This window comes from Lissotriton vulgaris, chromosome 8, assembly GCF_964263255.1.
Source record: "Lissotriton vulgaris chromosome 8, aLisVul1.2, whole genome shotgun sequence".
NCBI classification, from domain to species: Eukaryota; Metazoa; Chordata; class Amphibia; order Caudata; family Salamandridae; genus Lissotriton; species Lissotriton vulgaris.
In genome coordinates, this window is record NC_141696.1 from 1,556,295,126 (window position 1) to 1,556,423,543 (window position 128,418).

Genomic DNA, 128,418 nt, shown 5'->3' on the forward strand with positions numbered 1-128,418 from the left:
GTACGTGGTACCCAACTCGATCTCGAAGCCTTTTATCAGTTTCCTGGAACTGATGTTCAGCAGAATTCGGATTTGTCAAGGCAGAGAAGAAAACTCTCTTGCTTTCTGGACGGATGCCTTTCCTAAGGTAATTTCCCTTACCTACATATGCTATAGTATCTGCAGCTTTTTCTGGTTCTTCAGATTCTTCTTCCTCCTCGGAGGAAGCTTTGTCTTTCTCTTTTTGGTGTACCTCTAGCACTGCTTTCCTAATTTTCCTATACATTGTGGCTATGCAGGTCCCTTTGTCATGTTTTCCTTCAGCTATATTTTGACCCCACTTGTTCAGTGCATCTAATTCACTCTGATCTGTTCCAGGCCTATCTCGTTCTCTTATTAGACAGTTTATGAAAAATCGTAATATCTGTGCTTGAATGTCAACTTTCTGTTTCTCCATGGCATCCTTGATGCTGTCAGGGTCTTTTCCTGTCTGAACAAACTCATATATTCTATCTAGACGATCCTTCATACCTACATAACATAGCAACATATCAGTAGCAGATCTTAACCGTAGTGATGCCAATATCATTAGGTCGTCTTTTCCGGGTACTGGATCGTATCTGCAAACTGAAATGTTTTCTTTAAATGCATCAAAGCGGGGTGATCTGAACGTGAGAGGACTCTGTATATCCCTGACATTTAATCTGTGAGTTAATGGCGGGGTCCGAGGACCCGCGGTCGCACCCCCTGAAGCGGAGGCTTGGGTGTTATCTCCTTGTGGAGTCTGTTTTTGTACTTGAATTTGTCTTTTTGTTAGATCAGGTAAACGTGGTTTCGGTAGATCTGTTTTGAGTGCAGGAAGTGGCGGGGCTGGCGGAACGGGGGAGGTCTGTCGTGGTACTGGCGGAGCATGATTTGGGGGCGGGGTGCCACCCTCGTCCCTGTCAGTAGGCAGGGCGCGGACAGGCAGATTGGTGTAAGCGGGAGCTACATCTTCTAGATAGGAATTCAGGAATATATCTTTAGTGGTCCTATGTGTTACTTTAATTGGAACCAGTGGTGGCGGCAGATTTTTCGGTATTTCTGAAATGGCGTCAGGTGTACCCTCGGCCATAAGATACATGCCGTTTACTTGGCTATTTCGGATGCGATCTATTTGTTCTGTTTTTACTCGGATTCCTTCAGTAACTAATTCGTTTTCTTGAGCTTTATCTGATTCTTTAAGTCTGTCTTCTCTACGGAGTGCTCTTTCAGTACGTTTATGTGATTCCTTACGCCAAAATTCTATGGCGTCTTTCTGAGATTGTCTGGCTTTCTTTTTCCATAATGCCTCTTCTACCTTCATGATGCACTCGGCATCCCATGTTCCATTAACTGGCCATCTGTGTCTCTCGTCTAGATGTTTCGTATAATCGGCCCATAATTCTAGATACAATATGGCATCTATGCCATGCTTGTTATACATAAAGTTACCTGGAGTGTCCCTAGGGGGGATAGGAATTTCTTCCTCTAGTATCCCTTTCCTAGTTCCTATCTGCTTTAACTTGTTGAAAAACGGCATTTTGCCTACTCGATACTGAATGCGCGATCCTTGATACTTAATTCTGAATATAACTGGTTATACAAGAAAACACAATAATGCACATAAAACGGTCACATTCATACCACAACATTAATCACATGAAAAGACATTTGAGACATAGATGACTACCCCCTATACTGGATGTACTGCTAAACAGTACAGATACACTGCTGTAACAGTGCAGAAATTCAGAAATTCGGAATACTAGATATACTGCTAAACAGTACAGATACACTGCCTAAAAACAGTGCAGACCGGACTTGTGTACCCAAACCCGTCTAGATACGTCCCAGCAATGGTACTCACCGGGAAGCACGGAAAACAGAAGGCCTCGGAAAACTCGACTGGACTCGACTCGAAACTTCGGAAAACTTCGGGAAACTTCGGAAAACTTCGGAAACCTGGTGGGCCTCTTGACACCTCGGACCTTGTTTCTTTCGGCTAGGCTCTGGTCGGGATCCTCCGCACTCCTCACCGCCTCGTCTGGGCACTGATCGCAGTCTTCGTCACCTCCGTGGGTCAGAGGGAGATGCAGGAAATCCTGCCGGTACGCGTAGGTTCCATCTAACTGATGGCAGGGGACAGAGCTTGCAATGCGCCAACCGGCGCGTGAGGTGGGGGAGGGGTCCCTATTCGGGCGCCAAATGACGTAAATAATTAATTTACTCTCTTAATTTCTATGCAGGTAAGTACTTAATCAATAATAACTCAGATCGGAAGAAAAAGACAGAGTCCGTGGTGTTAGAGTTCTTAGGGGTTTTATTCCTTAAAAAGGAATGGTCATGGCCAGGATATCATGTTCTGACCACCACAGGGGTGTCAGAAGGGATAGAGCGCTATTTTTTATTAACAGTACATAGCTTATATACTTAATTCATGCCATAAGCAACAGTGCAGGAGGCGTAACAGCTGAGAGAAGACAAGATAACAGTATACACGTGTTACAAGTGCGTAATCAAGAGGCGTGAACTAGAGGTGTATGCTAGAAACGTCACAGGTAGGTGTCACAAAAGGGGTGGCACTAACAGAAATGTTGCAATGTCAGCAGAAATCGGAAGCTTGGATGCGCGCGTAGCTGCATGACGTGTGATTGACGTGAAGCTGGAGGGTGCAGGGGACTTGACATTTACACTGACGGAAAGAGACAGAAGTCTGGCATGTCAGATCAACTTGTGCTTCTATCATATCTGGTATCTGATGTTTAGAAACTAAGCTATCTGGACGGAAAGGTCTCTAGGGCAGAAGCTATTCTATACTTGCTGTGAGTGCGTGTATAAGCGCCTGAGTGTCTGTATGAGAAGCGTGGGGGCATGGGCCTTCCATGGGAGCATGGCAACAGGGGCTATGAATTACTTGAATTACTTGCACAGAGACAGGTCGGCCCTTTGGCTCTGCAGCTGAGGAGGGATGTTTACTGAAACTAGCAGGCAGGAATGTATTTTCGAGGAGCGGAACAGATAACTCGAAGGTTATAGTCAATCTTGGCAGGCAGCAGGCTGAGCTGAGCGCGAGGGGCCGCGCTAGAAGTAAGTCAGAGTTCACGAGTACAGGGGCAGCCTGGGCAGAGGCCCTTGGAGTCAGAAGCCAGAAAAGAGGCTCGGTGACAGAAATTCAGGGGCCTATTCAGCTAGAGCTGAAAAACGTTGAAGTACACTACAAAAAGACGTTGGCATAGCATATTTAGGAACGGACCATTCAATCCATTCAAGGTGGATCTGAAAGAGGACATGTTAACGTTGGACGCAAATGTATTTGCGTCTTCATAGCTGGTACAGGAGGGAAGTTACATGCACTTTAACTCGTACATGGAGACGGTGGGGTACGCGCTAGGGAACATAACTTGACCATAAAATTTATATTTCCTCACAGCAATGAAGTCAACAAATGTTTCAAACCAGGCAGTTCATCTGGCGCCAATATTCAGCTTTTTGGCGGTATCAAATGAAAGTGGTGGCGCTATACTTGTCACTCTTCTCTGCAGCCAATGGAGAATGTCCGGATCTCAAAGACTTTTTGAGTTGTGCTGAGCACAACTGGCAACTGTGGTGGTCGTCGCTTCAGGTGCCAACAGCTCCGTTAGCACAACCTTCCTGAACTCACTTGGATCATTGTGCATGCTACTTGCTACTTTGAACACATTATTCTCTGACCAGACCTTAAGTCAAGTTCAGATGACTCGTTCTTCACTCTTACTGGTGAATACAAAGGGGTTCTCTCTGCCTGGATATCTTTGCTTTCTGCGCACTTTTGCACCTCCCTATCGTGGCTCAAGCGCTTCTATGTACCGGGTTGTCACTGACTTTAGCGTTCCTCTGCACCTGGTTTTTGCTGCCTTTAGTGTTACCTTTATGTATGTAGATGCCTCCTTGTTATGTCGTGGCGCAGTACTTCTTTTTTTGGCCTTCTCAGCAGGTTCTTGGCTGACTGTGACTGAGCTTTTCCATAGGGCCACTGATCATCGTTGCTTGTCTTATAGGCCTCTGTGACTCTTGAATACCGATACAAAATGTTTTGCTAAGATTTTGGTGAACAGCTTGGCAGCGTTGCTTCCTGGCATCATAGGACCCGAACAATCTGGCTTTGTGCCTGGCCGGTCTCTTGATACAATCTGCGCACCTTCTCTGGGGTGATCACCCGCATTGACCCGATGTACATGCTGCAGCAATTTTTCTAGATGCAGAGAAGGCATTCAACTCTGTCAAGAGGGGGTTCATGCTCTCGGTTCTGTGCCGCATGGGGGTGGGAGATGTTGTTCTGAAGATAACACAGGTTATCAATGCAGAACTGACAGCAAAGATACAAGTTAATGGTCAAGTATCAGCACCAATCCCCATCACTAGAGGCACGCGTTAGGTTGCTCCTAATCCCCACTGCTGTGTGCGCTAGTCGTGGAGTCGCTGGATTGCGCACTGCAAGAATATCATACATATCATGGCATTTGCTTCCCTAATTATACGTTGATAGTGTCTGCCTCTGCAGATGACACGCTTTTGTATGTTAGAAATCCTGAGAAAAACCTGCTGCCCGTTCTTCGGGAGGTCGTCTTTTTTGGGGTCATTCCAGACTACGTATTAACTGGGACAAGTATCTGATATACCCTTCGTCTGCAACCACAACACAGGTGCAGCTAGAGTATCCATTGATGTAGATGATGGAGCCTTTGTGCTATTTGGGTATTCAGGTGCATACGGACCCAGAAGTAGTAACGCATGAAATCCACGGCAGAGCAAACACCGCCTGATGGAGGCGATATACCGTTGGATTTATCTGCCTCTTTCCCTCAGTGGCCGCATAGCCATTATGAAGATGGTGGCATTACCTCAGTTCTTATTTCTATTCGCAGACTTCCCAATGCTGCTGCCTAGTGTGGTCTTTAAGACACTACACACCATGCTGGTGCACCTGGCTTGGGCCAGTAAGCAACCACATGTGAGTTGGGATATCCAGAGTCTCCCATATGAGATGGGGGAGATTGAATTCCCCAAATCTCAAAGCCTATGACAGTGCTGCTCAGTGCTTGTTTGCAGACTCCTGGGTTCATGGCCCAGAGGACTTGCTCTGCATGTATGGTTAGAGCTGGATGCTGCGCTACCCTTATCACTCCCCCAGTATGTATTCAATGCATATGTGCTTTGTGTGCACACTATAGGCCTCATAGGTACTACACAAAATCTTTAGAAGAAACTGACAAATAACACAGGCTGGATCTTTACTCTACTCCCTGCAGCTCCCACTCAAGTGGTGTAAGTGATTTTCACTGGGGCAACATAAGGCAGCAACAACAGCATTTTTGGGGCTTGGAATACAATTTGTGGGTGATTCCTTTGAAAATGGGGTGCTCCACACCTGGGCACAGGCTAACTCACAAAGCACTGAACAGACTATATTTGCAGTTTAATTTCTACCAGGCCAGCCTCATGATGCGGTCCTTCAGGGATTACTCCCTGATACAACCTGCGGGGATACTAGCCCTAACATACTTGCAGCAGGCAATTGCCACGTTGGGTGCCTTCTCACAGAGGGCCCAACAAACGGGTGTTACCAAAGTTATCAGCGACTGGCAGGAGGACCAAGGTTTAATCATTAGTGACCAGCAGTGGGCTTACTACAGCTCTGTGGTGCACACTGTGTTCTTAAAAGGTCGCCACCGGCATTTGCATTTTAAATCTATTAACCGGGTATATTACAAGCCAGCTCGACTATTCGACTATTCGTAACGGAACCCCCAAGAGTAACAGGATGAAGACCAGCAGCACATTGAACTAACTACACATCGCATCGCTTAGAGCATCATTTTAATATCAGCTCCTACCTTCTCTCAGACCTTTAACTGGATGTTCTGGCCGTTCTGGCCGTCCGCCACCCGTGACACCGTCTGGCTTTCGCCGATCTATGGAGAGGGCAGGTCCCTCCTAGGGACATCGCACAACATGGCCGTCCTCATGATCAGACTCGGCCTTGGATCTGCCGCCAAGCCGATAGCCGGGTGGGAGCGATAATGATCGACGCTTGAGGAGCCTGGCCTGGAGGGAAAAGGTTCGTGGCCATCTTGGCTCGGGAGGCTCACTGCTGCCCCAGGCGTCCCGGAAGGGCGTCACGGCGGTCATGCGGCAGTGGCGGACCCCCCGCTTGTTCCCTGCACGAGTCTGCAGGCACCGGGTCTCCTGGAGATCCTCGGTGCTGCGGCGGTAATCCCCAGTGGACACAGTGGGACCTAGAGCATTGCTTCAGCTGGACTTGGAAGGACTCCCCCACAGCAGCGGGGGCATAGCGCCGGTGGAGCGCAGAGTTTTGAGAGATTGTTGAACTATTGTGCCATATCCTTTCGTGGCGGCCCACGGAGTGAGGTCGCAACACAGCCCCGCCCCCTTCAGGAGCAACAAACGCAAAACAACGCTGATAGCGAGTCTGTTGTTTCCACTATTTCATAAACCCCAATCTTAACAAGCATTTACAATGCAATGGTTTTGCCTTTGTTAAAGTTAGAGCTATTGGCATTGCTCTTGACATTATTTTTATTTATGTTTTTTTTTTAAAACATAAATAAATGGCATTGTCATTTACAATGCCAATAGCTTAATTGCTCGCAAATGCATGACCTCTTGCATTTTACACCCACACAGAGCCACACACGCAAAGCCACCCACACACACATAGAGTCACCCACACAATCTGCACTCTGCACTCTGCATCTGCACTCTGCATCTGCACTCTGCATCTGCACTCTGCATCTGCACTCTGCACTCTCAATCTGCACTCTCAATCTGCACTCTCAATCTGCACTCTCAATCTGCACTCTGCACTCTGAACGGGACGGCCCCGGCAAACACGGGACGCCTGCTCACCCTGATTATACACCATACCAGGCCCCGTTTCTGGGCACCTCGGTGGCAATTGACCAGTTGTGATATTTATGGTACGCACTCCTGGATGAAGATCAAGGTATAGATGTCTTAGTAGGAGGCACTGCTGCTTAGGGCGGCGATAATTTGACTATCACTATGCCAAGAGCCAGGACGTCACTTACAGAGCATGGCTTCCACTCGCCTCCCTTGATTTAAAGATGTGTATGAGTGCCTGTAGTCTGGGTACCACTTGCGCAACACCCCATGCTCAGTGAAGGTCACCGTGTGCGGATGTCAAACGTCTGCCATTCAGGTTCAGAGAGGCAGATATTTTCCCGCAGACGTGCTTGCGCTCCAGGAAAGGGAGTATATATGTGTGGCACTGACAGTAACCTGGAAGTGAGGGCAGATGAAACCCCCATCCCCGCCGCTCTTCCAGGGGCTCCCAGAGGAGGTGCAGGCTGCGTGATTAATAATATTTTAGCGTGGCTGTCCTCTCGGGTTGGGTTTTTTGACGCACAAGCTGTTAAATCACTCTGGAGGTGGAAGGCCTTGACATGTCTCCGGTTACGAAAACAAGCCCCGAAAATGAATGAAATTATTTCTGTGCGAGGGAAGAGCTTACGCACTGTCCACAGAGGTCACACCGCAGAATTGGGTGGGAATTAAGCGTCCCCAGATGTGCCTCGTGCTCCTCTTCGTGCCGGAGTTCAGCATAGCTGGAATATTTGGTGTCTTCTGCTGCAGCAACAGCTCTGAAGAGCCAGCAACAATTTGCAGTCTGCCCTGGCTGGATGGACTGGCCCCTGGGATAGGGTGGGGACCACATTAAGGTTGACGGGCAGTCATAGGAAGTGACTGTAAGAACCTACTAAATCCATGTTTTAGGGAACTGTGTTTTTCCATCCAGAATACATCTTCGAGCTCCCCATGATTTCATAAAAATCCATGTGATTACATGTGATAGCCTGACGGGGTGTCTGAAATCTATACTGTGGAATTAAACACACCATTACGCAGCTTGTAAACTGTGCCAACACGTCACCAGTAGTTCATTATAAATCAGATTCGAGGCCAGCTTTAAAGTGTTGAATGTGCGGTAATACGCAGGTGGAATCCTGCTTTCCTGTACTGAACCCCAGCTGTGGAGTAAATAAACACCCACTCTTAATTTCTGCTTTATTCTATGTGGGAGACTATAATCACCTTATAAAGGCTTGCACAATATTTTCAGCAGGCGTGAGATGACGTAATAAGAAGGTAATGTAGCAGAGTTGCTCCGTTTGCCAAAGAGATCAGTGCTGTTGTGTTTACACATACTGTGGCACTTTTCCAACAAGATTTTCAGGGCCGTTGGAGCTCGGAAACACGAGAGGGACGGGGGGAGGGGGCGGGAGAGGACATGGACGGCGGGAGACACCGGAGCAGGAAGGCGGGTGCCGGCAATGCCGGAACAGATTCGGGGGCGTTCCCGGCTTTTGGCTGACGTCGCGTGACGTAGCCAAAAGCCAAAAATTCTCGGGAACGCCCCCGAATCTGGTCCGGCATTGACGGACAGGCCCGTCTTCCAATGGCTAGCCTCCATTTATGGAGCTAGCCAATGAAAGACGGAGGCCGTTCCTGTCTCCCGTATACAACTCAAGAGGTTTTCGCCTGCGCGAAAAAGATGCGCAGAAGCGCATCTTTTCGCCAGGCAAAACCTAAAAAGGCTGTGCACAGGGGGCGCGGTTGAAAGCCCAGTAGTTAATGGGCTAAGCTAAACTTTGAGTGCTCTTCCACAACTACTTGGATAATTAAGGTAGATTGGAGGCCATCTATCCATGAAAAGCTGAGTACCCACTGTCTGTGTAGTAGTGAACAGCATAACTCTCACCAGTAATAGTGTGCGGACCTCCCTTTAACAGCGAGGATCAGGGAAAAGTCCTGGTACTTAATGGAAATATTGTTTTTAATTACATGTACACATTAAATTATTGTTGGTTAGAATTTTTAAATATAAAACACTGATATAAAAGGAAAGCAGAGCTGACGAATATTAAATCGTTCACATCCTACTCAAATGTCAATAATATCCGTCCCATGAAAGGTAATTTCAGGACCACGATGTAATCACAAAACCTCTCAGTGCTGTGAAGAACAGTGACAGCAGCTGATCCTGATGTCTTCCTCCCAGACACAAGTGATGTAGCCTCCAAGTAAATAAACATTTATTGGCCTAGTTCTGGCTCGGGGTAGGATATTCAGGTGCCTAGCTTGAGTGTATGTGTGTGTGAGGTGTTACACCCCCTCCCAAAATATATTTTCTCATAAATAGTTGGGTACTGGTGCTATCCCTCGTGCATGATGAGGTGTTTGTCGAATTTCACTACGAATGTTTACGTGCACCAAACACACACACTTTCTCCCTCGCACTGTTTTGAAGGTATTCAAAAATATTGGTTATTCTATAAAATATTGTGTTTTCTCTGACTTAGTCCCCCTACCTCTTCCCACTACCTCTTAAGCCCATCTCATGCGCCCGCTTATGTATAATGTATTTTAACTTTTCTGAAGCTCACCTCCCCCATTAACCCCCCCCCTACCAATTTTACTGGCCAAGCCACGCCCCTGAGGATAATCTTGAACCTAAGTAGCCCTATGTATAGAGTCGGTGTCTTTATGCACTGGTGCTTCGGTGGTAGACATATGAGCGGTCATAAACGGTCTGGAAAGAATCTCTTACTGCATCACGCAGGAATTCAGAGGAGGAAAGAGACGCATTAATCACGAGACGGCTGCGCTCTTTCTGCGTGTAACATCCAGTAAACTGAAATGTTTACGAACACGCAGGACTTTCCTTCTGAGGTAACGCAAGGCCCGTCTCCTAACGTGATTTGTAGAGGACATCACACGACTAGATAATGCAAGGAGGTATAAGCTAACTTTTGGAGTCTGTTTTCAGAAGCTTTTACTTTAGAAGCTGATTGCAGGTAAAACGCCTGTTCGTCGTTATTTTGGGGGAGATGTGCTTCGATCGTATGGGCAGCAGGTCCTGAAAACGTACATCTCTCAGATATCTGTTCTTAAACGTAAACATCATGTCGCAATTAGCTAAATTGAACAGCAACAACCAATGTAATTAACCATGTATAGCTTTTTGTAACACGCGACACCAATGGACCAATCAGGCGATGGCTCTATTAAGTTATGCAAACGGTAAAAATTTCCGTGCGAGTGTAAGGTTTTGTCCGTTCCATAGTTATATGTGGAACCTAAATATTTATTAGGAATGTCTATTTGACATCATAACACAGTGAGAGTAAGCACTGATTTAGGACTGCTAACGTGAATTTAGGTCACATAACACAAGTTCGATGCGGATTTGTATGAATTAATTACAATATGAATTGGGATACTGAAGTGACCTCCAGTTATATGTATTTTGAAGGGCTTACAATTACATGACCCTCTAAAGTCCAGCATGTTTGATGGTAATGCACCCAAATAATTGTTTATTTTGTCTCCCAATAGCTTGTCGGACTTTGTATGTGACTGTTCAGGGCCGTCGAAGCGAGCGGGAGGGGGGTCGGGAACTGCCACACACGAGGTAAACGGAGGAGGGGGGGGCGGAAAGGCACGGAGAGCGGGAGGGGGTCGGGAACGGCCACACACGAGGTAAACGGAGGAGGGGGGGGCGGAAAGGCACGAAGAGCGGGAGGGGGTCGGGAACGGCCACACACGAGGTAAACGGAGGAGGGGGGGGGGGCGGAAAGGCACGAAGAGCGGGAGGGGGGTCGGGAACGGCCACACACGAGGTAAACGGAGGAGGGGGGGGGCGGAAAGGCACGAAGAGCGGGAGGGGGCTCAGGAACTGCCACACACTGACAGCGGGAGGGTGAGGGGCGGGAACAGACACACACACACACGGACAAAGCAACAAACTAAAAAACAAAGCACTCACCTGGACATCTTCCGGCAGATCTCTTGCTTCCTGCTCTCCACTCCTCCTCCCGATGACGTGGTGGAGGCTCGGCCGGCTGGGCCAATCCCAGCGCGGCCCTGGCTGGAGGCGGACGACTGCTTCCTTCGGCTGGCCGGCCTGAGGAGAGGGAGTGAGACGGGCTGCCACGGAGCGGGAGGGAGGGGCTATCGAGCGACTTTTGTGCAATGTCCCGAGCAGGAAGGCAGAGGCAGGTGCCGGCAATGCCGGACCAGATTCGGGGGCGTTCCCGGCTTTTGGCTGACGTCGCATGACGTCGGCAAAAGCCAAAGAATCTCGGGAACGCCCCCGAATCTGGTCCGGCATTGACGGACAGGCCCCTCGTCCAATGGCTATGCTCCATTCATGGAGCTAGCCAATCGGAGGAGGGGGCGTATCCCGACCCACACACACAACTCAAGAGGTTTTTTGGCACATGCGCAAAGCGCATGGCCAGGCAAAACCTAAAAAGGATGAAGGAATACACGGCCAAGACTACAGTGGAGGTCGAAAATGACACAAAGCGACTAGCAAAACTAATAAATTAGCCCACAACAGATACGACTACAACCAAGACAGCGCGAGTGAGGTAAATGTTTCTCTGCTCAATTGACTTGTTTTATTTGAGCTTTTTGACCTCCTGCCACTGACTCATTAGAATGTCAGGAGTGCAGAGTTATTACTATTACGAAATGGCTGTAAGGATCTCTACTTATCCCAAAATGGCTGATTGTCTATAAAACAAGGGCAAGGGGCCTCCCCCACGTCCTTTGGGAACTAATTTCACTCTACCTGAAATGATAGCATAGGCTGATTGACAGCGAAACAGGACTTCTCTGGCTCTCCCACATTTCCCCATTAGTTTGATGGTTAGTAAAACAGGACTACACTGGTTCCCCCTCACTTAATGTAAACAAACAGAGGACCACACATTAGTTTAGGAAGACCCCGACTAGGGAGTCGGCCATCTTTGATTGCCTTCACAACAGTGCTATAGCTCTGATTTACCTTTGCCCCAACTAGCTACCGACAGCTCCTCACCCTCACCTCACAGTCAGACTTCATTACAATTGTCCCTCAGTTTACCACACTGCCCACCCAAAAGCTTACACTTAGGGAACTACCTTCATGATATCCTTAGCCCTGTCGACCACTGACGGCTCCTCTCCCTCACCTCACACCAGACCTTCGCTACATTAGTCCCTCCATTCACCCCATTGCCTACCTCTATTTACCCCATTGCCTACCCAGCACCGGGCACTCAGGAAACATCCATCATGACTTCTTTTGAACCTACCCCACGTCCCCACCTCAACCAATAAGGAACTTGTGGTCAATCTCACCTTAGCCCCAGTCGACCACCGACGGCCCCTCTCTCTCATCTCACCCCTGACTTTCGTTTCATTAGTCCCTCTACTTACCACATTGCCTACCCAGCACCCGGCAATCAGGACACACCCATCATGACATCTTTGGACCCTACCCCACGTCTTCCCCGCAGCCAATAAGAAACTCGTTGTCATCTTCACCCTCTTACCCATTCTCCTTCCCAAACTCCTCGCACCTTACGCCACGGATCCCTCCTGAAATCTGATACACCTATACACACCTACGCGCCCCTCCCAACGCCCCTCGTCACACACTCCTACACCGCCTTTACCTCACCTACTCTTCAAACGCATAGCATGGAACTCACAGGCACACATACTTACATCATTTCCCCCCCAAACTCTCAAAAAAGCTGCTAAACGCTTCAAGCACAATTTTATAAAATCACACCCTGAAACTCCCTTCACTGATCCCTATTTCTCATTACACAACGGGATCACAACCACTGATCATTTTCCACACCAAACGTAGAGCCCAATGGAGGAAAGCATTCCTAGCCTTATTCTCGATATCTGCCACTAAGAAATCCGCACATGGTCTAGTAAGCGACAGCAACCATCACCATCTACAATAACGGTATTATACTCATTCAACCCACGGACCGTAGCTTAAATCTACTGGATAACATATTCCCCATTATTAAAGCACAAGTATCTAATCCCCATACTACTACCCAATCCACTTCAAACCCCAATGCACAAGATGTCACAGTGCCAACACCCTCTATCACCCTCTTCCCCCCTGCTCCCCGGTCACCACGGATATTGGATCCATATGCCTCCTCCACCCTGACCACCCCTACCACCAACACACCTCTCATCACCTCACCTAACCCTCACACGCCACCTCTACCTAACAGGACTGAGACAACATACGCACCCACAACAGAAACTAAACCCTCACCTGCTACGATCATAGCTCCCCCCTCCTCTATCACCTCCTGTGGTAAATAAATAATTACCCCGATCTAATTTCTATACATTAACAAGGATCATATATCTAATGAGAGGCAGAGTCCGTGGTGTCCGATTCAGAAGGGCTTTATTACATTCGCTGCAGCAAATGGAGAATCGGGTTCCATCACCACTAAGGTTCAGGAAGGATCGACATCTAACGTGTATTCACAGAGTACATCATTTATAGTACAAATGTACATTAACTTGCATGGAGAAGGAGGAGCAAGTGAAAGAGAGAGAGATAAGTACACAAAGGCGTGTAAAAGGGCGTACATATGGGCGTTCCCTCGATGAGTCACAGGTGTGTCATAGGTGGGTGGATGCATGGAAGTGGTCTGCATGGCTTGGATGGGGTCATGGAAGGGGTCTGAATGTCCAGCTGGAACCTTTACCCTACTTGTGTGCGTAACCTAGTCATGACGTGTAACAGACGTGTAGCTGGAGGAGGCAGGAGGGGGTTGACTTTCGTGCTAGTAGAGAAGTCTCGGATGTCAGAACGACCTGTACCTCGGGTACTATCTGGTATCTTTAGTTCGGAGGATGTATTATCTGGCTTAAAGGTCGCTCGGGCAAAGGCTGATCATTACTAAATGCTAGTATGGACCTATATTTCTCTGTGCATAGCATGGGGGCTGGGGGCTTTCTATGGATGCGAGCTCTGTAAATCACTTGAATGGAGACAGGAAGGCTAGGCCCTATCTTCTGCACCATCTAATAGAGATAGTTAATCCTATGATTAACAGTATCATCAATTCTTCTCTAGCAACAGCAAGTATCCCAGAGGACTGGAAACTTGCAGCTGTCAAGCCACTCCAAAAAAAGGCCCTGGCCGATCCTACTACCCTGTCCAACCTGCGCCCGATCTCTTTGCTACCCATCTTATCTAAGCTGACTGAAAAGTTTGTCAATAGTCAACTGACAAACTTTTTAGAGAAGAATAACGTTCTCCATCCGAATCAGTCTGGCTTTCGGTCAGAACATTTTACCGAATCAGCTTTACTATATTCTGCTGAAACTTTAAGAGCAGCAATGGATCGGGGAAAACAGGCTGTCCTTATCCTTCTTGACCTGTCGGCAGCCTTCGATACCGTGTCCCACAACATCTTACTGGACCGGTTGGCTGCCGCAGGTGTGGGAGGACAGGTGTTGACCTGGTGTAGGAACTTCCTCACAAACAGACGCCAAATAACAGTGCTTGGCCCATATCAGTCTGAGGCTAAAAACGTCAGCTCAGGGGTGCCACAGGGCTCTAGCTTGAGCCCTGTCCTTTTCAATCTATATATGACACCCCTGATGAACTTGATCGAGTCATTCAAGATCAGTTCTATTTCATACGCTGACGACACCCAACTGATTTTGGTGCTGGATAAGGAACAACCAGGTGCCGAGGAAGACCTTAGGAACTGTCTTGCAGCGACATTTAAGTGGATGACTAACAACCATCTAAAGTGCAACGCCGGAAAAACGGAAATTTTACCCATAGGGATCAATAATCTTTTTTCCCCCTCAGCATGCTGGCCATCGGATGCAGAAGCTCCACCTAACACAATTGCATCCGCCCGTAACCTAGGCATAAAGTTTGACAACTGCCTATCCTTCAAACCTCAGGCTGTAGCAGTGGCAGGTATGTGCTTTCAAATTATCAAAGCACTTAGGAAATTTTTTGACCTCCTTCCCCTTTCGGCGAGGAAAACAGTCGCAGTGGCCTTAATAAATTCTAGGCTAGATTACTGTAATGGACTCTATGCTGGAGCAAACAAAATCGTGCTCCACAAATTACAGATGATCCAAAACGCGGCTGCCCGCCTCGTACTGCGTCTGCCCCGTAGATCATCTGCCTCTGCAGCTCTAAATACCTTACACTGGCTACCAATAGGAAAGAGAATTTTGTTTAAACTTCTCTTGATTACTTTTAGAGCCTTCCATCAACGTGGCCCGACCTATTTACAAAGTGGGTTCAAAAGATACTACCCAGCACGCTGCCTAAGATCTGCTAGTCAGAATTTACTTACCATTCCCCGTTTTAAACTGGCTACAAAGGGTGGCAAATCCATCTTTGTACTGGGAACCAAGGCCTGGAATAAACTCCCCCTTCCCTTGCGTTCTTTCTCCCAAGAGGCCCCTTTTAGGAAGGCACTGAAAACCTGGATTTTCTCCATGTCTGACTCAATGTGTAGAACCCTAGTGTAGTGGCTGTGTTTAAGAAACTGGACTTCCTTCCCTATCCAACCCTTCCACCTGGGTTGTGTAAGCGCCAAGATACTCCTTGGAGTGGTAGCAGCGCTCTATAAATGCCCATTACATTTACATTTACATTTACAGGCTGACTATGTTTATCCTTTTCATTAGGCAGGAATGCATTTCTGTGGAGCAGAGCAGATAACTGTAGGCAAAATACTGTCTTGGCAGGCAAGACACCTCTTGGCTGAGCAGGAAGTAAGGGAGAGGTCAGGAATGAATAACTAAACTGCAGCTTTCAGAGCGTTCAGGAGGCTCAGAGCCTGAATTCGGGTCCTGGCTCGACTAGGCCACAAAACGGGTGCATCTTATAAAGACGTTGGCAACATAGGCTTAAAAGCAGAATTATCGTTTCTAACATGGAGGGCCTAGTAGCTGACATGTTAACGTTGGACGCAAATGCATATGCGTCTTCATTTCGGCCATGGAGGGAAAATGCACGGATGTCATGCGTGTACATTGAACGTTGGGGTACACGATAGGGGACATATTTGGCCATATAAAATTCAATTTTCCTCATTCCCTCCTTGTCCCCTACGTTCCCTTCAGGTCACATCTAATTGCATAAGACCTTGTATATGGTCATACTGCATCATTAGCTCATCTTTTCTCTTCTGGATACGTGGATGGGGAATACAGGCAGTGGCGCACAAGCCGCAAATCGCTGGGCCACATTGTAAGCAGAGGCAACAACTGAACAGAATAAGTAGTGCTATTCCTATGAACGACAGTACTCTCCATCCCCATGCTGCTATTACATTCCAGAGCCAACCGGACCAAGTCCATGTGCCTGGATTCTGATGTATCTCGTGAGCTATCTTATGTAGTCTGGTTATTGCTGCATACACGGATGGCGCGTTATTTGGAATAAACACGCAACAACTGGATCCGATGACTCTACAAGCTCCGCCCCTATCTGCCAGGATGACGTCAAGAACAAGGCGGTTCTGAAGAACAACAAGTCTCATAGCGGACTGCTCCTCTGTTAAGTTTGCTAGAGCAGATGCAGTCTCATTTATTACTGCTTCAAGGGTTCTTGTCAACCTACGTATTAATTTACTGTTTTGAATGGGACCTATGAAAAAAAAGAATCCTTTATTGAAATCTGTATATTGCTCCAAAGCTGTCTCAGTTTGATCGACAATTGGGGAATCTGTCTCCCTCTTAGTCCTAACGTGTACTAGTCGGGAATCTCGATGATAATGGGACGGGGCTAGAAAAACTGGTGGCAAAAGGAACGCTATATAACATGTTCCACCCCAGTCCAAACGCAGACGAATATAGGCTGTGTGACCACAAATGAAATAGGAATGACGGGAAGCTTTGAAAGTAGACTTTCCTTTATCATTGAACTCGATCACAGTATTACAATCACTGTGTCCTAAATTTACTGATCCTTGTTTTCTAACGCATAATTCGCCTTTTACTGGTAAAACCGATATGAAGGGTGAACCTGTGTTTTTCTCGGACTGGACATTTAATATCATAAAGTTGAGGGAAGCATTTCCTTGTACATACACCTCGTTTTCTAAATCTGTTCCTTTCCTTTGGGGAAGGCCATCTGTGTCTGGGTAACATGCATCATTCATTACTTTGTTCAAATCACCCCATACCCAATTGATCGGGGGATCCGTAACCTTTTTGTCTAGAGAGGACATCAGAGCAAACCATGCTCCGCATGAACCGTTGTGTGAGAACGGGAAAGGGAAGAGAGGAAAAACTCCCTTCGTTTTCTGGTAGGGTGGGAGTCGGCCAAATACCCAGCAATTCGTTGCATTGCTGGCCTGATGAGAATGGTGCAACATTCAAATAAAAGTATTATTACGTAGTGCTAGTCGATATGACAGTTCATGGGGTGGCAGATCACTGAACGTGTGCTCTGTGGTGTCAGTGAAAAAAGAATGTATATGTGAAACAATAGGAAAGAAAACATGTAGCGTTAAACTGATACATATGACAGTTATGCTTAGAAAAAACATAATAATCAGGGTTACTATACATCTACTGCGAAGGGACTTGCAGTATTTCACTCTCTTATCTCTCTTATCTCTCTGTCTAGTACTATTCTGATCTACAGTCTCATACATGTCAGGAACCTGTCTAACCGCTTCACCCGAGAGGGACTTAAACAATTAAACTGTCTGACTTACTAGACCGTAGTTTTAATTTATACTCCTGTTGCGGAGTTTTTTCTAGCAAAGGGGGCTTTGAGTCACTGGTTTTAAGGCAGTCCTTTGGTTTAGTTACAGTCTCTGTTTTCCCATGGAATTTCTTAACATGCTGGGCATGGATCCAGCCTTTTCTTCCCTCGACCTTCACTGCGGTCCTTGTTGTTAGAAGTACCAGCTTGGGCGTCTTCCAGCGGGGCTCGAGAGGGCTTGATCGGTCGAAATTTCGCACTAGAACTGTATCCCCAGGGACTACAGCGTGCTCTTTCACTTGGGTGTTGTCGGGGAAGGCGGCTGCAACCTGTGAACGACAAGATAGGAGTGCAGACATCAAGGAAGCCAGGTAATCTGTCAGCATATTACTATCAACATCAGTGATTTTCTTTGGCATCGGCGTACCCCACATATTTGGAGGTCTACCAAAAATAACCTCATAAGGAGACAATCCTGTTCTGTAATGAGCTACCATACGCATGTAAAAGAGGGCAACTGGCAAGGCTACCATCCAATCTACGCCTTTTTCTGCACAGATTTTCGCTAACTTGGTCTTGAGGGTCTGATTATGTCTCTCTACGAGTCCGGCTGCCTCGGGATGTCGTACACAATGGAACTTCCACTGGTACCCTAACAGAAGAGATACCTGTTTCATTAACTTGGAGGAGAATGGCTGTCCGTTATCTTAATACACGACACGTGACAATCCGTATCGTGGGAAATACTCTCGGACCAACTGCCTGGCAGTTGTTACAGCAGTGTAATCTGGGACTGGATATGCTTCTGTCCATCTGGATAGTGCACATACAATTACTAAGACGTATTTGTATCCTTGACATCTGTCCATCTGGATATAATCCATCTGGAGGACTTCAAAAGGGTGGTCAGGGGGATGGAATCCGCCTTGTTCCACCGGAATGCCTTTACCTGGATTGAACTGGCAACAAATCATACAGGTGCGTACTTTCTGTTTAGCTGCTGCGCGCAAGTGTTTGTTAAACCAAATGTTCTGTAAACTGTCTAGCATAGCCTTTTCTCCTAAATGTGCTGGACTATGTGCTGTATTTATGATTACTTGAACCATAGAATCTGGGAGAAACCATGTAGCTTTGCCTTTTGTCATCCAACCCAGGTCAGTCTGGACCCCTCCTTGTTCTGTCCATTTCTTTATTTCGTCTGGAGTGGCATGTGTCTGTATATCAAGTACATCTTGCGAGGGATCCCTAGCTGCCATGTTATTTGTCAGAGACGGTACTTCTGTCTTTGCCGTGTCTGTTGGAGTCTGAGCGGTCAATTTAGCTGTTCGATCTGCCAGGTCATTACCCTGGGAAATGGTGTCTGTGACTTTCGTATGTGCTTTACATTTCATGATGGCTATGGCTGTAGGCAAATGTATTGCTTCTAACAGAGCTTGAATAAGGGGACCATGCTGTATTTTGGTCCCGTGAGAGGTCAAGAAACCTCTTTCCTGCCACAGCACACCGAAGTCGTGAACAACTCCGAAAGCGTACTGTGAATCTGTATAAACATTTACTTTCAGGTTCTTGGCTCGTTTGCAGGCTTGTGTCAGAGCGATGAGCTCTGCTGCTTGGGCTGACAGTGTGTCTATTCTGTGTGTCTCTATGACTTCCGTATCAGTGGTCACGGCATACGCGGCCACTAACTCTCCTGTGCTTGTTCTCATGCAAGAACCATCAACGTAAAGTGTCAGGTCAGGATCGGGCAATGCAATGTCTGTCAGGTCTCGTCTTGGTTTCGTCACTGTATCAATTACTTCCACACAGTCATGTGGTGCAGTCTCTTCTGTACTTGAGGGCAAGAGTGTAGCAGGGTTCAATATGTTGCAACGTCTGATCTCTATGTGTGGCTGAAATAATGTCAATTCATATCCTGTCAGTCTTGCTATAGTCAGGTGTTGTGTTTGTGTTCGGTTCAAGAGAACTTCAACTGCATGCGGGACCTGTACTGTCAGGGGATGGCCTAACACAATAGAATCACTTTGTCTGATAGCTAGTTCTGTGGCTGCAACAGATTTCAGGCACGCAGGCAGAGCCTGGGCCACTGGATCGAGTGTACTAGAAAAATAAGCACATAGCTTGTGTTTTCCTGCTTGATCTTGTGTAAGGACAGATAATGCTGTACCATCTCGTTCAGTGACAAAAAGCGTGAAAGGCTTGCTGTAACAAGGAGTCGCTAACACTGGTGCTTGACATAGGGCTTTTTTCAGTTCTTCAAATGCAAGTGTATGTTCTTGTGTCCAAGGGAGGACAGTCGAAGAGGCTACCTCCTGTGTTGTCAACTGTATAAGTGGTTTGGCTAGATATGCATACTGAGGAATCCATTGTCTGCAGTAAGAAGTGAGGCCAATAAAGGCCCGTACTTCCTTTTGTGTCTTGGGCTGGGAAAGATTGGCAATTAACTGGATACGGTCTTGTGTCAGCTGTCTACCCCTCTTGGACAGCAAGTGACCAAGGTAAACAACTTGCTGGGCACAGAATTGTAACTTCGAAGGGGACACCTTGTGTCCCTTGTCTGCCAGAAAGTGTAAGACTGTCAGTGATGCACGTTCGCAGTCAAGTTCTGTACGAGCAGTTATCAGAATGTCATCGACATACTGAAGCAGCGCGGTGTTGTCAGGCATGTGAATACTGTCTAGTTGTCTCTTTAATGCTTGGCTGTAAATACTAGGACTTTCTGTGAACCCTTGAGGAGCCCTCGTAAATTTAAAGCTTCGTCCATTTAAACAGAATCCGAAGAGGTACTGGCTCTCTGGATGTATCGGGACACTGAAGAAGGCGTTCTTTAGGTCTATTACAGTAAAGAACGTCGCTTCGGAATCAATTGCAGTTAGTAGGGAAGAAATGTCTGGGACCACTGGGTATTGCGGTATAATACACTTGTTGAGTCCATGGAGATCAATCACTAGTCTGTAGACTGGTGGTGCATTAGGGTCTGTTTGTTTAAGAATGGGGATGACTGGAGAATTACATATGTTCTGTTTCTACTACCACTCCTTGTGCAATGAGCTCGTCAACAATTTTCAGTAATGCTACTATGGCATCAGGTGGCAACTTGTATTGTCTGATTCGTGGCAGTACTACTCCTTGTTTAAGCGTGACACGATATGGTGTAATGTGCATGCAACCTACATCAGTCGGACCTTGTGCCCATAAATACTGTGGTACATTCTGGAGTCTGTGGTCAAAATCTCTTATCACATAATGTCCTTTAAAATCACGTAAAAACAATCTCACTCCTTCCGGAGAACAACAAATAACAGCTCCTAGTTCTTTCAATGTCTTAATACCAAGCAGATTTTCTGGACAGGACTTAGTCAATAGCAAGTCTGTAGTACGGGACAATGGACCAACACCTAGGGAAACTGGCTTTGACACTTCGTTAACAATAGGCTTTCCTGAAAAACCCAGGGAAACATTCTGTGAGCCTGAGAGGGGTGCCCCTGGAACCTCGTCATGACTGATGGTAGTTCTGCTTGCCCCTGTGTCAATCAAAAATTTTCTGTCTTTTCCCAATACACGACTATGTACATAAGGACCTTCTTGATCTACAGGAATCTCGATAAGTGGCAAGCCAACCTCCCTCTCTAGGCTGTTTCATGAGTACTGCTGAAAGTCTGGATAATCTGACTGTGCATACTGGTACATCTGTTGTGTGACCTGTTGAGTGGCAGCGATCGGTTGTGGTAGGGCTACTGTCTGTTGCGTGTTCTGTGGGGTGCTATTCTGTCTAGGAGGATGCGGTCTTTCCTTTGTCTTGCCTGTAGCTATATTGTGTTTCAGGACTGCGCATTCATTCACATAGTGACCTGGTTGTTTGCAATAATTGCAATTCCCTTTAACAGGTGGAGTGCCTTGAGTACCTTTTCGATTTCCATTAACTGGTACCGATTGTGCAACTAGCATTTTCATTTTCGTATCTTTCAAATGTTTCTTTTCATGTTCCTGTTCTTCTCTAATTCTGTTCTGGTGGTACTGTAACATTTGTAACATTTGGGAAGGACTATTTGCTTGCCAAGTACTCTCAACCTTCAGTACTCTATTCTTGATCTGGGGTGAGGAATTCTCTACCAGTGTGCTCACAAAAAGATGTGGATATGATTCACTACTTGGCTTAAGGCCACTATTAATAGAAAAACATTTCTCGAATCTGGAATAAAAATCACTAGTGTCTTCATCTGGCTTCTGTTTACAGGCTGAAATAGCATCCCAATCTTCCTTTTTAGTAATCAATAATCTTGCCAGGACCTGTATCAGGAGTTCAGGTAATGCTTTAGCTAGATCCCCAAAACCTGTACCAGGGAGCCGTCCTTTATCCTCTGTTTCCAATAATGCCCAATTAATCTTTTTCTCCCCCAATTCCCAGTCTTTTTCTTTAAGCTTTTCATAAATACCTGCAGGCAACAGTACTTTCAGTAACTTAATAATATCAGCGTTCGTGTAATCCCCTATACGGAGAATGTCTTTTAATTCACGATGGAATCCCCCTGGATCTTTATCATGACGGGGAAGCATCTTTTTCATTTCCAGTATTTCCATTTTCGTCAAGGGTGTGTAAACAAATACTCGTTGAAGCGCACCATCATTGTCTTTTACGGGATGCACTTCTCGAAGGGGGTTCTGTCTGTCTATGTGTAAACCATGTCTGTCGTGGTGTGGGACAGGAATCATGCTCGTGGACAGAAAAGTCACATACTTATGTCGTTGGTCCAGAATGACATTAATTAATTCAGTACCTGCACTTGTCCATCTATCTAAAAGTATGCCGTCTAGTAATTTGTACAAGGGACCGGGATCAGCATACTGACTCTCATACAACGTGATCAGATGTTGAACCATGTAAATACCAGCTAAACGCTGTTCATTTGGAGAGAGGCTCAAAAAAGTCTGAGCCACTACGTCACCATTATATATATTGGAATTAGACACCCATTGAACTGCTGACCGGGCTAATTCTTGTTCATGTGTGGTGTGGGGTCTGTCACACTCTACTCGTTTTTTCAATGCGTTCTCAGTAGCTTGGAACAGATTTTCGAGAGAAAATCGTTCTTTTATAAGGGGTCCCTTCTTGTGATAGTCAAGACATATGGGCCTGTCGAATGGTCTTGCTCTACCTACATAAGCAATTCTATCGGTGTTCTCGGTGTCATCCTCCTCTGAGGTTGAATCGTCTTTCTCTTCAGACTCTTTCTGGTATATCTTTAAAATCTCTTTTCGTATTTTCCTATACATGCAGTCTGTCTTTCCCATTGTATCATGTTTACAGGCGGATATGTTGTCACTCCAATCAATCATACCTCTAGTTACTCCTTTTCCTGGCTGGTCTTGTTCCCTGATCAGACAATTAATAAAAAAACGTAGAATCATGTTTTTAACCTCTACCTTTCTATGTTTCATGGCATTCTCTATACTCTCTGGTCCCTCCCCCGTTCGAATGAAACGGTATATATTGTCTAAGTGTTCCTTCATGTCTGGTAACGGAGATAGATATTCTGTAGCTCGTCTTAGTCGGATTGAGTTCACTAACAGGGCACCCGCGCCTGGTACTGGATCGTATATACATTGCGATATTGGTACAGAAGTAGTCCTATAGGGTGATGACATTGTCGGGGTCGTCCGTAAATCCGGCAGTGATTGTGTTGATGGCGGTGTTCGGGGTGCCGCTGCCCCTCCCACTGCTCCTTGTCCTGAGTCAACTCTCACTGTCGTTACAGTCGGTGGAGGTAATGTTTGTGCCACAAGAGGCAACGTCTGTGTAGGCTGAGTCGGTATGGACTGAGTCTGTGATGCGGGCGGAGGGAGAAAAAAAGGATTGTTCGGATTATTAACGGGACGAGGAGGTGGGGCTGCTGCGTCTACATAGTCCGGAGCAGGCTCCGCTAGATAGGAAGAAATAAATGCCTCAGCTTCTGTCTGTCTATGCTTACGTACTTTGGTCGCGATCAGAGGTGGATGTAAATTACTAGGTCCTTCCGCGAGGACAGGATACATGCCCATGTTGAGGGCATTTCTCCCTCGGTCTACTTGTTCTCTCTGGACCCGCTCCCCCTCTTCCTTTAGTTCTTTTTCTCTGGCTTTTTCCCCAGCTTGTCTGACTCTATCTGCTTTATTCATTTCTTTTTCGGTTCTCCTATGCGCTTCTTTACGCCATAATTCAATGGCATCTTTCTGGGACTGTCTTGATTTCTTTTTCCATAGGGCTTCCTCTATTCTCATAATACATTCAGGATCCCATGTTCCTGAGGCAGGCCATCTATACTTTTCATCCAGATCTTTAGTGTAGTCCACCCACAAGTCTAAAAACAGTATGGCATCTAGCCCGTGTTTCTGATACATAAAATGACCGGGAGTATCTCTGGGCGGGACGGGAACTGATTCCTCGAGTATCCCTTTTCTTGTCCCTATCTGACGTAATTTCGAAAACAATGGCATGTTGGAGCTACTTTTAACGAAAACACAATATACACAAAAACAAACTGAGAACAACCATTCATACAACAGCACTAGAACATTGAGAACAGATATATCCTAACTAGTACATAAGAATAACATGATCCTGAAAACTATTTACTTTATGCACTGCGAAGCAGCACAGTCATACCGGTCTCATAAAGAGACACGTCTTTACCGCGCCCCCAAAGGGGACACGTCTTTACCGTACCTTTGTACCAAGATACGTCTTTACCGGACTCAATAGATGAACCCGTCTTTATGCGTTCCCAATAATGGTACTCACCGGGAAGCAGAACTTGAACTTGAAGGCCTCGGACACTCGATACTGCTACGGATACTTCTGCTGCTGCGGCTGCTACGCATGCGCCTTGGAACAGGTGGGCCTCGGGATACCTCGGACCTTGCTCTCTCGTCTTGGGCTCTGGTTGGGATGGTCCGCAATCCTCACCGCCTCGTGTGGATGCCTGGTCGCAGTCTCCGTCACCTCCGTGGGCCTGAGGGAGTAGGCAGGAAATCCCGCGTCGTGTACACTGGTGTTCCGTCACGGCTGTAGAAGGGTAGGGGGCTCGACCTACATCGCCGGCGAGTGGGGAAGGGGACTGGTCCCTATTCGGGCGCCAGTAAATGTGGTAAATAAATAATTACCCCGACCTAATTTCTATACATTAACAAGGATCATATATCTAATGAGAGGCAGAGTCCGTGGTGTCCGATTCAGAAGAGCTTTATTACATTCGCTGCAGCAAATGGAGAATCGGGTTCCATCACCACTAAGGTTCAGGAAGGATCGACATCTAACGTTTATTTACAGAGTACATCATTTATAGTACAAATGTACATTAACTTGCATGGAGAAGGAGGAGCAAGTGAAAGATAGAGAGATAAGTACACAAAGGCGTGTAAAAGGGCGTACATATGGGCGTTCCCTCGATGAGTCACAGGTGTGTCATAGGTGGGTGGATGCATGGAAGTGGTCTGCATAGCTTGGATGGGGTCATGGAAGGGGTCTGAATGTCCAGCTGGAACCTTTACCCTACTTGTGTGCGTAACCTAGTCATGACGGGTAACAGACGTGTAGCTGGAGGAGGCAGGAGGGGGTTGACTTTCGTGCTAGTAGAGAAGTCTCGGATGTCAGAACGACCTGTACCTCGGGTACTATCTGGTATCTTTAGTTCGGAGGATGTATTATCTGGCTTAAAGGTCGCTCGGGCAAAGGCTGCTCATTACTAAATGCTAGTATGGACCTATATTTCTCTGTGCATAGCATGGGGGCTGGGGGCTTTCTATGGATGCGAGCTCTGTAAATCACTTGAATGGAGACAGGAAGGCTAGGCCCTATCTTCTGCAGGCTGACTATGTTTATCCTTTTCATTAGGCAGGAATGCATTTCTGTGGAGCAGAGCAGATAACTGTAGGCAAAATACTGTCTTGGCAGGCCAAGCCGGGCACCTCTTGGCTGAGCAGGAAGTAAGGGAGAGGTCAGGAATGAATAACTAAACTGCAGCTTTCAGAGCGTTCAGGAGGCTCAGAGCCTGAATTCGGGTCCTGGCTCGACTAGGCCACAAAACGGGTGCATCTTATAAAGACGTTGGCAACATAGGCTTAAAAGCAGAATTATCGTTTCTAACATGGAGATCCTAGTAGCTGACATGTTAACGTTGGACGCAAATGCATATGCGTCTTCATTTCGGCCATGGAGGGAAAATGCACGGCTGTCATGCATGTACATTGAACGTTGGGGTACACGATAGGGGACATATTTGGCCATATAAAATTCAATTTTCCTCATTCCCCCTCCATAACCATTTCTCCCCCCACCACAGCCTTGCTTCACAATGACACTCCCAACACGTACTCCCCCACCCCAGCACTGAAACCATCCACGCACCTACAATTGAAGCTGAACCCCTTTGGGATACAATAGTTGAAGCTGAACCCCTTCTGGATACAATAATTGCTCCCCCACCCTCTAACATCACCCCATCCTTAATCATCTCTCCCCTTACCTCATCCCTGCTTCACACGACACCCCTAACACATACTCCCCCATTTCAATACTGATACGTTTCACTCACCTACAACAGAAGCGGAACGCCCTCCAGATACAACAATTGCTCCCCCACCCTCTAACATCACCTCCTCCTTAATCATCTCTCCCCTACCTCAACCCTGCCTCACACCATCATCCCTAACACGGACTCCCCCCAGGCCAGCCAACACCCCACAGGCCATTTGTTGGCACTTAATAAGACATCCCACCACCTGGCCGCAACACTGCCTCCAATACTACCCCTTCCTGCACCAGATCACTCACCTAACCAGGCCAATGCTCAGATGTCCACACCCCTATCTCAGACAACTACCCTATCCATAACCGCTCCAGACACCAGACTGGATGAGATTATGTCCGCACTTCATCAAATCAAAGAGGAACGCCACACTTTTAAAGAAATTATATTGAGACAACCATGGCTCACCAGAGCCTTAAGAACTCCTTCATCAAGCAAGCTCCCTACTCACCCACCCCCATTCATAGTCTACCCTACTGGAAATCAATCCCCTCCCTGTAATTTTGCTACCCGCCCAATGCGAAACATCAACCCTTTTTCGGAGAATGACTCACATTCTCTTCTACACTCCTACAAACCCCCTCCCACAACAACCATATCTCACACATACATGCCCATCGTACTATCTCCCCAACCCTCACAGGCCCTCCACACACAACAATAGAGGAATCATCGACAATATTCTTAGAAGAGTCACACTCATTCAGGATCCCACTTCTTCCCTCATCACACCCCGTCTTAAATGCACACTCCTGAACTGTAGATCGGCCTTTAGACATGCAGCAGACATAGCTGACATCATTATTATCGCACATGACTTGGACCTGATAATCGCACATGACTTGGACCTAATAATGTCGACATTCTAGTCCCCCCAAATTACGACATCATTAGATTGGACAGGACTGGTAAGACAGGGGGCGGTATCGCATGTATACACAGTAGCAACATCACCGTAAACAGAGCCACATCCCCTCTATTCCCCTCGTGTGAATACATATGCCTTGACATTACCAGCAACGGCAAACCATTAAGCTCTTTACACATTATCTATCATCCACCTGGTGACAACCTCCTCTTCACCGAACACCTCATGGACATGATCACAACGAATACCGGACGACAAAACACCTAAATATTCCTTGGCGACTTTAATCTCCATTGGAGCGACCACAACGACTCAGTGGTCAATAGTCTCAAAAACGTCCTCGGCGCTCTAGACCTCACCCAAATTTGCAACAGCCCTACACACAATAAAGGTTCAATCTTGGATTTAATAATCTCCAAAAGTGACTCCATTCAACTGGAATCAATCCAACCCTGTGATTGGTCAGATCGTCATATCATCACCTTCTTTATTAATGAATCATTGAAACATAACTCGGCTCAATCCACAAAACCTAAGGTTTGGAAAAGAGACTTGAAAAAACTCAACCCTCACACTACCTTCTTCCTGTTACAATCTACTTCTGCCCCCTGCAGACTCATCCAACGTACATGATCTCACCAACCACTACCTCAACGCTATGACCTCAATAATCAATGAGGTTGCTCCTCTTCAACTAAAGAGAGTTTCCATGAAAGACTCTAAACCCTGGTACAATGGTCTACCTAATGAAGATAGACGTTCTCTTAGAACTTCGGAACGCATCTGGAGATCAGTCCCATCCGCTAAACACCTCAAAATTCTAAGAAAAAAAGAGAAACACATACTATAGAAAGATCAAGCACACAAAAGCAGACTTCTTCAGCCACCAAATAGACCAAGCAAGAAACCGTCCCAAAAAATTGTTTGAGTTAATCAAAACCCAATCTAAGGATGAACCTCAACGACCACAACACATAGCCCGTCCACAACCCACTTGTGAAGAATTTTCTAACTGCTTTAATCTAAAGACTGACAACATCAAGAAAGCCCTCCTCAATGACTTAAGCTTACACTCGAGTTCCCAAATCAAAACACACCCTCCACTCCCAAGTTCGTCACACCAAACCCCTGCAAAGCTTGACCTAAAACACGACGTAGCTTGGTCTTCCTTTGACACCTACACTAAAGAAGTGATAGGCAAGATTCTCAGTACTTTGAAGCCTGCCAATCACCTCACGGATCATCTCCTCGCTAACGCTGTTAAAGACTGGACCCCACTGCTTCTGCCTCTCTGGACCAAAATCATTAACAGTTCACTGCAACAAGGTTGCATCCCAAACACCCTCAAAGTGGTACAGGTTTCACCCCTCCTAAAGAAACCCACAGCGGACCCCACAGACCTAAACAACTATCGCCCTATTTCAAACATTCCTACCTTGGATAAACTGTTGGAAAAAAGTGTACACCACCAATTGACAAATCACATTGATCACTTCGACCTGCTTAACAAACACCAATCAGGTTTCCGAGCAGGCCATAGCACGGAATCAGCTATGACACACATAATTGATGATGCACTACCAATACTTGGCTACAAGTACATGCCTACAAGTACATGCCTACTCATCCTACTAGACCTCTCCTCCGCCTTTGATAGGGTCAAACACAAGAACTTGATAGATCTGCTGAATCACAGAATGGGGCTATCAGGTTCAGTGCTTAATTGGTTTACCTCCTTTCTTCAAAACAGCACTCAAAAATCCTAGGTCAACAACACCCTATCCAAACCCGTTCCTGTAACGTTGGGAGTCCCACAAGGGTCCTCGCTATCCCCGACACGGTTTAATTTATTCATGGAACCACTCACCGAACTGTTGCAAGTGTCTAACTTGCAATATCACATGTACGCAGATGATACCTAACTATACCTTAACATACACACCTGAAGAAATTAAATTGCTTAATACAGCGCTTGGGAACACCCAGACATGGTTGGCAGAGAACCATCTCAAACTAAACGCTCTAAAAACTGAATTCCTCCTAATAGCCCCACCCGCCAAAGTCCCCATCTTGCAGGATTGGCTCAAACATCTTACTGAATTCAACGTTCAACCAACTTTGGTGGACTCTGCAAAATCATTAGGTATAACCCTCGACTGCAACCGCAATATGCAGAAACACATTAGCAACGCAAAAAGGGAGAAAACTTCCAGATAAATACACTGCGGAAGCTGAAACCCTTCCTGTCCCCCAATAACTTCAAGATGGCAGTTCAAGCTTTAGTTATCCGCGGGTGAATTATGGAGATGTCTCTCTCTGTGGGCTTCCTAAAGCAACAACAGCACCCCTTACAGCCTCCATTAATGCTGCAGCGAGACTTATCACGGGCTCGAAAAGAAGGTCCCCCATCTCCCCAGACTTAAAATACTGATGAATTAATGAAGCCACAAAGATTCAACATGAAAAAAACATACAAAATCCTTCTGAGGGATGGCACCCAGGATCTGGAATGCACTACCTCCAGAAACCAGACTTAATTCCTCCACTGCTTCTTTCAACAAGCATTTGCAATCCAAAAGGTCTCGCATTAGGAAAGTTTGAGCTATTGGTATTGTACATGACAATTGTTTTATTTATGTGTTGGTTTTGAAAATAGCGAAATTAATAGCTTTGTCATTTACAATGCCAATAGTTTTAACTTTCGCAAATGTGTCACCTATAGCATTTGTAATGATGTGGTGGTGTTTGTGAGTGATGTGGTGGTGTCCCTGAGTCATATGGTGGTGCCCCAGAGTGATGTGGTGGTGTTCCGTGAGTGATGTGGTAACAAAGTCCTTAATAGTGCTCCTTTTATATAATCAGAAGGATGAAAGGCTGAAGGAACCTTCCACTTTATGAACCCGGATCCACACAATTTACACAGAGACAGACATCTGCTGTGGATGTATTAGTCAATGAGTAATCAGGCCAGCTCTGCAATTTATATTTGAAATGGTGAAACGCTGTCATTAACTATCTGCTCTTCTTTTATTTGCTAAAGAGAGTACTAGAATGTCCAGTTTTTTTTTGTAGCTTTATATAGCGCGAAGCCGGCTTGAAAGTATTGGAGCGCCGTACATGAGCGCCAGATACATTACACAAAGACACATTCATTTTTGGGTAGGCACAGGGGGAGTAAGTGATTTGCCCAGAATCAAATGAATATGTCAATAGGGCAAGCAGGGCGATTCTGTTCTGACCACTCTCAGACTTCCTGACCTGTGATAGAATTGGGCGGGGGAGGGTGAGAAGCCGAGCAAGAAGAACGGTGGGTGTATAGGGAGGAGGGTGGCGCCTGAAAGATTGCATTTGAGCTCCCTGGCCAAGAGCCTCTCCTACTTTGACTAGTCTTTGAAGTTTACTCAATACAGTAATGTGCTGTACACTTGCCATGCTTGGTGTGCAGAGGGAACGAGCAGGTGAGGGATGCTCCAGTCTTCAGTCTCAAGCTGTTCTCGTCATTTTGATGGGGTTCTTACATAACTGACGTAAAAAGGAAGAGAGGGAATTCTGTGATGTGTGGGAACAGTGAAAGGTTTTATTACCGGCCTGCAGCGATTTGGACGAACACCTACTTTATTACAGAAATACCCTTAACGTGAATGCGTATCCAACAGTTGCTACCGATTGGTTATCCGGACCTGAAAGAAACTCAACAAATATTCCATAACCCACTGACATCAGATTAGCCTGAAATGAGTGATTGCCCGGGAAACAGTTGCTGACGGACGGGCCTGTACCGAGCTCTGACCACAAGTATTTGTCAAATGGAGCCCTGTGTGACCATTATATAGTATTATGACCCATTTACGAGTTAGAGATCTGGAATGGGAATAACAGGAGGTCTGCAGTATTACAGGGATATTTGTTAAATTTTTCAGTACTTTAGCCCTGTACCTTCCGGAAAGTTCACTTGTTCTGCGTAGGTGGAACCAGTAACGCAGGTGGCCTTGCGATATTATCGGGTAACTTGGTAATACCACATCATACAAGTCATCATGCAGAGAGGTATTATTAGGCATGCAGCGCTCATGTGTCACTCAATACTACTTGCAGTGCGGCGCTATATCTATAATAATAAACAATGTATGACAAGGTAGCCTCAAATAAATACATCACACTTTAGAATACGCTATTAGGGTAACACATGTTTGCCCAGTCTATAGATAACGCATTGGAGTTAAAGAGAGAACCTCACAAGAAAAAGAGAAAGCGTGCCGCCTTCTGTTGTGGAAGGACACGCATGGGGACTGCAGGTGGAGGCAAGGAGTATTTGGACCGGACTAACAGGGCACCTGCTGACATGGCCTGCATCCCGGCTGAGCCTTCCCGCTCCTATCCTCTTACAAATAAAAGAAAAGAAAAAGACAAGCCACCTTTCGTGGCGTCAGTTCCTGTTGTGACGTCAGCGTCTCCCCACTTCTTTTTTTAGGACTTGTGCCCTGAGGAGAAGAAAACACACAAGGAGAGGAAGGCAAGCCATCGCACAGAAGCAAGTGCACGAGACTCCCAATAAAATCAACCAATAGGAAGCAATGTGCAGGCTCCAAGCCTAATGTAAGTTTTTAGTATGGTCCACTTGTGGCGTTCATTTCCAGATGTCTAAAAGCTGTCATTGAAATCGTAATAATAATATTGTCCATGCTCTGCCCCCGTAGACTCCTCATGTTTGAAACCGACTCACGCATCCATGACGTCACCCACAGGTGGTTAGCCAAAGTGGAAGCATGACAATCCCAGGAGCATCTGGCGGCCGTGAGCTCATCCAATCATGTTGGACGAGTCCCTCGAGCGCGTGCTGAGACAGATGTCACAGGGGGCTGACTCACGAGCGGCACGAGGTCCTGTTGGTGAACCTTCTCTTTGACACTGCTGACCACAGTGCAATGACTTCTAAAAGAGTTTGTGCTTTTATTATTTGTTTTGAAAATCGTTTATACCGGTGGGTTTTTAACGTGGTGTAAAACAAGATTATAGTTTTATTTAAAATCATATATTGAAAACCGAATGAAACAAGCATACACAATTATTAAAAGACATAGGAAAACAAGGCCTACATTTATCACACAATAAATCTTTAACACAACATTTATAACAAAGCACCAGATGCGGCTAACCTCTGCAACAGGTTTGTAAACAAATGTCGAGAAAAGTGATAAAACCCACGCCCCAGCTTCACTTCTAAAGAGAACACAATGAATTTTATGGTGGACCAAAAGGATACTATAAAACTTGTGCTTATCTCTAGGAAGCGCAATAAAGATGTGCGTCTGTGCTCAAGAAAGCATGCCATGCAAACTACTTTGCATAACATATCACATGTGCAATACGCACAGGAAAAAGGAGTACACTATTATATAGCATATACTTGTTTTCTACATTTATATGCAGTCCGCATTTGTAAGCAGTCCGCACACGGACTGCTTATTTCAAACTAAATAATCCTATTGCATAGCACTTCGCTACCAGTACTATGGATTTTACCTGTAAATATAAAAAGCTTTTATACGTAAAACATCAGTCTCTGCTGTAAAAATAAGCAGATCACAGTGGCGTGTTCGCCATGCACAACCATAGCTCTACTTAAAATGTATGTTATACCACAGGGTGTAGATATATATTGTCGGGATGGCAAACATTTTAAAACACAATTGCAGGAGGTGAAAATACTATAGTTTAAATAACCAAACGGTGTGCAGCACCAATAGAGCCAGTGTTTCCCAGAGAGCCGAACCGGTTCCTCAGTGGCATGGCCGCGGTTTAAACTACATTTATGCTAAATCAGAAGGGATGTGGCGGCAACAGTACCAAATCCAGTTTTATCTACCTCTATGCGCGTAGCTTTGTATCTGTCCACATCATACACAGTACATAAAACACATCATTCCGTGGCCGTAGGCGAGACCTAAAAACTGCTGGTGCTCAGACCCAGTGAGACCAGGCCCACTTAAAGCCCTGTCCGGCAGCATCTAGAAACCCAGATAACTATAGGCTTCGCACTAACTGCCCAACTCCCGCGGCCCTTAGGGATTCGTAGGCTTAAGACTCGTATGATTGACTGCCTAGGAGACCTACTGTAGTGCACTGCCACCTCCTACTTCTCGACAGTTGCATGTCCATGCCAACACTGTGCAATCTAATTCTGCTACCCTAAGAGGCTAACCTCCGTATGGGTTTGGAGTCTCCACTGAACGCAGAGAAGGTTAGATGCATAGAAAATATTCTGGCTCCGGTGTTGACGCTGTGGTTTGGAAGGGACTGGCTTGTGTTTCAGTGCATGCCAGGGCGAGTCGGCCCCACCTTCCCCCTCTTGCCCGGGGCAGCAGCTCACGCCTTGCTGATCTAAAAAGAACAACACATTTCTTTCAAATAATTCCTGTTCTTTGGCGTTCTCCGCGGTGTTTACGCTAATCCCACTTTTCGGCAGCAAGCAGTGCAGGTGCATTAGCTGCTAAATCTTTGCTAGTTTAGCTAAAGAGCAGTGGGATATGTCACGTGACTGTGTTGGAAGAGCAGTGGTGCCAGGCAGTGCTGCAAGAAAGGAAGCGCTGGCAGGGTGTAGAGTTGGCACAGGCGAGGGGGTCTGGACGGGGCTCCTTGGCAGAGCTGTGGGGCCCATCGCTGCCATAGTCTAAGTACATACAGTCACAGCGAGGGTAATCGGCAGAGTTGTGTAAATGCCCCAGTGCTGAAATAACCTGTGTGTCATGTGCAGTTTGATCTGCACCGATAGAACTGCGCACATGTCTGTCATAGACTCATAGTGCCGAGATGGGCTGAGTGCTGCACGTCGGTACTGATTTTGGGTACACTGGCAGAGCTGTGTGCGTGCCCAAGAGTTCCGTGTAAACAGTGTGTGTCTCTCTACTGCAAGCGTCTGTAAATCGGATTCGGAACTGACATGCTTTGGCAGAGCTGGGTGTCTGTGGTGAGCGACGGGGAGGGGTGACAGTATGTGACCGGGCATCTTGGCGATGGCGTGGAATACTGGCCTTCCAACACGCCGAAACCCTTTTATTAAACTGATGACGTATGGCTCTCGAGTGTCATCACTGTGTCTGTAAGTTACATTGTGGCGGGTGCAATACTACAGTGGACCTGTATAGTGGTTTTCTGTGCGGTATTCGTGGAGCCTTGCTCCAGCCCATGGTGGGTCAGCGATGAAGCCTCTCTGTCCGCTGGAGAGCGTGGCCCCACTTCTCGAACACTTGGTCAACACGTAATCTCCCGAGACACACTCTTAGCCCTTCCCTTTGTCTTCAGCTGAATCACAGTAGCAACGCATGCCCCCTTTCTGGAGCAGCCGAGCCAGCGGCCTCGGTGCGTCACTGGGGTGGAGGACGGAGAAGGGGCGGGAGCTTGTCTACCTCCCCCCCTTTGCTAGGCTTACTAAGGACAACACTAGAAAGGTGGCAGTAAAATGGAATGAATAAACATTTTAATCCACTTGACGGGTGTGTGCCTGAACACGGTCTAGACGAGAAGATGATGGTTGGCACTGCATCGTCACGCGGAGTCCTCTGGATGGAACTGAACTAAAACGAGCATAGGAAACGGAGGCTCGGCCTCGGCGACTGGCAATGCAACTAAACTGTACGCAGTCTCGGTTGATGCACGATCATTCAAGGCCGGGGATACCGCAGCGATTGTGAAAGGGAAGCTGCTTTCAATGGCCGTGAAAGTAATTAGGCCAGCGAGGCGAGGAAGAGATAAACAGATGTGAATGCGCGCGTTCAGAGATAAAAAAAATACAACCATAAACCACCGGCTTCTCAACAACGTACACGGTTCAGTGCTGTACGCGCACGACGCGATCCGATCCGATTCTTTGGACAGGAGTGGCGGTGAAAGATGATCTGAATCTGGTCAGAGGGACCCTGCGGCCCGCGCCTGCCTACCGTAAGGTTCAGCCTCTAAGTGACGTCAGGCGGGCGCACGCACTTCCGCGCAGGCGCAGAGTGATCTTGGCCGCTTCTCCGGGTCCGCCTGCTGATGGCGTACAAGAGGCGATGGACGGCACTGGAGCCCCTGGCCGCGTCGCCCCCGCCCGCCGTAGCAGCACTGGAGCCCCTGGCCGCATCTCCCCCGCCCGCCCGCCCATCCATCCATTGGGAGCCGGGCAGAAGGAGCCCACAAGAAAACAGGGATTTCATCAAGAAAAGAGCCCGGTGAGGTAAGGCGGGGAGCCTGTGTGTGTGTGTGCGCGTGTGTGTATGCGACGGCGGGGGTGGGTTCTCTGTATGTATGGGTGCATGCGTGCATGGGCGCTCGTGTGTGTGTCTCTGTGTATGCGCATGCGTGTGTGGTGTTGGAGCTTCCGAGGCAGGAGATGGGCACGGCGCCGTGCGCGCCCACGAGGTGAAATCTGCGCTCGGCCCATCTCGTATCCACATTCCCAGAAACGGGTGACAATAGTTGTCGAGCAGACAGCAATCAATGCTTTGCATTGATTGCACGTCTAGGCTCGACCTAAAAAGGAAGTAAAATCGATCCTCGTCGCTAAATTCACATGAACATAGACTAAAGAAACTCTGATGATCATTCGTACCTTCACCAGTATTCCTTCTATGACAAGGATCCACTAGAAAAACTTGACATTATTGTTGCCCTGGCCTTGACTCAACAGGACTTTACTCGTTGTCACCTCCTTTGCTCTCGTTGCACAAGTTGTTATGTACACCTGATTGATCTGCTTTATTTATTGTATAAGTATCCTCTTTGTTGTATAAGTAACCTCAATGTTTGTAAAGCGCTCTGATATCCACAAGGGTCTTGTTCGCGCTCTATAAAACTTTCAAATAAATTCCGATATGGCCTGCGTAATGATTCCTGCTGTCCACAATGCAGTGTTGAGGATGGTGGCTTGGCGCATATGGCGTGGCTCTGTCCTGGTCTGCAGCACTTTTGACTTGCGATATTTCAAAAACTGTGCTCGATCACGGGGAGACCGTGTCATGCTCTCCACTGGTGGCCATTCTGGGATTATGAAAGTGATGTCCCGAAGGTTTGTCAGCAACTTGTAGCTTGGGTCTCCAGCTATCGCGGTGGAGGATAGCGATACTTTTGGATGAGGCGACCCCTCCCTACTTTGCAAGAGTGGCATACACACATGACGTATTGGAATACCAAACCAGATACTTATCACAACCCCATGCCACCTCATAGCCACCCAAAAGATATACAGTATCCATACCATGCGTACTTGGCACCTATATGAAATGATAACAATGAGGAGGGGGAGGCGAGTAACGTTAAGGAAACGATAAAGCGAGTAGCCCTGTTTGGTGACCTGCTAGACATGAGTGGTTACACTTGTGGCGTGCAAGCTGGCATAAAAGGATTGGGAGCTGTGGCCCAGGGTGTGTGCAAGGGTTACGAGTGACCCTGGAGGGCGGCTAGCTGAGACAACATGTACCTATATTGGAATAACCCGCCATTGCTCATGTGTGTATTTCACTGTATTATGTACCCCAAAATATTTATTATCATGCTAACCAAAGTCATGTGACAATTGTACGTATGACTTCTACAATTCGCTTGTGCTGAACATGTTATTCTATATTGCCTGGTTATGTAACAAATGAAAATAAAGTTACAGTGTTAACAATTGTTAGATATTTAATAAATGCATTTTAAGTACATAAACAATAATGATTTTGTGATGAAATAAAAATTACAAACAATTCTAATTCACCTGTGCACCCATGTGTTAGGATCACACAATAATTCACATTTTCGATGAGGCTACAGTACACAACCCCTAAGCCCTGGAGCCCAACCCAGAGCATATGGAATCGTCCCTCACTGGAAGCTCCACTCTTGGGCAACAAACCTGCCCGCTTTCCAGAAACTGGGACCAGGAAACACAGGAACATAAAGCACTGACCCAGCCCCCTCTCAGTGGGTGTCAAGTGGCAAATGAGACGAAGAACAGTAAACTCTGCTATGAACGGGCGAGTGAAACTGACCCTAGAAGGCCCCTGCAGAATATAAAACCAGCAGAAATCGAAGCCAACTGATACGGCAAACAGCCATTTATTGAGGCCTGGGCCTGTGTTCCCTTTTTAAGGCTACTTGTGTTGTTGGCACAATTAGTGCTGCACATCCACTAGTAGCATTTGCATTACCAGCCCTGGCACACATAGTGCAATTTATTAGGGACTTTATTAGTAAGGCAAACATACCAATCATGGACAACCAATTACCATTATACTTTACACAGGGAGGGCTTCCACTTTGATACTGTTTAGAAGTGGGAAAGTGTCCAAAGCATATAAGTTGGCAACGCTATATCAAAAAAAGGTCTAGGGGGAAAGCAAAAAGTTTAGGGACTTCAGCCAAAAAGGGCCAAGTCCTACAGCGTTCATAAATGCATTACCACATAGAACGGCTGTGCGAACTCATGCGCTCTCAGAATTTCAGACTGTTTAAAGGATTACAAGGAACTGGTAATTACATCCTCAAAGGGCAAAGAAGAGACAGTCACTTTTAATGGGCTTTAGTGTAATACTTGTGCAACATGAAACCAACCCGTGTTCAACGACCAAAAGGGATCTTGCAATAAAAAATTGACTGTTGGAAATAGGGGTCCAGGCAGATGAATGGCTTATGGGAGGGGGGAGGCAAGGAGGGTGGGTGCTGATTTTAGTTCGTTTTAGTGTAAAGATTATAAATAATCGAACGGTCAAATATAAAATCCCTTACTTACACATTTTAGTACATTGTAAGTCACAATATTTCACCCACATTTCACATTCTGCTGCTCCTACTATGTTTAGGAGAAGGAATGCTGAACATTCCATTCCAACGACTTTAAATTCAAGGTACTGGCCAATAGGATGATGGTTTGTGTTTTCTTTAATGGCCCACGCCGGAATCAACTTTTCATGCACTGTCAAGTTTTTTGACAATGGAAATTTTTGTTAGCCAGTATTCCATTATTTCATGACTCGTGTATATATGATCTAAAGAAGTAAACCTTAAACCGGCAAACATAGAAAGGCTGAAAGTGCTGACAAATAACCTGTAGTAATTGCCACTACAAGACCTTACTGGGCCAAAGACAAAAAAACTGAATAAGAGTTGACAGCATTACTTGTAAGGAGTCTGTCTTGTGGATACTACACCAGGCAACACATTTGTCCAAGCGCTTGGTATAAATGGACTTTGTGGAAGGCAACTGGAGATGAGGATGACATCCACTAGATCAAGTTGCAAACCAAACACTGTTAACGGGTGCTGCTCAATCAACATACATGGAGGTGTGGCTTGCACAGGTTCAGGTGAAGGATCATACCATGTTGCTGCAACAGGAAATCCTCTTGATGAGGAAGCATGGTCTGAGGTCAGATACTCATGCCCAGAGGTTCCTGGTACCATACATGCCGTGCCCAATCCAGAGCCACTATCATGACATGGGTCCAGACATTCCTGAACTTTTTGGGAGCTTGGGGAAGGAGAGGCAGGGGCGGAAAATGTAGAGGACCTCCATGTTTCACCTCAGACAGAATGTATGTCCTAGTGATTGCTATCACAGGTACTCCAACGTTCACATCTTTGGACATTGTGTCTTCTCAATGGTGGAGAAAATGCCTAACCAGAGTTCTTCCCACAGCTAGAAGAAGCCCTGAGCCACCTTGGGATTTAGCCACCATTTGTGATCTGCCAGGTGCTATCACTTAGCTCGTCCAGTTTGGCATTCAAAGATCCTGCCAGGTGGTTCGCAATCAGGGAGTTACTCTGACAATCCAACTAACGACAGACATGTGCAGCCTCCAGGCACAGGACCCCACACACCCCTACTGGAACAGAGTTCTCCAATCATCATTATCAAATTTGGGAGATGGAGAGGTCCACGACGCTGGACAAAGTTTAATCAAGCAGCCACTAATGATAGGGAGCACTCTTTTCTGAAAACTGAATGCAATCCAACAGATTTCCTTGCTAATGGGCCCACCGGAATTTCAGAATCCATTGCAGAGCCTGCATGTGCCTTCTGGTACAGTTGACCAGGAGATGCAAGAGGCTAGTTGGCCAAGAAGTCACCGAGCTGCACTCAACAAGATCTGCTGAAACATCTAGACCACAGCCTGAATGTCTTGAACTCATGGCAGAGGGCAAGCATTAAGCTGCACTGCATATAAGATAGCTGCAATAAACTGCAGTCTCTGCAAAAGAGTCAGGTGCAATTTTGGCTCAGTGATTGCAAACCCCAATGATGTCAAGAGGTTTACAATGATCTAGAGATGATCTAAGACTTCTTGTGGCAAGCCCAACTTCAACAGCCAAAGGAGAGCAGTGTAAAATGAAAATGTTCCTACCCGTCCTTGAACTGCAGGACAGATATATGAAAATACACGTCCTGTAGGTCCAAAGATACCATCTACTCCTGCAAGTACAGGGTATCCAAGATCTGATCTAATGCAGGCATTTTGAATTTGTCCCTCAGCAGGAAGAAATTAAAGCCAAAGGTCAAATTTAGTGCTACGCAAACAAATGATGGACAGAATGCTGAATAAATCATACATTCACCCCCAGTCAAGAGAGCTGGGTTAAATCCATTGTTATTTTGCGCACCATGCCACCCCAGTTTAGACCCAGCCATATGCAAATCAGTCTTGCCCCTGTGTCTCATGGGAACAGTCCAGACCGAACTTCCAAGCCAGGTCCTCCCTGGACCAGAAACAAGCATCCTGGGGCCGGTTTCTGGGAATGACCCTTCATCAGCCAGGCTAGCTTGAATCCAGTTGCACAGTGAGCAAGGGACCCACGCCTATAGATACCCATCCCACTTAGGTTGAAAAGTGCTACGCAAACAAATGATGAACGGAATGCTGAATAAATCATACATTCACCCCCAGTCAAGAGATCTGGGTTAAATCCATCATTCTTTTGCTCACCATGCCACCAGAGTTGAGACCCAGCCATATGCAAATCATTCTTGGCCCTGTGCCTCATGGGAACAGTCCAGACCGAACTGCCAAGCCAGGTCCTCCCTGGACCGGCAACAAGCATCCTGGGACCGGTTTCTGGGTATTACCCTTCATCAGTCAGGCTAGCTTGAATCCTGTGGCACAGTGAGCAAGGGACCCACGTCTGGGCATACCCATCCCACTTAGGGTGAAAAGTGCTACGCAAACTAATAATGGACGTAATGCTGAATAAATCGTACATTCACCCCAGTCAAGAGATCTGGGTTAAATCCATCATTCTTTTGCTCACCATGCCACCCCAGTTTAGACCCAGCCATATGCAAAGCAGTCTTGACCCTGTGCCTCATGGGAACAGTCCAGACCGAACTGCCAAGCCAGGTCCTCCCTGGACCAGAAACAAGCATCCTGGGACCGGTTTCTGCATATTACCTTTCATCAGCCAGGCTAGCTTGAATCCAGTGGCACAGTGAGCAAGGGACCCACGTCTGGGCATACCCATCCCACTTAGGGTAAAAAGTGCTACGCAAACAAATGATGGACGGAATGCTGAATACATCATACATTCACCCCCAGTCAAGAGATCTGGGTTAAATCCATCGTTCTTTTGCTCACCACACCACCCCAGTTTAGACCCACCATATTGTATTGTATTGCATTGTATTGTAATTGCATTTATATAGCGCTTACTAACCCTGACGATGCGTCAAATAGCTTTTTTGGCAAGTAGCACGCTACTCTGGACCCAGAGAGGATTAGTGTTGAATTAGGATAGTGAATCATGCAAGTACATTTTAAGCGGTGGATAGGTTAGTCAGTTATTTGGATTCGGAAAGATAGCAGAAGGATAGAGTAGGAAAATGGTTTGTATTTATATAGTGCTTGTGACCCCTGATGGGGTGTTGAAGCACGCTACTCCAGAAGCACATAAAGGATTAGTGGTGAATTAGTATAGTGAAATATGAAAGTAATTTCAGTGGTGGATATTAATCAGTTATTTGGAGTGAGAAGGATACCGGAGGGATAAAAGGGGAAGAAAGGTTTGCGTTCATATAGCACTTGTTACCCCTGATGGGTGTTGAAGTGATTTCTGGCGAGTAGCACACTACTCCGTAACCCTTAAAGGATTAGTGTTGTAAATTAGTATAGTGAAATATGAAGTAATTTGTGTAGTGGATATGTTATTCAGTTATTTGGGTAGAGAAGGGTAGGTGGCGGGATAGAAGAGGGAAAGAGGTTTGTATTTATATAGCTCTTGCTACCTCTGATTGGGTTTTGAAGCGCGAGTAGCACGCTACTCTGGAACCCATATGGATTAGTGTTGAATTAGTATGGTGAAACATGAAAGTAATTTTAGTAGTGGATATGTTAGTCAGTTATTTGGATTGAGAAGGGTTGGGGAGGGGTTGAAAAGGGAAAAAGGTTTGCATTTATATGGCTCTTGTAACCCTGATGGGCTGTTGAGCTGCTTTATTGGCAAGTAGCATGCTACTCTGGAACCCATAAAGGATTAGTGGTGAATTAGTATAGTGGAATATGGAATTTGAGAAGTGAACATGTTAGTCTGTTATTTTGATAGAAAAGAATACTGGAGGGATAAAAGAGTGAAGGATTTTTTTTTTAGGTCATAGCAGTAGGAGGAGGCTTCCGGAAGGGTTAAAAAGAGTTTTGGAGGGGAACAGTCAGAGGGAAGAGTTTAGAAAGGTTTGTTTTAGGGGATCGGTATAGTAAAAGTGGTGTCAAATGATGCAAGGAGGGATAGAGTAGGAGAGAGTCAAGAAAGGGTTATTTTGGGGATCATAGTAGTGGCATGGGGTTTGGAATAAATGAGAGAGTGGATGTAGAGGATATATTGATAGATGTATGGGTGAGAGACAGGGTAGTGCATTGGAAAGAGAAGTAGAATAAAGTTTGAGATGAGTCAGAAGGTTGGGCTAGAACATGGGTACTCACAAACTTTCTCTCGGGGGCCAAATTTACAGTGTGGTTTGTGTCCGAGGGCCGCACTGGTGGGGGCGGGGTCAGTGGGGGAGGGGGCAGGGCTAGAGGGGGAAAAAACTGACAATGAGGTTGATCACTGGTCCCTGCAGCGGACTCCTTCGTCCACTGAGCCACCATACCCGGCATACACACATTTCTCTCTCTCTCCCTCCCTCCCTCTCTCTCTGTCACACTCTCTCTCTCTCTCTCTCTCTCTCTCTCTCTCTCCCTCCCTCCCTCTCTCTCTCCCTCCCTCTCTCCCTCTCTCTACCTCTCTCTCCCTCTGTCTCTCTGTGTCCCTCTGTCTCACTCACTCTGAATGTCTCACTCTCTCTCTGTCTCCCTCTCTCTCTCTGTTTCCCTCTCCCTCTCTCTGTTTCTCTCTACCTTCCTCTATTTCTCTCTCCCTCTCTATCCTTCCCTCTTCCTCCTTCCCTCTCTGTCCCTCACCCTCATTCCCTCCCTCTCCTTCCCTCTCTGTCTCCCTCTCTCTCCTTCCCCCTCCCTCACTACGAGGTCTCCCTCACTCTGATGTCTCCATCACTCTGATGTCTCCAACACTCTGATGTCTCCCTCACTCTGATGTCTCCCTCACTCTGAGGTCTCCCTCACTCTGATGTCTCCATCACTCTGATGTCTCCAACACTCTGATGTCTCCCTCACTCTGATGTCTCCATCACTCTGATGTCTCCAACACTCTGATGTCTCCCTCACTCTGATGTCTCCCTCACTCTGAGGTCTCCCTCACTCTGATGTCTCCAACACTCTGATGTCTCCCTCACTCTGAGGTCTCCCTCACTCACTCTGAGGTCTCCCTCACTTACTCTGAGGTCTCCCTCACTCGCTCTTTCTTTCCCTCGCTCTCCCTCTGTCTGCCTGTCTCCCTCCCTCGCTCTCTCTTTAGCTGCCTCTGTCTCCCTCGCTCTCCCTATGTCTCCCTCGCTATTCCTCCCTCGCTCTCCCTCTGTCTCCCTCGCTCTCTGTCTCCCTCACTCTCTCTCACTCTGCCTCCCTCGCTCTCCCTCTGTCTCCCTCGCTCTCCCTCTGTCTCCCTCGCTCTCCCTCTGCCTCCCTCGTTCTCACTCTGCCTCCCTCGCTCTAACTCTGCCTCCCTCGCTCTCCCTCTGTCTCCCTCGATTTCCCTCTGTCTGCCTGTCTCCCTCCCTCGCTCTCCCTCTGTCTGCATGTCTCCCTCCCTCACTCACCCTTGCTCTCCCTGTCTGCCTCAGTCTCCCTCGCTCTCCCTCACGCTGCCTCCCTCGCTCTCCCTGTCAGCCTCTGCCTCCCTCCCTCGCTCCCCCTCTGTCTACCTGTCTCCCTCCCTCGCTCTCCCTCTGTCTGTCTGTCTCTGTCTCCTTCCTCCCTCCCTCTCCCTCTCACTATGCCTGTGTGTGCCCGGGCTGACACAGCTTCTGGGCACACACACACTCAGCCAGCCAGCCGCACCCGAGCACTTCACACCTCTTTAAGAGACCATTTGCATGCTAATGAGGCTTTGTTCAGCTCTTAGGCCCCTGCAGCCCCACTCTGACGGAAATCGCCCGGCCCTCACAGAGAGTCTCTTCATCGCGCTGCCGCAGGTGTGTTTGCTGAGATTCTTTAAAAAAACAAACAAACACGGGTACGATGTCTGCACGGTCCGCGGGCCGCCAGGGAAGGCTTGCCGGGCCGTCCCTGGCCGGAGGGCCGTACTATGAGTACCCGTGGGCTAGAAGATGTTTTGAGAGAAGTATAGGCTGAGAAATAGGGTAGTGCATTGGAAATGCTAAATTAGAAGAAAGTGATAAATATTTAGATCCATAAGTACATTGAAAGTATATAGGTTCATAAAGGAGGTAAGTACATTGTAGATTAAAGATATTGATACAGGCACAGGATGAGAAATAGGGTAGTGCATTGGGTATGCTTTTTCAGGAGAAAAGTAACAGACACACAGATCCGAGTACATGGAAGGTACATGGGTGCTCAATGGAAGTAAGTACATGTAGACCAGAGATGATTATTTATTTATTTTTCCTCAACAACAAAATTATTCTACATGTTTATACAAAGCAATACACAAAGATAGGTGCATATCTATAGAGAAAACAAATGCTTATATACAGAGGGATATGCCGCAAATTTGTTTGCTTATGGTGCTTATGTGAGGAAGAGCTAATTCTTGAGTAGTTTTCTGAAGATAAGGTGGTTGTAGGTGGATCTTATGTTGGGGGGTAAAGAGCTCCATAGTATGGCTGCTTGAACAGAGAAGGATGTGCCACCCATGTTTTTTTCCTTGTATCTTGGAATTTTGAGGTGCGATGCCCCTTTAGGCACGGAGGTTCCTTTGTTGAATGTGTTTGGTGATTTTATTCCTGATGAAGAGCTGTCCCATTCCATGTATTGCTTTGTGGGTGATACAAAGTAGCTTCAACGTGGATCTTCTGGCAACCGGTAACCGATGCAGGGCTTTCAAGGCAGGGGAGATGTGATTTTGCAGTTTGATATGCAAGAGTAGTCTGGCAGCCAAGTTAAGAATCTGTTGTAGTCTTTTCATGGTCGATAAAGGTGATCCGTGGTAGAGGCTATTGGCGTAATCGAGTTTGGACAGATCAAGGGAGATGGTAGCTTGGACCTTGTGTTGAAATCCCAAATAAGGGGAAATTCGTTGATGCGTTTTTATAGTACAAAGCTTGAAATTGCTAGTTTGTCCACTTGGGCATTCATCAACAGCTTGGAGTCCATGGGCATTACAAGGTTTCTTACTTCTTTCAATACTTTAGGCGGTGATCACAGTTCATTAGGCCATGCGCCAAGCGGGTTGTAATGTTTCCAATCGCCACACGTGAGTATTTCCGTTTTTGAAGCATTCAATTTGAGATGACTCCAAGTCATCCACTGATCCACGGCTCCGAGGCAACTGAAAATTGGTGATTTTCCTATGTCTTTGGGGCATTCCAGTTGAAGGAGTATTTGTGTGTCATCTGCATAGTTAAAGCACATGAGGTGAGATTGATTGATCAGTACTGGTAATGATGTCACGTAGATATTAAAAAGCATGGGCAGGATGATAGAAACTTGAGGGACCCCTGCTTTTGTGAAGTATGGTTTGGACGAGAAAGGTGGGATGTAGATGACATTTGTTCTGTTTCGAAGGTAGGACGCAATCCAGTCTAGAGCTGGTCCCTCTCTGCCGGCTTCATAGAGTCTTTGTTTCAGTGTGTCATGATTAACCGTGTCAAAGGCAACTGAGAGTTCCAAGAGGAGTAAAGCAGTAACCCCATTGCGGTCAACTGTATTCCTCAGGTCATCCCAGATGGCAAGAAGGGCAGATTCTGTGCCTCTTCCCAGACGGAATCCTGTTTGGAAGTCTGAGAGTATGTCATTCTCTTCAATGAATTGTGACATCTGGGCTGCTCTTTCAATCACCGGCTTTACAGTGGCTGATTTGTGCTTTGACCACACGCATTAAGAGTAGTTTCCGTACTTCAACTGCAATACACGTGGCATGCACAAGCAGTTTGCTTGGACCACAGCAAACTCTCTGGGAGAGCACTGACAATCTTCGGGTTACTTATCCCCTAACTCATCACCAGTTGCAACATCATCCCCAGCCTTCGTACCCGCCAATGACTACACCAAACACAGAGCTTGGTATTACACTTCTTTATTAGTCTGCACGTAACTGTGAAATCCACATTCCAAACCAGTCTTCATTGCATTCCGCTCTAACACTGACGACAAAGTTCTACGGAGTCTATCAGGAGCCAAAAGGGTTCCATTATTTCAAACTTGCAAGACACAACAATGCTGAGGCTGTAAATATCCCACCCACCCATGCCCTGCACTGGTAAAGGCTGGGGAACAGAGGCGGAAGTACATTGAAAACATTAGCATTATCACCTGAAGGCACTCTATGTTTATTTATATCTGCTCTTGCTATGAGGTTTTAATTCAAGCAGGGTTGGCCAGAGGAAGGACTGGCCTGCAGGCAGTGCAGACCTTCAGGCCCTACCCGAGTTGCCCACAGATGGACAGCTCATTGGGGTGCGTCTGGGTGTAGTCACAGGTCACTGGAGCAGAGATGGTGCCTTGGAGTTCCCTGCCTGCTCTTACTTTGAGGCTTTTGTGGGTGCAGGGCTGGAGGGGGGCTGGCCTGCTGACAGTCCACATAGTACAGCCCTACCCCAGAGTTGCCCACAGATGGACAGTTCATTGGGGTGCGTCTGGGTTCAGTCACGGGTCACTCGAGCAGAGATGGTGCCTTGGAATTTCCTTTCCGCTCTCACTTTGAGGCTTTGGCGGGTGCAGGGCTGGAGGGGGGACTGGCCTCTGACGGTCCAGACCGTACGGCTCTACCCCAGGGAAGCCCATGGGTGACCGTTCATTGGGGTGTGGTGGGGTACAGTCATGGGTGCCTCAAGCAGAGGTGGTGCCCAAAGGTTCCCTGGTTACTTTCACTTCTAAATAAGTGATTCTGATAAGCTGCACAATGGTGTGCTATTTGAAGGACTGCACATATGCAGTGCGGACGTGCGGCGGCTGTCTGAGTCTACCTTGAGGTTTTTTATATATAAAACTGAGGACATATAAGAATGTTCTGTCATTAAGAATCCTGCAAGGATATGATGTGTAATCTTCAACATGCTAGCTGTTTGTATTTGAAGTAAAGAAAGCTACAACCTGCTATGAACACCAACAACCTGTGGTCTATCTTATATACTGTATGTGCTGCGGCACTGAAGAAATCTTATCACCTGAAAGCACAAATGATGCGTTAACAAATAATTTACAGAAAAGTGTGTGCACTTCAGCATGAGGACTGTATTTACACCACACACCGACTGTGCCCTCTATCTCTAGTTTACCCTACTTTCATTCCACTTTCCCTCCTTTTCTCCTGTCTCTACCCCTGACGCTGTGCCAGAGGCTCTCTGCTTTTTCTTCCCTCTCTCTTCCTTTGTCTCTTCTTTACAAAGGACAGGTCTCAAATTTGGGTGTGTGGTACCTGACCTGTGGATTCACCCCGCCCTTCCATCGCCCTCTACCTGAAGGTGGTACCTCACCTGTGGGCCCATCCCCCTCTGCCGGTAGCAGCTACCTCACCTGTGGATTTTACTCCCCCCCTTCCACCTCCCTGTGCCTGGAGCTGGTACCTCACCTCCTTCTGCCTGTAGGTGGTATCTCACCTGTGGATACATCACCCTCTGCCGGGAGGTGGTACCTCACCTGTGGATCAGTCCCCCTCTGCCAGGAAGTGGTACCTCACCCGTGGATCCATCCCCCTCTGCAGGGAGGTGGTACGTCACCTATGGATCCATCCCCCCTTCCACTCCCCCCTGCCTGGAGGTGGTACCTCACCTGTGGATCTACCCCCTCTGCCTGGAGGTGGTACCTCACCTGTGGATCTACCCCTCTGTACCTCATGGGAACAGTTCAGTCCAGACCGAACTGCCAATGCCCAAACATGGGTCCCATGCTCTCCAAATTGGAATGGTATGGTGAGCAAAAAAACGATGGATTTAGGCCCAGATCTCTGTACTGGGGAAAATGTATGCCATTGTTCTGCATTCTGTCCATCAATTGTTCTTTTTGCAAAAGGTCAAATTTAGGCCAGATGCCTCAGTCCTTTTTTGGTACAAGGAAATAGCAAGAGTAATAACCCTCTCCTCTTTCCGAGTCCGGTACTCTCTCGAGTGCACCTTTAGAGAGCAACACTCGCTCCTCCTTTAACAGAAAGGAGAGGTGCTTCTCTGAAAGTCAGATGAATGTAGGAATATTAGGTAAATCAGAAATGAAAAAGGATAGGGCATAGCCAATGTTTGCATGACTTATCTGTCAGACGTGATGGATCACCACCCTGGGAAAAAGTATTGAATTCTGCCCACCCTGGGATGGGTATGTGGTGCTAAGGGCAAGCTAAAGCAGCTTAGTGGCTGTTGACACAAGGGAGGGGGAGTGGGAGGACTGATGCCAATGCTGGCCTGTGTTTTCAGCCAGACCCATGTCCTCAGACTTGAAAGTACTGGGGTGATTCCTGTAGTGGCTAAGGCTGTCACAGTATAAAGGCCAGGCCTTTGAACTATTTCCTGAATTTTCTGAACTGGTGGAACTTCTTAGCAGTGGTGAATAGCCCTATGGAATGCATCGGGGCTCTGCTGTCTTTAAATGCTCGAGGGAGAAGCAGCTTTTTCAGCAAGATGTGAGCCATCAAAAGGCATATCCATGAGAGAAGCGTGTACATCTCCATCCGTATGGTGGGGACACAACCCTGGTGACAACTGTCCTTCCCAACCAATCAGTTGAATCTCAGCCAGCGTGAGTCACAGACTTAGCCACGTCTTGTCCTCTTGAATTGTTTGAGACATGGAGATAAGTCTTCAGGGGCTGCTCGCAAACTCTCGCTGGCCATGTCCCAGACGGCATGCATGTAGGGTCCCAACAAACAGAAAACATTGACTGATTTCACTGCCACGCTAGCAGAGGATAGTATTTGTTTTCCGAATACCTAATCCTCCTGGACTCCCTAGGCACAGGACTCATAGGGAATGAACTGGAGTGCACTTTGCCTATTGTACCCTGACACACCAGGCTCTGTGGTAGTGTTTAAAGAGACAATCTGGATCACTAGGCACATATTTATTTATTTATTTTATTTAATGCAATTTGTTGAGCGCACGTTTACCCAAGGGTGTCTTGGCGCTATCTGTGACACCTGGCCACCTACCTGTTTACTGGATGGCATGGACAGGAATACAACCAAGTGCTCATCAATGGAAGTAAGGGCTCTCAAGTGTCAGGCCCAAGCTGCAAAATTTCAGTAAGGACATTAGTTTTGGTCATAACCGAAAGGAAATGAAAGTCTATGGCTTCAGCTGCCTCCCAGACCACTACTGCAAACAATGCACCCCCCTCCATTGGTGGTCCAAGTAGCAAGACCTGTATCAGGAGAGGTGTGAAGTCCACTGGCCTCTTTGTAAGTCCATGTAATGTTATGGCGATGTGAAAAGTACACTATCACCCAGGAGGGTATCCTGGCACTGAGCAGGTGTGAGTTGCCTTGCCTAGGATAATGGGGAAATTATTAGAAAAAGCCAAATTTTCAGCTTCCCGCAGACCTCAATAATCGTATAGGAGGCTGTGTTGTATAATAGGAGGATGTGATGTGTAATAGGAGGCCGTGATGTGCAAAAGCAGGCTGTTACAAGTGTAAAAAGTCATCTAGCTGAGGTGAGTTGTCTTGATGGTTTGTGAAAGAAGATGTAGGTATTAAGATATATTAAGATATGTTGGACTGCTGTAGTGTGGTGCATTGAAGTTGTGCGTGAAATGCATTAACTGTGCTCATTTGTGTATGGGAAGCCAATAAAGCTTCTTGCAGTACAGTGTGATGTGTGTGCAGTGTAGGAGGTTGAAAGTGTTTCTGGCTGCAAGTTCTGTATGGTTTGCAGTCCACTGGTGAGTTGCTTGTTGATCCTGGTGTAGAGGGTGGACTCATAGTCCAGTTTTCTTGTGACAAATGCGTGAGTGGCATTTTTTCAGGTCCAGTTGGGGACCACTTGAAGATATTCCTGAGCATGTTCAGTGTGTGGAAGGCTGAGACGGTGAGGACTAGGGCAGTCATATTGAATATACTGTCAATGGCAATCCTGTGGTTCTTGGCAGTGTGTCAGCCGGCCACCAAATGAAGTCCCAGAGTGATATGTTCTTCCCAAAGTTCACAACTTCTATCTTGTAGGAGTACAGTTTGAGGCAGTTGGTCTTCATCCAGTCAGCGACTTCGGTGACATAGAAAATAAACTTGTTGTGGGTGTTAGGAGTCTTATTTGAGAGGAAAAGTAAAAGTTGAGAGTCGTCGCCTAGGATGCTGAGATTGAGGGTGCAGATGATTCTTGCAAGTTGGATCATAGGGGTGCCATTTTTCCAAGATCTCACAGAAGTCATGTGTGCAGGGGTAAGGGCTGTTTCTTTGCTGTGGTTTGCTGTCAATCCAGACAGTTTGCTGTCAATCCAGACTCCATCATAGCACCACACCTCCGAGACGTCATCAACTGCTCCCTCAACTCCGGCACCTTCCCAGAAAGCTGGAAACACGCCGAACTCAGCGCCCTTCTGAAAAAACCCACAGCTGACCCCACCGAACTCAAAAACTACCGCCCCATCTCGCTCCTTCCATTCCCGGCCAAAATCATCGAGCAAGCTGTCAACAACCAGCTCGCCGCCTTCCTCGAAGCCAACAAATCCCTCGACTCCTCACAGTCCGGCTTCCGAGCCAAACACAGTACTGAGACTGCACTCATCGCAGCAACAGACGACATCCGAACTCTACTGGACAATGGAGACACAGTCGCCCTCATCCTCCTCGACCTCTCCGCAGCCTTCGACACAGTCTGTCATAACACCCTGTTACAACGACTCAGAAACATCGGAATCCAAGGAAAAGCACTGGAATGGATCACCTCATTCCTTGCCGGAAGAACTCAGAGAGTACGCCTCCCACCATTCAAGTCAGAGGCCACTGAAGTCATCTGCGGCGTGCCACAAGGATCTTCACTCAGCCCCACCCTCTTCAACGTATACATGAGCCCCCTCGCGACCATCGCACGCCAACACAACCTCAACATCATCTCCTACGCTGATGACACTCACCAAAGACCCAAACATCGCCAAAACCAACCTACATGAAGGAATGAAAGAGGTAGCCGAATGGATGAAGCATAGCCGTCTGAAACTGAATTCAGACAAAACAGAAGTCCTTATCTTAGGTACCTCCCCCTCCGCCTGGGACGACTCTTGGTGGCCAGAGGCCCTTGGAAAAGCACCCATCCCGACGGATCACGCACGGAACCTAGGCGTCATCCTGGATTCCTCACTCTCGATGACCAGACAAGTCAACGCCGTCTCTTCATCTTGCTTCAACATTCTTCGCATGCTCAAAAAAACATTTCGCTGGATCCCCACCGAAACCAGAAAAATGGTCACCCACGCACTGGTTACAAGCCGCCTGGACTACGGAAACACCCTTTACGCCGGTACCACCGCAAAACTTCAGAAAAAACTCCAACGCATCCAGAACGCATCAGCCAGACTCATATTAGACATCCCGCGTAAAGATCACATTTCTGGTCACCTGAAAAACCTCCACTGGCTCCCCGTCAATAAGAAGATTACTTTCCGCCTCCTCACCCACGCACGCAAAGCTCTTTACGAACTTGGACCCGAATGCCTCAATACACGTCTTTCCTTCTACACCCCCTCCCGCCAGCTGCGCTCTTCCAACCAAGCCCTCGCTGCTGTTCCCCGCGGCAACAAAACCACCATGGGAGGAAGATCATTCTCCTACCTAGCGGCCAAAACCTGGAACTCACTTCCCATGCACCTGCACCTCACTCAAAACCACCTAGCATTCAGAAAGCAACTTAAAACCTGGATATTCGAGAAGTAATTCCCCACCCCTCTTCAAGCGCCTTGAGACCCTCTGGGTATGTAGCGCGCTATATAAATTTATTGACTTGACTTGACTTGACTGGTCTCTAAGGTGGTTGGCGAGGCATCAGTTGATGAGTTTCTCTAATGTCTTGTCTAGAGGATCAATCTGTAGTTAGCTAGTGTTGATAGGTCCACAGAAGGTTTCATCACTAGGCAGAGGACTGCAGCCTGCCTTCTGGTGAAGGAGAGGTGGAGCAGGAGTTAGAGTGAATGGACTCTATGGTGGAGGTAGTGTTGTCCATGGTGCTGGTAAGCCATGTGGTCAGAGTAGGTTCTTACGGTGAGACGGGGAGCCATGTTTCGAGGTCTGTCTGGTAAGGTTCAGGGTCAAAGTTGCTGTATTTGGAGAATATTTAGCTGCAGAAGGACTGAGAGAGTTTGTTGAAGCGGTCTTATGAGGGGGGGATGTTGTAGGGTGCAGCTTAGGAGGATATATATTTCACAATTGTTAAGATCTATATGCTTCCGTTGGTTCTAGCGTAGATAGAGCATTGCGCTTGGTGGTCCGTAAATTCCTGGGGGTAGTGCCTCAGAGCAGATTTGAAAGTGTTCCTAATCATGCACCCTTTGCTCATTCTCCCAAAGGTGGTGACCCAGTTGTTGGAGTTGTTGATGGATTTTGGAAGGCTGCTGCTGTGTTAGGATTGATGTGCATTGAGTACAGTGGTCCAGTCTTCCTCAGTGATGTTATTCCAGTTTCAGCTGGCTGGTCTGGCGGTGGCGTGTTTGTGTTGGTTAGAGATGGGAATGCTGAACTTGCTGAGAGCGTGATCTATCCAGGTTGTGGTTAAATGCAGTAAAAGTCCCAGGTTTCCAAGGTCTAAGATTAATGCTGTGGAGTTCGCATTGGCCTGGTTTTCCAGGTAGAAGTACAGGTCCCCAAGGAGGATAAAGGAGTTTGCATGGAGTATGAAGTGTGTGAAAGTCCGCAATGGTGTTGTGAAGTTGGTGCATGGTCCCGGTGGTCTGTAGATGAGGTTACTAGTAAGAATGAAGTTGGTTGTGGCGCAGAGTTTGAATCACAGGTGTTTCACATTATTGTGGGATGTGCCATGGAGGCAGTACAGCAGATGACAACCTTGCAAATGATGGTGATTACCATCCGAGCTTGTGAAGTTTGACCTGCTTGCTTGGGAGGAACAGCTGTGCTGATGACTGGGGCTGATGCTGGATTCAGCCAGGTCTCCGCGAAGAACAGTCAGTTCGGTGAGTGTTCATATAGTAGGCCCCAGATCTCCACTTGTGTTCGGCCTCATGGTGACAGGTTCAAACCCCTGCGGGTTCACTCAGCCTTTCTTAAGTCGATAAAATGAGTACCAGTGAGTTGGGTAACAATAAACATCTGTCATTCAGCGCCAAGATACCCTTGGGTGAAAGTGCGCTTTACAAATACACGTTATGTTAGTGAATGAACGTGTGTTGAGGAGCATACACAAGAGTGTGGATTGTTGTGTGGTGTGTGGGAGCCTATTGTTGGGTGCTGCTAGAATGAGAAAGGTGTAGAGTGGGTGTGGGAGAGTGCATGTGAATTTGAAGGACATAGGAGAAAGTTCCCTTGGCGTCAAAGATTCCATTCTAAAATCATTGAACAAAAGTATTTAACTTGGCCCTACACACAAGACTTGTTTACAGTCATTCTTTCTCATTGCACAGATTTAACCCATTGTATTTTGGTTATGGTTAAATAACTTTGCAAAAAACACTACTACACATGAAAATACAGCATGGACAGTGAGGTGCCCCCCCCAGTCTGGGTGCATGTGAATTGCAGGCGTTAAGTGACTGTCTTAAGTCTGCCATAGATAAGTTGAATAACATGGGGGCCAATACGCAGCCCTGTTTGAGTCCTTTGGTTGTTAAAACTTTTCTTGATAGATGGGACCCTGAGCCTAATTTGACTTGTACCCAGGTGTCAGTGTGTAAAAGCATTATCATTGATAGAAGGTTGTTTGGGATGCCCCATCTGGCTAGCTTGGACCAGAGTTTGGACCTCTCCACACTATCAAACGCGGCGCTGAAGTCAATGAAACAGACATGCAGCTGTGTGCTTCTCATTTTTGTTGTGTCCATTATCAATGAGATTGCCATGATGTTAGATATCGTACCGGAGTTTTTTCGAAATCCTGTCTGATTTAGCAGGATTATTTCGTTATTTTCCGACCAGATTGTCAATTCCTCCAGCAGTGTTCCCGCAAAGTATTTGGCCTCGTTAACGATCAGAGCTACTAACCGATAATTGGCTGGCGAGACCTTGCTACCGCTTTTATGGATGGGGATGATCGTTGAACCCTTCCATGATTCTCGAATTATACTCAGTTGTCTTACTTCCAGAAAAAGTGGATAAAGTATTTCTACCCAATCATCCGCCTTTTCTTTAAACACTGCTGGTGGGATTCGATTTGGGCCCGGCGCTCCCTCCTTTCTTCCCTTTCTGATCTGTTTCCTGATCGTTAGATGTTTAGTAGCAGGTGAGCTTTCCTCCTTGTGATGGATTGAGCAGGAAGAATTGAGTGTATCAATTGCTCTTGAGCGGGAAGCGGCGGCAGAGCTTACGGAGAGGTGGTTGTTGCCACTTTCCCTTCTCCCTTTGATGGTATTGTGCCCATCCTGGGCTGCACTGCTGTGTTCCGGTGTGGGCTGAATGTTACTTTGGCTGTTAAAATGGGAGTCTAGGTAGCCTGCCCAGCTTTCTTCTAATATAAATGAAGTCAGTCCCCCACGGTGTGGGTGTATGATAGTGTTTACTGTTTGCCAGAAGCGATCACTGGCGTTGTGCTTAATATTGTGCAAGAGTTTTGCCCAGATGTCCTGTTCGTTGTTGTTATTGATGTGCCATTTCAGCCTCTTCAGTTGAGTTCTCTGTTGCCGCAGGGATAAAAGGAGCGATGTGTTCCCTGGTGCATGGCGTAGAGATCTTTGCGCTGTTGCATCGGATTTCCATAGTGCCCTTGTTATCTCTGGCTGCGCTGGGTTATCTGACGTGAGAAACTCAATGGCTAGTAAATCCGTAGTGTTCAAGTCTGCTAGGGTGGGTATGGCCCGAAGTAATTTTAAAACGTTGCCTCGATTCAGCACATCCTGGTGTCCTTTTGTGATATACTCTGGTTTGGTTTGAGCAGAGTGTATCTCGGGGTCAGTATCGGGTCGTTTGGAGGGTAGGCCGTGCTTTCGAGTGGCCCAGACCATTTAGCAGCGGAATTTTGTTGGGTTAACTGCTGAGGCACATTCTGGTCTGGTTGCACAAATGCACGAAAGGCATTGGAATCCTTTTCCATATTTATTGGTAAAGTTGAGATTCCTGATCGGTTCTGTTCTTGCCCAGGAAGAAAAGCCTGAGATGGTTGGTCCAGGGCTATCCCCGCTTGGTTCCCCTCTGTAGGGGATACCACTGTCTGAGTTGTGCCGGTCATTCTCTTTGCCGATTCAACGTTTCCAGCTTGGGAGCCAATGTGAGTTTGCCCCGTTTCCTGACGGGTGTGCTCCTGGTTGGTATTTATTAGGGCCGTGATTTTGTGCTGGTTGACTAGCCAAACATGGCTGTTTAAGTTAGAACTGGTGGTTTGTAGAAGGGGATCCAGGCCAGTACTGTCGATGGCTATGTCTCTTTCCAGCCCTGGAGCTGTCTCAGCTTGCTTCGATGACACTTCCTCTGTCCCCGCTAGAGGTCCTCCAGGGTTGTAGGATGCTGCTGTGTCTTAGTGGTTAGTTGTGTGAGCTAGTTTTTCTTGCGTATCGCCCTCTTTTAAAGCTATAATTGGATTTGAGCTCTCTTTACTGAAAATTGAATAAGTCGCTGCTTGTTTGAAAGGGAGTGATTTCTGATTACGACCTTTTCTTTTCAGCTGGCGGCGTTGTTTTGCATTAGTTTTTATCACTGCTGGAGTGTCCGATGCTATCCTTGGAGGGTTCCCGGTATTGCCCATGTTGTGCACGCTTTGATGTATGTCAGTTCTAATAGTCTCTGAGAACTGCTTTGAGCTGTTGTCTGCTGTCGGAAGTACGGCAAGGTCGTCAGTGGGACAACTAACACTAGAGGCGCTGGTTGATTTTTGTTTTAGCTTGTTGAGCGCGGTGGAAAGCATTGACGGAAGGGTTGCCAGCTTATCCACAATCTGGCTGCCCCCACAATGGAGGTATTTCTCTATGCCCTTCTGATCAGTGAGTTAAGTTCCCCCAGCTTTCCATCGATCCCCGATGTAAACACGACCAGTGTTTAGTAGTGAAAGCTGTATGTCCATCTTATCCGATTGATATTGTACCACCTCCACTGACAGTTGCATGTTTTTTAAGAGGGAAGCCCAGGTGCTTCCATCTTGCAGGTTTGGGTCCCCCCGTTCCTTTGAGCCCACTTCCGTCTTTCGCCACAAGGACTGAGTGTCATGTGAGAGCTGGTGCTGGGGATTCATTTTCTCTGTGAGAGGACCCAGCTGTTGGTCTGGGGAGTATGCTGCCTGCATATCCTCCCATTCCTGTGTTTCTAAGTAGGATAACGCAGCCCTACCTTCCTCCTGCTTTGGAGATTTTAAATTGGCTGATGGGGGTGTCGACTTATGGCTCGCTTGGCTGATGGAGCTGAGGTCACACCTAGGAGTATCAGTCATTTCACTGTTAGATATATTTGGATCCTGGGAACCGGTGGCTAAAACTTCAGGGACATGAAGAAAGTGCTGTTCAGACAGCTGATTTTTTGGGCTGAGTGAAACTGAACCGAACTGCTTTCTTCAGTTGGTCTGTTCTTTTTCCTTTGCCAATGAGTAGCCTCCCCCTTTTGGGGACTTTAGTACCTGTGCATACAAAAGGGGTCCTGTTGTTGTGATTGGAGTTATTGTCCTTATTGAGCTAGTAGCTGTTATTGATTTCTTTGCTACTGCTTGTGGAGATTTCTGAGTTTCCGGAGGTCCTGGTGACCCTGTTGATGCAGCAGGGTGAAATTGAGTTAGTCCAGAGGATATCAGATATCTTGTGAGCTGCATGTTCTGTGCCTTATGCTGCACCATAGGGCTGGCTAAAGGACTGGTTGTAGGGGATTCCGCTGTTTAATTGCTCTGGGGGTTTCTCTGTGTTATCATCTTTTGTAGACTTTTTTTGTGCATTCCATTTTTGTTAGTGTGGTTAAGCCTGTGGTTGAAGATGTTGTTGAGGAAATTGTGGAAATCTCCGCGTTTTTTATCAGGGCTTGACTGTGAACTTGTGCTGTAATTTGCTGTTTACGCTGGGTTTGAAGAGTTGACTGGATTGTCTGCCCTAGATATGGTGCCAATACTGGTGCTTGGTCTGGTAGCAGGGGGGACTGAAGACCTTTCCCAGTGGCGTTGCTAGAGTACAAGCCGGCCCCAATGTCTTTTATAAAATGTAATTTTGTGAAGATTTTTGGTTGAACTAGAAGTGCTTTAAATTTCTCTCTCGGTGACCACCCTGCAATTGGGTTGCCGTCTGTCAGAATTAAAGCCAGATCCTCGCTGTCCTGGAGATTGGAGGAGCATGCCTTGCCCTTTCTTCTCCGTACTGTGGTCTTAGGGCAGCCAGTCTCCTGTACTTGGCCTGACCTCATATCATTCAATGGTTGGTAGGGCGGGGAGTGCAGTGGTTGCAGACCGTAGCGCTGAACTGGTGGGGTTGGTAAACGCCGAGCCCAGCTCCTGGCGCTGTTACACTGTTGTGCTACCCCCACTGCTATAACTACTGTTTGCTCGGACGATTTTAGCCTCAATGTTTACTCCTTGTGTCCTCTGCACAGAGGCCTTCCTAGCCAAACCATCCACAGCAGCCTGGGCTTGGCAGTCACAGCCCTCGTGCAGGCAAGTTGCCAATACGACTCTGTACCCCCCAGGGACTCCCCCTGGACTCGCAACAGTGCTATCCCCGGGACCAGGCGGAAAGCACAGTTCCTGCTGCCGTTAGCTTTAACTAGGCTTTATCTAGGCTTTGCGCTTCTGCTTTTGCGCTGCTTCCCCCCGCTAAGGGAGGGTGGGGGGCGGCTGGGAGTTAAGTTTAGCCCAGTGCCCAATGCTGTTGCTACAGTACCTGGAGAATGCTGGGCTCCTCTTACTCCACTTGCAGTTTCTTCCTCATTTTACTGCCGAGAATCATGCCTCCCACTGCAGCTCCTCCTTGTTGGGGCTCCGAAGCTGTGCCTGATGCCGCTGGTCTCCTGCCCGCACTCGTGCACTCTCACACTCCACCAGCGGGTGCAAAGCAGTCTGGTGTGGCGCCGCGGGGGGGGGGGTCATGCTGCCAACAAGTGCCTGTGCCGGTGGAGTGAGGCTCGCAGCTCCTTCCGCGTTGGAGTACCCCATACAGCTTGGGGGCACAACTTGCGGCTATAGGGGAACCGATGCGGGACCCCAGCAGCAGGGTAATCGGCGTGTGAGCAGCTGGGGCGGTTTGGGCGCTCCAAGAGTTTTCGGAGCGGAGCAGAGCGATTCCTTCAGCGTCACCCGCTCCCACTTTGCTTCTGCTGCGGTTCATCCGGTTCGTACAAAAAGCAGGACTGGAATCACAGTGCACTCGGCATAAACAGCAATACGCATTTTTTCCAAAGGCAAGTCAGTGCAAGTGCTGAGTTTGGATAGGAGTATTTTCACATAAGCACTACAAGCACTCAACAGACTCTGGAAGGTTACAAATCTGGAGGTTATATGGCCTGCTACAATTTTCCAAGTCAAGAAGTTGTTTAAAACAAGAAGAGATAATTGATTCATTCTAATCAGATTATTTTTTGGCTTACTTTCATTGTCAGAGACTTTCAAGGAGAAGACAGCAATATTCCTTTGAATATGTTTAATATCTAGAGTAATGACATCTACAAAGCTGCAAACTGCCTCGATTTCTTCTAGAATTGTATTTAGGGAGGGTTCTTCTGTGTCGACTATCTTATATTTAAGTGATAGATTTTTTTTTTGCAGAATTTTATATAGCACGAACTTGACCCACAACCGAATCGGGTATCAGAGCACTTTACATAGCACCAGTTACGTTACAGAAGGACACACATTCATTTTTTTTGTCAGGCACGAGGTCGAACGCCCTAGCCATTAGGCCAACTCCTCTCCCCTAAGATTGATGCAAAGGTATTTGTTTTCTTTTATTGGAGTTATTATCAAGAGATTTAGATTCTTGAGACAAACAATGTATTAAGGTGTAACCTCAATGAATCGCCATCAAAATCAATAAAAGATAATTGTACCTGAAATGTAATAAAGTCATATGTACTGAGTGTAAAAGTAGCAAGGAAATATGAAAAAACATCCTTATTTTGATAGACCATTGTGCTTCCATTGAAACAAAAGAAACCGGCCTAGTCAAAGCCATTCTGTTTCCTTGCAAGGGTGCAGCGTCCTTGACAGAAGTTTGAAATTAAAAGGTGAGGCATTTTTGGTGCAGATAAAGCACCATACACGTTGCAAAGAAGAGCCAGAAATGCTCTCATCTTAAGTAAGGCACAAACCTCCAGTCGAGCGGAGCAAAAGAATGGCATAAGCCGTCATCTCCTAATTGGAAGAGCTTGTCATCCAGCCGGTGAGTACCAGCTCACAGTGCTGTGTCCATCCTGGTCATGTGTATGCTCGGACTCCCTAAAAATAAGCTGCATTCCCTTTCCCCCAATTCCCTACAGGTTTCGTACAGTGCAGTATGTTGAATCTATGAAGTACACACTGCTTCTCCCAGACTATCAGAAATAAAAACAATGTTTTTATGTCTCCAAAAGCATTCTTGTGTGCACTACAGATTGAGTGTTATGAAAGTCAAAATTGTTGTTTAAAAATGAATAAAAATGAAATCCTTTTAGCAGAATTGTCTAATAAGGCAAAAAGGAAAGATAACAATATCTATACTAAAGTGTAATCTGTTTACAAAGCAGAAACACATGTTTATTCTGGATTGTTGTTTACAGATAGGACAAATAATATTGACAGCAAGTGAAATCAAACATGTTAAAAAAATTACAAGAATACACAGACAATATTTTTTATTAGAAAAGAAATAGTGAGACACAATGAGGATGACAAGATGAATTAATGTCACATGGATGTCTATTAAAACAAAAAAAACAGATTATAAATTGAAGTTTATCTGGAATTTAAAGTTTACATAATTCATTAAGGCAGCCACCGTTTGCAGGTGGATGGAATGGAAAAGATGCTCCATGCTCAACAATGTTACAGAGATACTGAGCAATAGGAGCAAATAGATCTCTCTCCAAGCACAAATAAGGCATCTTCAGCAGCGGGAGGGTGGGATCAAGATGTCCTAACGTTTTTCCAAGGCCAGGAAGGGAAATAGTGGAAAACGTAACTAATATGAGTGCGGTACAGACACTGTTACTTCATAAAACTTCTACTTTTGCGTGCTGAAAAGTGACAAACTCTTCCCATATTTACTGCACTGAAATGTCTTTCCTTGATGCGTTTGTATTTGCTGACAACAACTTATTAATTGATGACAGACTGAAACTCACCCCATATTTGATCCATGTGTATAGGTTTTCCTCTGTGCGAATTTGCTTATACACAGGTAGATGCAAATCAATGGAAGCTCTACTCACATCCATTACAGGAGAATGTTATTTCCCGTTTTGTGTCTTTACTAATTGACTATTAGGTATAATAAATCATAGAATCTTTTCCCAAATCGACTACATGTATGGATTTACACATGGTGTGTTAAGAGAATTTATGAATGACTGAAACACATGCTATATATTTTACGTGGTTTTTCCATGTGAGCTCCCCGATGGCATTTACGGTATGTTTGCAAATTCATTACATATGTATGTTTCTTTCCCTGTGTGCATATGTGGCTGGACTATTAAGGCAAAGGAGCAAATAATGCTCTTTCTACCTTCACGGCATGTGTATGGATTTTCCGTGATTGCTGATGCTCTTTAGATGTGCTGATTTCGTCAAATCTCTTACCACATTCACTGCAGGTGTATGATTTTTTTTTTTCCTGTGTGTGTTCGCTGGTGGCTCCGTAGGGTTCCTAACTGACAAAAGTTCTTCCCACATTCACTGCAAAAGTATGGTTTTTCTCCTGTGTGTGTTCGCTGATGGATTTTTAATTTTGATAACTCAGTAAAGCTATAGTTACATTCGCTACAAGGATATGGTTTTTCCCCTGTGTGTGTTCGTAGGTGGCCTTTCAAGCTTGATGAGAAAGGAAACCTCTTTCCACATTCACAGCACGTGTATGGTTTTTCCTGTGTGTGTGTTCTATGATGGAGTATTAGGGATGCTCTTCGAGCAAAGCTCTTTCCACATTCACTGCATGTGAATGGTTTTTCCCCTGTGTGTGTTCGCTGATGTTTCGTTAGTGCAGGTATCTCAGCAAAGCACATTCCACATTCACTGCAGGTATATGATTTTATTTTTCCTGTGTGTATTTGCTGGTGAACCTTTAGGTTTCCTGATAGACGAAAGTTCTTTCCACATTCACTGCAAGAGTATGGTTTTTCTCCAGTGTGTTTTCGCTGATGGATTTTCAATTTTGATAAATCAGTGAAACTATTGTTACATTCACTACAAGGATATGGTTTTTCCCCTGTGTGTGTTCGTAGGTGGCCTTTCAAGCAGGATGAAAAAGGAAACCTCTTTCCACATTCACTGCATATGTATGGTTTTTCCTTGGTGTGTGTTCGCTGATGGAGCACTAGGGTTGCTCTTTGAGTAAAGCTCCTTCCACATTCACTGCAGGGGAATGGTTTTTCTCCTGTGTGTGTTCGCTGATGTTTCTTTAGATTAGGTATCTGAGTAAAGCACTTTCCACATTCACTGCAAACATATGGTTTTTCCCCTGTGTGTGTTAGCCGGTGGCTCTTTAGATTTGCGGACTTACTAAAGCTCTTTCCACATTCACTGCAGTTGTAAGGTTTTTCCCCTGTATGTGTTCGAAAATGGTTCTTTAGTGTTAATAAATGAGCAAAGTTTTTTCCACATTCATTACAGCAGTAAGGCTTTTCTCCTGTGTGTGTTCGCTGATGGCTCTTTAGTTTTCCTGAGAAAGCAAAGCTCTTTCCACACTCACTACAGGTGTATGGCTTTTCTCCGGTGTGTGATCGCATATGGCTCTTTAATGTTGATGAACAGGTATAGCTTTTTCCACATTCAATACACTTGTATGGCTTTTCTCCTGTGTGCGTTCGAAGATGGATTTTAAGATGGCCTGAGTGGGTAAAGTTCTTTCCACATACATTGCATGTATTTACTTTTTTTCTTGTATGTGTTTGATATTTGACCTGTAGAGCAGATTGCTCATTTAAACTCATCTTGCATAAAAAAATGTTTTACTGAGTTGCTGCTGATGACAATATAAGGATGATGAGAGATTAAAACTCTTCTCACAAATACGGCACTTATATGTTTTTCTTATGTTTTTGTTTATAAGTGAACTCTTAGTTGTGATCAATCAATGTGAACAATCACTTTGTCCATATCAGTTTTCATCAGTGCATGCTTGCTGATGCAACTTTAGTACTAAGGAGAAACCAAAGCTCTTCTTAACTTTCTACTTTTTGTATGTTTTTTCTCTAAGGTTTAGTGGCAAAGGGTCAGTTATGTTGTGCCATAAATCCTATTAATGTGCCCCCGACTAAATACTGTGCTTTCTGACTAACTGTATTTTAACATTCACTGAAAATCTGTAATATTTGCAATGTATATTTGACCCTATATAATAATAATGTTGAATGGTCACTGGAATGCTTGCCAGACTAATAACATATCTATCAGGACTTGTGTCTTCAACCTAAGTTACATTTTTAAAAGTCTGGGAGCAAAAAATAAAACTCACAGCTTATTTACTATAGTCTGCACCTTCAATTTCAGGAAATATTCATGAAACATATAAACAAAGAACAAACCTTGTTACCAAGTCTTTACATTCTAGGATACTGTGCTAAAATGTATATAGCGAAAGCATTCTTTTGTTGATCCTTCAGATGGCTGCTTCACGACTCATTTTGTATACCTATAGTCTTTTTCTATAGATTGTAGGGTTATCAAAAATCTGAGTTTAGAATTTTTTAACACCACAGTATGTATGTTTCCATGTTAGAAAGTGGAGCACTGTGGTACCTATCTAATACTTATCTCAGATGAAGAACGGTACCTGGAATCTTTTCGTACCGGATGTATTGTACCAGTGCATTGTTGTGCTGTTATTTTACCATATTCTTTTGAGTCCAGCAGCATGATTGTCCTTAGTCTCTTGAAGCCACCAGATTGCACCTGATGTTTCATGCAGGATTTGTCTCTTCAGATACGAGATTCTTACTCTATAATTACTGTTTGCCGTTATTTCGTGCTCTTCTTGAATATTGGACATGTTTCGAGTATTAAAGTATTTTCTTCATTACTCTTCATCTTATGTATTCATGGATCCGCTCTCTGTGGATGCAAAAATATTTGTAATCCCTGAATGTATAAGTATTACATAGAACACTATGTGGGAGAATTCATAAGTACGTATTTTCTAATATGTTGTACACTTTAGGCCTGATTTAGATGTTGGTGGATGGTGTTAGTACCTGCATCATGGCGTCTCCTGCCATGGTGAGGGTAATCCAACCGCCAAATTTTGGCGGCCCAGCAGACATCTCTAGCATTTACAGGCACCACCATCATGGGAGTTCCTGTAAATTCATTGTAAGTGTCCCTTCTGGCCACGAACAGCACGACAGCATCACACAATTTCAATTTTATTTTCAAAAACAAAAGCCCAAAGCAGGATTTGGTTTTTAAAAATAAAATACTGAAGATACACCTATAAATTAGGTGGACGGCCTACCAGATTGGCAGCAAGGAGTACCCTTTACGCCAACATCTTAAATCAGGCCCTATGTATTTAATGAAAGGTAAAAAAAATGAGCGTTTGAATTAGAATCGGCCACTGATAATTATTCTAGTCAGCAATTCAGTTCAATGCTTTTAGCCCACTATGTCTCTAAACACAAAAATATTAGTAATTAAATCTGCCTTGATCCTGCTCCAAAACAGTCCGGTATGAACTAGAGCCCATGTTCCTCTGAATAGGAACAAAAACAACTACATAATAGTTTTGACCCTCTTGGGCCTGGTCAGTGAGTTACAGCTCAAGCCCTAGGGCACAGTAAAACAATTATTGAATACATTTCCACTTAATCATCTTTATATCTTAAGAAAGAATAACATTACAATGAAAAAAGAAATCACAGCATGGTTAGTTGAAAAATAGAAATAATAGAATCATTCCCAAAGTCAAAACAGAGACTGTAGAGAGAATTAGGCAGCATTTCAATGATAATAGTGTCTGTAGGTTTACTACAGAGAGTGGCCAGGCAATGCCTTTATCCTCCCACTGCTCTGGTCTAGGGACTACCACATTTGAGTGAAGTTAGCATGACCTGGTGGACAGTTTGGATGCACATAGACTAGCTGTGTGTTTGAAAATGGTGAATTTATTAACTTCAAGTTGGCATACTAATAATTTGGTATTCAGGAAGGGGTAGTTCTTTGTGTTTGCATTAGAAATGTCAGCTAGGTCGGCATGCTCAAAGTTCGGTCACAATACTCCAGTCTTGAACAAACTCACTAACAATACTCCAGTCTTGAATAAACTCGGTCACAATACTCCAGTCGTGAACAAACTGCTAACAATCATTTGAGATGATCGTGAGATTTCAGTATTATACAGCCCATGCTGAGCTCAGACAAGGAGCAAATATTTCTACCAATGGCATGCAAGTGAGAGGAAGTTATGTGATGCTACCGGAAGCCCACTGGCACAGGGCTCATGCACATGTCAAAATAAGCTCTGGGAGTGTCACATTTAAACTGACACATAATATAGGTGGCTCCTAAGGATCTACGTAAAATATACAATGGTAGGAGGTGTGGAAATCACACAGCAGATTTTATACAAATAAGATAGTCCTGTCACTACTAGAATTCTCCTACGGAGATAACAGTAAACATATTGAATGAGGGTGTTTTAACCTGCAAATTACATTTATTGCATTGACCCTGCTATCAGGCAGGAGAAGAACAGCCATACACTGACTTGACCTATCAGGTTCATGGCTCAGCAAGTGGCTTAAAGCTGTGGCTTACTGGAATTCCGCTGAAAAGATTCACATGTAGCGCATAAGAATGACCCTACATGTAATGTGGACCTGGGAACATGATGTAAAATGCTTTATGCCTCATACATTTTTGCCTCTCTAAAACATTACCGCATTTGAATAAATAATTGGCAGTCTTCCTGTAAAGTGCACTTGTAAGTATAACTGAGCACATATATTTTTTGAGTGCCCGGATTACATTGAACCTAGGAGGCATTGGCTTAAACCTCTTTTTAAACGCCTGGGAACACGTAGGCATTTGGTTGCACTACGTATCTTATTGACTGATACTGCCCCTTTAATAGTTTGTGGTGTTTCTAAATTTTTAAAACATTCATGGTTGATTCGCTGCAAGAGACTGTCAGTTTCAATTTAATTCACTTTTAGCTAATTTATCTTGGGTCATTCCCATTTTTTATTTGTCTTAGTATATAAATGTTGACGTACATATCACTGTTTTAAAAATGTGTTTTACGTGTATGTATGCTTTCAAGATATCTTGCATATCGAATAAAAGCTTTCAACCAACATATAACTGATTTAGAAATATTATACTTTGCAAATATGTATCACGCTATAATTGATACCTTGTAATGCTGGTATATCGCCCACATCACTCTTTATTTGCTTCCTGTATTTAAAGACCAATAAAACAAATTGCAAAACAATCAGTACATGGTCAGTTAGTGCACCAGAAATTGGGAGCTTGTAGATCAAACACATCTCAGAATACATTAAAAAAACAACTAGTGCTTTAACCCCTTCTATGCTGATGACGGCCCCCGTCCGTCATGCACCGCGGTGGGCACGTGCTGATGATGGCTGGGGGCCGTCATGAACCCGCCCACTTATTAAAAGCGCCGCACAGGGGCAGAATCGCGGTCGCGCCCAAGGGGTTAAGGGAACCAAGCACCTTCTTACTGGTGCACTCATTGCAACTGAAACGGTCACCAAGAAAAGGTATTGGGAGTTACGACTTTTCCCATCTCAATCTAAAACTCTGTTTAATGCTATGTACAAGAACAGCAGCACATGAAAGACGCTCAGCAACCAGCCATAACACCACAGACAAGAAGCAGCTCTGCCACACCACCGCCATGTCTGAGCACATCCCTGTGCACCACACTCAGAAGAACCCTTGTCTACAGACCTCCCGGGACCCCAACCACAATTCAGCGACTCCATCGCCGACCTCATCAGCATGCACACCTTCGCCTTGACAGACTACATCCTCCTGGGTGATCTGAGCTTCCACCTCAACAATGCCAACGACAGCAACTGCACAACCCCGATCGACAACCTCGGAATCAAACAGCTCGTCTCGACACCCACCCACTCCACCAGACACATGCGTGACCCCATCTTCTCCGCCTGCAACCAAGTCACCTTCAGCCACACCACCGAACTCTACTGGACCGACCACCACTGCATCCATTTCTCCTTTGAGAAATGCACCACGCACAACCAACCACAACGACTCCCACACCGCAGCTGGAACAAAGTCACCGAAGACCAGCTACTTACCACCCTCTCCCGAGACCCTCCATCCGAACCCTCGAACACCAACGCAGCAGCCCACAACTTCAGACAGTGAATTGACGACTGCGCCGACACCCTCGCCCCGATCAGGAAACCCTCAAACAGGCGCACCGACATGAGACCCATTTGGTTCAACGCCGACCTCCAGATCTCCAAGCAGACCTGCTGAAGAATCGAGAAACAGTTGCGCCAAGACCAGACACCGGACAACCACACAGCCCTCGTAAACGCCAGACGCAAGCATCACCAACTCATCCGATCTGCCAAAAGAAGCTCCTTCAAGGAACGCATCGACAACAACGCACACAACAGCAAAGAGCTCTTCAACATCGTGAAAGAACTCGCCACCCCCAGCTCCAACGACATCCCGCCATCACAAGAACTCTGCAACTCCCTGGCCACCTTCTTCCACCACAAGATCGCAGACATCCACAAGAGTTTCTACACCCAGACACCGATGACAGACACCGACCCCACCCACCAAACACACCATCGCCCACCAAACACACCAACCTCCTGCTCTCCTGGAACAACGTCAACGACGAAGACACCATCAAAATCATGAAAAACATCCACTCTGGCTCACCTTCCGACCCCTACCCCCACCACATCTTCAACAAAGCAAGGTCCATCATCACACCCCGAAAGATCATCAACAGCTCCTTCGAGACCGCCACCTTTACGGAGAGCTGGAAACACGTAGAGATCAACGCCCTACTTGAGAAGCCCAAGGCGGACCCAACAGACCTCAAGAACTTTTGACCCATCTCCCTGCTCCCGTTCCCGGCAAAAGTCATTGAGAATACTGCCAACAGACAACTGACCCACTTCCTGGAGGAGAACAACATCCTGGACTCCTCCCAATCCGGATTCCGCAGCAATCACAGCATCGATACCGCCCTCATCGCTGCCACATCAGGACTCTGCTGGACAATGGTGAAACCGCCTTCCACACCGTCTGCCATCACACCCTGCGCACACACCTCCACGACGCAGGGATCCACGACAAAACCCTGAACTGGATCTCCTCCTTCCTCACCGGCAGAACCCAGAGAGTCTGACTCCCCCATTCCGATCCGAAGTCACCACAATCACCTGCGGCGTACCCCAAGGATCATCCCTCAGCCAGACCCTTTTCCACATCTACATGGCACCTCTCGCCAACTTCGTCCGAGCACACCACCCCAGCATCATCTCGTACGCCAACGACACCCAGCTGATCCTCTCCCTCACCAAGGAGCTGGCCATCGCCAAATCCAACCTACAAGAGGGAATGAAGGCCATCGCAGACTGGATGAAGTTCAGCAGTCTGAAACTGAATTCTGACAAGATGGCGGTCCTCATCCTCGGTCCCGCCTCCTCTGCATGGACCAACTCCTGGTGACTGGCCACGTTGGGAGCCGCCCTAACACCCGCCAACCACGCACGCAACCTGCGTTTCATCCTGGACTTAATGCTTTCCATGACTCAACAAGTCAACCCTGTCTCCTCCTCCTGCTTCAACACCTTCTGCATGCTCCGCAAGATATTCAGATGGATCCCCACCGAAACCAGAAGGACATTAAGCCAAGCCCTCTTCGGCAGCAGGCTGGACCACGGCAAAACTCAAGAAAAGTCTACAACGCATACAAAACGCCTCCGCACGCCTCATCCTCGAAATCCCTCGCCAGGGCCACATCACAGCCCACCTTAGAGACCTGCACTGGATCCCGGTACACTAGAGGATAACCTTCAAGCTCCTCACCCACACTCCAAAAGCACTCCATAACGCTGGACCAGCATAACTTAACGAACAGCTCTCCTTCTACACCCCGAACCGCCAGCTTCGATCCGCTGACCTCGCCCTCACCACCGTCCCACGCATCCGCCGAACTAACACCGGCGGCAGATCATTCTCCCTGAACACCCTCCCCATCCACCTGCATCAGACCCAGGACCTGCTGACCTTCAGGAGACTCCTCAAGACCTGGCTGTTCAATCAGGGGGACATCCCACACCCCACCCCCCCCCCCAGCGCCTTGAGACCCTCACGGGTGAGTAGCGCGCTATACAAATGGTTGATTGGTTGAAGCACCATACAAGACCAGAGGCCAGCCTACTACACTTGAATAGCAAACTGCAGACAACATGTATAACTGCCATGAATGCGTCCCAGCAGCACCAACTCCATCCTTCTCCAACCACCAACAGAACATATATTCTAAAATGCATGGGAGATTGCCAGATGCAACCCTCCAAGACATTCACTCAGATAAACCTCAAAAGGGCAGACAATGGCAGCGTGCATTGAATTAGGAACACAATAACCTTAGGACAGAAACATCTAAAGCACGGGTACTCATAGTATGGCCCGCGGGCCTCCAGTGGCCCGGCAAGCCTTCCGTGGCGGCCCGCGGCCCCCCGAGACATTATACCTGTGTTTTACTTTTTTTTTTTTAAAGAGTGTCTGCAGCAGCGCGAGAGACTCTGCTGCTCTGTGGGGACCGGGCGATCCTAGCGATGGCCAGAGTAAAGCTGCAGGGGCCTAAGAAGAGGTGAAATACATCAGAGCCTCATTAACATGCAAATTGTCTTTTAAAGACCTGGGAAGTGCTCGGGTGTGTGTGTCCCCAGGCTGGCACACAGGCAGGTTGAGATGACCGAGGGTGACAGAGGGAGTGGGAGGGAGTGGGAGGGAATGGGAGGGGGAGTGAGGGGGAGTGAGAGGGAGTGAGAGGGAGGGAAAGGGAGGGAAAGGGACGGAGAGGGAGTGAGAGGGTGGGAAAGGGAGGGGGACGGAGAGGGAGTTAGAGGGAGGAAGACGGAGAGGGAGTGAGAGGGAGGGAAAGGGAGGGAGACAGAGAGGGAGTGAGAGGGAGGGAAAGGGAGGGAGACAGAGAGGGAGTGAGAGGGAGGGAGACAGAGAGGCAGTGAGAGGGAGGGAAAGGGAGTGAGAGGGAGGGAAAGGGAGTGAGACGGGGAGGGAGTGAGAGGGAGGGAAAGGGAGGGAGGCTGAGAGGGAGTGAGAGGGAGGGAGCTGGAGAGGGAGTGAGAGTGAGAGGGAGGGAGATGGATAGGGAGTGAGAGGGATGAAAAGGGAGAGAGACGGAGAGGGAGGGAGACAGAGAGGGAGTGAAAGGGAGGGAGATGGAGTGAGAGGAAGGGAGAGTGAGAGGGAGGGAGTGAGACAGTCAGAGTGAGTGAGACAGAGGGAGAGAGAGGGAGTGATAGGGAGTGAGAGAGAGTGAGAGAGAGTGAGATGGTCAGAGTGAGTGAGACAGAGGGAGAGAGGGAGGGAGAGCTAGAGAGAGGGAGGGAGACCGAGAGAGAAAGAGAGAGAAAGAGAGAGAGAGAGAGAGAGAGAGAGAGAGAGAGAGAGAGAGAGAGAGAGAGAGAGAGAGAGAGAGAGAGAGAGAGAGAGAGAGAGAGAGAGAGAGAGAGAGAGAGAGAGAGAGAGAGATATGTGTATGCCGGGTCTGGTGGCTCAGTGGACGAAGGCGTCCGCTGCAGGGACCTGTGATCAACCTCATGGTCAGTTTTTTTTGTTGCTCTAGCCTGCCCCCTCCCCCACCGGTGCGGCCCTTGGACACAAACCGAACTGTAAATTTTGCCCCCGAGAGAAAGGTTGTGAGTACCCATGATCTAAAGCAACAGTAAAAATAGCCGAATTACAATGAGTGGGGATAAGATGCTGCTAGCTACCTATTCATTGGTCTATTTATAAATCTGAGGTAAAAAAGTGCAATCATTTTCTGAAAGATCAAACTTAGGAACAGCTTCTTCAAGCCAGCTGTCTAACCAACAGTTATTTATTTTGGGAGATTGTGAACTGCCTAATATTTTCGCATCTAGATCATGGAACTGCTTGCTCTCATATTGCGCCCGAAAGCATCTCCTACACCGGGTTTGTGCACAAACAATGAGTGTTTAAACCTGTACCTTATTATCAAGTGTACAGTAGTCAAATTAGGATCTATTCATATGACCCATATGAACCATACCTCAGCCTTTGACAGAGTAAAATTATGGAACATCTTAGAGACGTGAGAAGTAGACATGGATATCGTCTATCTTCTGGAAAGGATTTTATTATTGAATTGTATTTATTTCCATTGTGCAGGAAAGTGTTCCATTCTAGACAGTCTTTTGCCCACTCTCAGGGGCAGATGGAGTAAAGGCCCACGATCTGCCCACCCCCCGCCCCCCATTCCCTGGAGGGGTGGGGGGCAGAAAGCTGACTAGGCATCAGGATTTTTTTTTAAATAGAGCAGTGTGGGAAACCCAGAATGGGCATGCCCATGCTCCCACCCTTAATAAAAGGGCAAACAGCCTTTCCGCTCCCTATCTAAGGGGAGGGGGTGGGGGAGCAAAGCACACCAGGGATTTATTTTTTAAATAAGAATAGAGAACTGGGGGATGCCCACAATGGGTATGGGCAAGCCTCCTCCCCTAATAAAGGGTTAAACAGTCTTTCTATCTCCCTGGAGGGTCAGATGGGGTGTAATTGCCCAGATCTGCCCTTTAAGGGGGCAGAAAGCACACTAAACACCAGGGAATTATCCTGTTAAAAAAAAAAGAAGAAGAGGGGTGCAGGCTGCCCACCATGGGCTGGGCCAAGCCCTCACCACAAATAAATTGGGACAAAGTTTTTCAGTACCCTTGGTATGACCCCTATGGGGGAAGAAAGGCCACTAGACTGAGGACATTTAAAAACAAAAAAGAGGGGTGGAGCGGCCCACCATGTGCATGGTTACGTCACCACCCCAATTGAAGGGGACAACAGTCTTTCTGCCCCCGCCGGGCGCAGATAGGGTAATTAATCCGATCTGCCTCACTTGAGGGCAGAATGCCTGCTGTATGTCAGCATATATATTTTTTTATACAATAATGCGGTGGGTCTTTCCCATCTTAACATCAGGCCCCACCTTCACCCCTAAAACCTCAACGGTCTTTCTGCTCCCCTGTGGACTAAAGCATCCCACCTCAATGGGAAGCGAGAGGACAATTGATTCTTTTGGACGCTGTTTTTACACATGGGCCAGGAGAGTGTGGCTAACTCCCAGTATCATCCCACTTGCAATGGTGAACGGCTGCAACTTTTGGGCTAGGGTAGTCTGCTACCTGGAAAAAACTACCCAGACAGTTCTAAAAACAAGATATCTGGAGAAGACCAGGGTGGTGTGCTACGCAAGCACCCCACACCATTTTCTTCCCCACAATGCCCTGTGAACATCAAGCATGGACTAAAAAATCACATATTTTCCTCACATTTCTATGACAGAAACTTCTGGAATCTGTGGGGAGCCACAAATGTCCTACCACACAGCATTCCACCAAGTCTCCCAATAAAAATGGTACCTCACTTGTGTGGGTGGGCCAAGAGACCTTGACACTAAAGGTCCTATAGTGCTAAGTAGAGAGATCAGTAATAGGGGTAGCTGCGGGATTTGTAACCATGCTCGGCTGCCACCCATGGAAACCTACCAACCACAGACATTTTTGAAAAGTAGACAACCAGGGGTTTCCAGGGTGGTGTGCCTTGTCTAAATCCTGTGAGGTTTTCTTACCAGCAATGCCCTGCAAACCTCAAACTTTGCCTGAAATCACGTATTAACCTTACATTTCTATGATGAAAACTTTTGTACACCCTCAAGAATCCACAAACTTCCTACAACCCAGCTGTGCACCACTTCTGCCAATAAAAACGATGCACCACTTGTGTGGTTGGGTCTAGTGCCAGCAACAGGAACGGATTAAACTGAGGTCAATAGGAGTCTCGATGCAAGGGTTCCCATTAACCTTGGTTTGATCTATTCCTGTCGAGGGCATTAGGTCCAGCCACACAAATGGGGCAGTGTTTTTAGCTGCACAAGTGAGGTAATGATGGGTGGTAGGAATGTTGTTGATTTATGCAGATTACAGAAGTTTCCAGTACAGAAATGTAAGAAAAATGTGATTTCTGCCAAAGTTTGAGGTTTGCAGGGCATTGTGGGTAAAAACACCTCATGGGATCCACGCAAGTCACCCCATACTGGATTCCTCTGTTTGTCTATTTTTTAAAAAGTGCAGGTTTGCTAGGTTTCCCTAGGTACAAGCTGAGCATAGGGCCCAAAATCCAGTGCTACCTACTTTGCAAAAATAGGGTCAGTTTTGATTGGAAAAATGTGAAGTGTCCATGTTGTGTTTTGGACTGTTTCCTGTCGTGGGCAATAGGCCTACCCACACAAGTGAGGTGCCATTTTTATCAGGCGACTTGGGGGAATACGAGGTAGAAGAACGTTTGTGGCTCACCACAGAATTCCAGAACCTTTCATCACAGAAATGTGAGAAAAATGTATTATTTAAGTCAAAGTGTGAGGCTTGCAAGGGATTCTGGTTAATAAAACCTGGTGAAAGCCACACAAGTCAGCCCACCCTGGATACCCCTAGGTGTCTGGAATTACATACCGTAATGGTTTGCTAGGTTTCCCTAGCTCTAAATACTACAGCTACCCACTTTGCACAAAAAAGGGTCAGTTTTGAGGGGAAAATGTATTGCATTCATGTTGTGTTTTGGCCCATTCCCGGTTGCATGCACCACGCCTACCCACACAAATGAGGCATCATTTTTATTGAAAGACTTTTGGGAGAACAGAAAAGTCGAACTGTTGTTATTACCAATTCAATTTCGCTGCATTAGTGCCTTTTAAATGTAACCCAGTGTATAAGAAAGAAGACATTTTGAAAAATACCCCCTAAATTATATGCTAGCACGTGTACCCACAAATTCAGAGATGTACAAATAACCACTGCTCCTAAATTCCATATCTTGGGTCCATTTCGAAAATACATAGGTTTCCTTGATAGCCATTTTTTACTCTATGCATTTCACTAGATGAATTGGTCTATACTTGTACAGTGCAGCTCAGCTGTTGGCTCTGTGTACTTTGGGTTCTTGGAGAACCTAAAACCCCTATATATCCACGCAATCAGAAGGGTCTAGCAGATGTCAATAGGATCATGACTGCCTTACAGATTGTGGCCGATTATTGTAAAAGGGTGATACAAACTTTTTTACAAGCTCCATCCTTTTTCAAATATGGAAGTGGTGAAAGTTGTCTACAGGGTGAAAGAAATGGCTGAACCAACAGAATTTTTTTAAGAGATTGGACACAAACAAGGAATCTGCAGTTACAGTATCCACCAGAAAGAGCGTTACTGATGTAGGTAAAACTGTCTTCTGACAGATGCATCCAACCACAGATTCCCCGTATTGTTCATAGATACCCAAGCAGTACCTCCCCAGGTGGTGGGTCAGTGGATTGCATCAGTCCAGGAAATCCTGTACGGCAGACTGGGCAAAATGCCCATCATGCTGGATATGCAGGCAGTAGTGCTTTGTAAGATGCTGGATATGCAGGCAGTAGTGCTTTGTAAGCATATGAACTGATGGCCATGTTGCAGCCTGGCAGATGTCGAAGACTGGAACACCGGGCACCAGCACAGTGGTAGCAGCCTTTGTTCTGGTAGAATGTGCATGTGAACCTTCTGGCTACTTCTTGGCCAGCCTATACAAGATCTAGGTGCTCCAGATAATCTGTCTGGAGATGTTGCTTTTCTGTATTGATTTCCCCTTTTTCGCCACAAAGAAGCCCAGAAAGTGCTGATCATCCACCCAATTTCCCATTGTGCGATCGATGTAGAAGCTCAGGGCCCTCGTGGGCTTGAGAGAATTAAAAAATATATATTTTATTGCAAGTAAAACAAACAATCATACAGTGATAGTAATAATAACATTGTGTGGCAGCAAGAGATATGCATGCAGTAACCATCTCCAATCTGTTTTGGGAACCCTTAGTCCCTCTTCCCATTCCCCTCACAATTCACTAAGTGGCATAAAAATTCAGATGTTCAAGACAGAGCACAGCTCTATTGGAACATTCAGATGGAGTGCATATTCCACCGATAATCATTCCATTTTTCCCATATTTTGTCCATTTGTTAGGGCAGCTCCTGCTTTCAGAGACTTCTCTCTCCGCCAGCATGCACCAATCCATGTCTCGCTTCCAATCATATAGTTGTGATGCTTTCTCCACCCTCCACATTCACACAATATTGTGTTTAACTACCATCAACTCCAGAGAGATCCAAATCTGGTCCATGCGGGCAAGGTCAGCTGCCTCCCAAACATTTAGTAGACATCACTTTGCGGACATCTCTATGTTTCTCCAACAAATATTTAGATAGGTGACCACTAATTTCTAATAACTTTGAAGCACCTGACAACTCCATATCATGTGGAAGTACGTCCCTACCTGGCCACACTGCTTAGGGCACAGGGCGGACATGGCCAAACCTATTTTCACCAAAGTTGTACATGCATTGTAACATATGTCTATAATTTTTAGTGGCACTAAACAAAACCGTGATCATATGGCCACCTCCCTGGGGGACGCCAGGGCCTCCGGCAATTCATCTCCGTTCAAAACACCAAGACCTTGTTCCCAATGATAACGTACACTAGCCAAGGGATGAGGCGAGTTGTTTATTAGTCAAGGGAAGTCACTTTTTTAGGCATGTGTTCAGCTATCAATCTACCCTCTAGCACGCTCCCCTTGGCAGCACCTTCTGCATGGCGTGGTGTATTTGGAGAGATCAGTAGGTTTCAGTAGGTGCTAAATGGTATTCACTTTGGAGGTCAGAGAATGAAATTATCTCACCCAGTGTCCACACATCTCTCACCATGGGCAGGCCAATTTGGTCCCACTTATCAAAGCCCTGTTGCGTAGCGAGAGTGCCCAGATGTACAGTGTCCATAAGGGAGTGGCATTTGTGATCTTGCCTCGCCACCCCAAATCACTGATTGTTGTGTGCCAGAAGGTAAGCGTGACAGCGGTCCGGTTAGGAAAGGACGCGATATGTGTTTCCCCACAGAGAGCTCTGGGATTGCCAGACTTTCCTATTCATCTGGTAGGGCCATTCTTTCTCAGGGAAATGGGCCCAGTGGTTAATGGTAACAAACTGCGTCGCCCAATAATATTTTTGCATGTCGGACAGAGCAATCTTGTCATCAAATCAACTCCTGACGAGTTTCTTACCAGCCATTCATGCGTGACCGCCATTCCAGAGAAATGTACGGATTTTACTTAGGATAGCCTGAAAATATTATTTCGGGACTGAATAGGGTGTGTTCTGAAGTGCATATAGAAAACAGGACAGTGCCATCATTTTAAATAAAGTGGATTTACCCAAAAGTGACAGAGGCAATGCTCTCCAATGGCTGACACTGGGCCAGCGGGCAAGCGACGGCTCCAGGTTGTAAGTGTGGAAAGTGACTGGGTCTCTGGTAATTTACACCCCCAGTAGCGAAAACCCTTTTGCGACAATATGAGCCTCACAATCATCGGGTAAGCACGGCCATGAAGGAGATAAATCAGGGACTTACTCCAGTTAATAATATAACCGGAAACCGGCGGAACAGTGCAAATAAGTGCATTATTCTGTCAAGAGTAAATGTCGGGTCTGCGAAATATAGTAAAATGTCATCAAAATAGAGGATCTTATCCTCATGTTCAGCAGTCCATCTCAGCCCTCTAACAAGAGGGTCAGACCGTATCCATATAGCTAGTGGCTCAAACTCCAGGGCAAAGAGCAAGGGTGAGAGTGGACATCCCTGTTTCGTGCCTTGTGTGAGTTGAAACATCGAAGACTTGCCTTCATTGACCTGGACCGGAGCTAGAGGTTCAGTATAAAGCATTCTCACCCGTGACATGAAGTGAGGACCAAAACCCAGTCCAGTCAGTACCTAAAAAAGGAAAGGCCACGCGACCATATCAAAGACCATTCGTGCATCAAGCGAAACCACTAGGACATCCTCCTGGATCATAGCTGTGCGACCCAGGATGCCGTGCAGGCGTCGTAAGTTAAGTGATCTGTTTCTCCCTCGTATGAAGCTGGATTGATTCGGATGAACTAGTGTCTGAATTTCCTGTACCAGTCAAGAAGCCAATAAGTTTGCTAAAATCTTGACCTCTACGTTTAACAATAAAATAGGTTGGTATGAGCCCCAATTTTCTGGCGACTTGCCCTCCTTAGTTATGACCACTATACCAGCTAACCTCTGGTCCCTTGGCAAAATGCCAGCCTCATGGCTTTCTTGGTACATTCACAGGAGGTGGGGAGTAACTTTTGAAGCTACGAGTTTGAAAAGGTCAATAGGAAGACCGTTGGGGCTCACTTCTTTACCGGGGTCAAGTCATTGTCCGTTTACTCCTCCTCAAGCAGTGCCTTATCTGACTGCGAAAGGGTTGGTAGTGGGAGGTACAGCAGTAGTTTGCAGGAGTCCTTAGTCATAGCTGTAAAAGTCAGGGAGTACCGGCAATTATGTTAGGCCACAAAGGTGTTGGCTATTCCTTGCCTATTTCTAATTCAATCTCCCCCTTCACCCTGTATTTCAAGCACCCACCGGTTCACCTCGTCCCTTTTATCAACCTTGTAGAGATTATATTCTGTTGCACGATGGTTGGCTTTAGCGGCTTTCATTGCGATGCTTCAATAATGGTCTCTGTTTTAAGGTTAAAGTATGGTGTAAGTCTCCCCGAGTAGTGTCAAGGAGTCAGGACCCCAGCTCCTGGATCTCCCGTTCAAGCCTTTCCAGGCAGACCCTTTTTTTGTGTTCTGCGATTATTGAAAGGCCGTATGACTGTTTTGCATCCCTCCCATACAGTCAGCGATTAAGTCAGTGCACCCTGATTTGCGACAAAGTAGTTCACAATAGTTTCATCGGAGGCCGGCATGAATGAGGGGTATTTTGAGAACCAAGGACAATTTGTTGACCATCACTGCGGGCAAGTAGGCCGTAGACCACCCAAACAGGAGACCTGATCAGCGATGCCTCTATGGAGGGAGGGAGCTGATGGGAAAAGGTGGGTATGTAGTAGATACGTGAAAGACTGCCATGAGCTTCCAAGTGGAATGTGTACAGTTTTGATGTGGGGGTGTATGAACACCATGTATCAATAAGGCCGAGTGCTGTCATAGAACCTGACAGTGGGCCATGGGGAGACCTGGGTTGATGAGAGGGCCAGTGGTCATTGCTGTCGCACAGAGCAGTGTTGAACGCACCGCCAAGCAGGAAATCACTGTCTGGGAACTGTAGGAAGGTTTTGTTTAGTTCAGAGAAAGATGCATTATAGAGTATTGGGGGTATATATATTTGTGACGAGGAGGGTCAGATCACAGACAGAACGGACTTACCTAATGACTGGAAGGGTACGAACGACTCCCTCTCCCCTCTCTTTCCTCAGCACCTGAAAGCCTGGAAGGACTCGGATTGGCAACCGCCTTACGGAGAGGACAAGAAAGGACCGTGTTTCTTTAATTGGGCCGAGTTCTCCCTAAGCCCCGCCCCCACGGATGACGCCGAAGACGCGGGACGCCCAAAAGCAGGAAGTAGATGGAGTCCGGTGTGTTCGAACACCGGAGGAGCTGCACTGTTTGCGAGACCGGAGAATCCTGCCGAGACAGAGGGAACCGGAGGAGAGACGAGCGGAGAACAAGCCCAGCAACCACAGGAACCAGGAGGCCAACGTCCCTGCGGATCGCTGCACAGGTACGATCTCGTATCTCGGGTTGGGCGGGTAAAAAGAGAAGCACAAAGCAGTAATTGCCTTGAGACCGGAGTCCCCGAATCCCTGCCCTGAGCACCACCGTCACTGAGGGCCAGATGTATCAAAGGGTTTTACCCATTCTGTGTCTATTGGAAAATGTGTTCATACATATGGCCCCTAGTGTTTTCTTGGAGTGTGCACTGTGTGTCTCCTCACCTCCCTTCCCTATCACGTCTCACTACTGGACACCAGACTGAACCCAGTCTCTTTCTTTATTTTTCTTGCACGCTGGATCATCGCAGGTGCTTTACAATGGACGGCGTCAAACCGGACTGGAAAAGACGAGGAAAGACTTCCGCCAAAGTTCGTGCTTCGCCCGAAAAGGACTCAGACCTGCCCCATCCTTATTACAGACTAAGACCTAGAAAAAAAATGTGTATTAAGGCCAATAAAGTCCAGCTTAACACAATCAAGTCTCCCTGCGTCTGCCTCTACCCCACTACAAATGGTGGAGATTGCGCGCAGTAGTCTGATAGCCATCTGTACGCCAAAGATGGAGGCCTTAATACAACACCTGGTGCAGGGTCAGGAGCAGCTCTGATGGGCCGTAGAACAGCAATTAACTTCAGCCCAAGCTGATAGAGACACCTTCAAGAACACCATTTCAGCACAAATAGAGGGGTTACACAAAATGGTGGACCAGCCCTCCCCGCACACCGTGAACAGAGAAACCCTCGCCCCGGGCCCTCTGGGATCTCCTTGCAAAAATACGTGTCAGGGGAGGACCCCGACGCCGTATTTCTCAATTTTGAGCGGGCTGTCCTAGCCTGCGTTGGCCTGTGGAAAAATTGCTGTTTTTTCTGGCCCCTACGGTAACCGGAGAGGTTCAAGCCGCCTATCAGGTGGCCAATGCTACAGGAAACACCCCCTATGCCAACATAATGACCGTAATATTGGACCATCTCGGGCTTGATGCAGAAGCATACCGGGTGAAGTTCAGAAAACAGAAGGGAATGCCTAGAGAGAACCCGTTTCAAAATGGGAGCAGACAAGTTGCTCACCCCGGCCACCAGTTCCAAAGAAGAGATAATGGATAAAATGTATCTCGAGCAGTATTTAGAGGCATTACCTTATAATACCCAAAAATGGTTACGTCAGCATTCCCATCGGACCACAGCTCAAGCCATAGAGATGGCCTCTACATACTCCCGGGCACAACCCCGACAGTATGGATGGGAACTCGAAAAACCAAATCGACCACTGGCAATCAAGTATGAGAAAAAGCCTCGCCTGAGCCTTGAGACGGCCAAACCACGACCCTACAAACCAGAGATACCCAGCTTCAAAGGACCCCAATGTTTTGAATGTGGGGCATGGGGACACATTGCTAGGATGTGTCCTCAAAGAAAACCTGCCGAAGAGCCTATGGAGGTGGGATACGTCCCCAAGTCCGTTCTTTACTCCGCTGAGATATAAAGCGCATACCACGCCAGTGTACGGGTGAATGGGAAAAAGGTCAACGCCCTCCTTGACTCGGGTTGCAGGCAGTCTGTTATACAGGGGGGGTGATAAAGCCCATTCAGGTGATCCCAGACACCTTGGTCTATATTCAATGTGTTCATGGGGATGTCAGGCCCTATCCAGTAGCTACCATACCCCTAGACCTATCCGAGGGTGGCATACATGTTATAAGGGTGGTAGTGTTGGATACTCTACCAGAAGATCTAATTATAGGGACCGATAACCCCAAGTTCCTGGACCTCTGCATACCCTGAAGGGCCATTCTCCCAAAGAACCCCTAGAACAGAAAAGCAACAACCCTAGTCCAGCCCTCATAACTCCAGAGCCATGGACTGCAGATAAAAGCTTTAAGGTCTCCCAAGCTAATGACTCCACATTATATAACGTATGGAAACAGGCTCATAGCGCACAGGACAGACCTAACCCAGCGTTTCCCCGCTTTCTTATCAAGGACGGATTACTATATCGTCAGGGGGATAAGGAGAACCCGCTTCAACTACTGGTACCCATCACTTTTAGGAAGCAAATATTGTTCTTTTCGCATTCACACCTATTAGTGGGTCATATCAGAAGTGAAAAGACCTCTCAGAATATACTAAGGCATTTTTTTGGGCCAGGGAACTATAAGGACATTAAAAACTACTGTCAGGCTTGTGACATTGTCAGAAGAAAAATACTCACTGTCTCCCAGCAGTGCCCTTACAACCTCTTTCGATTATAGGAACGCCCTTCAAGAGAGTAGGGATGGATCTAGTAGGACCCCTACCCAAAACAAGTCGGGGGAATCAATACTCGTGATAGTGGACTACGCCACAAGATTTCCCGAAGCTTTTCCCCTGAAAGCCCCTACCTCACGTGTAATCTCTGAGAAATTCATTGAGCTGTTCTCCCGAGTAGGGTTCCCAAAGGAGATCCTGGCAGATCAGGGCACCCCTTTTGTATCAAGATTGATGAAAAAGGTTTGCAAGCTTTTGGATCTTAGGCATATTAGGACTTTAGTCTACCACCCCCAAACGGACGGCCTCGTCGAGCGCTATAATGGGACCCTCAAATCGACGCTGAAAAAGATGCTTAAGGTAAATGGTAGAGAGTGGGATTAGATGTTACCTCTGGCTTTATATGTCATCAGAGGCCAGACTCAGAGCAGCCTCGGCTGTTCATCTTTTGAGATGCTTTATGGACGCCAACCCAGAACTCTACTAGAGATGACCAAAGAAGCCTGGGAGAAGGAAGAAGCAGAGGAAGAACGCGGCATGCTGGAATATACCCTAGGAAACGTGAGGGAGTTAGCCTATTCTAATTTGGAAAAGAACCAAGAGAAACAAAGAACTTGCTACGACAAAGGGAAAAAGTGGAGATGGCTCGTAGTCAATGACTGGGTCTTGGTGTTACTACACTCATCGACCAAGAAGTTCCAAGCGGAATGGATGGGGCCCTATAAGGTCGCCGGGACCATAGGCAAGACCAGTTACAATATCCAGACAACCCCCCGAAAAACCCAAATCGACCACATCAACATGTTAAAAAAATAGATTGGACCACCCCCGAAAAATGCACATCTCACACTCCCAACCCATTCCTCTTCTCCCTCTACCATGGAACAATTGGTAATAAACGAGGAACTCAGAGACCAAGAGAAAGAAGGCCTACAGAAATCCCTGTCACCATTCTCCTCCCTGTTGTCTGACATACCTGGAAAAACAAGCTTAATAGAACATCGAATTGATACATCCCCTGGGGCTATCATCAAACAACGACCATATAGGATTTCCGCGGCCAAAAGGCTGGCGATCCAAAAAGAAGTGCAGGAAATGTTGCGGCTTGGGGTGATAGGACGGTCAAAGAGCGAATGGTCCTCACCAATAGTGACAGTACCAAAACCCGATGGAAGCACAAGATTCTGCATGGACTTGCGCTCTAAACGAGATCTCCTCTTTCAACCCATCCCAAGGATCGACGAACGCATAGAGAAACTAGGAGAAGCAAAATACATTACCACCTTGGACTTGACCAAAGGATATTGGCAAGTACCGCTACGCGAGGAGGACCGCAAGAAGACCGCATTCGCTACTCCAGATAATTTGTTCGAGTTTAACATCCTTCCCTTTGGCTTACACGGAGCCCCGGCAACTTTTCAGCATCTCATGAATGAGGTACTGAGGGAGTACCAAACCTTCACGTCCGCTTACCTGGATGATATCATAATATTCAGCCCCAGCTGGGAAAGTCACCTCCGGCACCTGGCGATCATACTAGGGGCCCTACAGAAGGCATGCCTACACGTAAATTCAAAAAAATACCTTGGGTAAGTGTTGGGACATGGAGTAATCGAACTCCAAATAGAAAAGGTCAGAGCGATAGCAGAGACCCCTTTTCCCAGCAATAAGAAGGAAATTAGAGCGTTCCTAAGCTAATAGGATATTACCGCCGATTCATTCCCCAGTTTTTGAAGGTAGCTACACCCCTAACAGACACAATCAAACAAGAGGCAAACTCCAAACCTTTCTCCATCCCACCCCCTGCATGTGGAAGGCCTTTAATGCCTTAAAGAGGGTAATAACCACCAATCCTGTACTATCCTCACCGGATTTCTCCCAACCTTTCATTCTCCACACTGATGCTTCGATTAGGGGGTGGGAGGGGTTTTATCCCAACTGTCACCAGACTGTATAGAGCATCCCATCCTCTACATTAGCAGAAAGCTGTTTCCCTAAGAGCTAAAATACCCCACAATCGAGAAAGAGTGCCTTGCAATAAAGTGGGCTACGGATAAACTAAGATACTATCTCAAGGGCCACCCATTCACCCTATACACGTACCACGCACCCCTCCAGTGGATGAGTCGGAACATCGCTCATAATCCCAGAGTCCTTCGATGGTTTTTATCCCTCCAACCTTTCTCCTTTAAAGTGAGACATCGAAAAGGCGCGGAGAATGGCAGTGTGGACTGCCTCTCTAGATTCCCTCTCCCCAATCGGGAGAATCTGGGGGGGGGGGGGGGCGGGGGTGGTGTGTGATGAGGAGAGTCGGATCACAGATAGAACTGACTTACCTAATGACTGGAATGGTACAAACGACTCCCTCTCCCTCTCTTTCCTCAGCACCCGGAAGCCTAGAAGGACTTGGATTGGCAACCGCCTTACGAAGAGGACGAGAAAGGACTGTTTCTTTAATTGGGCCAAGTTCTCCCTAAACCCCGCCCCCACGGAAGACGCGGGACGCCCAAAAGCAGGAAGTAGATGGAGTCCGGTGTGTTTGAACACCGGAGGAGCTGCACTGTTCGCTAGACCGGAGAATCCTGCCGAGACAGAGGGAACCGGAGGAGAGACGAGCGGAGAACAAGCCCTGCGAAAACAGGAGGCCAACGTCCCTGCGGATCGCCCCGCCGCGCTTCTGGAGAAGCGTGGCTTGGACAGGTACGATCTCGAATCTCGCGTTGGGCAGGTAAAAATGGAAGCACAAAGCAGTGCCTTGAACCGGTGTCCCCGAATCCCTGCTCTGAGCACCACCGTCACCTAGTGTTTTCTTGGAGTGTGCACTGTGTGTCTCCTCACCTCCCTTCCCTCTCACGTCTCACTATTGGACACCAGACTGAATCCAGTCTCTTTCTTTTTCTTGCATGCTGGATCATCGCGGGTCCTTTATAACGGACGGCGTCAAACCGGACTGGAAAAGACGGGGTAAGACTTCCGCCAAATTTCGCGCCTCACCCGAAAAGTACTCAGACCTGCCCCTTCCTTATTACAGACTAGGACCTAGAAAAAAATGTGAATTAAGGCCAATATAATCCAGCTTAACACTATCAAGTCTCCCTGCGTCTTTTTCTTCCCCGCTACAATAGTGAAACAATATTGAGTGATTTTCCCTCCCGCTGCCCCGAAAGGGCCACCTTTCTCCCATACGCGTCTGGCCAAGTGTTACGTATGATAAAGGGCAATGACTTTCACAGGAGGATACGAACCCCTCTGGAGCCAGTGGTATAACCAGCGTGTGCTACCATTTTGTATTCACATTTGTCTAAGGAACGATATGTATTTCCCTGTAGATGTGTCTCATGAAGGAGGACTACGTCTGATGAATGTCTCTTGAGGAATTGTGATACTACTCGCAGTTTAATTTTATCTCCTAACCCATGAACATTCCATGAGTGGATTTTGAAGCTAGGAACCACTACATTATCACCCACGGAAGACTGCTGTAAGGGGGCAGCAGATGGGTATGGAACCCAAGGCCAACCGAGAAGCCCTGGCTGCCCTGGTCAATAGAAAGATGAATAGAGGGATTACCTATACGTTATTCGCAACCGAGTCCAGAGTAGTTTAGGTTGCTCTTTCTCCGAAATACTGTTCGTGAGGAAACTCTGAACTCTTGGAAAGGACTCTGGATGCCCGAAAAGAAACCTCAGAGAATAACATAACACTTTAGGTATATACCCAGAAAAGAGGAATAGAAGATCAGGGCAATACATGAACAGGTAAAATAACCCACATTTATCTATCACCTCTGTCTGTTCTGTCTGAGCTACCCAGTCCTCCAGGCTGAAGCCCCTGAATGAAGAAGCAGCAAATCTGTCACAAGAGGTTTTCGAAGGAGGAAGGCCAACACAAGCCAAGAGAAAATACTCATTAAACTGAAAGCCTGAGTTTCTTTTTCCTTTAACCAGAGTTGTCTGGCCTATAGTCTTCTGTCAGATACTACTTGTCTGCAATGACTCCTCGTAGTATGTGTGTGCTGCTCCGAAAAGGCAACCCAATATCACCCAGGAATCAGCAGTTAAGCAGATAAACACCCACCTTAACATTCCGCAGCAGAGTTTGCAATCCACAAAACAGACTGCACGCTGCACCAACCCTGCAGCCATTTATTGAGGGGTTTCAACCCAGAATCACTAGAGGTGGGGTGTGTAGAACCCCCCCCAACACCCTCTAGGAAAATGTAATGAGTCCAGGGCTAGACTAAACACTGAAAAGCATTCATTGTGGAAGCCAGGAGAGCGAGGATGTGGTCAAGATGTATTTATTTAAGATAACATATTGTGGGACGTTCTGCCAGCTGTCTGCTCACAGTGAATGAAAGTGATCCTGGGACAGAAGATAAATAGCTTAATTAGCATAATACATTCGTCCCAGAATTCCGGCCTGGGTACAGACGTCTGTTTTGTCAAGTGATTATGGGTGAAAGGCTACAGCATGTGATTTAATCCTTGGTGTCACCTCAGTTATTTCTCTTTCTTTTGTGGCTTTTATGTTACCTCCCAGTAATGTTCTTTAGTTGAGCTGTGGGTGCATGTTGTGCTTTTCACAAGGATGTGGTGCAGTGATGAATATCGCAGGAAGAGTTCCAGACACATAAAATAAAATCAGGAGACACCACCCTTAACACATGCAGAATTGGGCTGTCTGCACTTTCACAAAATTGAAACTGGGAAAACTGACTATTGCTCACAGAATCCTGCTTACAGGGCCAGTCTGAAGATAACCTTTTTCTTCCTTTTAATAAAGGGCCTTGTTCTCGCGATAAAGGTGGGGGCAAGGAGACAAAATTGCAAAGGAAAAAGAAACAAAGCAGAAGCAAGGATAAAATAGACAGGAGAAATAAAGGGAAAGTGATACAAGTGTGAATAAAAGTAGAAGACAAGCTGGAAAACACAATTGGGGAGAACAGTGATACAAAGGAAGTGGAGAGGAATAGACTTTCCGATAGTTCTGAGTGTTTATGGGGGATAAGAGAACACTTACTTTTTATTTTAATCCGAGGGCAGTGGAGGTGGAGTGCACAGCTGGTCTCTAGAGGGAGGGAGTCTGTAGGACTGAAGCCTAAGGAACACAGAAGAAACAATTCAGTGAGATGTTTAAAGACGTGTTTAAAGACTAGCCACAATTCAAGGAATTCGCCAATATTGAATCATCATCTCCATACAATTTAGTGGACAAGATACGTCCAGACCTTTCAAACCTAGGACGAAGATTCAGTGGAAGGGAACTTTCATCCCACGCTTGTTTTGAGGATATTGGCAGCGACCTATTACCTCGAATAAAATTCCCTTGAAAGAAGAGTTGCTTTTATTCTTTCCTGGCAACATTCATGCTTAATGAGAGTCACATTATTGGTCTTGAAAAAGATGGTCTAATTGAAACTTCCATTGAAATGCGTTGACGCATCATTTCATAATTTGTGTATTGGCTTGAACTACAGATTCACAACAAGGAGTTCCAGCTTTTATTGTTTCCAATACGGATGTATGTCTTCTAATGACAAACTATACTGTCTTGTGCGTGTACTCTCTAGGATAGGTTGTATTGTTAGTTTACTGTATGTATCTCTCTTGTTTATATTCCTTTAATGAATTGTCGTTAGATGTTCTGTTAGTGTTTCTTATTGCTCGAGTGACATGATGCCCAGTTGTATCACACCAACACCTATTACGACTGAATTTCATCTGCACGATGGGGTTACTCCTGCAGCACCTCTCCTATGGAAATCAAGGTCTGATAAAAAGCAAGCCCCTAGGGGAGACTCCCACAGATGTGCAGTGGCCGTCCTATTATTGTTTACCTGTCATCTAATGCTCGGGGTACAGTGAGGCAGCCAGGCACTTAAGAGTAAGAATTGATAGGAAAAAATACAGACCTGAAAATAAGAAGGCCAACATCCTAATACAGAATCTACGACAGTATTTTTGTCTATGTTGGTGAGCACCCATGTTGCAGATGATGAAAGGTTGTACCCTCCCCAAAGATAGCATACTTTCATGACTGGGCACTTCCTACGCTCACATCCAACAGAGACCAGGCCAAAACCAGTAGGGATCCACTTGCAGGCATAGCACATATTTTCTCATACTTGGCCCTTACACTCATGCTCAGTTAAATACTTGCTCCGACATAGACTGGTCAGTTTCTGCCATACAGGTACAATACCAAAACAGTTATAACATAGGCAATACGTCAGTCACACATCCATACACCGGAATCCAAGGCATTAGTGTTCTGTGTCAAAACACTCTCCGTCCATAAGTGCTTTCTCATCCATATCACTCCCACAGAGAAGGGTACTATACTCTTTGAAAATGTGCTTTTGCACCTTGTTGGAGCTATCAAGCGCAGTATATGTGAAAACAGAACCCCACTCTGGGATAGATAAGACCAGGCCCTGCCCTGCCTGCACCTCTTGCTCCACACAACAGCAGGGTCTATCTGTGTACAGTGCGGGCGAGTGTAGAAGAGAAAGCAACAACTGGAGCAGAAGGGAGCCCCAGGCAGCTCTTCAGACTTCAGCAGCCCCTTCCCTCCACCCGAGGGAGCCGGGGGCCTCACTCTCTGCCCCCCGCCCGCCCGGGGGCCTCACTCTGTTCTCCCAGGCACCTCCTGTGACACCATGCTGAGAGGGAGGGGCTCACAGGGCCGAGGTGAGGGACAAAGAGGAGGAGAGGAGATAAGGGACAGAGAGAGGAGAGAATGGGAGAGGCTGCACAGGTGAGGTGGGAGGTCAGAGGTGAAGGGTCCTCATCCGGGGGGGGGGCATGCCTTGAAGGTGGGGGGGTATGAAGGGGCCGCAGCCCGGGAGGGGCCATGGCTTGAAGGGGGAGGGGCCGCAGCCAGGGGGGCCATGCCTTGAAGGGGGGGGGGGGGGGTTGGAGGGGCCGCAGCCCGGGGGGTGAAGGGTCCTCAGCCGGGGTGGAGGGGGAGGGGGCATTGCTTGAAGGGGGGGGGGATGAAGGGTCCTCAGCCCGGGAGGGGCCATGGCTTGAAGGGGGGTGGTCTGTAGACTCTACCTGCGCAGACACCTGCTCAGAGCCGTCTCCCCCTCGGTCTGGGACGGTGTAGATGACAATCCGAGGCCGGGGGTGACGTCCGGGGTCAGAGGGTGAAGGTCCCGCACAGACCGAGGATATTTCCACCCCTACCGCTGCTGGAGCCGAGGAAGATGCCGGAAGTGATTGCATTCACTGCTGGTGCTGTCTCTGCCCCCGCTGACCGGAAGATGAAATCCCGCGTCACAGAGCTGAGAATAACTGAAAGAGAGAACGGACTCAGCAGTAGCTCTGTCTGCAGTAACTCTGAGCGGCCTCGAGGCTGAAACCACCTGCGGCCGAAGGAGGAGAAGAGACAGAACCCCCCCCACCCCCCCTCCACCCGAAGGAGGAGAAGAGACCGAGGGGAGAGGTTGAGGGGGAGAGGTTAACACTCCCCAACACTGGAAAATAGGACTTTATTTATTGGACTTGGTCCGGATATAATGTGCAAAAACACAGAGGCTGAACGAAAAGATACAGTTTCTTCATTGTTTTAATATTTAGGTATTTGATTTTAAGTAGCATGCCGTAGGATTGCAATGTCAGACATCTGTAGGACATGGACAGCTCAGCTGGCATCAATAATGCATACAGTATGACATGCATGTTAAGCGTCCCCCTCAGCCCAGTAGCATGCAAATGACCATGCCACGCATGGGGCTCTGCAGTGCACGTCTTTATTCTACAGAGCGACACTAACTGCACGCACTGTCAAGTCAAGTCAAGTCAGAGAATTTATATAGCGCACTACATACCCAGAGGGTCTCAAGGCGCTAAGGAGGGGGGGGAGGATTACTTGTCAAATATCCACGTTTTAAGTTGTTTTCTGAAAGCTAGGTGGTTCTGGGTAAGGCGAAGGTGAGTGGGGAGTGAGTTCCATGTTTTAGCAGCCAGGTAAGAGAAGGATCTGCCTCCCATGGTGGTCTTGTTGATGCGAGGTACAGTGGCGAGGGCTTGGCTGGAGGAACGTAGTTGACGGGAGGGGGTGTAGAAGGACAGTCTTGAGTTGAGGCATTCTGGTCCGATGTCGTAGAGTGATTTGTGTGCGTGGGTTAGCAGTCGGAAAGTGATTCTCTTATTGACGGGTAGCCAGTGGAGGTCTTTCAGGTGACCAGAGATGTGTTCGTTGCGTGGGATGTCTAATATGATTCTGGCTGAGGCGTTTTGGATTCGTTGGAGTTTCTTTTGGAGTTTAGCGGTAGTGCCTGCGTAGAGGGTGTTTCCGTAGTCCAGTCGGCTCGTGACCTGAAACTATTATTAACCACACCCAAATGACTGTCATTTCTTACCGGGTCCTTCAGGAATCAGAAGGGACCTACAGCAGATACCCTCAAGACACTACATCTCCCAATTGTTAAATTAATAAAACGATTACATATATACATTATAGTTCCTCAATGACTCATCGAGGGGCTTGAACCAGCTGGCCAGATCTAGTCATTTGATATCAATGAGGCAGAAGAGAGTTCCCTGCATCGGGTACAGGTGATGCAGGGGCAGGTGTATTAGTGGGTCTCTTCAGACGCTCACTTCTAATATCTGGAGACAACGAACATCGAGGCAGGCACTTGAAGTGTAACTAGACTCGCGTGATAGACTTTCCAGGACATTGAGCAGTCACTATATGTCCTTTGCTCATCACTACCTCAAGGGATCAGTATCAAATGGAGCATCAGACTTGGGTTTCTGTTTTTGTTTGCCCAGGACTCGGTCTCCTTTCTTGAAAACCATTTCCAGAGCATATTTGCACTTATCAGCATAAGTCCTCATCCTGGACTTGTGCAAAGAATTTGTGGCACGGACCTCGTCAGCATCAGTCAACCTATGATTGGTCCATTGAAGCAATTTCATGCCAATGGCTCTAACAAACATAAAGGTGGCAGGACTTTCACCTGTTGTAGGTGTGAAGCTGTAGGAGCGAAGGGATGAGCACAAAACAAATCTGAAGTCCCTACCATCTAGTGCTGCTCGCTAAACTACTCTCTTTAGGGTGCCCATGAATTGTTCATCAACACTGTTTGCCTGTGGCCAGAGAGGTGTACTTTCCTGATGTTTAACACTCATGTTAGTGAGAAAGTCTTCAAACTCGACTAATGAAAGGTGGACCATTGTCAGACTACAGAAGGGAAGGTGCACCCCATGTTGCAAAACTGTCATTTAATGTCCCAATGACTTTCTCATGTGTGTTGGAGTACAGATCTTCCACAAGGGGAAATCATGAGTACTCATCAATGATTACCATGAGATGATGTCTTTTGTTGAGAGGTCCAAATAAATCATTGGCAAGCCTCTCCCACCCTTGCTTCGGAAGGGCAGACATGGTTAGAGGGTGTTGTGTTGTTTTGGGAGGTAAAACGTTACACAAATGTGAAGGCTCCAATTCTCTCTCAACTCTTTCATCCAGGCGAGAAAACCACACTAATTCTCAGAGAGCTCTCTTCGTGATGACAATGAATGAATGAATGAATGAGAAGTATTTATAAAGCGCATAGCTACTCAAAAAGAGTGTCCCGGCTCTGGAGAACCTCAACACTAGCCTGCCGCTGTTCTTAAAGGGTGGGGAACACGTAAGGTAAATGACAGAAGAGCCAGATTTTAAGCATCTTCCTATAGGTAAGTAAATCGGTCAACTGTCCGAGTGTCACCGGCAGGAGATTCCAGGCACTTGCAACCTGCACTTGGAAAGAGCGACTTCCTGTACGGGTGCGGCATATCTTGGGGACAGCAGCCAGATGCAGTGAAGATGACCTCAATGTTCTGCGGGGGTGTAGTGTATGACTCTCCTTCTGAGGTAATGTGCTTCAGTGCCCTGCAGTGCCTTAAAGGCCAGGACCAAGGCCTTAAGGTTAATTATTTTCCTCACGGGTAACCAGTGCAAGGTTTTCAGGAGAGGACAATGCCCAGTGACCCTTATGGATGAGTTCAATGACTTGTCTCAGATTCTCAGGAATGACAACTCTCTTACCCCGCAAGATAATGCCTTCTGGAGTAACAGAAAGCTCCTCTCTCACATTTTTGAACTTTCGATATTCAAAGTCATCCGTAATAGGTCAACTTATATAGGACAACAGGACTGTTGTGTAATGTTTTTGAGGACAAGCATATCTCTATCTTTGTTCGTAACTGCAAGGATTCCTTCCACAGATAAAGCGGAAGGCGTACTTCAATTGACTATGAAGTTAACATAGGCCTCAGCTGCATTCAAGGTTGTACTTAAACACAGCAATGGCGCTCGTGAAATTAGTGAGGTTTTGATCTTTCCCTGGCCTATGCACAATAGTACCCCAGATTGCAGTGAGCAGAGTCCAGGAAGTGGTAAGGAAACAGACTAGTGCTGTCCCAAAACAAAAGTTGTTTAAAAAACGGTTTTCCCTTTCTGTGATTACTGTCTTTGCATGTGGTTGTTACAGTGTAAAATTGCAATTAATTTTGACCTGCCTGTAATTGCATATTTTCTCACCTGTTTTGTGTTTTAAACTTGTGATTCTCCCTGCTCATGATTGCTTGCATTTAACGTGTTGAATTGTGGGATTTGCAGTCTAACCACTGTAGTTTGTCCCTCTCATTCCTTGGTGACAAACTGTTTTCCCTCCAAATTTCTCCTTTGCTCTGTGCTAAGACCTGTGTGTTAAAACAGTGCACACCCAGCCACCATTTTGTGTTCACAAGCCAGTGGGGCCAGCCCCCCTGCCTCGCCCCCCCCAGCAACAGGGATATTCTACATCAGAGGGTGCTTCTGTGAGCTGTTTAAACTGGGGTTAACATCATGACTGGGGGCATTCTCTGACCTGCCGCAGCCCGGAGTGGTCTTGCTGCCTCGCACGCTCCTGTGTCTCGCTCTTCCCCGCCGCCGCTCTGCCATAGCGGCCGCCGAGAGGGGGGAGCGTTTGCTGACGTGGTTTCCCTACCTGCCTACAACTCCCAGCAGCCTCTGTGGGGTCCCGGAGGCGCTTAAAGGTCATCAGATCCTCCCGTGTCGCCGGACGCGCGCGGGCAGCGCCGGGCAGAGGGCGGGCCGTCTGTGGCCGTCCGGGGACGACCAGGGACGGGACGGGCCACCCCCCTTGGCACGGACACATTGTGACAGGTACTGTTTATCGTGGTCCTGGACTGGTCACCTGCATTTAATATTCCAAACAAAACTGTGATAGCAAGTTGCTGCTTTAGGAAGAGGGGGGGAAGGGGCCAGGTCATTTAAGTCATATGTTAAGTGCTGAGATATCGGGCCACTCACTATAAGGATCCTTGGATCACCTTCTGGGGGAGGAACAGAGGAGAAAAGCCAGACTATAATATGTCTAATCACCCTAAAACTCGTTCGGTCATGAGTAAAGCTCGCCAAATTGAAACCCCCAAACAAACTTTGGCAGAAACAAAAGATCCAGCCCCAAGTAAAGTGAAAAAACCCACCGCAATTGACCTGATGCTAAAGAAGGTATCCGGGGAAATAGAACGCATGGAAAGGAGTCTATCTGCCTCACCTAACCCTATAGTAGCAACCCCAACTCCATCTAGAGATCTTACATTTGCTGACAGCCCAAATATGACCGGAAATGTAGCCTCACCAAATAACGCAACAGAGGCTGTTCCCTGTGACCAACCCCCACCTTCCCTGGGGATAGAAACCTCCGGCCTTAGCGAATTGACCCCCCAGAGAAAACCAAAATGACGAGGGAGGACCAAGGGACAACAGAGACAAAATAAGCCACTCTCAGGGGATGGCTGAGCCAAAAATAGGCAAGAGGTCATCCTGGTAGATGATAAGGTGCACACAAATATAAATCCACCAGGATGGATTGAGGAAGTCTTAGGAGATCTCAAAAAATACCTGGAAACCTTTATAATTGCTCAGTTGAAACCTATTATAAGTAAGGTGGATAAAATAGCGAGTGAACTGTCCAAACAAAGCAAGATATTAGAACTTACAACCAAGAAACCTCCCACTGGCCCTAGCCAATCAAGTAATGCGGCCACTAATAACAACACTAACAATAATACACTGTTAAATAACAACTGTGTTAGCAATACCCAACACACGATTGCCCAGATACATGATGTCCCGAAAGCTCCCCAAGAGCAGAGAGGGGGATCTAACCAAGAGCAGAGAGGGGGACACAATCATAAGACGAGCTTTAAATACATTGATAAAGCCCCCCTACAACCGCTAATGCAATGGGGTCAGGAAGACCACAATCCAAGAAATGGTCCCTACAGTTCAGCCCATATGGACTTTGACCCTTTCTTTATCGCAGATAGCCCCCCCCCCCCCCACACATAAATTTACCTCCAGATGCCAGTCCCTTTGTAATAGTATTTGCGGGGGTCCCAGAAATTAGGGCTTCAGACAAAGAATCACATTCCCAACTACATGCGAAAATCTCCAAGTGGTTGAATATACACATACCATTAAATAATGGGTAAGAGGAGAGATAGTCCATGTAAGAAGAGCTAACTGGCTGGGTGGTAGGAAAAAGGACATAAGAGGGGATTGCATAGTAGCAAATTTTAGAGACACTAGACTTGTGGATTATATTCTGAAGAATCCCAACAGAAATCACACTAGCACAATCTGTGCGCTCCCGCTCGGGTATTTTTACCCAAGGAATTGGAGCAGCAACAATGCTGATAATGTCATGTGGAATCCTGGAAGGCCACAATACACCCAAAGAGTCAGATCCACAAGCTACCCTGATCAGTTTCTTCCTCCACGAGATTATTCTCAGTGGAGAAATAGATTTGCCCCTTTGCAGTCGCTCGAGGAAAATGACTGACTATCCCCCATAAAGAATGAGCCTGTAACCTCCACTGCAACTGGGGAACTTTTATGTCCTGCAACAGAGGTTGGTCCTGTTAGCCCTAGGAATGAGCAAAAATCGAGACTAGAAAAAACCCCTAAACAGTGGGACGAGATTGATAATGCCCCAGAGTCCATAGAATGAGGTGACTGCAGAATAAAGGAATTCAGCACAGAGGGAAGGAAAGCTAATAGGGCTGGACTAGCCTTTTTGTCTTGGAATATAGCAGGCCTGGGGGGTAAACTTAAGAACAAGGAGTGGAAAGAATACATAAGGGGCTTTCATATAATAGCTCTTCAAGAAACATGGGCGCGAGACTCTGACTCCTGTCATCTGGAGGGCTATAAATGTTGTTCTAGGCCGGCCCAAGAAGTAAGATCTGGGAGGGCAAAAGGAGGCCTAGTGATATATGCAGATCTAGACCTAAAGGGCACTTGGTCACAACCAGACTGGGCGTCAGACAACATACAAGCAGTTTTATTCCAGGGACAAGGGCAGAGATTTCTAATTGTAAATTTTTACAATCCGGGCCCAACTGATGGAAACTTCCCAATATTATTAGAGCTTGAGAGTAGGCTAAATGAGGAAACAGACCTAAGGCAGGGGGGCCCGAACCAACTGTCCTGCTGATGGGGAACTTTAACTGTCATCTGTGCCCAAAGCTACTCCCCATCTCTCCTGATTGGTCTTCCTGCCCCGTAGAAAAGGGTCCTCATTTCGAACACAACAAAGAGGGCACACTGTTGATGAAGCTTCTAGATAGCTTTGCCCTTACCCACACAATGGATCTGTTACCATCGAAAGCAGGGGAGACTCTCATACCCACATTCAAAGGAAGAGGCTGTGCGTCTATAATAGACTTTATAGTAATCTCTGCCTTTGCTAAAGACCAGATTGGAAGAGTAAGAACGGAGTGGAGCCCCTTTAGCGACCACAACCCCCTCTCCCTGGAAATTAAATATAATGATCTACCAGTAAAAAACTTGGGGGGGGATATTGTTATCCAACCAACGGACCAAGGGAGGCGCATAAGGTGGACAATGATTAACCCGCAAGATTTCTACAGTACCTTAGTGGGTAAAGGGAAAGAACACATAGAGACCTGTCTAGACCTTGCAATAGAGGGCACAGGAGTGGTTCTGGCATTTGAATCCCTAACCAAAATAGTGGAAGGGCTATTAAAAACTAAGCGGCCTACTAAGGAACTATCTTCACCAAGATGGTTCAATTCAAACTGCTCGAGGGCACTAAGAGAATTAAAACAGAGCTTAAAGAAGTCTCCGAGAGACAAGAATGAAATCGCCCTCTGTAGACAGAACTATAAAATTCAGGTTAAGAGAAGGAAGAGCGCTCTCCAAAAAGAAGTCTGGGCAGACCTCAGAGAAGCAGGAGAAAATAGGGACTACGCCCAATTCTGGAGAATTATAAACAGACCCTGCTTCCAAGACTCAAGTTCCCCAGTAATTAGCACCAATATACTCCCAGACCAATGGATTAACCACTTTAGGTTTAAAGCATTTTTATTGAGACAAAAAAACATGGGGAAAGGGGATAGGAGGTTAAGGTTACATACAGCACAGTAGAAAAGAAAAAAGGCGCAACTCAGGAGCGTTGGCAAGGAGCAGTTCGTTGGTCAAGAGGAAAGGCACAGCAAATGAAAGGCGAAAAATGCAATCTGCGTAGCCCCTGTGCGCATATCAACACCCCAATTCTGAGCAATGGAAGCTATTAGCAAACCAACAAGGCACAACCCAATCCCCCCCGTCCCCATCCCCCCAATAAAAGAAAAAAGAAAGGAAACAATACCCCAACCTGTACTAGGATTATCCGCCCCAAAGAGCCCCCACCCCACCCCCCAGGATCCCGTCCCCCATGCAATCTAGTCCGCCGGGGTCACTGGTGGCGTAAGCCTAAGAAGTCTAAGGTACCTCGGGCAGGTGAGCTCCCGGAACTCGGTGGACAGCAGCGCCAGGAAGGGTTGCCACAGCTCCTCAAATTGGTCTGTCTCCCCAGCCACCGTAAGCGACACTTCTCCATGCCCAACACATGCCAGAGCCTATGCAACCAACCCGCAATGGAGGGGACAGTGGAGGTGCGCCAGTGGATAAGGATGTTCTGGACCGCAGATCCCAGCGCAATTGCAATCTGTCTACCCCTGCGGGACTTCAGTGGGTACATTAGGTCATTGGGAAGGCCCAGCAAGACATACGCCGGGAAGCGCGGCAGCTCGATCTCAAAGTGCTTATCCACCTCGTCCAAAACCTCCTTCCAGTAAGCGGTCAGCACGGGGCAATCCCAAAGAATGTGAGAGAGGGTACCCTCCTGCCCGCAGCCCCACTAGCACCCCTTGTCAGTGTGTCGATGCATTTCATACAGCCTCTCCGGGGTGTAGTACCAGTAAGTGGACACCCCAGTGAAGGTTTCCGTAAGGCCTGTATGATATGCTGAGTGCCGCGCCCGATATGCAATTTTGTCCGATTCCTTGTGGCTGAGTGTCCTACCCAATTCCCTGTGCCAGCGCTCCCTCCCTGGGTTATAATAGTGAAACGGTGGGGGTTGTAGGTACTTGTACAAATCGGTAATCAGCTTAGCATCGGAGGTCCGGGTCACCAACCACCTCTCGTACGGTGTAATTTGACGAGCAGCGGTGTCACGCACCTGGGGTTGGAGGGCCCAATGCCGAACCTGCATATAGCGCAATCTGTCCAGCTCCGTCAGGCCGAATTCCTGCCGAAGTTGCTGAAAAGGAACCACGCCTTCCGGTCCGTAGATTTGGAAGAGCACTCTACAGCCCGCGCTCACCCAATGGGAAAAAGCTCCCGGCTCCATCCCTGGGGAGAAGTCCGGGTTACCGACTATGGGTGTGAACGGCGAGGGGAAGGTGGTAAGGTCCCGAACCTCGCAAACTGCATCCCACACCCTCAGGGGGACCCGCGTAACAAAAGAAGCGTAAAGGTTAGGGGGGCGATGCGCGCGGCGCAAGAATGGAACCTCTTGTAGGGTGCGGCCCGCCACCGCCTGGTCTTGAAAAAGCCAGTGTTTGTCGGACTCCCACCTGCTCCACTCCACTAGGTATCGCAGCTGCGCCGCCTGAAAGTACTTACGGAGGTCCGGGATGCCAAGGCCCCCTGCCTCCAGGGCAAGCGTGGAGAGGACCCTCTTCATCCGCGGCTTGCGGCCTTGCCAGACAAAGCGGGAGATGTCAGCCTGCGTCTGTCGTATCCAGCCCACCGGGGGCTGGAGGGGCAGGGCGCGAAAAAGATACAGTATCTGGGGCAGCACCGTCATCTTAACCGCCGCAATTCGTCCCAGCCAGGACAGTAGGCCCTTGCTCTAACGGCCAAGCTCCTCCTTGATCTTCCTACTGAGGGAAGTGTAATTGGCCGCAACCATCTCCGGCAATGTGGGAGCCAGCAGAATCCCCAGGTATGGCACCGTAGACGAGGACCACTGCATGGGGAAGAGTCGCTGAAGGTCCCTCCTGGTATCTGCCGCCAGGGACACATCCAACGCCACCGACTTGCTCATATTCATTTTGAAGCCGGCCACACGTGCAAAGGTGTCCAGCTCCTGGATGCCAGCAGGTAACGACCTCCTGGGGTCGTCCAGGGTCAGCAGGACATCGTCCGCATAAAGGCTAACCGTGTGGACATACTGGCCAATCTTAACCCCAATAGCATCCGGGTTGTTGCGAATCCTCTGAGCAAACGGCTCCATGTAGAGGGCGAACAAAAGCGGCGAGAGGGGGCAGCCCTGCCTCGTGCCGCGTTCGATGGCAAAGCCACTGGAGCTACACCCATTGACCCGCACCAACGCTGAAGGATGTTTATAACAGTTGAATACCATGGTGCGGAACTTATCACCGATTCCCAGTTTCCTGAGAACCAGCTCAAGATACGGCCAATGAACCCTGTTGAAGGCCTTCTCCGCATCAACTTACAGCAGCATCCGCTCCCCCGGAATCCGCGAGGCCTTCTCCAGAACATGAGTCACCCGCTTGGTATTGTCGACCGTCTGTCTGCCGGGTACGAAGCCAGCCTGGTCCGCCTCCACCAGCCGGGGAGGTGCGGGCCCAGTCTGGACGCTAAAATCCCCGTATACAGCTTGAGGTCGACATTTAAAAGCGAAATGGGTCTATACGAACCGCATAAGGCCCGGTCTTTCCCAGGTTTTGGGATTACCGAGACCGTCGCATTCAGGAGATCCGGTGGGATGGCTCCCGGTTCGGAGAAGGAATTAAATAGCCTAGCAAGGACAGGGGCCACCGCCGTACAGAAAGTCTTATAAAACAGAGACGTGTACCCATCTGGGCCCGGGGCCTTACCATGCTTCAGCCGCGCTATGGCAGTAATTACCTCCTCGACATGGATATCCCGCTCCAGATGGGTCGCCTGAGCAGGATCCAGCACCGGAAGGGCCACTGACTCCAAATAGTCTTCGGCGTCTCGCGGCGAGGAGGGCTCCTCAGCATACAGCGCCTCGTAGAAGCTGCGGAAGGATTCCGCTACCTCTGCGTCACCAGAAACGACTACCCCATCCGCGCCCACCAGTTCCCTCACAACGCTACGCTGCTGCGCGACCCGGAGCTGGTGTGCCAGGAGCTTACCACATCTGTCCCCCCCATCACCTGTTTTGTTTGCATATTCCCCCCTGTATAGAAGGCATGCTTCAAGCGCAAGGCGGCATACTCCGCCCTATCAAGATCCAGTGCCGACAGGAGTTTCCTCGCGGCCTTCAACTGCCTCCACACCCTCGGAGCCCCCGTACGGCGGTGGACCTGCTCAAGCTCCCGGACCTGAACGGTCAGCTCGTCCCTTTTCCGCTGCCTCTCCCTATTTTCGGCTGAGGAGATGGAAATAAATTCCCCCAGAAGGACCGCCTTCAAAGCCGCCCACTGTGTCGCTTGGGAAGTGTCAGTGTTGCTGCTGTGAGACAAATAATCCTGTATAACCTCCCAGATGTGTTTCACTACAGACGTCTTGTGTAAAAGAGTATCTCGAAGGCGCTATACCCCCGAGAGGGAGAGGCCGCTGGCCACTGGAAAACGCCCGCGACCGGTGCATGGTCAGACAGGGTCAGGACCCCGATGTCCGCCGCTGTGGCGGCAGCGTGCATCGGTCCGCTCACCAGGAGATAGTCCAGCCGTGAGTAAGTTCGGTGTGCGTGTGAAAAGTAAGAGTAGTCCCTATCAGTGGGGTGCATGGAGCGCCAAAGGTCATGGAAGTCCATTTCCGCAATCCGGGCCTTCACAGCCTGGGAAAGTTCCCCCGTTTGCGGAGAGCGCTGCGCCGACCTGTCCATCACAGAATCGAAGACAATATTAAGGTCTCCCCCCAAGATGACATGACGGTCGGGAGAGGCAGTGACGTCCACCAACACGGAATCCAAGAAGCGTTCTTGGTGGTCATTAGGGCTATAAACGGAGCCAACCGTGAACGCTATTCCCCCTAAGCGCATGCGATATGCAAGAAGCCTCCCCTTCTGTTCAGCATACTTATACAAAACCTCCCCCCTGAAGGAGCGCGCTAGAAGAATGGCTACCCCCGCGGTCTTGTTCGCTGCCGAAGAGAAGAACTGGGTAGGGAACTTAGCAGAGCGCAGCCTATGGCAATCCCAGGACAGTAAGTGGGTCTCCTGCAAAAGGCATATGTCCGCCTGCGCCCCTTCCAGCAAAGACAAGATCGCCCTGCGCTTCACAGGGTTATTCAGACCCTTGACATTAAGGGTCACTACCTTTAAGGACGACATCCCTCCCTGGGATCAGGAACGCTGTGCAGTGGGCAAGGGATCCGCGGGTGGGGCGCGGGGGGCAGCTGCGCGGGAAAATCCAGAACAGGCCAAGCGTGGGCACGGACAACATTGGACGGGACTTCCCCAACACCAGAACAACCCATACACCCTCCCATAGCACACCCATGGCAACAAGCCAAACACAAACTTAAACACCCCATTGTCTCAGTCAAGCCCCAAAACGGGCAAGTTCGTAGAAAAATAGCAAAGTGGACGTTCAGCCACTCACCTCCATCCGCTCCCTCCCGACCCCCCCGCCCCAAACCCAGCATCGAAGAAGCTAAGAGCATCTCCCCCCGGAGTGAGTGTTAGGCCGTCATGGCCACGCCGATGGAGCCGGCCGAGTCCCTGGCTGCCGTCCTCAAAGCGTCGGCCATGTCTGCCCTGATAGTAGGGGAATCAGGACGCCCTGCGCTAGCCGCTGACTGTCTCCTCGTCGACCTCCGTCGGCTCCGTCTCTCTGAGCGCCTCCATGACGGTGTAGCTCCTTCCTCCTCCGCTGCCGTAAGTCCCAGGACCCCACAAATGTCTTGCAAGGAGAGTAGCTGATGCAGCACCCCGTTCCACCGGAAGATCAAGCGGAAGGGATGCCCCCAGGAGTACGGCGTCTCGTGTTCGCGCAGAAAGTCAGTGGCAATCCTGAAGGACCTGCGCTTCTGCAGCGTGATGGCGGACAGGTCTTGATAAAGCGCTACAGGCCGCTCCCGGAAAGTCAGGGGTTGTTTCCTGCGGGCCTCAGTCATGATGCGTTCCTTCAGCGGGAAGTCGGGCAGGAAAGCCAAAATGTCCGGTGGAGGGGCCGATGACTGGCGCTGTCGGCCAACCCTGTGTGCCCTATCAATGCTAACAGGGAAGTCCGCAGCTTCCCCCAGGATCTCCCGGAACAGGCCTTGCAGATAGCCCACCAAGTCGGTCCCTTCGTCCGCGGACGGCACACCCCGGACCCGGATGTTATTCCTCCGTGACCTGTTCTCAAGGTCCTCAGAGTGGGCTTGGAGCTCAACACACTGCTCCCGGAGGCGGAGAACGTCCTGCTGAAGATGGACTATCTCTTCGTCCCGGCGCTGGGCCGCCGTCTCCACCGTCTCCACTCGCTCGCCGAGGCCCTCCACTTCCCTACGCACTTCACGGACCTCACTGGCCACCTCCCGCTTCAGCATCTGAAAGTCCTCCTTGAGAGAGCTAAACAGTTCCTCCATAAAGGACCTCGTGACCGGTGGCTCTCCCCCAGTCGCATCCGCCGAGGCCCGGGAAGACTCCGGCGACGGCTGTGTTCTGTTCCGCAGTTGCTGGGCCCTGCCAAGCATGTCCGGCAGGGTGCGGTCCCCCTTCTTCGAGCCGCCTCTTCCAGTCATCGCAATCGCTGCAATCGATGAGTGGGCACAGGTCCAGCCACCTCAGGAATGCCCAGTCTCTGGCAAGCGCCCGATGGGGGGGTCTCCCCGCAAGTAGAGGCGCTGCGTCACAAGCGACAAAATGGCGGATCAGTCCGGGCACCGCCAGCCGTGGGCGCCCAGCCGGGACGGCACTTGAGAGCTATAGTAGGGGGCTCCCCTTTCGTCCCACAGAGAGTTAGCTCGGCAGCGGTGGTGGGCACAGACAACCGCCAGCAAAGGACTCCGGTGGAGACCGACAACACCGATCCCTCGGGGACAAAATGGCGGCAGGGCGGGGCAGGGCAGCACTTCAAGCCCGGCGACACCGCCGGGGCCCCCTAGAAACACAGCAATCTGAGAAGGTCCACAGCCAGGGTCATACTGTCACACAAAGGGGCCCAAATGGTCCGACCCCAGCAATGAGTCCGTTGTGCCTCGCTCACGGGACCGGGGCCCACACAGTGCGGTGTGTCGCCGACACAAGTCTAGGCGCCAAAGCACACGACCAAAGTCCTCCGTGCCGCCGGGTCCCAGCCCGCAGGGCTCCTGTATCCTCCGTCGGGTGACGGGTCAGACTCCCTCCGGATCTTCAGGTTTCCGCACCAGGCCCTGCCGAGGCGCCTGGACAGCACTCCGATTCGCTCCGCCTCCCCGGCTCTCCATCGTTCCTCGATCTATGATCGGTCTTTTGGGGTGCTTTCCCAGAGGCGATTAGGGCCAAAGCGACATCAACGTGCGCGCCAGGTGCTCCGCTTCACTCCTCTCACACGCTGAGCATCAGCGGGGGGAGAAAAGCGTAAGAAAAGGGCTCGAGCTTAGTCGGGCCGGAGGAGCTACGGGAGGAAGCGTCCGCTCACCCCGCCATCTTGGCCACGCCCCCGGATTAACCACTTTAAAACTCTGTACAATCAACAGGAGGTAGCTATCGGGGATGGAATCTGGGAGGGACCCAGAGCAACCGAGCTAGAATTTTCTTTGCCGGAAGTTCTAAAAGCAATGGTAGGGCTGACGCGTAATAAGGCACCAGGCCCGGACGGTACCCCCCCAGACCTATTTTTAAGTAATACTGATTTATGGGTACTGATTATGACTAGAGTACTTAATGCTGCAATTAAATCTGGTCTACCGCGATCTTGGTCAACTGCAGTGATTGTCCCCATATACAAGAAAGGCTGCAGGGACAATCCACAGTGCTACAGACCAATCTTGCTGATTGTCGTCTCAGCTAAAGTACTAGGTAGGGTAATTCTTAACTGCCTGATAGAGTGGACTGAAACTCATAACACCTTGGTGGATACCCAGTATGGGTTTCGGACAGGTAAGTCAACAAGTGACCAATGTCTCGATTTATACCTTCTAGCGGCTAAATATATCAAAGCAGATAATGGGACCCTGTATATGGGATTCATGGACCTAGCAGCTGCATTTGATAATGTTAATAGAACTAAACTCTGGGCACTTATGTTTAGACGGGGAATCGATCCAGACCTGATCAACATACTTAAGGAACTACACTGGAACACCACTGCCAAGGTCTGCTATAGCTCGGGGGGGATGAGCACTGATCCCTTCCTGTGCTCTAGCGGGGTGAGGCAGGGGTGTATCCTGGCTCCATTCCTATTTTCCCTCTACATAAATGACCTGGAGAGTGCCCTGCTGACACTGGGGACTGACTGCCCAAGAGTGGGATCGCACCATATACCAGTACTTATGTACGCTGATGACGCGGTCCTTCTCGCTCGAACAGCAGTGAGTCTCCAGCTCCTAATCAGTGGCTTTGCTGAATTCATGATGAATCTGGATCTTTCTGTTAACCTGAGTAAATCTTTTATCATGGTGGCAGGGAAAAAACCTCACAAGAGATTTGTGTTCAAAATAGGAACTTATGTTATGGACACTGTGAATACTTTTCCATATCTGGGTCTCTTGTTTGATGAACAGATCAGGTTTGCCCCACTGATTGAGGAAAGGTCCAGGAAACTTGTTTCAGCAAATGGCGCCATACTAAATTTCGCACGAAGGATTGGTCGTTGGTCTCCTGAGCAAGTGATGACACTGTATAGAGCGGTCAGCACCTCTAAAGCTATCTACGGGGCAGAGGTGTGGTGTTTTAGGGATGCACACCAGATACAAGTAGAGGAAGACAAATTCTTAAAGAAACTATTAAAGCTACCTTAGAGCATCCCGGCAGCAGTTACACACAAAGAGCTTGGCACCCCATATATATCTGACCTGATTAAAGTGAGACCAGTTTTGACCTGGTTTAGAATTTGGCTAAATCCAAACGCTGAATTAACCAGACAGATTTTTGAGGATTGTCTCCGGAGAGACAGATGGCTGCAAATCCCATGGATAAAATACATTAAAGAAACCCTAGAGTCTATCGACCAGCAAATGTTGTTTTCTGACCCCTCTAACATTGATAGCTCTTGCAAATATCATGTTCAAAAGTAGTTATTGGAAAAATATGATTCCAGGAGGAATGAGCTTGATTCTAACAAATCCTCGGTAGTAGCCCACTCTTTTGTAAGTAATGAATTGGGTATGGAACCGTATCTCTTTTTAATGTATAGTCAACATGAGAGGTTTTTAATGACTCGTTTTAGGCTCAATTTGTTACATAACATTTTAGCTTACCCGTCTGGTTTTACGTTAACAATTGAGCAGAAGGGTGCCTGCGGCTGCGACAATAGGTCTCCGCAGGACACCCTTCATTTTGTATTACTTTGTTCTTTTTATAAAATTCCGCGCCGAAGATTTTTGGTGGGCATTCTAAAGGAATCAAAAATTTACCATGCTAAAACTGCTTTATTATTCTTGCAAAGAGCAACTGAGATGCATACTCTGTGTACTATCATGAGTTTTTTAAAAATTGTGGTCAAATTAAGAAATACCAGGGGTTGATGTAGGATGATATGAATTAACTGCTCCCTTCTTTCGATCAAAGTTTGTAAATAATAATTTTTAAATGTGTTTTTAATATTGTAAAGTTCAGAAATGATTATATGTGGATATGTAATGTTATGTATTTTTATGATGGTTTTTAACCACCGAAATAAATAAAGAACTGAACTGAACTGAACTGAACTGTATTTACTGGGGCCTGTGAACTTCGTTTTTTTGGCCTGCAGATGGAGTAAAGTTTTTATTCAAACAGTATTGTTAGATTTCGAGTTAGTGAAGCCTTTACCTGCAGAAGTCCAAAGTGTGGATTGAGCCTGTCTGTCTCCTAGGAGATTCTGAACAGGAAAATCAGCTTCCAACTCCCTGTTCAGCAAACCTTGTTTGAGGTCACTGGGACCTTATATGGTCTGCTAGTGGTTGGCACATTTGTACACTGATTGGTGGTTGTATCTGGTGTTTCTATTGGGTTAAGTTTAATGTCCTCATTGGTTGGGTATTTGAGGGTTCTGATTGGTTTCTGGGTCTGATTCAATCATTGTAGGGTTGGGACTAGGGCTAGGGTTAGGATATCTATTGGAAGTAGGGACTAGGGCTTCCTATGTTATTAGTTATTGGGAGTAGGGTGGGACTAGGGCTAGGGTTAGACCTTTAATTGGATGTAGCTATTTAGGGCTTCTGGTGTGATTGGTTGTTGGACTAGTTGTGGGACTAAGAGTAGGGTTAGGCTTTCTATTGGAAGTAGGGACTAGGGCTACCTGTACCATTGGCTGCTTGGACTTGGGTTGGGACTACTGGTAGGGCTAAGGCCTTTATTGGACGTAGAGATCAGGGTTTTTGAACTGATTGGGTGCTTGGACTAGGGCTAAGATTGGCAGTAAGGTCCTGGTCTCCTATTGGTTCTAGATTGTAGGGCTAGTGTTGTGATTGGATGGTGTTAGGGTTAGGGTTCCCATTGGCTGAAGGGGTCACCTGATTACTAGGGCTATAAATAAGGCCAGGCTTAGGGCGTCTCAGCCCGGGCGTCTCTGCTATGGGCAGAGAGGACCAGGGTAGTTGGCTGTTTGAGCCTGTTAAGGGTGGAGAGGGCAAGGGTAGTTGCCTGTTTGAGCCTGTTAAGGGCGGAGAGGACAAGGGTAGTTGCCTGTTTGAGCCTGTTCGAGACTAGGGCCAGAAATGCTGCCCTTTTTCTCATTTAGCAATACTCAAAACTCCTTTTTACTCATCCAAAATTCTCCTCCTATTGCTAAGACCTAAAAAATAAATAAATAATTATTTTACTCTTATCCCTCCACTATCCTTCTCAATCGAAATTAACACACTAACATGTTCACTTCTCAAATTCCATATTAAACTATACTAATATACTACCCAAATAACTGAATAACATATCCACTACTCAAATTACTTCATATTTTTTTACTATACTAATTTTCAACCGTAATCCTTTATGGGTTCCGGAGTGGCGTGCTACTCGCCAGAAAAGCAATTCAACACCCAACAGGGGTAACAAGTGCTATATGAATGCAAATCTTTCATCCCCTTTTATCCCTCGACTATCCTTCTCACTCCAAGTAACTGACTAATATCCACCACTGGAATTACTTCATATTTCACCATCTTAATTCACCACTAATTCTTTGTAAGCTTCCTCAATAGCGTGCGTCAACAAGCGCTATATAAATACAAACCTTTGTCCTCCTCTATCCTTCTGCTATCATTCCAAATCCAAATAACTGACTAACCTAGCTACCACTTAAAATGTACTTGCATGTTTCACTATACTAATTCAACACTAATCCTCTGTGGGTCCCGGAGTAGCGTGCTACTCTCCGAAAAAGCGCTTTGACGGCTCGTCAGGGGTAGTAAGCGCTATATAAATGCAATTACAATACAATACAATACAATACAATCTATGTGAGGGGCCTCTTGGCTTTCGGATTTCCGAAAATGGCGAGCAAAGTCTTGTGTTCAGTGACAACGGTGAAATGTTTTTCGTATAAAAACAGATGGAAGTGTTCACAAGCCCACACTACCACAAGGTTTTCTTTCTCAGGTTGCGAACATGCATGTTCGATCTGCGACAGACTCCTGCTTGTATAAGCCACAATTTGTCTCTGAGCTTTGTTGTGTCCATTGTGCTGGGCAAGTATCGCACCCAACCCCACTGGGATGGCATCTACCACAATCTCAGTATGTCGTTTTGGATCAAAATAAGCCATCTCAGTAGCATTATGGATTGCCGGTTTGATGTTCTTAAAGCTTTGATCATATTCATGTGACCACTTGAACAAAGCATTGTGTTTTCTTAAGTCTCTCAGGGGGCACTGACTGTGGCAAAGTCACAAATGTACCTGGAACAGTAACTGGCCATGCTTATAATATTGCAACATAGTCACAGTCTGTGGGGGACTAGTGGGCAATAAATCTTGTACTTTAGCCGGATCTGGTGTAATTCCCCTTTCAGAGAAGATATGTCCAAAAACTTTGAGCTTTGTTTTGTGAAACTCAGAATCGTCTGCGCTCAAAGTGAGACCTGCATCAGCAAGTAAACGGCATACTTGTGTAAGAGCTTTGTCATGTTCCTTTCTAGCGTCACCCAAACACCAGTATATCATCACTGTAATTGATAGCATGTTTGACAGGCTGTATTATGTGGCGAATGACATCCTGACAGTTCTGCAGCTGACGACACCCCCAAAAGTTAGCCTCTTGTATCTGAACAAATTAACATGTTTCCAAAAGGTAGTAATGTACCTGCAATTTTCCTCTAGTCCCCATTGATGATACCCCTTGCTCAGATCAAGGCAGGAAAAGACTTTGAAGCCATTCAGCTGTGTAAGTATGTCTGCGATGTGTGGACCTGGATGACTTTCTCTCTCAATTAGCTTGTTAGCTTGGCGCATGTCGACACAGATGCGCATGGCACCCCACTGTCTTTTTTTAGAACTACCACTATGGGTGGAACCAATGGCGTCGGACTAGTAGAGCGCTCAATGATATCATGCTTCAACAGCCTTTCCAGTTCTTTCTCAACAGCTTCCTGCAGATGAAAAGCAATCCAACGATTTAGTTGAGGAACAGGACAAATATCTAAATTAAGAACCTCAGGAAGGGTATGGATCATAACAAACACCAGGCGCTGGTGCTCCTCGACCTCTCCGCCGCCTTTGACACGGTGGACCACACCATCTTACTGTCCCATGTCAAGGCGGCTGGAATTGAGGGATCAGCCCTGGTCTGGCTATCCTCCTTCCTGAGGGACCGTACCCTGGCGGTTCGGCTGGGAGACTTCACGACCACCTCACTTCACGTCACCTGTGGTGTTCCCCAGGGTTCCTCTCTTTCCCCCTTACTGTTCAATCTTTACATCTTTCCTCTCATTTTCGCTCTTCAGCAGCTGTAGGTCACCGTGTATAACTATGCGGATGACCTCCAGCTCATCTTTGCCCTGTCCTCTTCTCCCCTTGCTGCTTCCAACTTCCAGTCTACTTTGATCTTCATCAGGGACGGGATGAACCACAACCATCTCAAGTTGAACCGAGTTGGTTCTCACCGGTGGTTCTTCCAGTTCCTGGAACTCTCTCTTCTGGCCCTCCTCTCTTGGTCCCGCCCCCACTCCTTCAACTACAGTCAAAACACTGGGTGTAAAAATGAACAACCAACTCACCCTCCATTCACATATTAGCTCTGTAGTCTCCTCCTGCTTCCTCACCCTTCGAACCATCCGCACCGTCTCCCGTTTCTTTTCCCCCCAGGCACTTAAGTTGATCATGGCCGCACTGGTGATCTCGCGGTTGGATTATGCCAATGCCCTGTACAACGGCATCCCGGCATATAGCCTGCGGAGGCTCCAGATGGTCCAGAACCAGGCGGCCCGGTTGGTCTATGGTCTCCCACGTTTCCACCACTCCACACCCCTCCTCAGGGAGCTCCACTGGCTTCCTGTTAAGGAACGTTCCCTCTTTAAAACTGGCTGCATGGTTTTCCAGGCCCGCCAAGGCACTGCCCCTGCCTTCATTTCCTCGCTGATACATGAATACGTCCCGACCATAGAGCTCCGTTCCTCTTCCAAGTCTCTCCTGCAAATCCCACGTTTCAAACGTAAAAAGTGGGGTGGAGCCAATTTCTCTACCTTGGCTCCCACATTCTGGAACTCCCTCCCTGACCACCTCCGTTTTGCCACTCATTACGTCTCTTTCCGCAAAGACCTAAAAACGTTCCTGTTCAAACAGGCCTTTTCCGTGTAACTGGCCCCTTTTTTGCCCTAAGAAAGGTTCACTTCGCCTCAGTTGCCGGAGCCTCCACTAGCGCCAAGAAACCGTACGGTGAACGTTGCGCTCTATAAGTGTTTTAAATTGGAAATTGGAAGAAGTTTGTAATGGTCTTAAGCTTTCCTAGTCCATGAAACAATGACAGGAATTTACTATTTCTGTGTATGCATTATGTTACAGGTGATGGAATTCATTCCCATATCAGCAACAGTGCTGAAACACGCATTTGACCGAAGTACCTTAAAGAACATGAATCAGCGCTTGTACGTTCGTCTTCTTGTGTGCAGGTTTGCTAAAAACAATCCTTGAATTTTCAATGGCAAAGAGGCAGCCCATGTGTATACTTTTGTCTTCAAAGGCATGAGACGGGGCACCGAAGAGTGGGGCCTAACCTGGAGCATTATTATTTAGCGTTCCAGGTGTAGTGGGTGGCTCATTGGATGGCGGGACTACACCTCCCGGATACGGCAGAAGATGGTCCTCCCTGTAGCTTGGACTCCCTCCTCCATCTGTTTCATCCCTGGGCCATCCCGACCACGCCCTATGTTACTACAAGTGGCCTATCTTTGCTTCCGCCACTGCTTATTCCTAACTAAACATATTACACCTTATGCCCCACAACTCCATTGTTAGGTATGCCTAGAGGTAACAGGAAGAAACTGTTGGCTGAGCTTTCAGCATGGCATGCGGCAAACCTTCCTACACTAGAGAACTTGTACCACAATGGGCACTTTGTTAGTCACGATTCTTGCATCGGTACACTGCAGCGCCATTGGGGGGACATTATACAATAACCACAAACTCACGTCACACTTCAATATCTCCATGTCAAAGGAAAAGGGTCACATCTCACTGGGTGGTTTGCGGATGCACTCCGAATGCAAGCTGCCACAACATTGATCTCACTGCGACGTTACTCAGAGTTGGATCTGGCTCGCCCATGAACCACTAAAGAATGTAACATGATTCTGGCAAGTCCCTCACACCTCCACTGTAATGCCAGGTTTCGGCTGATAACATAAAGTGTATTTGTAAAGCGCACATTCACCCATAGGTATCATGACACTGAATAACAGACATTTATTTTTGCCCAACTCAATGATACTCATTTTATCGACCTGAGATGGGTGAAAAACTGAGTGGACCTGCCAGGATTTGATCCTGTGACCATGAGGTCAAACACAGGCTACTGCCGTGGACTCATTAGTCCACTGAGCCACAAGACTCGGCTCTACATTATACACGGAGCATATCTTAGAGAATTTGATACTGATCGATTATGTTTAGTTTCTACTTGCATCAATTGATACTGAGGTTTGACCTAGTGGGCATAGCTAGAGGGTTTCTGAAACTTTCTGTCATCCTTGCAGCTTGTTGATTGGCACGTTCTTCTGTTGTCACAGCCATAAGCACCCTCTCCAGGCTGAGGAGTATATTTGCAACAAAGTGCTTTTTCTACCGCATCGATGAAGTAATCAAATGTTTCAATCCAGGCAGTCATTCTGGCTCCAATATTCTGCTTTTTGTCGGTATCAAATAAAAACAGCAGTGCCATACATGTCGCTCTTCTCTGCGGCCATTGGAGAACATCAAGATCTCAAAGACCTGTTGAGTTGTGTTTAGCGTAACCGGCATCTGTGGTGGTCGTCGCTTCAGGTGCCAACAGCTCCGTAAGCACAAACGCCATGTGTTCACTTAGATCGTCGTGGATCCTACTTTCCACTTTGAACACACTGGTCTGTTACCGGGGCTGACCTCGAGGTCAGATACTCGTTCTTCATTCTCGCAGGTAAATACAATTGTGTTCTCTCTGCCTGGATGCCTTTGGCACGCTTTTGCACCTGCCTGTCGTGGCTTCAGCGCTTCTCTGTACCCAGTTGTCGCTGCCTTTAGCGTTTCTCTGTTCCTGGTTGTTGCTGCCTTTGGCATTGTCATTATGTATTTTTACAGCCTCACCAGCAGGTTATTGGCCGACTGTCACTGAGCTTTTCTGTAGGGCCTTCGCCGAAAGCCCTGCACTGCCTTGAGTGGCGCTTTCATTCCACATACGCCAACTGTGGATTTTCCCCTCAACTGAGGCACACGTGGCATGCATGAGCAGTTTGCTGGACCTCGGCAAACCCTCAGGGAGAACACTCTCTGGTTTTCGAGTTACGTATCCCCAGACTCGTCACTAGTTCTGGCATCCTCCTCAACTCGGTAGCATGTAAATGACCACACCACACACAAAGCTCTGTAGTGCACTTTTTTATTCTTCAGAGTGCAACCGTTAACTGCACCCACAGGCATTATAAACTTTTATTAACCACACCCAGAAACACCCAAATGACTAGGTAATTTCCTACAGAGTCCTTCAGGAATCAGAAGGGTCTCACTATACATACTGAAAAGACACAACAGCATGCCTATATCTATGTGATATAAGTGATTCACTCAGTTCAGCAGTATTCAAGAAGAAATTCAAAATATACCATACTTAGTGTGTAAGTCATTACTTCAGCAATCATTTTAACTATGGCCTCAAGGTCTCCAGGCAGTGCATCACAGACACATGCACATGGACATCACAGGCCCTGCCATGTACTATGCATCAGGGGTCAAACTAACAAATGTTAGTGCTGGTGTCCACAACACTGCACTAAAATGCGTTAGTCATATACTATAGCTTATGGACCCTCTCTGAAGCACTCATAAGTCTGCATAAAAAAACTGTTTACATCTAATGTATATATGATAGGGTCTTTTTGATTTCTCGCCCATAGGGCCATAACACTCAATCCTTGGTACCTTAAGATACAGAATTTTAGAGAGGGCCTGGTAAAGGCCAAGGAACGCTACTTTGTAGAAAATGAGGCCTCAGTAGACTCTGGCTTACAAAGCCATATACATGAGAGAAGTATTCTCCCTAACAGTGGGTCACAAAAGAGATAAGAAGGCTGTCATTGAAATGCTCGAAGTGAGAGATCCTAGACCTTGAGGCCAAACTGGTAGACGATGAGGCTGGAGAGACCAAGCATGCATTGGGCCTCAAGCAACAAGAATATAGAGATTTAGCATCAGAGTCGGCCAAGGCCAGGCATCGAGCGATGCAACATCACATTTATGAAGAGGGGGACAAAGCAGAGAATTTGATTGCATGTCTTGACAGACATAAAAAGACAAACTGGAGGGTATCAGATATTCGTTCAGAAGATGGGGAACACCTGAGAGACACACAAGATATAGATGACGCCTTTGCTGCCTACTACTCCGGTCTCTAGTCCCCCACAGGTACGGTCACTGCTGAAGACTCTTGCAAACAGTTAGCTAACATGCAGCTCCCAACCCTCTGGGGATGTGATTGGTCTTCATGAAATGGGATCTCATAGGTCTCTCCAAAGTGGGGGACCTTTGGGCCTTGGGTGGGATGGTCCCTTTCCCTGATCTGCACAGAGACTGTGAGCTGGCATCCTTGGAGACGTTACGGTACCTCCAGATACACCATGCTCTCAAAAGAAGTGATTTATTGAGGGGCTGATCTCTCTGAATCGTCACCCCTGAGGATAGATTACTCGATGACCACATGACCAATAAAGCAATATCCCTTACATACAGGAAGTTCAATAATAAGTCACCGTACACGCTACTCTGCATGCACGACCACTGGGATTATGACTTGGGAGGCCTTACAGATGAAGACTGGCCAGAGACCGTGGCAAACCCCAGAGAGGTGGCCATTAGGGCAGGGTCCCGGCTGGCACAGCCTAAAATACTCTGTAGATCTTAGCTCTATTGGAACACAATGGCAAATAAGGGCAGAGTGATTGATCCTGGCGGTTGAAGGCAGTGTGGCCAGGAAGGGATGTTCTTCCATATAATTTGGGATTGTCCACAGTTACAGGTCTACTGGGTGTCAGTTGGAGCGTGCATTAATGGCGTATGTAACAGTGACATGCAGGTCTTCTCCAAATGGAGTTTTCTCAATGTGTGTTACGCAAATGACCTTAATCGTACGGAGCAGACCTGGATGACTCTGGGCATGGCAATTGCCAAACGCAACATAGCACGCCTATGGAGAGGGGGGGAGGGAAGACTGCACCACTTCTAAAGGACTGGAGAAGGGACATAGATGTTGCATGGAATCCGAGAAAGTGGTGAACAAAAGCTAGGGCCTGACCTCTAAAATGGGAGAGGGTATGGGACAAGTGGAATGTCTACAGAGATAGTCCGTGTGCGGCCCCCATTGCAGTTGTGAACACAGTCACCATTCCCTGATGCGTCACCCCTGGTGTACAGTGAGTTGAGGGCGGACTTGGGAGTGGGACCATCAACGACAGGAATACTCTTAGTTTTTTCTTTATCTGTACTACTGACGACTTGTGGTGTACTAGTTATAATACTGCTTGCTGCAAGCTCAATAAAAAGATGTTCCCATAAAGATAAAATGCTGATGGCATTGACATCAGGGCAGAGGCAGGAATATTTCTCAGTTCATGTTTAAAAACTTACTTTTTAATTTATATTCCTCAGTGCTAACATATAATCTGACGTACAAATCTAGATATGCTTCCTCATGTTAAAGATCTAAACTTTTTGTATGTTAAAGACACTGTATAATCTTCTAACATGATGTTTATTGCATGATTTACATGTCAGCTCTTTCAAGGCTCGGCTCATGCACAGGTTCACAGAGTCAGAGCCAACCTTTGGGTTGGCTCAACCTGCTCATTTGTTGGCTTGCCCACCTCTAATTAATGATTACTAGTGAAGTTAGTCAACAACAACTTACCCGCAGTCCTTTCACGTTTGGTGGGTGCTGGCATGGGGGCACAGTGTGCATGGTCCCAAGTAGCAGTGGACAACCAGCCAGCCTTTGCCTTGTTGATGGACCTGAGGCTGAGAGAGACAGCAAGAGCAGAGCCTGCCTACTAGAGCAACAACCCCACCAGTAGCTAACAGCCAGTGCAGTTATTAACAATCATTGTTGGTATTCATTGATCTGATTCTGCTAATAAGCCCTGGCGACAACAATAGGTCTGGCTTGTTTTGGGCGTATGTTCACTGTTGCGTGCTATGTCTGGTCACAGTCACTGAAATCTCACGAAGACACTCAAATACTGGTCATTGCATGATTTACTTGCAAGAAGTGTAAAACATTTGATAGCTGTGTGTCACTCATAGCCGGACTGAAACTAGTGACATGTCACACATAAGCACCAAGGGAGCTTCATATTAGCTATGGTCACCACTGTTTATCAAGGTTGTGCCTGTTGTCCACACTGGGCAACTGATCATACTCCCATCCCCCTTATAAGAGTCTGTGAGGTGGATGCTGAGACCTATTTCACTGTGCCGCCTGATGTTTGAGAGCTCCCACAAACTACACCTGGACACATACTGTGATGAAGGCAATATTGGACATGGACAAAGCTGAAAAGATGCAGCCCAATTGACAGTTTGACTTTTGGAAACCTTGTCAGCCGCGCTAGGAGGTTGCAGCTGTGCCTGATTTGGGCCAGACGCTGAATGACCAGAGCTTGGGGGCAAGCTTCGACAGATCTTGACAGCCATGCAACATAGCCTAAGATTGACAGAAGATAAATGTCCTCTTGTACGTATGGAAAATATGTTGGAGTGTGTTGACAAACACACAGAACATTTGCATACGTAGACAGATGAGTATCGTCGGCTGAAGATGTACATGTCTTGACTGGGGGAGCACAGAAACAACTACAGAAGGTGCTGTTGACACTATAAGCCAGGGCAGAGGACCTGGAGGCGAGGTCTAGGTGAATTAATTTGCACATCGTCGGTCTGGCAGACTCCACCAACACCGGAAACATGGAAACTTTAGTAAATAGACTCCTTGTAGAGCTGCTGGGGTGTGAGACATTTTCAGATATGTTTGTGGTGGAGGGCGCCCATCGCTCCCCTGCTCTGTGTCTTGTGACTGGAGCTAAGCCCCGTCTGATCATTGCAAGACTGCTCAATTGCAGAGATCGAGATGCCGCACTCCGCAACTCCCTGGAAGTGCAAACGCTTTGGTACGAGGGCACAGAACATTACATTTCCCCCGGACTTTAGACCGCATGTTCAGGAAGCGCTGAGGCACGTTCTTCTTGCCAAACAGAAGCTGCAAGTGCTGAAACTTGATTATGCCGTGCTCTACCCAGCCAGAATGCGAGTGACTATAAATGGCAAAACTCAGATAGACAATGACCCTAAATCTCTGTACCAATTTCTCAAACAGCTGGAGGCGGTGAGTGGAAGACGCCATCGCCGAGGTCAGAGATATTGAACCAGTGGCTTTGCAAGACTTAGAGGGACTAGACTGATACCAATGTTGTAACTTGTTTTCTGAGTTGCTTAAGTATTTAATTGCAATGTTTCACGTGATGTCACAGTTTCTGCCCTTACTGCTATGTGCATTGATGAATTGATGTGCAAATATTACATTGGTATACATTGGCAAATGAGGCGCCTGGGTGGGTCGGTATGGCTGGTGGCTGCGGTGGGCCTTGGTGAATTACCATTCTTCTTCTATATATGGCTATGTGAGGAATCCATGGATGCTGGAACTAGGCATCCACCCAGATTCTACCCAGTGGATGTACTATTTAGGTGGGTGAATATGTATGAATGCTGCACATATGACAGGTTAGCCATCTCAGATGTGGCCCTACTTTGACTCACCATTGTTGGGGTACTAGTTAGACACTCTCTGTCCCCATGTGTGAACCACCATGCTTTTCTTGAGGTTTTCTGTTGGGGATAATGGGAGGGACTGGGGTGGGTTTTGTATTGCTATGCCAACTATTGGGGGGCATAGTGTGGGTGGGGGTATTTATTTATTTATTTTTGACACTTATTAAGCGCGCTGTTACCTTGCGGTGTCCTGGCGCTATTTTGATAACTCCCAAAACTAGATCCCCAGGTTAATTTACAAAAAGCCATGTTTTTAGCTTTCGCCGGAAGGTCATGAGCTCAGGAGACAGGCAGAGTGCCATTGGAAGGGAATTCTAGGCCACCGCCACCCCTCGCCTGAAACTCCTGCCTCCCCAACCCACTTTTCTGATGCGTGGGGTCCTGATCAGTCCCAGAGCAGCTGACCTCAGTAGTCTTAACGGTTTGTGCCAGTGAAAATATTGCCCCAGAAATGCTGGACCTATGCTATGGATCGCCTTGTAGACAATACACAGACTTTTAAATAGAATCCGCTTCCTTACTGGCAACCAGTGTAGTTTCACTAGTTCTTGGGAGATGGGCGCAAATTTAGGCAAGCCTGTGAGCAGGCGCGCCGCTGCATTCTGCAGTATCTGTAGCTTACTGAGTACTCCTTGTTGAGCTTCCAGGAGCAGACTGTTGCAATAATCCAATCGTGAAAGCACAAGAGCTGTCACAACTGTTTTTTTGCATTCCTCTGGAAGGAACAGAAGAACCTTCCGAAGGATTTTCAATGTCCAGTGAATGGATGAGGCCAATGCCCTTACCTGCGGTTTATAAGAGAGTCTGTCATCGAGGATGACCCCCAGGTTCTATACCTTATTGACCGGAGTGGGCAAAGTCCCCATCTCTTCTGGCCACCAACTCGGGCCTCAGAAGTTAGCCGTAGAACCAAACAATATTACTTCGGTTTTGGCCGAATTAAGTTTTAGACAGTTTCCTGCCATCCAATTGCTCACAGCTTTCATGCATTCCTGGAACTTGCTGGCAACGTCATTTTCCCTCCCGGGTAGCAGTGACACCACAATTTGTGTGTCATCTGCATAAGATGTGAGTTCAAACCCATGGGAGCGGATGACTGGGGCCAGGGAAGAGACATAAACATTGAACAAGGCAGGGCTAAGTGAGGAGCCCTGAGGCACCCCACAAGATGGTTGAAAGGGTTTTGACTCAAAGTCCCCCAGCGCGACTACCTGGACCCTGTTTGACATCTTTGACTGGTTATGTGTCACAGGCGATGGCTGAATGGATTGCATGACTTGTAGAAGACTCTGATTGGGCTGGTTTGCGGCAGCACGTTGCCGTAAGGAACACTTTGCTGTATTGCTGGTGGGGGTGTGTGGCCACCCATTACATGTTAAGCTGGCCCACTGTCACGATCTACCTCGGATATGGGATGGCAGCTTTAATTGCGTCCTATCCCCTGACTTAGATCATTCCCGAGGTCCACCCCAACAGCCTTCAACTGCTACTTGTGCCATAACAGAGGCAGCAAATTGTGGCCTGGTGGATGTGTGGTGATATTATTCATCACAGGGCAGGTAAGATACACATTATTCCACTAGTCATGACATTCATACAAGAATAGATCACTGGCTCCTATCACACAGTTTGGTGACTAGGTTTAGGCGTTCTGATTACTTACCACGCACGTACTCTGACCACTCCTCAGTGTTGCTGACCCTAGACCTCGAAGACATGCATCCCTGTGCATTATCCTAGCATTTCCCACAGTACTCCCTTCTGGATGCAATGTTCCGCGAGGAACTGGCTCAAGCAACTGACACATATTTTTCATAACAATATAGGGTCGGTTGAGGAGTTTGCCATTATCTGGGAGGCCTTCAAGGCCATTATTCGTGGAGTTACAATTTTGAAGCACATTCGATATGAGGCGTTTGGCACACCTGGAGGCTAACATAGCTAACTTAGAGCATGCCCATGGGGAGACGGCGAAGCAGAAACTACTGGGGGACATGAGAACCAAATTAGAAGAATACAATGAGCTGGCACAGGGTGAGGTTACAAACATAGGAATCTACAGCAAAGGGAAGCGGCCGGGTACAACCCTAGTGGCCATGCAATACAAAAAGATGAATGACGGAATGTTGGCAAACATTCACCCGAGTCACAGATCTGGGTATAATCAATCATTATTTTGTTCACCATGCCATTCCAGTTTTGACCCAGCCAATTGCAAATCAGCTTTGACCCTATTCCCAATGGGAACAGTCCAGCCCGAACTGTGAGGCAAGGTCCTCCCTCGACTGCAAAAGAAGCATCCTAGGACCGGTTTTGGGGCACCACCCCACATCAGCGAGGCTAACTTGAAACCGGTGGTGTAGCTAGCACAGGACGCACGTCTGGGCATACCCTTCCCACTTAGGGTGGAAATAAAAAAAGATGATGGACGGAATGTTGAAGATTGTCAAACATTCACCTCCAGTCACAGGTCTGGGTTTAGTCCATCGTTATTTTGCTCTCCATGCCATTCCAGTTTGGACCTAGCCTTATGCAAACCAGCTTTGATCCTGTTCCCCATGGGAGTAGTCTAGCTGTGCCACTGGATTCATGCTAGCCTTGCTGATGAGGGGTGATACCCTGATACCGGCCCCAGGATGCTTGTTTATAGTTTAGGGAGGACATGGCTTCGCAGTTCGGGTTGGACTGTTCCCATGAGGAACAGGGTAAGACTGATTTGAATACGGCGAGGTCCTAATTGGGGTGGCATAGTGAGCAAAAGAACAATGGATTAAAGCCAAATCTGTAACTGTGAGTGAGTGGTTGAAAAGTTTCAGTCCTCTGTCCATCATCTTGTTGTGTCTGCTATGTTCGCCCTAAGTGGCCATGGGTATGCCCAGACTTGGGTCCCTTGCTCGCTGTGCCACAGGATTCAAACTAGACTGGCTGATGAGGGGTGAAACTTCGAAACCAGTCCCCAATGCTTGTTTCCGGTCCAGGGAGGACCTGGCCTGGCAGTTTGGGCTGGACTGCTCCCCAAGAGGAACAGGGTCAAGACTGATTTGCGTATGACTGGGTCCAAACTGGGGTGCCATATTGAGCAAAAGAACAATGGATTACACCCAAATCTGTGACTGGGGGTGAGTGGTTGAGAAGTTTCAGCACTCAGTCCATCATCTTGTTGTGTTTGCTACAACTCTGGTGGCCCTCACTCGACATAGCCACGAGGGCGTGATTGGCTCACAGTCCTAGATGAGCAGGGGGGCCTCTCCACGGGTCGCATCAGGTGTCGGATAGATTCCGCTATTCTTAAGCAGACCTCTACTCCTCCTGAACAGCGTATGACGAGCAGGACACGAAGTGTCTGACTGTGGTGCACAGGGAGCAACTCACGGCGCTGCTCTGCCCCACCAAAGTTATTGCCACACTGAAAGATATGCTGGGATGCAAGGTGCCTGGAACAAATGGGCTGATACTCGCCTGTTATAAGGCTTTCCAGGATAAACTTGTGCCCCATCTGGTCACTGTTTGAGGAGATGGTACAAAATGGACATATGCCTCCAAATATGAGAGAGGGTCTTTTAGTCACTATTCTAATACCGGGCAAGCGGGCTGATCATCATTGCTGGACTTATCTACCTCTGTCTCTCTAAAGTACTGATACAAAAAATTTTGCAAAGATTTTGACGAACAGCTTTGCCCCGTTGCTCCCTGGCATCAAAATACCCAAATAATCTGGCTTTTTGTGCCCGGTGATTGCGTGCATTGACCCCGAAGTACATGCTGTGGCAATTTTCCTAGACACAGAGAAGGCATTTAACTCTGTAGAGCAGGGGTTTGTGCTCTTGATTCTGCGCCGTGCAGGGTTGGGAAATATTTTTCTGAAGAAAATCCAGGTTCTCTATGCGGCACCAATCCCCATCACTAGAGGCACCTGTCATTGTTGCTCCTTATCCTCACTGTTGTACGTGCTAGTCGCAGAGCATACTATGAGAGTATCACCACATCATGGCATTCCCTAATTATAAGTTGATAGTGTCTGCCTATGCAGATGACACGCTTTTGTATGTTAAAAATCCTGAGCAAAACCAGGCACCGGTCTTTTGGGATGTCATCCTTTTTAGGATAATTCAGGACTACGTATTAACTGGGACAAGTCCCTCATATCCCTTATCACTGCTGCCATGACACAGGTGCACCTAGAGTATCCATTGATGTGGATGATGGAGCCGGTGCGCTATTTGGGTATTCAGATGCATAGGAACGCGGATGCACTGATGCATGAAAACCACGGCAAAGCAGTACACCACCTGATGGAGGCAATAGACCGTTGGATAAATCTGTCCCTTTCTCTCAGTGGCCGCATAGCCGTCATGAAGATGGTGTTATTACCTTGCTTCTCATTTCTAGTTGCCAACTTCCCAATGCTGCTGTCTAGTGTGGTCTTCAAGACACTACACACTGTCCTGGTACACCTGGCTAGGGCCAGTATGCAACCGTGTGTGGGGTGGGATACCATGACTCTCCCATATGAGATGGGGGAGATTGAATGTCCCAAATCTGAAATGCCTATCACAGAGCTACTCAGTGCCTGGATTCACGACCCAGATGACTTGCTGCATCTATGGCTAGAGCGGAATGCTGTGCTACTCCTATGTATTCAATTCACATGTGCATAGTGTGCTCACTACAGACCTCATAGGTACCCTGCATAGTGCCAATATCAGCAACATACCCCTCCTGCAACACCACAAAAATCTCAAAATAATCACACAAGACACATTGTTTGTCGGAGAAGCATTGCTGCAGGTTTATTTGCATAATCAAATATGCCAACATGGTGGGTCAACTTACGGGCGATCCAGGGGCAGGCAGCAGTGACACCCCTAAGCTGCCCTGCACACCTGATGAGCCAAATTGCACCATGGCCTTAAACAATTGGTGCTCACAATTGATTTTTTGGGATTACCCCTTCCATCATGTGGACCACCAGTCCACCCATTTATCACCCCCCTTGAGGGGGCGGAGCGTATCCAGGCAAGCCCCCTGTTTCTCAGGTTTACAACCGCCCGCAGGACTAACGGGGTGCTGTCGTTCCTCCAGGGTCCTGCCATAAGGACTTCCTGGGGCTGTTTGGCCTTTGCACACTTGTTGTAAAGAAATAAAGAAATGCAGAGTTCATTGTCCTGTAATGTACCATATTCAATGGGGGACCTGGTGTCGGGGACTCGGGGTTCTCCTCTCGGCCAACCCTTTAGCGCCACCCTGATGATGAAAGACTTAGTGGGATCACTCTGGCCCTTCATTTTAGCATATTGACCGACTTCAACCAGGTGGCCGGAGACCCGAGTGGCTCTTGCCCTGGTCCTTAGCCCACACTATAAAGGTTTGGACCGTTCGCTCCAAGGCGGAACATATCCTCCTCCCAGGGCCCCAATATCTTACAGAACATCGCAACGCACGCTTTGGAGCGCTTCCTGGTCCCTGGTGCTAGGGCGCGTTCACCTAATTCCCTTAGTTGTTGTTCCACTGGTGGAGGAACCAAAGGTGTGCTGGGAAAGGGGTCATCTCCTCTCTCGGTCTCGGCCATGCCTCCTGGAAATGGCACCACTGAAAATGAGAGAGGGCGGGAGCTGCGACATTCCACATTGTTAAACCAGCACGCCCGCACTAGTTCTCTCAACAGACAAGGCACCAAAGGACAGTTGGCTGTTTGCATGTTTATCGCCTGAACCACTGCCATGTTATCTGACCAGAAAAGCATTCGCTTGGCTGCTAGCGCCTCTGGCCGAAGGAAGAACGCAACAACTATTAGAAACAGTTCCAGAACCATCACGTGGCGTAGATTTTTCGCTTGTGCCATGTGTTCAGCCACCTCTCAGAGCACCATTCACTCCCCAAGATTGTCCCAAAGGCTTCCCTACCCACTGCGTCTGTGAACAGCGATAGCTCGAGCTGGCAGCTCAGGGGGCTCTGCAGATGACTGAACGGTTGAAATTAGCCAGGAAATCTGGCCTCATGCTGAGAAATTCCTTCATACCTTGACTCAACCTAACTAGGTGGTGTTTCTTCTTGACTTTGGACGTGGCCCTGGCTAACCTCCTCAAAAAGACCCTACAAGTTGGGATCCCTCTAGCTGCAAAGTTCAATTTCCTTAGGAGTCTCTGGATAGACCCCAAGGGCACCTTCTCCTTGCTCAAGGCTGTCTGAGTATCCTGGGCTAACGCTTGTACCTTGTCTGCTGGCAATCTAGATTCACCAACGTTAGTGTCAAGTTCAATTCCTAGGAAAGTCAGGACCTGTGCAGGACCCTCAGTGTTACCTGGGGTAAGGGGGGCCCCCAAATGGTTAGCTAACCTCCCAAAATCCGAAACAGCTTTGCCACAGTCCTCCGTCCCTTCCTGCCCAATGAATAGGAAATCGTCAAGATAGTGTCAAGAATACGTGCCCACTCTATCATGCCAGGCCTTCCTAATGTGCTTGTAGCATGTTGTGCTTGTACCATTTTACCATGTGACCACTGTTGGTTTGTTGCTTTGATCCCTAGTTGTTTGAAACAGATAAGCTATCTAACGTGAGTACACCATGGTAAGTACAATGGTTGACTGTTTTTAGCTTTTATTTTATATTTAGGAAAGTTAGTGTATTGCATTCAACATCAACTGGGCTCAGCTTAAACACGTGGGAATTACAAATTCTGCAAGAGGTGGCAATGCACGTGATAAACGCCAATCCTAAAACTCGGCATCTCTCATAATTATGGCATTTCATGTGCCAACGTTAACACGTGAAGCACGAGTCAGCCTCGAGCTGCGCGAGTGGTATAAAAGGTATTTAAACCGCCCGAGCGCTTAAGCGGCGCTTGGTCTCGTCGTCATCTGTACTTGCCTGAGCTCCTGACTTAGCGGCGATCTCTGGTTTCCTTTAATCCTCCGGCTGCCTTCTTTTCCAGATTCGTCTTGCCGTGCTCCTTGGATTCTCGCCGACCACCCGCTCTTCTTGAAACTCGGCAGCAGTCGCTTCCTCCCAGCGGCGCCCCGGAACCCCTTCAAAAACTCCTCCTCAACTATAAAAATAAACAAGCATTTACAATGCAATGGTTTTGCCTTTGTTAAAGTTAGAGCTATTGGCATTGCTCTTGACACTCTGAAGCTCCACTCTGCACTCTGAAGCTCCACTCTGCACTCTGAAGCTCCACTCTGAAGCTCCACTCTGAAGCTCCACTCTGAATCTCCAATCTGAAGCTCCAATCTGAAGCTCCAATCTGAAGCTCCACTCTGAAGCTCCACTCTGCACTCTGAAGCTCCACTCTGCACTCTGAAGCTCCACTCTGCACTCTGAAGCTCCACTCTGCACTCTGAAGCTCCACTCTGCACTCTGAAGCTCCACTCTGAATTTCCACTCTGCACTCTGAAGCTCCACTCTGCACTCTGAAGCTCCACTCTGCAGCTCCACTCTGCACTCTGAAGCTCCACTCTGCACTCTGAATCTCCACTCTGAATCTGCACTCTGAATCTGCACTCTGAAGCTCCACTCCGCACTCTGAAGCTCCACTCTGCACTCTGAAGCTCCACTCTGCACTCTGAAGCTCCACTCTGAATCTGCACTCTGCACTCTGAATCTGCACTCTGAATCTCCACTCTGCACTCTGAAGCTCCACTCTGCACTCTGAATCTGCACTCTGAAGCTCCACTCTGCACTCTGAAGCTCCACTCTGCACTCTGAAGCTCCACTCTGCACTCTGAAGCTCCACTCTGAAGCTCCACTCTGCACTCTGAATCTGCACTCTGAATCTCCACTCTGCACTCTGAATCTCCACTCTGCACTCTGAAGCTCCACTCTGCACTCTGAAGCTCCACTCTGAATCTCCACTCTGAAGCTCCACTCTGAATCTCCACTCTACACTCTGAAGCTCCACTCTGCACTCTGAATCTCCACTCTGCACTCTGAAGCTCCACTCTGCACTCTGAAGCTCCACTCTGCACTCTGAAGCTCCACTCTGAAGCTCCACTCTGCACTCTGAAGCTCCACTCTGAAGCTCCACTCTGCACTCTGAAGCTCCACTCTCCACTCTGAAGCTCCACTCTGAAGCTCCACTCTCCACTCTGAAGCTCCACTCTGAAGCTCCACTCTCCACTCTGAAGCTCCACTCTGAAGCTCCACTCTCCACTCTGAAGCTCCACTCTGAAGCTCCACTCTGAAGCTTCACTCTGAAGCTCCACTCTGAAGCTCCACTCTGCACTCTGAATCTCCACTCTGAATCTCCACTCTGCACTCTGAATCTCCACTCTGCACTCTGAAGCTCCACTCTGCACTCTGAAGCTCCACTCTGCACTCTGAAGCTCCACTCTGCACTCTGAAGCTCCACTCTGAAGCTCCACTCCGAAGCTCCACTCTGAAGCTCCACTCTGAAGCTCCACTCTGAATCTCCACTCTGAATCTCCACTCTGCACTCTGAATCTCCACTCTGCACTCTGAATCTGCACTCTGAAGCTCCACTCTGCACTCTGAAGCTCCACTCTGCACGCTGAAGCTCCACTCTGCACTCTGAAGCTCCACTCTGCACTCTGAAGCTCCACTCTGCACTCTGAAGCTCCACTCTGCACTCTGAAGCTCCACTCTGCACCTCCACTCTGCACCTCCACTCTGAAGCTCCACTCTGAAGCTCCACTCTGAAGCTCCACTCTGAAGCTCCACTCTGAAGCTCCACTCTGCACTCTGAAGCTCCACTCTGCACTCTGAAGCTCCCCTCTGAAGCTCCACTCTGCACTCTGAAGCTCCCCTCTGAAGCTCCACTCTGCACTCTGAAGCTCCCCTCTGAAGCTCCACTCTGCACTCTGAAGCTCCACTCTGAAGCTCCACTCTGAAGCTCCACTCTGCACTCTGAAGCTCCACTCTGAAGCTCCACTCTGAAGCTCCACTCTGAAGCTCCACTCTGCACTCTGAAGCTCCACTCTGCACCTCCACTCTGAAGCTCCACTCTGAAGCTCCACTCTGAAGCTCCACTCTGCACTCTGAAGCTCCACTCTGCACTCTGAAGCTCCACTCTGCACCTCCACTCTGAAGCTCCACTCTGAAGCTCCACTCTGAAGCTCCACTCTGCACTCTGAAGCTCCCCTCTGAAGCTCCACTCTGAAGCTCCCCTCTGAAGCTCCACTCTGCACTCTGAAGCTCCACTCTGAAGCTCCACTCTGAAGCTCCACTCTGAAGCTCCACTCTGCACTCTGAAGCTCCACTCTGAAGCTCCACTCTGCACTCTGAAGCTCCACTCTGAAGCTCCACTCTGAAGCTCCACTCTGCACTCTGAATCTCCACTCTGCACTCTGAATCTGCACTCTGAATCTCCACTCTGCACTCTGAATCTCCACTCTGCACTCTGAATCTGCACTCTGAAGCTCCACTCTGCACTCTGAAGCTCCACTCTGCACTCTGAAGCTCCACTCTGCACTCTGAAGCTCCACTCTGCACCTCCACTCTGAAGCTCCACTCTGAAGCTCCACTCTGAAGCTCCACTCTGAAGCTCCACTCTGCACTCTGAAGCTCCCCTCTGAAGCTCCACTCTGCACTCTGAAGCTCCCCTCTGAAGCTCCACTCTGCACTCCGAAGCTCCACTCTGAAGCTCCACTCTGAAGCTCCACTCTGAAGCTCCACTCTGAAGCTCCACTCTGCACTCTGAAGCTCCACTCTGAAGCTCCACTCTGCACTCTGAAGCTCCACTCTGAAGCTCCACTCTGCACTCTGAAGCTCCACTCTGAAGCTCCACTCTGAAGCTCCACTCTGAAGCTCCACTCTGAAGCTCCACTCTGAAGCTCCACTCTCTGACGCTCCACTCTGAGGCTCCACTCTGCACTCTGAATCTCCACTCTGCACTCTGAATCTGCACTCTGAATCTCCACTCTGCACTCTGAATCTCCACTCTGCACTCTGAAGCTCCACTCTGAAGCTCCACTCTGAAGCTCCACTCTGAAGCTCCACTCTGCACTCTGAAGCTCCACTCTGAAGCTCCACTCTGCACTCTGAAGCTCCACTCTGAAGCTCCACTCTGCACTCTGAAGCTCCACTCTGAAGCTCCACTCTGAAGCTCCACTCTGAAGCTCCACTCTGAATCTCCACTCTGCACTCTGAATCTCCACTCTGCACTCTGAATCTGCACTCTGAATCTCCACTCTGCACTCTGAATCTCCACTCTGCACTCTGAATCTGCACTCTGAAGCTCCACTCTGCACTCTGAAGCTCCACTCTGCACTCTGAAGCTCCCCTCTGAAGCTCCACTCTGCACTCTGAAGCTCCCCTCTGAAGCTCCACTCTGCACTCTGAAGCTCCACTCTGAAGCTCCACTCTGAAGCTCCACTCTGAATCTCCACTCTGAAGCTCCACTCTGCACTCTGAAGCTCCACTCTGAAGCTCCACTCTGCACTCTGAAGCTCCACTCTGAAGCTCCACTCTGAAGCTCCACTCTGAAGCTCCACTCTGCACTCTGAATCTCCACTCTGCACTCTGAATCTGCACTCTGAATCTCCACTCTGCACTCTGAATCTCCACTCTGCACTCTGAATCTGCACTCTGAAGCTCCACTCTGCACTCTGAAGCTCCACTCTGCACTCTGAAGCTCCACTCTGCACTCTGAAGCTCCACTCTGCACCTCCACTCTGAAGCTCCACTCTGAAGCTCCACTCTGAAGCTCCACTCTGAAGCTCCACTCTGCACTCTGAAGCTCCCCTCTGAAGCTCCACTCTGCACTCTGAAGCTCCACTCTGAAGCTCCACTCTGAAGCTCCACTCTGAAGCTCCACTCTGAAGCTCCACTCTGCACTCTGAAGCTCCACTCTGCACTCTGAAGCTCCACTCTAAAGCTCCACTCTGCACTCCGAAGCTCCACTCTGAAGCTCCACTCTGAAGCTCCACTCTGAAGCTCCACTCTGAAGCTCCACTCTCTGACGCTCCACTCTGAAGCTCCACTCTGCACTCTGAATCTCCACTCTGCACTCTGAATCTGCACTCTGAATCTCCACTCTGCACTCTGAATCTCCACTCTGCACTCTGAAGCTCCACTCTGAAGCTCCACTCTGAAGCTCCACTCTGAAGCTCCACTCTGCACTCTGAAGCTCCACTCTGAAGCTCCACTCTGCACTCTGAAGCTCCACTCTGAAGCTCCACTCTGCACTCTGAAGCTCCACTCTGAAGCTCCACTCTGAAGCTCCACTCCGAAGCTCCACTCTGAAGCTCCACTCTGAATCTCCACTCTGCACTCTGAATCTCCACTCTGCACTCTGAATCTGCACTCTGAATCTCCACTCTGCACTCTGAATCTCCACTCTGCACTCTGAATCTGCACTCTGAAGCTCCACTCTGCACTCTGAAGCTCCACTCTGCACTCTGCACTCTGAAGCTCCACTCTGCACTCTGAAGCTCCCCTCTGAAGCTCCACTCTGCACTCTGAAGCTCCCCTCTGAAGCTCCACTCTGCACTCTGAAGCTCCACTCTGAAGCTCCACTCTGAAGCTCCACTCTGAAGCTCCACTCTGAAGCTCCACTCTGCACTCTGAAGCTCCACTCTGCACTCTGAAGCTCCACTCTGCACTCTGAAGCTCCACTCTGAAGCTCCACTCTGAAGCTCCACTCTGAAGCTCCACTCTGAAGCTCCACTCTGAAGCTGCACTCTGAAGCTCCACTCTGAAGCTGCACTCTGAAGCTGCACTCTGAAGCTCCACTCTGCACTCTGAAGCTCCACTCTGCACTCTGAAGCTCCACTCTGAAGCTCCACTCTGAAGCTGCACTCTGAAGCTGCACTCTGAAGCTGCACTCTGAAGCTGCACTCTGAAGCTGCACTCTGAAGCTCCACTCTGAAGCTCCACGCTGAAGCTCCACTCTGAAGCTCCACTCTGAAGCTCCACTCTGAAGCTCCACTCTGCACTCTGAAGCTCCACTCTGAAGCTCCACTCTGAAGCTCCACTCTGAAGCTCCACTCTGAAGCTCCACTCTGAATCTCCACTCTGAATCTCCAGTCTGCACTCTGAATCTCCACTCTGCACTCTGAATCTGCACTCTGAAGCTCCACTCTGCACTCTGAAGCTCCACTCTGCACTCTGAAGCTCCACTCTGCACTCTGAAGCTCCACTCTGCACTCTGAAGCTCCACTCTGCACCTCCACTCTGCACCTCCACTCTGAAGCTCCACTCTGAAGCTCCACTCTGAAGCTCCGCTCTGCACTCTGAAGCTCCACTCTGCACTCTGAAGCTCCCCTCTGAAGCTCCACTCTGCACTCTGAAGCTCCCCTCTGAAGCTCCACTCTGCACTCTGAAGCTCCCCTCTGAAGCTCCACTCTGCACTCTGAAGCTCCACTCTGAAGCTCCACTCTGAAGCTCCACTCTGAAGCTCCACTCTGCACTCTGAAGCTCCACTCTGCACTCTGAAGCTCCACTCTGCACTCTGAAGCTCCACTCTGCACTCTGAAGCTCCACTCTGAAGCTCCACTCTGAAGCTCCACTCTGCACTCTGAAGCTCCACTCTGAAGCTCCACTCTGCACTCTGAAGCTCCACTCTGAAGCTCCACTCTGAAGCTCCACTCTGAAGCTCCACTCTGAAGCTCCGCTCTGCACTCTGAAGCTCAACTCTGCACTCTGAAGCTCCCCTCTGAAGCTCCACTCTGCACTCTGAAGCTCCCCTCTGAAGCTCCACTCTGCACTCTGAAGCTCCACTCTGAAGCTCCACTCTGAAGCTCCACTCTGAAGCTCCACTCTGAAGCTCCACTCTGCACTCTGAAGCTCCACTCTGCACTCTGAAGCTCCACTCTGCACTCTGAAGCTCCACTCTGCACTCTGAAGCTCCACTCTGAAGCTCCACTCTGAAGCTCCACTCTGAAGCTCCACTCTGCACTCTGAAGCTCCACTCTGAAGCTCCACTCTGCACTCTGAAGCTCCACTCTGAAGCTCCACTCTGAAGCTCCACTCTGAAGCTCCACTCTGCACTCTGAATCTCCACTCTGCACTCTGAATCTGCACTCTCAATCTCCACTCTGCACTCTGAATCTCCACTCAGCACTCTGAATCTGCACTCTGAAGCTCCACTCTGCACTCTGAAGCTCCACTCTGAAGCTCCACTCTGCACTCTGAAGCTCCACTCTGAAGCTCCACTCTGCACTCTGAAGCTCCACTCTCCACTCTGAAGCTCCACTCTGAAGCTCCACCTTGCACTCTGAATCTGCACTCTGAAGCTCCACTCTGCACTCTGAAGCTCCACTCTGAAGCTCCACTCTGAAGCTCCACTCTGAAGCTCCGCTCTGCACTCTGAAGCTCCACTCTGCACTCTGAAGCTCCCCTCTGAAGCTCCACTCTGCACTCTGAAGCTCCCCTCTGAAGCTCCACTCTGCACTCTGAAGCTCCACTCTGAAGCTCCACTCTGAAGCTCCACTCTGAAGCTCCACTCTGAAGCTCCACTCTGCACTCTGAAGCTCCACTCTGCACTCTGAAGCTCCACTCTGCACTCTGAAGCTCCACTCTGAAGCTCCACTCTGAAGCTCCACTCTGAAGCTCCACTCTGCACTCTGAAGCTCCACTCTGCACTCTGAAGCTCCACTCTGAAGCTCCACTCTGAAGCTCCACTCTGAAGCTCCACTCTGCACTCTGAATCTCCACTCTGCACTCTGAATCTGCACTCTCAATCTCCACTCTGCACTCTGAATCTCCACTCTGCACTCTGAATCTGCACTCTGAAGCTCCACTCTGCACTCTGAAGCTCCACTCTGCACTCTGAAGCTCCACTCTGCACCTCCACTCTGAAGCTCCACTCTGAAGCTCCACTCTGAAGCTCCACTCTGCACTCTGAAGCTCCCCTCTGAAGCTCCACTCTGCACTCTGAAGCTCCCCTCTGAAGCTCCACTCTGCACTCTGAAGCTCCACTCTGAAGCTCCACTCTGAAGCTCCACTCTGAAGCTCCACTCTGAAGCTCCACTCTGCACTCTGAAGCTCCACTCTGAAGCTCCACTCTGCACTCTGAAGCTCCACTCTGAAGCTCCACTCTGAAGCTCCACTCTGAAGCTCCACTCTGAAGCTCCACTCTGAAGCTCCACTCTGAAGCTCCACTCTGCACTCTGAATCTCCACTCTGCACTCTGAATCTGCACTCTGAATCTCCACTCTGCACTCTGAATCTCCACTCTGCACTCTGAAGCTCCACTCTGAAGCTCCACTCTGAAGCTCCACTCTGAAGCTCCACTCTGAATCTCCACTCTGAAGCTCCACTCTGCACTCTGAAGCTCCACTCTGAAGCTCCACTCTGCACTCTGAAGCTCCACTCTGAAGCTCCACTCTGAACCTCCACTCCGAAGCTCCACTCTGAAGCTCCACTCTGAATCTCCACTCTGCACTCTGAATCTCCACTCTGCACTCTGAATCTGCACTCTGAATCTCCACTCTGCACTCTGAATCTCCACTCTGCACTCTGAATCTGCACTCTGAAGCTCCACTCTGCACTCTGAAGCTCCCCTCTGAAGCTCCACTCTGCACTCTGAAGCTCCCCTCTGAAGCTCCACTCTGCACTCTGAAGCTCCACTCTGAAGCTCCACTCTGAAGCTCCACTCTGAAGCTCCACTCTGAAGCTCCACTCTGCACTCTGAAGCTCCACTCTGAAGCTCCACTCTGCACTCTGAAGCTCCACTCTGAAGCTCCACTCTG

At 47.8% G+C, this 128,418-nt stretch overlaps 1 protein-coding gene across 2 annotated transcripts; it reads right to left on the reverse strand.

Annotated features, from left to right (window-relative positions):
• Positions 1–59,386: 59,386 nt before the first annotated feature.
• LOC147700386 (uncharacterized) lies at positions 59,387–120,817 on the reverse strand. 2 transcript variants are annotated; one of them, XM_086935757.1, is made up of 3 exons: positions 120,638–120,817; positions 84,894–84,971; positions 59,387–62,816 (listed from the first exon to the last, which is right to left on the reverse strand). In XM_086935757.1, the coding sequence occupies exon 3, from the start codon at positions 61,694–61,696 to the stop codon at positions 60,353–60,355; it is 1,344 nt and encodes a 447-aa protein (XP_086791883.1). In that variant the 5' UTR covers positions 61,697–62,816; positions 84,894–84,971; positions 120,638–120,817; the 3' UTR covers positions 59,387–60,352. The 2 variants fall into 2 exon arrangements, with proteins under 2 accessions (XP_086791883.1, XP_086791882.1); XM_086935756.1 differs by lacking the exon at positions 120,638–120,817 and adding an exon at positions 86,930–87,126.
• Positions 120,818–128,418: the final 7,601 nt, after the last annotated feature.

Bases quoted from the DNA above. Each gene is read 5' to 3' on its own strand.
- LOC147700386 (XM_086935757.1), bottom strand. From the start codon at position 61,696: ATGAGTTTAAATGAGCAATCTGCTCTACAGGTCAAATATCAAACACAT.